The 121,896-nt window shown below is 42.0% G+C and overlaps 1 protein-coding gene across 1 annotated transcript; it reads right to left on the bottom strand.

Annotated features, from left to right (window-relative positions):
- Nucleotides 1-710: 710 nt before the first annotated feature.
- Nucleotides 711-117,187, bottom strand: poln (polymerase (DNA directed) nu). The gene is made up of 20 exons (XM_088921285.1): nt 116,819-117,187; nt 114,435-114,619; nt 113,369-113,481; nt 112,036-112,175; nt 111,585-111,596; nt 110,364-110,429; nt 109,981-110,041; nt 108,222-108,286; nt 103,122-103,205; nt 101,959-102,054; nt 100,419-100,475; nt 97,551-97,604; nt 95,162-95,227; nt 43,464-43,521; nt 40,982-41,059; nt 33,438-33,555; nt 19,678-19,760; nt 13,010-13,141; nt 3,577-3,687; nt 711-793 (listed from the first exon to the last, which is right to left on the bottom strand). The coding sequence occupies exons 1-20, from the start codon at nt 117,185-117,187 to the stop codon at nt 711-713; spliced, it is 2,031 nt and encodes a 676-aa protein (XP_088777411.1).
- Between the last annotated feature and the right edge of the window lie 4,709 nt (nt 117,188-121,896).

The following is a 121,896-nucleotide window of genomic DNA, read 5'->3' as shown; positions in this document are numbered from 1 at the left end:
CAATAGCACCGCTTGAGGTTCTAACTCAGCTTGGTCAGGCAAGATGCACAGTCTTTGATCTCATAATGTTGTGTCCCTCAAAACTTGATTTTCTTATATTAATCTTGAATTTCTACATTTAATTGTGGACAGAATCTGTAAAGTGCCTTCCCCTCAGTTGCGTAATCAGATCTTCTTAAAGAAGGGGTAGCCAGTTCAGAATGTGAGTGTGAATATGATGTGGGATAGCTCCCACTCTACGATACAAGTCGGGCTACGTATGGAAACATCAGATCTCAGATGGTACACTAAGAAGTAATGGAGCATTTTTGACAAGCTTGTCTTCAGTTTGTTTCTGAAGAGTTCCCTCAGTAGTTTGATATTATTGTGATTTGGTTATTGCCTCCTTAATGATACATGATCCCACAACAGTATCTGGAAAAAAAAAAGTATCTAAAAACTTTGTTCTGGGATTTTAGATTCCTTGAACATCTTTTCAATAAAAGTTTCCCTTTCCTTTCCTGTAGAATTCTGCTTCATGAAGTCAGTTAGGGGTTTAGTTCTTCTCTGAATCAGCCATTTGTGTGAATACTTACAGATTCAAAATTCACCATTGGAAGAGGACAGAGGACAGGTTTTTGTGAAAATCACCAAACATTTCAGTAGCTCCGCTGAACATTTCAAACAGAGCAATCATCAATCAGAGGCGCCTCCTTTACTCTTCATCAAAGTTACCTTGCAGTGATGGTGGGGGAGGACATGATGTGAGAAAAAATCCTGATCATGGCCATTTTACACAGGTCCGCCGCTGAGCCTGCAATAATCACAATGTCAAAGTCAGGGTCAGCTGTTTATCTGTATCAAGAAGAGACGATCTCTGACATACTGTATATATCCGTACATCTTTCTACACGTTATTTTTGTATTAAAAAATTCGAAATGGCGAAGCATGTGAATTGGTACCCTCATGTCAAACAATGCAAGCCGCCTTCGAAACCACAAAGAAGAGAGATGAAGAACAATTTTTAGAAACCTCCACCAAAAGTGTATTAGAGAGGGGAGGGAGGAGGAATATAGGAGCTTGATTACCAATTTTGTGGAGTGGTGTCATCTAAACCATCTCCAGCTTAACACCAGCAAGACCAAAGAAATTATCTTTGACTTTCGACGGAATAAGCCTCCGCTGAACCCTGTTTCCATCCAGGGTGAGGACATAGAGGGCGTACATTCCTACAAGTACTTAGGGGTACACCTGGATGATAAGCTGGAGTGGTCTGGTAACACTGATGCCCTGTACAAGAAGGGTCAGAGCCAAATCTATTTTCTTAGGAGACTCAGGTCCTTTGGTGTGTGTGGAACACTGCTACACATTTTTTATGAATCAGTGGTGGCAGTGGCCATCTTCTACGCTGTGGTGTGCTGGGGCAGCAGCATCATGACAAAAGATGCAAATAGGCTCAATAAACTTATCAAGAAGGCTGGCACTGTGTTGGGGATGAGCCTTGGTGGCTGAGAGGAGAATGCTGACCAAGCTCACAGCCATCATGAACAACACCTCTCATCCGCTTCATGGGACTGTTACTGGGCAGCGGAGCACATTTAGCAACAGACTGCTCCAGCTACGGTGTTCAAGGGAACGTTTCCGCAGGTCTTTCCTCCCGGCAGCTGTCAGGGTGTATAACGCTGCCCTAGGCTAGGACTTTTAGCCCTTCATTTGCATCTCTATGGACAGCATGTTTACTCCATTGTACTTTTTGGACAATCAGTCTGTATAAACCTATGCACAGTTTGCACATATTTTATTGTTTTTACAGTGACTATGATCAGCACATTTTGCACACACCTATGTATTTATTTTTATTTATCTTGTTTGTCTTTTGTTTTATAACTATTCTGATGTCTGTTTTGCTTGTCTTGGGCTGGACTGCTGTAACACATCAATTTCCCTACGGGATTAATAAAGTATTATCTATCTATCAAATGTAGAGGGTGAAGGGGAAGGTGTTATACGACTCGTTTCATGTCAAGAGTTGACATCACATTTCGCCAAGTAGTATGGGTAATAGTGAGCAAAGGGGCTATGGGGTGGCACGAGAGATGTGTGATACTGTTCACTGCATCTTGCTTCGTGCATTAATCACTATTGGGTGCACTCTTTTCGTAAGAATAGCTGTGGTTTAGACTTTATCACAGACCATAAAGGTGTTAAAAAATGAAAACTGTGTGTGTCTGTAATTACACAAAAAGCGAATGAAGAAGTTACTGTACAGTACTGTACTTAGGTATGATTAATAATGTCTAACTAGGTGAGCAGTGTTTTTCATCACTAAAAACACAAACCATAGTATGAATGTTAGTTATTATTGAGTCTTTTGTCATTTTTTGGTGAAGAAATCAAAAGCTGGGTTGACATTTTTGGGGTCAAGAATGGATCGTGATTTTTCCCCATTAAGAAATAACGGAAATAGGATTTTATTTATACAAATTTTCACTATAGGAAAAGTTTTTTGGGAACTAATTACTTTCATAAAAAGAGGTACAAGTGTACAAAGAAATGTGCTTCATTGCAGTTAGGCTATAATTGTGTCACAATTTATTTCCTTAACCTGCTGAACAGGTTCTAGATCCTAATGCTCTATAGTCCCCAGCCTATAACAGAGCAATGTTTCTCTACACTGGTATGACAACCTCACAATGTGGTTCCAGAAGATACAGTATTTATCTTCAAGTCCCCCAATATTCATCAAGAGCTGACAAAAAAAAAAGTTAAGCCACTGAGGGCCAGTAAAAGGGCAATGTACACTGGAGGAAAGCAGCCATGCACGCAGGTGTATGTAAAAGATCAAGTTCTGCAAACATCCGTACGAAGAAGGCAAGCCATGTGCTAGTGAGACAGAAGACAGAGTGCCTGCACAGAGAAGAGAGTCATTGCACCACAGTGAGGAGCAGTAGGTGTGCTGGGGTACCTGCCAATAACGAGAGCGCCAGATTGATTCAGCGAGAGAAATAATGAGGGGGTCAGAGCTGGCTGTTTAGTTCGCTTTCCAACTCTCAGACACGGCTACCCTGCGCTTTGAAAAGCAGGATGAGGGAAGGCAAAGCAAGGGGGCTGTGGAACTCCCTCCTCCTGTAAAGGGACAGGTTGTCAGTGCACAGAAACTTCATTTTACAAACTCGCCCAATTCCGAATCAGAAAAAACGGAGGTGTTTACAATTGGGTTCGCAAACGCAGCAGCAAAAAGGACTAATTTATAAATCCTTTCCTCAAATAAGATTTATTGTACTTGGAGAGTTTATAATTGTATTTATAAAAAACACAGCTTTCCTTGGGCCCAATAAAAAAAACATAAGAGTCTGTTTTTTTTAAAGTACCTCAGAAAATGCGCAGGTTATTTCCATCATGTGAAAGGGGTGTAGCAATTTATAACTCGGAAACTTCAAAACCCCTAAAACCTGATTCTTTTTGACAGTCGCTCATTTCTTTAAGCTTCTTAAACTGAGAGATAAAGGTTTCAGACCTGTTTCATATACCCTGCAGTCAGAGACCAGCCCTATCCTGGAGCATCCTGAGGACAGATAGAAAATGCAATCGAGTACCTTGAACCACAAAGTTGACAGCCTGCCTCTCTGCCTGGTTTCGGAGGGTCCAGTCGGGTGACAGGATGTGTGGAAGACGGCGTCGACGCCCCATGATAGATACAACACAGCCTGGATAACAGAAAAAGAGACAGGCTCTGGAGACCAAGATAACCAATTAAAAATACATGTATCATTGGGAACTTCACTGGCAAAGACTGGTATTCGATGTTGTCCTAATAGTAAGAATCTGTATAGATTAATTGAAACATATTATGTCAAACATTTAAATCGTGAAAATACTTGAGTACAAGAAATTTCAGAATTTTAAACCAGTATAAACCCCCACCTGATCAGAGAGTACCAATAGGGGTTAACTTTTCCCTGAACAATTAGGTGATGCGGAAAGAGACATTTAACAGTTTAAAAGTATCTGTCACATAAACCATAAACACACAAACCAAAAAACACAACTATCAGAGTGAGCCCAACACAATCCAACCTCCCCCCTAACATGTTTGTCCACTCTGATACACTCTGAAGTGGACAAAAATCTTTAGAAGAGAAAATAATTCTTCTTTTATTAACTAAATGTTCCTCATCAGCTGAGGCTATCCTCTAAACTGATACTGAAAGGCTTCCTGAATGGTGAAGGCAGATCCCTGGGTGCCCACTCCCTAACGAGGTTTGGCTTCTCCAGGAGGAATACAGTGGTAAAACGGGTGGTAGACACAACTCACTCTCTCCTTCCGTATTATTACTCTGTCGCTTTACTTTGGATTACTTGAGTTCTCTGTTTAGGTAGACCACATGGTCACTTGAGCTGGTTTCTTGATCTTCAAGAAACCTTCCAGTCTTGTAAGTTGTGGAGTCACTTTGGGTCTCATATGGGGTCTGCTTAATTAGCTAGATAATGTAGCTACTGCTTGCATTTCCTGGCAACAATTAACCTATTCTAGGTTACCTCTTTTATAGGAACATCTTACCCCAGGCACTTACAATGGCCAAAAGGTATATACTTAACTTTAACCGAGGCAAAACTACTTCTCTGTTGAATCATTCTCTTAGGAAAATCAATATTTAACAGTGACCGGATCATTCTGAATAAGGACAGTAAACTGTCCTTCACAGGGATGGGGAATACAAATGAGGTCTCAAGGCAGTAGATACACTGCAGTACAGTAAACAGGACTGCATCTTCTCCAGATGATTCTTAGAGGAAAGAGGAAGAGAAAACTAGAGGAAACGTATCTGGGTCCGGAGAGAAACCTCCTTCAGCAGACCAGTCTGTCTAGATAATCTGGACACTTGAAGAGTATTGTACTGTAGGCTTTAAATAAAGAGATAACTTGACTTATGCAATTTTGTGGAAATGCTTATTTCCTATTTGTGGAATCCACAGGCTAAAGAAATCTCTCTTTGTATGCAGAGGCATTATTTGGAATAGTGAGAGAGATTCACCATTTGTGTAGCTTCCGTTTAAGAGAGTGAATTAGTCCTACATAGAAACCTCGTTTGATAGGATGCAAGTTCCATCTTTGCCCGTTTATGGTGGCTTCTGACTCTTACTGAGAGTTCTGCATTTTCCATTTCTCTGGGAGGCAGGACTCTAATGCTCACAGTATTGTAAATAGTATACAGTATCTATGAATAATAGCGAAGCTCTGTAATTCTATTATTATTCACCCCCCCATTATTTCTAAACATACAGTATCACTGAGTTTGCTGCTTATGCAATGAGACTCAAATTCGCAGAAATTTATTGACAAGACTGATGAATTATCATCGCCAAAGCAATGGAAATATTTACAAACACTCAGGACCATGATATCATATTGCCGAGAGGCTCGCTGTCTGTTCCTCAGTCTGCGACAGAAAGTCACATACTGTACTGAGCTGCCAGCTCTGCTGAGTTTCCTCCTCTCACCCCCAGCAGGACTGGAAGCTGTTTGGATTCTGGCAGGTATGGGAATTCTGGGATTAAATTTGTTATTTTGGAGAAGAATGTTTATCCATTCTATCTATCTATTGTGCATTTTTATGTAAGAAATATCGATTATTTCTTACAGCGTAGCAGAAAGTGCAACTCCGTCTCCAGGCTTCTGTCTGGTGACGGTGCGATCACAGTCTGTCCTCTCTGGGTAGCCTGGTCTTTCTTTTTGTCAGCTAGTTTATATGGCCAGGCTGTGGTCACTGAGCCTATACTTCATCAGGGTCTGTTTCATCTTTTTGTCTGTCCTGCTGGTCAGAAACTCAGCCAGCATGTATTGTATTGCAGTTTGTGTGCTTGATTGTGTGTCCTTGTGTGCGAGGCAGTGTAATTTGTTTCGTGCTGCAATTTGGTTGACTTTGATTTGTGGCACCCTAGCTATCCTGCTATGTCCAGGGATATGCGCCCAATCAGCAGCCAAAGTGGCTCATCAAGACGAGGGACAAGAAATAGCATCATCCTGCACAATCACATGAGACCTGGTACACAACAACATACTGTACATCACAGACAATCAACCAGAAAAGTCTCACAGTGGCAGAGAATAAAATGTATTTTATGGAGTAATCAAGGAAAATGTCACAGCACATCACCTGCACAATCTAATCAAAAGACTCGTTTCAAACAAAAACTTCAAGGCAAAACCACACACACACAAACCGGTCTGTCTCAGTCCTCTACAGAGTTCGGAGAGACAAACAGAGCGTGGAGACGAGGAAGCGCCCACGTCAATTTCTGCGCCCGAAGGGGACACTTTACTTTGTGACTATATACTGTAGGGGCGGAGCGGTGGCTCTGTGGCTAAGGATCTGTGCCTGTGGCTGGAAGGTTGCTGGTTCAAATCCCACGGCTGGCAGAGGAATTCTACTCCGTTGGGCCCCTTAACCCCAACTGCTCCAGGGGCACCCTACAATGGCTGACCCAGCACTCTGACCCCGAGCTTCTCTCCCTGTCTGTGTGTCTCATGGAGAGCAAGCTGGGATATGCGAAAAAAGATGAATTCCTAATGCAAGAAATTGTGTAGGGCTAATAAAGTGATCTTATATTATGTGAGTATTTATCGGACAGGGCAAAGAGATGCCTCTCTCTGTGTGTTGGCAGCACGCACTGCGGTGTAGCATTGGCCGTTAATGAAATAGGATGGCTGATTGTTCGCCAGCGTAGCCTGACAAAATACCATTCCTGCATCTCTTTCCACACATTGAGAGTGAATGAATAACTGACTAGTTCACATTACAGTGGGTAAGTAAAACACTGCAGAATGCAAATGCTGTCATTCTTGGTAGCTCTGAAGAAAAGGCGGACTAGGATGTGTCTTGTGGGACGGTCATACACTCTACAGTGTTGGAAGATGCTCATGCACACTTTGACCAGCCGTGGCCATAAAAGCCTGTAGCACTTTTAAAGAGCCATTGGTAGCTTCTCTGATGAGTATTCTTCTTGCTTTGTCATCTAGCTTGGATGGAAGGCCTGATCTAAGCAAGACGTTGGTGGTTCCATATACCTTCCACATCTAAATAATCGTCTACTGTGTGCTCCAAGAAATATTTAAGGCCACTGAAATCTTTTTATATCCATCTTCAGCTCTGTGCTTTTCCACAACTTTCGCCAGCTCCTTGTTGGCCACAGTTGACGCCTTACTTTGAGGTGCAGTACCTAGGAGAGGAGACCTATAGGAATAGCTGATTTTATTCAGAAAGCTTCAGAATGACCACCACTAACACGTGTGAAGGCTAGTTAGTGTGTTGATTTGGAAGAGCCGATTTACAACAGCTGTTCCGAAGGTCTGTACACATATCCAGCCCATTTTTCTAGATTTTCATTTGTAATCCTTTTTTTGTAAACATCCTTTTCAGGATCCTTTACAAAGACATCCTTTTCAGTACAACATAATGTTTAATATAACCCATTTAAGCTGTCCTAATTACAAATACTATAAAAATGTATTTCACACTGTTGCATAAAGGACAAAATGTGCTGAAGTCAACACATTTACATCTTCTCACCACTTCCCAGAAGCCACACGTGGTATTACCCTAAATGAACAAGCACAATGGGATCCATCCACTTCCATGCAGTGCCATTTTAAAGTCAGGAAAGGGAATCTCCAAGGGCAGTACATTCCTGGTTTTCACAATAGGGGGTGACTTTACACCCAAATCCCCATTTAAATGCAGAGTGAGCCAACAAAAGGTACATATAGCTGAAGGTCACTTGGTTACATGTTTGCCTTTCAGGCAAAGCATATTACATAGGAATTGTGGAATGTCAGCCATCTTTCCCTATGCAGTGTGGCATTCAGAGAATTCTAGCATTTGTTCAGCTGCTGGCCGCTTAGCTTACCAACGTATGGGCACATGCTATTATATGAAGCAGCATGCTGGAAGTTATTGTTGGAGTTAAATTCACTGCAGTGAGTTCGCTTGTTGCAGGTAACTCCGCACACACCAAAAAACAATCCATCAGCAAAAAGCTATGTTTTCCTTCCAAGAATCTGGACACCCGGACAGGAGTCTTCATAAATATCTTTTTAACAGTTTGAATATGAAGACGTCAGCTCCAGCTGGGCTTCCAATCATCAGGAGTGCTTTGAAGATGCTGTTTTTTGTATTTATTTAATTGGTAGGTTAATGGCTCAGCCTTTCACTGCTTTACTTATCTGAAGTCAAAGACCAACGTGGTATCATGAATAGGGATATATAATGTCTGCAGTATCAGGCACAACCACCCTTGGGTACAAAACCCACAAACCCAGACTGGAGCATCAGCCTGTCGAGCTAAAATCTAATATGTACCCCAAAAACTAAAACTACATGAACAACTTTCACCCTGCTATGATTTTCTAATTTTTAATATAAGTTAGAGGGCTTTAATTTGGTACATTTCATATGATTATGTCTTTGGGACTCTTTATAGGAGTTTATGATTCAGTCACGAGAGTTCAAAGGTCACTCACTGGGTCTTTATCTTAGCAGGGCTGAGCTACTGTCCCCACACTGCTGCCAGGACTGAAGCCTCAGTCTCCAAGCACTTTCAACACCATCCATGAATCATTAAACACTTGCGATCTTGATATTTCTTCTGCACAGCTCCTAAAAAAGCATTGACACTACCTGGGTTGGAGATGCTAAATTATCTCTGGCCCCAAAACTCATGACACATAGATACCCCCTCAGGCATCTAAATATGTAAGTCTTGAAAAGAGACAGATCCGTCAGCAATATCAGTCTCTGCCATGTACAAAAAAAAATTAAAAATCAACTCCTTCCAGTGAGAGTTTTCAATGATTTACTGTCTTTTAGAGAACCACTTGACTCTGCCAGGCTCATTCAGCTTAAATTAAAAGCACCTAGTAAGCTGCAGTAAACATATCCTTATGCATACTCAGTCTCTGACAGTCTGTAATAAATAGCCTGTTGAATTATGAACCATTGCATTGGTTCCTGTCTACAAATGTACTGTCAGCCATGCCCAAATATTCTGCTCTTCAGACACAAGGTTTTAGAAGTGTGGAACTTCAGTGCAACTGTGATCAAAGTTGTCTGGGTTCCAGTATTCCTCATTGTGAATGAGTGTATGAGCATCAAATTCTGCCCTATAGCTCCTATTTCATCTCCAGCGGTGTATTCATAGGCTGTGCTATTATTCCTGCAATGCCCGTGAAAGCAGAGTTTATCCAGTTGGATTTGCATCAGGGTTGTCCTAGATGAACACAGAGATCACATAAATAAAAGTAGGATGCATTATGAGCTGTGGGCTGAAATTCTGCCTTTGCATGCACTGCTGTTATCAGTTCAAAAAAAAAACTTGGATAGTGGTGTCACTGGAATGACTTCTGCCCCTTCGTAACTTTTCACATTTCAACACTTTTGAACTGTTGCATTTTTTGTGTGGCTTAAACAGTGCCATGGTCCTGATCCCCCTGCATCTTCTGGTTGTCATTACAAATGAGCTTGGTTAGTCTGGCTCATAAAGCCTTGTTTTTTGTAGTGGAACAAGGTCATAAATTAGCATGAACACTGTGCCAGATGCTGGGTATTAGTTCTTTCTCAGGCTTATAGCTTTACTTGAATTTAAGCAGTGGGCCTATGACGCATTCAGACCTCTTATTATTGAACATTAAACATAGGTGTCATTCTCACCTGTGTCTGCATGTCATTTATTAATAAATAATCAGAGTTTTAGAGTTTTTTATTGAGTGGAAGGGAGGGACAATTCAAAAACAAGTTGAAACAGAGCTCTGCTCTTGGAAATGACACTTCCAGAAGACCGTGAGCATGAACCCAGACAGAAAATATTGTTAAAAAATCAATCTAACTAGATAAACTCAATAATTGCACATTTGCACTTAAGAGCTTAGTTGGAATGAAAGCCACAAGACACGGGGCATTTCCCTGGACCAGGATGGGAAAATACTGGGCTACGGGATGCCGATGAACCTCACCCACACCTCTGTCTTTCTCATGGTCGCTAAGAGAAGGAATCTGCAAACTGGATTAATACATTCTTGCAAAGATGCTGATGATATACTATTCACAACAAAATCCAAGTCCAAATGACCGCAGCTGAATTCCTGCATGGGCCAGTCTTGGGAGTAAAATAAAACCTCCTGAACAAACCCTTATATTTTCAGTGAAAGAATGCAAACTTTGTTCCAGAAAATGACTATTTTTGTTATTACAGTATTTACAACAGTAGCTAAGCAACACATCTATACAGCAATATTAGCTGCCGAGAATCAAAAGAGCTCAATGGTCTGAATAACCACCTCTTGTTTGCAAACTTTGTTTTACGATCTTGTTAAGCATTTTGTTCGACCTCCTGTAAACTTTTGGAAGTTAGACAAGTCTACCCAATGAGATATACCAATCCTGACAGGCACTTCAGTGCAACTCTATGACTTTTTCTCTAGCAAACCAAGAGTAATCAGTTAATCTCTAAACGTTAAGCACCGAGAGTGAGAGGTGACCAGGAGCTCTTGTTAAGTTGCATAAGCCTTTTCTCTGTTTGATCTCAGCAGGAGTGACAGCTCATGGCTAAAACAAACCCTCCCCACTACCCAAAGCTGTGTGCACAGCAGCAGCTTTGACCTCACTGTTTAAAGAAGCTGTCTTGCGGGGGTGGGTTAGGAGTTAAACTGTAGGGTTCACACTGTCGTGCCTTTGTAAGCCAGGTATCAACAAGCCAACCCCTTAATAAATACCAGAGACCCGCTTTGCTTTTGAAAACAAGGACTGCAATTTTATGATTATCCAAAACACAGAGTGGAGAGTTTTGCTGCAGTATATTTTATTCCCTGGAAAGAAAACATTCAGAGCAACGTTGTTAGTTTTTCCTTCTTTCATGTTTTAACAGTATCTCATGCAATCCTCATGTTTTGTGAAAAGGTATAACAATTGAACACATTGTTAAAATTGCTAAAGATTTTTCTCTTTCGTCTTTTACAGCTATAAAAGCCACTTGCTTCTGCGATTCCTCATTTGTTTTCAAGTCGAGTGATGCCTGTGCTCTCTGTCAGTCTTAAATGATTAATACATTACACATGTGTCTGGAGAGGTGCTCTTCAGGCAGTTTTCATACTAAGAGATAAACTGGCCTCATGAGCATCACAACAGCCTTTGCTGCATTAGGATTTAAGCAAAAAGTCACTTATACTTTCAGTACTACATTGTGCAAAATTGAGATGCACTATTTTCCACCTGTGCTACCCTTGTGCATAGAAGACCCTCTTGATATACAGTGGTGTGAAAAAGTGTTTGCCCCCTTCCTGATTTCTTATTTTTTTGCATGTTTGTCACACTGAAATGTTTCAGATCATCAAACAAATTGAAATATTAGACAAAGGTAACACAAGTAAACACAAAATGCAGTTTTTAAATGAAGGTTTTTATTATTAAGGGAAAAAAAAATCCAAACCTACCTGGCCCTGTGTGAAAAAGTGATTGCCCCCCCCTGTTAAAACATAAATCAACTGTGGTTTATCACATCTTTGGAAAGCTGAGTTCAATTTCTCTAGCCACACCCAGGCCTGATTACTGCCACACCTGTTCTCAATCAAGAAATCACTTAAATAGGACCTGCCTGACAAAGTGAAGTAGACCAAAAGATCCTCAAAAGCTAGACATCATGCTGCGATCCAAAGAAATTCAGGAACGAATGAGAAACAGAGTAATTGAGATTTATCAGTCTGGAAAAGGTTATAAAGCCATTTCTAAAGCTTTGGGACTCCAGCGAACCACAGTGAGAGCCATTATCCACAAATGGCGAAAACATGGAACAGTGGTGAACCTTCCCAGGAGTGGCCGGCCGACCAAAATTACCTCAAGAGCGCAGCGACGACTAATCCAAGAGGTCAGAAAAAACCCCACAACAACATCCAAAGAACTGCAGGCTTCACTTGCCTCAGTTAAGGTCAGTGTTCATGAATCCACCATAAGAAAGAGACTGGGCAAAAATGGCCTGCATGGCAGAGTTCCAAGACGAAAACCACTGCTGAGCAAAAAGAACATAAAGGCTCATCTCAGTTTTGCCAGAAAACATCTTGATGATCCCCAAGACTTTTGGTAAAGTACTCTGTGGACTGACGAGACAAAAGTTGAACTTTTTGGAAGGTGTGTGTCCCATTACATCTGGTGTAAAAGTAACACAGCATTTCAGAAAAGGAACATCATACCAACAGTAAAATATGGTGGTGGTAGTGTGATGGTCTGGGGCTGTTTTGCTGCTTCAGGACCTGGAAGACTTGCTGTGGTAAATGGAACCATGAATTCTGCTGTCTTCCAAAAAATCCTGAAGGAGAATGTCCGGCCATCTGTTCGTGACCTCAAGCTGAAGCGCACTTGGGTTCTGCAGCAGGACAATGATCCATAACACACCAGCAAGTCCACCTCTGAATGGCTTAAGAAAAACAAAATGAAGACTTTGGAGTGGCCTAGTCAAAGTCCTGACCTGAATCCGATTGAGATGTTGTGGCATGACCTTAAAAAAGCGGTTAAGGCTCAAAAACCCTCCAATGTGGCTGAATTACAACAATTCTGCAAAGATGAGTGGGCCAAAATTCCTCCACAGTGCTGTAAAAGACTCATTGCCAGTTATTGCAAACGCTTGATTGCAGTTGTTTCTGCTAAGGGTAGCCCAACCAGTTATTAGGTTTAGGTGGGAATCACTTTTTCACACAGGGCCATATAGATTTGGATTTTTTTTTCCCTTAATAATAAAAACCTTCATTTAAAAACTGCATTTTGTGTTTACTTGTGTTATCTTTGTCTAATATTTCAATTTGTTTGATGATCTGAAACATTTCAGTGTGACAAACATGCAAAAAAATAAGAAATCAGGAAGGGGGCAAACACTTTTTCACACCACTGTATATATTTCATTGTAGTAAGAAACACAAGTGGTAAAATAAAATAAAGAAACATAATATTTTTGCAGCAACACTAACACGTGTGTAATGGGCATTACCTTGATCTTGGCACTGTTGGATGGTTTTCTGTGTAAATGCCCGAACCTGTTTGTATTTCTGCAGAAAACTGTCCACAAACTGGCCGGCCTGCTCAGCAGTCAGCCCAAGTATCTCAGAAAGGCGCTCTTTACCTGGAAAAAAACACAGAAACACATATGTCTACATTTACCAGACACCCTTCAGTACTGAAACCATCCAAAAGCTCATTTTCTTTTTTTATGTTTCTGTTTTTATAAGAACAGTTTCCCAGAGATGCCTTCGGGGAAGAACAAACTCTATGTTCTTTCATACATGCTGGTTTTCTTTAATCTATAAAAGTCAGAAATGTACAACAGAGGCCTATTCCTGCCTGCAGTGCCTCCATGGTCATTTCTGTTGTGTCTGGAATAGAGTCGCGTCTCCTGTCAACAGATTAGAACCAAGGGAACAAGTAATAGGTTTATTCCATGCTGAGAAGAGAAGAAAGGTGTCACACCTGAAGAAGGCTCCACGGCCGAAACGTTGTGTTTTCTTTCTTCTTTTTTTCAGCATGGAATAAACCTATTACTTTTTCCTTTGCAGCCTACGCATGCTGACGCAGCTACCCACCTGAACTACTTAGAACCAAAGTTTAATTTAAGTCACTTCAAGCCAGGTTTGTCAAGGATGGTCTGCTCAGAACACAAAGTCCCTCAAAGCTACAAGGAACAAAGCTAACTTTAGCATCAAAGCTGGGCCATACTACTCTAAGATGCCCATCCAAAATCCTACCATTGCATGATATCCAGGAAACGCGCAGTAATCTATCCTGCTCTCAATCCTTACTTCTCAGTAATGAAGTAACATGATTTGAACAAGATCAAGTATCTTTCAGTCATGCATTTATAAACAGCTTTGATATTTCAGAGGTGGAAGCTAGTCTTTTCTTTGATGTAGATTTTAAAATCTCCGCCTCTCGGGCAAAGAAGCTAAAAACCATATCTGGTACTGTACATCGGCCCCAAAGCCGCTCACCTCCTGATCACACTCACTTGCAATGTCAGAGTGTACTCCAAAAGATCAGAAAGGAAAAGGAAATAAAAAGTGGTTAAAGACACAGTGTGCTAGCAATACTGATTCCAGGAGGTCACTTTTCAGCTTGATGGATAAAAGAGACGATTCATTCCCAACAGCTCAACAGAGCGCTCGCTGGAGCCAAACCTGTTTATGATCTGGTTTCTTTCAGAGGGTAAACAATCAGCATTTTGTGGATTACAGCCTATGCTCAGGGCTTGTATGCTTAAAAAAGATGGATGACCTCTTTCATCTCCGCATAAAAATAACTGTAGAGTAAGTACATTTTGTCTCAATAGCATTTAACTGTTTTTCTGTGGCACGTACTACCTGACGTGAGGTCTTAATGAGCATGTTTGCCAAACCAGCCAGCCTCACGGTTACGATCCTTAAGGGGATTAGAACAATTCGCCTGCTCCAAACATCAGGAGAACTTGTTTTAGAAGCTGTAGCTTGTCTGACAGCTGTGCCCCTCTAATTGCTTACACGGGAGTCTTTGGCAGCTCCTGGGTCCCAGTCCTTCTCCCCGCTGTCGTGTGACAGGACTGCCTGGAATGCAGCCAGCCTAGACCATGGGCTGTGCATGGGCTCCAGAAGACGTGGAAAAGAGTTCAGCAAGACCAGGCGAAAACAAACTGCAACTGCAAGGGTACGGGCCTCCAGTAATACAAATTGTGCCAAAATCAGATCAGAATAATACTTTCAAATCACATCACACTGATGTGTCATTATTCAGTTTAAATATAAGATATATCTGCTCTGTCCCTAAGCACAGATGAGAACTCCACGTAGCTTCTGCGATCTCCGCTGTTTCAGTGTGTGCTCTGCATGCTGTGCCATCCTGTTCACCTAGGTCATGGAAGTATATTCTTTTGATAAACACAAAAATATACAAACATTTTTTTTAAGGCCAAGTCTACGATCTTTTAGACAAAACATAGTTTGCAACAATAACACATGAAGCAGTGGTTAAAGTACTGGCCTCATAGCTGAGGTTGCAGGTTCAAAACTTAAGATATGACACTGCAATTGCACGTATGAGCTGGGTACTTGACCCAGACCTGCTGCAGTACAAACACCCAACTGTATAAATGGGTGCAAATTCAAAGTTCTTTGGATGAGAATGCCAGACAAATAAATTAGTAATAATACTGTCTCTATGCCTCAGTTGTTTCAATTTGCTTTGTGTCTATAAAAATTAGGATTATGTTCGCAGTGTTTTAGGATCTGAAAATAGACATGTACTCATGTCCGTTCTGGAGAAAGAGTTCATGTCTCCCTGAGTTCCCTGAGGATATGATGGAGTTGCAAAGGTGAGCTGTTTGTCTGTACTGCCAAAAGATGTGTTCCAGGCTGAAGGCCGTGCTGCCCTTCTGAGCCTGCCTGTTCTGATGGGTTCCAGTCTGAAGGCCGTGCTGCCCTTCTGAACCTGGAAGTCCTAATATTGTCCAGCCTGCTGGCTTCCTTAGCATTTACAGTTTGGCTTGTGCTGTGGAGCGGTGTAGTGCATCAGCCCTCACTGGCAGAAGCCGATGGGAGAATGTCTCTCCGCATTCCTCCAGCCTGAGGTCATTCCGAACACCCACAACGGCCCTGTTTCCCTCTTCCTGTTCATCCTCTTTGGCCCGGTTTTTCTTTTTTTGGTATTTCTTTCTCTCTCCTTTGTTGCCCCTACACGACAGGGCAGCTTGGTGATCTGTTTACTGTCTTTTGACCCACTTGTGTCAGTTGCCATGACGAACGCTACTGCCAGGCCCTCTCCTTTAATTGTCTTCCAGTACCAATTCAGTATTCCGTAACCATAGAAATAGGCTCACTAGCCAGCAGGGATAATTGCCGGGGTTAACAGGATTCTCTCTTGGTCGTACTTTCTCACTGCCTTCAGCACCACTGCTCTCTTACAGGAGCTTTTATCTACGTTCTTCCCACGGAAAGCAAGGCAGCTGAAGGCACATTTAATACAAGAACGGCACATACTGTATGTAAAGGCCTCTGTGACTGTTTTTTTAACATAAGCTTACAGCAGTTAGGTAGAAAATAATGCGTTGCTCCTGTCATTCTTTCAAGGCAATTCTAACGTGATTAAAGAGTTGCAACTTGTTAGATGAAACTTCTAAGGATGTGCTTATAAAGACCATCCTGGCAGGGCAACAATAGAAAATATTTTAAACCATTGTATACATTTGGAAAGCATTTCTAATATGTTTGCTTTCATCTTTCCAGGTCTTTAAACTACAGTATGAATACAAGGCACACATTTAAAAAAACATATTCCAGACGTGCCTGTTCCTTTGTGTAAGTGCAAAACATCAATTACGACTTTACTATGGAAATAAATGAAATATGGAAAATGCTTCAGGGGAGATCACACATACTGCTGTTGCTTCTCTCTTTAGACGGGGCTGAATGTATTGCAATCCTACGTTGGATTAGATGTAAGCAATCAGATGTTCCTAGACGCCCACATCACTAAAAGAGGCAAGACCTGAAGCTGCTGATGGGAACCACTTCTGGATGGAAAGTTATAAACAGAAGGTAACATTAAGGTGGCATCATTAAAATAGACAACGCATCTAAGCTGCCATCTGCTTTGCTCACAAAATGTGCTCCTAACTGCCAACATCGCGCGGTGGCAACAGACACCAGCGCCTGATCGTTTCACGGATTCGCAAGGCGCGCGGCTGAAGCGTGCTAGAGTCTGCAGTTCCCCCTGTACCTTGCAGGATTTACCAAAGCTATAAACAGCCGCTTTCTCTCAGGGCTCTTAAAGGAACCGGAGCTCTGCTAAGCCATGGCAGAGACTGATCCATGCTTTTGGAATAAAGAGTGGCTTGCAGGAACTGCACAGCACAGCAGCTACGCAGTTACCTGGAAAAGAAATCCGCAATCAGCGCTTAATAGCTGCACAGCACCGGGCTAAGCTATCAGCAGATAAGTCTAATTCCACCCCTAAGCAACAGTGCTGTTTAAACTCCACCAGCTTTCCCGATGCACAGTAGTGCTTCCACTCAGACAGGAATGTCAAGTATTTAATTGGCTATTTTTTCACCGTTTTGTCTAAATCATCGAACATGAACTTAACATTCTTCTTCTGATTGCTCACCAGGCTGAACAGATACTTCAGAACGACCTTAATTCACTCGAAGGAACTGGCGATGTCAGTTGTTGACGAGATCCGACGCTGGAGCCCAGCCCGTTCTCTAGGAGCGGGTCCAATTCGCAGGTCCCCCGCGCGGGGAGGACATATGCTGCCCTCCATATGCGGCGGAGATCACGCTGGCTGCCCCCATGAGCCGCGTGGGCCACACACGCGTGCGCGCGGCGGAAGACGAGGGGCTCTCTGCGTGTTTACAGCGCGTTCGCCCAGCTCAGAACTGAGACCCAGGTCCCGCCACACTGTGCGGCCAGTCTCAACTTTAAGGCTGAGGAAGTGGAAAATAGCAGCGCCTGTTTTGTTTGTCATCACAATATCAGAATCTACTTATCTAACGCCACGGGGTAAAATAATATGAAGAGCCCCGGTTTAGAAAGGAGAAATAACGATTTACGAATAAGAAACATTATACTTCAAAGTACCAGAGTAAAGAAGATAACTGACGTGCTCAGTTTAGCATTAAAGACTAATGCCAGAGACCAATCAAATGCAGCAGAGAGTATGGCAGTTACGGCCTTCATTAACAATCACACCACTTTAGGAAATGGGAGGGGAAAAAGTCTAATGTACTAGTGGCAACTACTGCATTTGAAATGAGCTGAAGGACATCATATGTTCTCCTTGAGGCTTTTTATACTTGTATTTAAATTGGGCATTGAGGAAAAGAGAGAGAGACTAAGCTGATTAAATACGGCAGTCATTTCTTGCAAATCCTTAAGCTGGCTTGTTGGGAAAAGCCCAGGAGTCAGTGCTGCACTGCCAGGTGGCAGCTGACTTATCGGCCTGGAAGCTGTGCTCTGGGGGAGGCTGAAGGCCACACTGTAAAGGAGCACAGCCCAGTGACCAGGGCCCTTGTCTGGTCTGACGCTGCTTGACCTGTGCAGATTTCTATCACATACCGACCCCGGGTGCCCATGCGCAGTGGCAACATATTGCGCAGCCTGTGGAAGCAGCGAGGAAACTTTAAAACAGTTTCCATGATATGAAACTGCAAATAAATCAAAATAGGTGGTAACATGGGCGCAGTGGTTAGCATTGCTGCCTCACAGCACTGGGGCCCTGGGCTCAATTCCTGGGGTGCTGTCTGTGTGGAGTTTGTATGTTCTCCATGTGCTCACGTGGGTTTCCTCCAGGCCCACTGGCTTTATCCCACAGTCCCACAGTGAGAGTAGGGTCCTAGTTGCTTCTCTGCCTCCAGTCCAGTGTTTGATCACTGGATCAGGTGCTGCATCAGCATTGTGAATTACAGCCTGACAAAAAAAGAAATTGGAACTTGTAGCTGACCCGGGCTCTGTAGCGCCTGGCAGAGGTTGCGGAAGAAGATGCAGTCCAGCTTCAGCAGGAAGTGGGGTACGTCTCCCCTTCCACTCTCCACCGCCTGGCTCATCCCGTTCCTGGTGATGTGTTCGTTCCTCCCACCCCAGACAAAGCTGGACACCATTCCCTCCGTTTTCCTCCCTCAGTCCAAAGACATACCGGTAGGTTAATTTGCTCTTGTGAAAATTCCTATAGCTAGGCTTTATTATGCTGTGTATACTATATGAGGACACTACTGGGAGTTCAGGACAGCTCTGATCAGGAGGTCACAGAGGACACCAGATGCCAGAGCGGGACGGCTCCTGGGTGCTAGATGAGACAGACAGAGCCATGTCATCTCCCCTGAAGCGTGCAGTCTGGCTTTTGGCTAAAGCACTTATACTTGTTGTGCGCTGTGAAGCTCAGGGGGTGAGAGACAGCAGCTGAAATCCTGGAACGTGCTACACAGGATTTGTCTGTCACAAATATTACATCTGAAATACACATCCTCAGATGGATTCACGTGCATGATTTATAAATCAGGGAAAGTTGGAGTCTCCTACTGCAAACACCTGCACGAGCAAGTGACACAGGATATACAAGCAAACAAGAATGCAAGCGAAAACATTTAAGCAACCTTTAATAAATAGATGATTCATTCTTTGTGTAATCATGAACACGTACTAATGCTAGATCGGGGAGGTTGATGTCATTGTGGCAGGACACCTCACAAATGTCTACTGTGTCAGAATGGCCTGCTACTGGCAGAACCCGAGTCATGTGGCCCGACCCAGAGCGAAAGTAAGAAAGAATAACAACAAGAGGAGGTCATTCAGTTCAACTAACCCATTTTCTAGTTAGTAGCTAATTGATCCAAGGATCTCAACCAGCTGTTTCTTGGTGGAAACCAGTGTATCAGCTTCAATAGCATAGCTGGGCAGCTTGTTCCACAATCCTGTAATTCTTTAAGTAAAGAAGTGCCTCCTGTTTTCAGTTTTAAAACTACTTCCCTTCAATTTCCACTTGTGAACCCTGGTTTGCGTTTCATTGTTCATTCTGAGGAAGACCGCTGGGATGACTTGGTCAGAGCCCCTTCTAGTCTTCTCTGACCAGGCCCTTCTGCCCACTTGTGTCCTCTGGTGCGTAGTGCAAGGCTGCGGCTCAAAGCCTGGCAGAAGGCCTTACCCGCTCCGTACACCACGGAGTAGACGATCCTCTTGGCCTGCTCCCTGTCCTCCGGCTTCAGCTTGCCTTCAGGAAGCCCCTTCCTGCAATCACAGGGAAACTGCAGCAGTTCACCTTCACAGCGGCAGTCAGGAAGAATGGCTCTCCACGCAACGGACATCAACCGTTCCCCTGAACGATATACCTCGTTTTCAAAACAGGCCTGCTCAGATCCCGATTGTTTCAAAACTCTTTATAATTCTTTTCCAGAAACGCCCTGGGATTTTTAATGACCACAGAGAGTCAGGACCTCGGTTTTATGTCTCATCTGAAGGACGATGCCTTTTTTACAGTATAGTGTCCCCGTCGCTATACTGGGGCATTAGGACCCACATGGACCACAGGGTGAGCGCCCCCTGCTGGCCCCACTAACACCTCTTCCAGCAGCAACCTTAGTTTTTCCCAGGAGGTCTCCCATCCAGGTACTGACCATGGAGCTGCCAGTTGTGAGCTGCAGGGTGATAGGGCTGCTGGCGTGAGGTTATCAGAAAATCACCCACATCCCCCAGCTCTCTCAGAAAAAGGGTGGACAGGGCAGGCTGCAATGCCTTTTCCGAAGGTTTCCTGTTGACCTTCACCTATCACACCAGTGAGGGCTGAGAGCTGGGCAATCACCATGACTTAGCACTCCCACAGCACCTGCACCTTCTACGATTTCCATTAAATATTCACATTCTTCTCATCATATTTCTGGAAAGGAAATCATTATGCATTCTCTAAAAAAGCATGAAAGTAAAGCTGAATGTGGGATTTAACATTCCTAGCTGATTCTGATTTTTTGTTTTGGACAAGGAGGAGGGAGGGGGTTGTTAGAAATACCCCCCTTTATATTCAGAAATATAAAACTACTCCATCGTTTTAAAGATAAACAGAAGAGTATGTTTAATAGCATAGTCCCAGATTCTGAATTTTCCGTGTTTATTCCAGTTTATTCTATGAGCTGCAGCAACTAGCTGTTATCACAACCCTTCATGAAATTCTTTAAATGCTCCAACTATTTCCATACTCAGTCAACCAAACTGACAGTTTTAATTAACAGTTAATTAAAAGATCCCAGTAAACCCATAAGGTTGAATTGAAAGTTGTTTGTTCCTTATGTGCAATAATAGCAACATTGAACTAATCTAAAATGAAACCACAGACTGCCCTGTGGGTTGCTGTTTTGTTGCAGCAAGTTGACACACGTAAAATTTGCTGTTATCCATTTGTATTTTCACATTTGTATTGATATTTCACAGGAATCGCAAAACTTCAGAACGCAGTTGTGATCTCACTTGCCATTATTTGCAGCGGGTGTGCAAGAAATCCTCTCTGAGTGCAACAAGATAAAACAGGAATCATTAAATTATCTCAAAGCCCTGTAAACGTTTCTGACAATGAAAATGAAATGTCTCCACCTGTAAGCCCCTTAAAAAACATGACAGGAATACCTCATTAGTTAAGTTAAAGTACACAATGTGGTTAAGAGCACACCAGCACTGACAGGTGTGTATTATATTAGTGCAGTTGGTCAGTCCTCCCAACGCCTCTGGAAGCCTGGTCATGGTCATTGTAAATGTGAGGGATCCTTCTGCTGCTGCAGTTTTCCCTCTGCACTCTTGGAACAAGTCTCGGGTCCTGCAGCGGCAGGAACAGGCCCCACGCGAACCGGCAGCCGTGCGAGAGCGCGAGCAGACCGAGTTCACCTCCGGCCTCCGCGCAGAGACATCCAGACAGAGGCGCAGTCTGCACCCGAAGGGGGAGCTGTAGCCTCGCATCAGCGTCAGGCTCCCGCCACCCGCCCGCCCGCCCGCCCCCGCGCAGCGCCGGGGGAAGGGCAGGAGAGCTGTCCCGCCGCTGCGCGCACGGGGGGGTGAGCTTAAGGAGAATCGGCAGCGAGAGCCACCCTGAGTCACCCCTGCTGCTCGGGCCAGCCAGGCCTGCCCCACCTGGACTGGGTGCCAGCACGAGCCGCGTCAGGGGCAAGCGGAGAGAGCACTCCCCAGGAGAAGACAGCACTTCCCCGCTGTGAGTGACTGAGGCGCCACATTCCTCACATTAACTTACAGAAATGAAAGTGTAATGTTGCTGAAGGAAGGAAGAGTACACATCAATGACCATGCGAGCTTCTAATAAGAAATGTGCTTTGGGTTTATGCAGTAATAATAAGAACAACAGAGACTGCATATATTGTTTTGTTCAGGAGTCCCCTGAATGCAAATCTACAAACATTTACTGTAGGATAATGGCTTTGCTGCACTTAACACTACCTGTTAACAAGCACTTGACTTTTCTCCTGTAGGTATATTTCCCACAGAAAGGGAAGTCTGGACAATGTCACTGGGAGACATGGAGGGATGTTCTTACTGGTGAGGCGGTGGCGTTTTAAACACACAAAAATGGATTTCCTAACCTGCTGCTTCCTTTTACCACAACCGCCCTAGAAGAACAGGCCTCTCATGAACTGTGGAAGTCCGGAACAAGCAGCCTATTGTGGTGTTGAAGCCCTTACCCTGGCTTCTTGAAAAGGCTGGATGAGATCCTCCAATCGGGACAGGAGGTACTTCTTTACACAAAGGGATGCAGGAGTGTGGAACAGGCTATGCAGCCATGTTGTTGAAGTTAATACCCTGGCTTCTTTCAAGATCTGGCTGAGATTCCTCATTAGCTACTAATTGGGAGGTGGGCTAAATGGATCCACATGGCCGCCTCTTGTACGTCAACCTCCTTATGTGGTTCAGTTCAGTCTCCCAGAAGGTGCCCCACACGCACATAAATAAATGATTTGTACTCCCAGAGCTGATCTGTCACCTCAGTAATGCCACAGGTGAAGCAGACACTCCTTGAGACAACTGAGCCCCTCGCTCTGGTGAAGCCAGCTTCTGTTTGCAAAAACTGCAATTAGTTTAAGTTAAAATAGTCATTTAAATTTATTTAAATTTAAAATCAGAACTTTGGAATGCTCATACTTAAATGCCTATAATTAGCTCTAAAATGGGTACAAACAACGCTTTGTTGCTGCTGTGTGTTCTACCTGGATACATAATACCATCTAGCAGAATCAATAAAATTAACTTCTACATGGGGAAAAATGTGATTTTCAGCTTTTCTTCTGAAACATAAAAAAAGTTTTGAAGTTTGTGCAGGGGAAATGATACAGTATAATTGCAATCGTATAAGAGGCTCAACAGACTGTGGAGGTATACTCCAGCTGGACACATTTTTAAGTACTTAAGCCTTTGTAAATACTTATTCTGTTCCGCATCTAACAACTATAAACGCTGAGTTTTGGAGATATAATGTAATTTCTCTGCACTGATGCTGTGATAAAAATAAGTCTGAATAAGGACCGACTTCCTTATTCAAACCTGTATAATTGGAGTTGATCTGGCAGGCTCTAATTTCTTCTTACATTATGTCATTATGCTTTCATTTGTCACGTAAGCTAGGCTGAAACAGTAAATGACAATTTGCAAAAAAATGACACTAATGTAACATCATTCTATTAAAAAAATCTATTTTAAATAGCACTCAGATATTGTAAACACAAGTGAAGTGGAACAAAGCCATCAGTACCTGGATAGCACACCTGACCAAGATGTCTTCTCTGAAAGCTGCACATTGTACCAGGAATTGAACATTTATGGAAACAAACAGTCCTTGACTGAAAACTGAAAATTGCTGGATTAGAGAATCCATGACAGGTTTTTTTTTAGAGGAGCGATTGGTTAAGTCCTTTGTGCAATGCAAGATTTAATTAGTATTAAAAATGGTTTTTGAGCTTAGTAATGAATACACTGAGAACAGAAGTGTAAGTAAGACGGATCTGAATGTGCTTTCAAGGACATTATGTCAAGAATATTTTTTCACTTTATCTTCAGGCAAAATCACTATCTGCTGAAACTGATTTTTGTTTCACACCAAGTTGTAAGCAGATCCACTCCAAAACACGCCAGTAACAACTCAAGAGTCCTTTGCAAATGGTTTATATTTAAAAGCTTATTTTTACACGGACAAGGCAGTTCTGAGTGACTCCCTGAGTACCTGTAAGTAGCCTTAGCTTCATTCTGAAAGGCTAGATCAGATAATGCTCTCTTCTTATTTCAGAATGTCACTTGAAGGGCTGAAAATGGGTGCAATTACTGTTCTCTTTCATGTGGTTTGAAGTTCTTTAATCCTGAATAACCCAAATCAAACTGTAGGTGCTTTGTACAGCTCATATGGGTAAAAAAATACAATATTATCTCACAAAAGCCAAACAGGTGACCTAAGCATTCAGTATGTGATCATGCACATCTCTTGGATTTGGAACAGTCAGATAAAATACAAAATGATAAAAATACAAAAATCTGCCAGCCAGAATGAGAAAAATCAAATTCTGTACATGTATTTCTTTTTACTCATTTCCCTCCATTGAAATTATGACAGTCTTTTAAGGTTGCCTAGGATTCAATCATAATTTCGAGAGGTGAAATACATATACAGTAGCATGAATTCCAGGATCGATTAAGAGTGAAAGTAATTAAATTAACTTTTCCCACACATACACATCACCTTGCTATTTCCAAGAGAAATAAGGAACTGTTGAGCTGCCATTATGTTTGTAAGACAATTCCTCAGCAGTCTTTAGTGCTTATTCAATGATGAGAGCGCCACTGAGAGATGTCAAGTCATCAGTGAAGATGGACCTTTGATTCCCACCCAGACATCCCATGATGTAATTGAACCTCTCTTAATTTTTTCTATTACTATATGAACCTACAGTAAACACAACATGACTATAACCGTTTCCATTTCCAAAAAGCAATTTCCTTTTGCAAACATAACAAAAACCCCAGATGAGGTAAAACCAATGTCTCATGTTTTAAATAAAAGCAGCTCATCTCCATTTACGTGTATATTCAGCTCCCTGTCAACACGCGCAATCCTAAACGTCCTTCAGCCTGCAGAGACAGAAGAGTGCTGCTCTAGAAAATGCTTCTCTTCCCTCTCTGCCTCGCCTCTGAAGAACCTGTAGTATTGTCAGCCATGTCAGAAGTTTCCTACATCTGGCTAACAAGCCTGATGAGGACGAGAAAAAAAAACACAGGCTGCAGACATCCCAGACTGAATTCAATGGCTGTCTTTGTGATTGTCTCTATACCTTTCTGTGCTATAACTGTGATGACAACCACACAAATAAACCTAATTGCAATTAGCTCGCTTTTCACTTTAAAGTCTATTAATGACATGCAGCTAAGCAAGCTTATTAACTCCCTATTCCCAGTGATTGCCCAAAGCATTACATTTAACGGGGTAGCCCTTGTGAACTGACGATTCTGCACCTGTCTCCTACATGTAAAAGCTATGAACCACAATCCCTTTTCCACGCTCATCTGCAGTCTCCAGGTGTGTCAGAAACGCCCTGGATCGCCAGCTGATTTGTGCCAGATGGCACCAATGCTGTAGCTTGCCCAGCCTTTCCCCATCTGGAGAGACAGGCTCAGGTCCAGCATAGGTTATAGAGTAAAGTAAAACATTCACCTCAGCTCACACCCCAGAGAGCAGACCTCAACCTGTATCTCAAGACACACATCGTGATTAGCACAATGGGTCAGCAATTCAGCCAATCCCAAGAATGAAGGATAAGCACTAAGACTGAAAGACAGACTGCACACACAAAAAGGCTCAGAAGGTCCTGCTTCTTACTTCACAGGGATCTTTGCTGCTGTAATTTCTGCAGGGGTGGTGGGAAGATTTAAGAAGATCGGTAAGCTAAAATGTGTCCTCTTATTACCAAAATACATACAGTATGCCAGTGCAAAATTCCTTTTTTTATGTTAGAGTCCTAGATTGTGAATGAATACAGCAATGCATACCTTCACAGATAAAAGAACGTTTCAGGATTTCCTTTGCTTGCAGTGTTAAGACTGACTTGCAATTACTATGGTGACAATCCAGTCTGTCACATGTATGAACAATTTTTCTAGTTTCTAGATTTTCTAGTCTCTGCGCATGTGAGGAACACTGCGCTGATGGACAATTCCAATCTGCTGCTGACAGAAATGTGCCCTGTTTCTTGCTATCCAGTGTCTTAAACAATAGAAAGATACTTTAACCATTTTTAACTTAAGACAAGTCTTCCCCCAAAGTGGGGCACTCTCAGACAAGCATCAAGTGTTTATTGCTGCTGTTCGATTCTATCTTACTGTTACAGTATCCCCATCAAAGAATTATGTTGCAATTTCCATATGAAGTTCTTAAATTGAATTAATGATTTTGCACATCAAGAGCTCATAACATATGTGACATATATGACAATAATACAATACAGCAACAGTACAATACATGATACAATACAACATTCTGACATCTTTGTCAGTCAAGAATCTGGGAAGGCACTTCTTCACACAAAGGGGTGCGGGAGTAGGGAACAAGCTTCCTAGCCATGTCATTGAATCTGATAATCTGGCTTCTTCGCTTTGTGTAGGTTATTCTATAATATGACTGTTCTAAATTTCTTAACAGATTTTTCCTGTAAATTTATAATGTCATATTATGGCTACACTAAAAAAGGCACTTTGAGATAGTGATCACTGTGGAAAAATTGAAGACAAAAAGGGACCAACTGATGTATTTTTAGAATTGCAAAGTCCCGATGAGGCAAATTTTAGCCAGTTACTCTTAAGAGCATACTTTTGGAAGCAGCATGTAAACTTTCAGTGTGTTATAACATTTCTCAATGATTGTGACACACTGAACATTAAAAAGAAGGAAAATTGAAAGCACTGGTAAGAGTTAAAGACTGTAAGACTCTGATCCCAGCTTCTATTTAAAAAGACAATGCCAGGTCTGATGATCACACTGAAATATGCAGTGATGCAGGAGATGCCAACTGGGGCACCTATTTCTCTGTGGGTAAATGCCAACCAAAAGAAACACTGGTTAAATGCCACTTATGATATAATGCTTCACAGCACACAGAATCATACAGCAAACAGTTCAGAACTCCACATCCCAGGAGCTACTGGGAATTTTTCAGGTACTCAGATGGAATTCTGAGTCATTTAATAAGCAGGCAAACTCGAGACACACAAAGAGACTACTTGTGAGAAAAACAGACATGTTTGCATTGAGATACCATTTTTATCCTCAAGACACTCTGCGGAAGCAAGAGAAAGGGCAAACAGAATGTTGGAACATACAGTAAAGTTAAAATTGCAGAATTTAAATTGAGATATTGTATAACAGTGCACTTAGAAGGCACTCCTTTAGAATACTGTGTACAATTTTGTTTACCATAGTCTGCTCTGAGATCTGTACAGAGAAAAGCGAAGATATTCCTTATCTTATCCTAGGGTCAAAGGAATGTCCTACACTGACAGTCTAACAGAACTGGACCTTTCCAGTTTTCAACAGAGAAGACCACAAGGGGACCTGAGTCGTGTATTCAAAATGCTCAATTATATGAACCAGGGGACACAAATGCAAACAATGGGGAACTGCGTATGAAAACAGGAGGTACTTCTCTACACAAAGGGTTGTGGGAGTCTGCAGCAAGTCTGATTTCAAGAAATGGCTGCTTAAAATTCCCGTAGCAATTAGTTTCAGAAAAAACAAAACGAGCTTGATTAGCTGAAAGGACTGCTCTCTTTTGCAACCATTCATACATTATTAAGTAAATACGAAAAAAAATGTTCAAGACTTTATAAATAACAAAAAGGAACAAAAATAAATGAGGGGGCTAGCCACACAAGCACAAGTTTATGAATTTATTCATGATTCCAGACTGAAAAAGATGTAATAGTAAAAGACTGGGTTCATGGCAAAAAGAATTGATCCTTGCTGCACCAAATAAATAATGCATTGGATCTCAAGAGACAAGACATTTCTCTGCAGCATGCATGCTGACTCAGCTCATCACGCTTAGCTCTTTGATTACACATATATGCTCTTCGTATTCATATATACAGTAATAAAAGCATTTTGTAACTATTAGACTGTTGGAGGGTTCATATGTAATACGTACGATACACGAATCGTTATTAGAGTGATAAAAGAAAAACTGCCAATAGTATGTCAAACCAGTGCAGTACAAATACCTGTACATGTACTGTAATATGATTTTTGAACATGATGATAGTTTTTTTATTTTTGTTTGTTTTGACATCCGAGTCTGAGCTGTGTGCTACATAGTTTCGTGGTCATGACACTTTGAGGGATCAAAGAGATCCCTTAACTGGGAATTGCTAGCTCGAAGGACAAATGTGCTACATGCACTCAAATGAAGAATGATCATATTAAGAAACAAAGCCAAGAAACTACTCATCTGAGTTACAAAACTTCTTAACATAATTCAAATATTACGTACAATGCCTTAGAAACTTCACCTCCTTCCATTGATACACCATTTTGTTAATAATGCATGCAAATTAATTTTAATCAAACCCTGAGTGCTCAAGCTGCCTTTAATGGTTGCAAGAAACTGTGGGTAAAAAAAAAAAACTATCGATGGTGAAATATTTTTTATAGTTGAAATAACAGCAAAAACAGCAAAGAAAAATCAAAGACTAAAATGTGATTATTTCACTAGTATGCACACCTTTTACTATAGCAAATCTAAATTAGTTCAGGTGCATACATTAATTAGTTCAATGGCTTCAGTCTGGGTGTAATAATAGTGGATCGCATGAGCATAATTACTGTACCTGCTAATGAGGTAAAGTACAAAGTGTAATGGACAGTCTGAAATGTGCTTTTACTTAAAAATAAATGTGAATTTCCCACTTGTCTTACTTTGCATACACTCCAATCTGAAATATCGTGGCTCGCTGTAGTGACCCTTAAACAAGCTTTTGGACGTACTGTATAAGATTTCTTACATAGTCACTGGTTTAAGTCTAGTCTATGTCATTATGTGGCTCTCCCTGTGTTCTAGATGAGCAACTATAATGATCAAGTCACTCCAATTCCTTTTATTTGTGTTTTATTTGGCTATTTTAGCAAAAAAAATATGCTCACTTGATGAGAAAAGAAGTGTCTGTAGTGTTAAACACGTACTGTACCAGTTTGTAAGAAAGGCAGACTGGTGGCATTGTGGTGAGCACTGCTACCTGAAATCTTGAGTCCAGAGTTTGATTCAGCACTGGGGTGTCTTCTGTGTTCTCATTGCATGTTCAAAGGGGCTTTTTATTGCTGTCCTTAGATTTCTTTTCCACCTTCCAAAGGCTGGCCAGGTTAAAGGTATCTCTAAAGTGTGCATGTCCTGTGATGGTGTGGTGTCCCTAACAGGGCGCCTCACCCTTGTGTGCTAAACTGCTGTGTCAGGTTCCTAGCTGATGCAACCCTTACCAGCAATTTTCCAATCATGGGTGGACGAACGTTTAAGGTTCTTTATTTGGATTTCAGTGGAAGCTACTCTGTAGGACAAAGCAGTGAAACAAAGACTCATTTAGCAGAGGCACTACACAAGAGCTAGTGAATTGCAGTGAAAAGGAAATGAGAGTAGTACTGGAAGGGTCAGTATGGGGAAAAGTATGGGGAAAAGGGCCAGTATGGGCATGTGTTCCTAGTTCTCAGGCTCAATCCATTGTTGAGTTCACCAGCAAGAGAAAGTGCTTCATTAATTAATAAATAAGTCAGGGAGGCACGGTGGTGCAGAGGTCACTGTTGCTGCCTCACAGTGCTGGGGTCCTGGGTTCAAGAGGTGCTCTCTTCTCAGTAGTGTCCCAGATACTGCTTAAAAAGGATCTGCCAGTTTCAAGGTTACGGTTTTATTTACATTTGGCTGCAATTTGTCACCTGAAATCGTGAAAGTTTAGAAATTAAAAGGGTAATGTTCAATGTTCAAAATTATCAAGGGTAAATGTTCAATGGAGGTCAGCAATATGAGTGTTTTTCAAGATGATAACCTTTTCACATCAGGCTGTAAACAGAGTGCTGATTTCTAAGATGCTGGCCTTGGGTTATTGACAGGAAAGGGATTTGAGTGCTCTTGTAGTGGTAACAACAGTTGTCATAGTAACGTGGCTGTGTGCGTGCAGCTGCTAACTGTGTCAATTTCATCCTGAACTGACACCAGAGCCGTTTCTCTGAACCAGTCTGAGCAGGGCAGGCCCTGCAAGAGGAGGCAGAGTTTCTCGTTGTACAGACAGAGGTGGTTTTGCATTAGAAGGCATATTGCTTTTAAGACTTTGTGGCTGCTCCCATCAAACAGACCTGTACACACTAAGGATCAATGTGACTGTACAAATTCTATAACCAAAAAAGTGAATAAAAATAATGCCATTGTGGGCTTCCATAATGGCAACTCTAATCATTTTCTGCTTTTGCATCTGCATCCTCTATTTTCAAACTTTTTTGAATTATATAAAGACTTCCAAAAGAGTAAAGAGTCAAGACTTTCAAAGAGCAGTGGCAAACAATACAATATCAACATGAATAATTCTTCTTAACCATTTTTCCAAAAGACAGGACAGGTCACTTACATTTTCATAAGGACTCTACGCCCCTACCCCTATGTCTCGTCTAACCCTAACCCAAACCTAAGGCTGAGTGTTATGAATATTTATGTAGCTGTAAGTATGTCTTTCAGAAAGCTGCAGTGTCAAAAACTAAACTTTATACTCTGCTTTAGATCAGGCAATTTTTCCTCTTCCGCATGCTTTTTTCTACACTGATTTGCAAGCTCTCAAATGGAATAGCGACTCGCAGATGTCACAACAAATGAGTTTGTGAAATTATCAGTATTAAACGGGACCACGATGCAATGCCTACGCTTAACAGTAAAGTTAATGAACGAGCTATTAAAAAAAAATAAGACTAGCGACCAATCAGCACAGAGTAAGTGAAAACACGTTTTTGTTTACCCTCGTTTAAGAGAAACAAATCCGTGCTTTAACCCTGAGCATTGTGGAACTAAAAGCCAAGGGAAGAAGCTTTGTTTTTGCAGTGCCGTTCCCTGGTTTATCTCATATTGAAGAACAAGTTTACTGTGCTTTATTCTACTTCACACTCTTTTTACTATAGTGGTTAACAGAGCTTTTATGATGGCTTCCTCACAGAGAAGAAGGCAAGGGAGTAGGCAACAACACAGGTCCAGTTCTCCCCCAGTGTCTCTCATATCTGCTTCAGCACCTGGAAATCCCTGCAGGAGAAAAGGTATTATAACCCCCGGCAATGCTGGTTTCCAGCTGGGGACTGGCGCGACAGAGGCAAAGTACCTGGTTCAAGGATACAACAGCAGTGTCTGCAGCGGGCATTTTAACCCACAACCTGGCGGTCAGGAGCCCAAAGCCTAACACACTAACACGCATCGTCATTAGAGTGATAAAAGAAAAACTGCCAATAGTATGTCAAACCAGTGCAGTACAAATACCTGTACATGTACTGTAATATGATTTTTGAACATGATGATAGTTTTTTTATTTTTGTTTGTTTTGACATCCGAGTCTGAGCTGTGTGCTACATAGTTTCGTGGTCATGACACTTTGAGGGATCAAAGAGATCCCTTAACTGGGAATTGCTAGCTCGAAGGACAAATGTGCTACATGCACTCAAATGAAGAATGATCATATTAAGAAACAAAGCCAAGAAACTACTCATCTGAGTTACAAAACTTCTTAACATAATTCAAATATTACGTACAATGCCTTAGAAACTTCACCTCCTTCCATTGATACACCATTTTGTTAATAATGCATGCAAATTAATTTTAATCAAACCCTGAGTGCTCAAGCTGCCTTTAATGGTTGCAAGAAACTGTGGGTAAAAAAAAAACTGTATCTAAGCTCCGCTGCCATGGAAGAGCTCAAATATTAAGCAGACCAGCTTGCTGGCAGTTTTCATTGACCTCTTTTGCATACATCTGCTAGAAACGGCAGTCTCATGATAAACTCATTACACAGTCACAGGATGCCTTCTGAAAGGGAGAATGTGCTGTGCGAAGCACTCCACACTGAAAAAGCTGTTTTAATTAAATATTAATACCTTTGTTGCCGCATCGTAACTGCCCTGGAGAGCTCCAGTTTCACCAGCCGAGCAAATCGGAAAGATGGGGGGGGGTGGGGGGGGGGGAAGCTGCCGACCAACCAAATTTAACGGAATTTCCCCCGTTTCCGTTACTTGTTGAACGGACATTCGGAGGTGATGAAACTGGACAGGCTGAATGGAGAAAATCATTCCCACAAACACACTAAACAAATCACACAAAAAGAAAAGGGGAGATGAACACTGTGACTTGCAATATTGCACAAAGCCCAACAAGACCTTGGTCTCAGGCCGCTGAGGATGCCGACGGCCGACTAAGTGAGCTACACGTGAGGCACGTGAGCAGCCCTGCAGAGATAAGAGGGCTGGTTTTCACACAGGTGTGCGGAGAGCACCTTCGGGGCAAGATGCTGGCAGGCGTGACGCTAACCGCAGCTCCAGCCCAAAACCAAATCCTTGTTTCCAGAGAACTGGACAGAGTGAGATAACCGAAGAGAACACCCAGCAAGAGAATGATAGCAAATACGGTACCCTAAGACAGAACCATGCTACAGCACAAGGATCTAAAACGTCGAGTTCCCCCTCTTGTCTTTACAGTGTAAGAATGATTGTTTGTGAGAAGCGCATGTCAATACTGACGTACTGTATGCACCCCCATGAGAATTTCAGAAGTTTAACTTTCATACCCTACATGGCATCCTAGAAAAAAACTAAAATGTCAAAGAAAGGAAATGCATCTAAAAAATGGGTCTGTGACCTTGTCTCATTGATGCGATGAAACATTCAACCACCCAGAAGAGGCTATGCTTTGATTATTATTAAACATAACTAAAAACTGAGTACTAGTGGCTTTTATTGTAATAGCCTTGGGACTACACACTGTGGGATCCATAACATTCACAAGGGGGAGTAGGCTGCAGTGTCCTGTTCACTAACAATCAACCTTTTCTGACTCTGCTTTGGGACTGAAATAGATCTCAACTTTCACATACTGGAATGCCTTGTAAAAAAACAACTGTCTGGTTCTTTAATTTGACTGCATTTACTGCTTTTCTGCTTGACAGAGGACAAAAAACTGTTTTTTTGGTAATTAAAGTACATTATTGATCAACAGCTCATTAACAACATAACTATGAGAACCTAGAAAGTGTTTAAGGAGTCTAACAGGCAGACATGAACACGAAACCTTCCCAAAAGGTGGGGATGTGTGTGTGACTGTTCACGCATGGGTGAATGTTCAGCTTTGTGAATCCGCACTTATGATTGATTGGATATTTATCTTATCATGATTAAGAAACAAAACGTTAGACAGGCAGGGTTGATCTTAGTTCTATACAGTGACTGAGCTGTGTGCAGCTCAGGTAAAAAGGCTCAATTGAATTATTTCAAGGAGAATCAAATCAATTGAGCAAATTAAACTAATTTACGTGTACAAAACTGTTCATTGTTATGGTCTTGTCATCTACCCAGGGGGAAACATAAAATGAAAACCAGACCAGGGCAAGGTGGGCAAATTGCTCCAGTAAGTGGGCAGAACCTAAGATCTGATTGTTAATTAGAGTTTGTTCGCAAATGACCTTCCTCGCTACATAAAGGATTCAAATAAGGCACGGGTTGGGCCACGAGATCCAATACAACCCATACCCTCGTGAGCTCTTTGGACGTATGAACGTTTTGTAACATGTAGTCCCCTGCCCCCAGACCTCCTGGAAGACGGTGTGAAGGATCGAGGGGTCAACCACTGGTCCCCACTGTGCACACACGGGGGATCTTACCACTGAGACGCCAGCGAGGTGAAGACGTCTCCTGTGGCCAGCGGCTCCTGGAAGACTCGGAGCAGCTCGGGGTCGGAGGACAGGTGAGCCAGGAGACGCAGCTCCACCTGGGAGAAATCTAAGCAACAGAAAAATCAAACGTCAGGAAGGCTTGGTCATCAAAGCTGTTTGTGTTCAAGCTGTATTCAGGGCACCGGGATGGCATGTCAATTCATCAAGGCCCAGTGGGGAACACCCAAGTTACTCCCCTTAGTTAAGTGTTATCAGTCCTGTTTCTATTCAGTGTCAAAGGATTTCTATTTTGTTAACACTGTTTTCAAACACGAACAATGTCTTCGAAAGCCCCCATGCTGTGATGAGGATTCATGCATAATTATTTATGCTTGCAATTCACTTTTTGGAATTTGGAATCTGATTGCATTTGAAACATCTGGGATATAGCAAATTGTGTTCTACTAAGGCACATCTTTCCTGCATGTCATGAAATATTGAGGGTGGGGGAGTCTTCCAAAATCTGCACAACTTTTTGTCTTGAGTGACAAAACAGAATCAATGTTGCATATAGAACCCTAGAATGTTTCCACAACTACTTTTTAAAAGTTGTAACTTGATGAACAGGTTAGCGATGATCTCTCCTGTATGACACAGGTGCAATTCTTTTATGTCAGGTGACACTGCATTATATATTTGGAATGTGAGCAGAAGTAGACGATGTCTAGAGAAACAGCCTCTCTGAGATCATCAGCAAATGATCATTGATGGTACAAATTACTACAGTGTCACACTTCTTTCTTGCCAGCTGGCTAGGTACAGAAACTCAGCTATTAGTATTCAAAATCCTCAAAGCTATCAATGTCAAACCAGTGAACCTCTTCAAAGTGCGTAGAAAAACACGAACCAGAGGACATTAGCAGAAACTTCAAGGAAATGCATTTAAAACTGAGAACAGGAGGCACTTCATTACCCAAAGGGTCATGTACTTTGAACCAAAGGAGAGTACTGGACAAGCTACCCAGCCATGTGATTGAAGCCAGCCCTGGTTTCTTTCAAGCAATGTCTGGATCCTTGGATCGATTAGCTACTAAGTACCAAACTGGTGAAATGGGCTGAATGGTTTCCTCTCATTTTCACCCTTTCTTATGTTCTAATCTTAAATTAAGACAGAAACTGGATTCATAACGAACTATATGCTTTTGCCCTATATTTTCTCCGAAAGAAAACATTCACTCTTTGCATTATTACAGCAATTACTTTATTCCTAGTCAATAAACAACATTCATTGTTTAAGCATTTTATAATCCCTGTTTTCATGTCCAAACATTATGACAAACATAACACTACTGCAGCCACCATCACGGTATTATTCGTGACAAGACTGAGCTACAAATACTTCAATCACCGGAATTTAATTCTTGCTTTGCTGTGATTTCATGGCGCAATTTCAGAACTCAGGCTGAAAGCTCTGTGAAAAAAAACCATATACAACCCAGGAGAGTAAAAAACTGTTACTTAAACACACTTACGAAGAAAATAAAAGTTGTCCAGTTTGTAAGTAACTGAAACCTAGATGGAATGGAATTACACAGCTTTTCCACGTCCCAGACGCAGACTGTCTGGAACATCCGGACTGCTGACCCGTAACTGGAAACGGGTCCTGAGAGGATCTTGTCTGGATAGCCTAGCACTGGTTTGGGGAAACGGGGAGAGCTGGAAATCAAAACCAGCTGGAGCACCGCGAGATGATGGAAAAAACACAAAGGTCTTTAATTATTATTAAATTGAATTATTTTTGTAGGTATAAGAACTTATTCTTATGTTGCTCAGTAGCCCTTCTACAACATTCTTAGTGATGAATTCACAATTTTAATTTTGGACTTTGCATGGGTGGAAAAAAAAAAACTGACGACAATCTACCTAATTTGCTAATAGGTCTTAGCTATTAGCAGATTGTGAAGCCTCCAGAAAATAGGAAGCCCAGGAAAATCCAAGACTATGATTATGATGGAGAGAACCAAAGCAATATGACATAAAACTTAAATCAGTTATCTGCAAATTCACTAAATTGAACTATTAAAAGAAACTTTAAAAGGAAATTTAAAAAGAAATTGTTAATGAAAGAATGAATGATTAAGATTTCGTAAAGGAAATGTAATCCAACCAAGCAAGGCAGATGGGATCCCTTTCGTTTGGAACTATTCCTACGCTCTTCCGTCCTTAACCCCTGGGAGATGACAGAAACAACTGAAGTCCAAAGAGACAGGCCCCCCGAATCCTTCTCTTTATGCACTCTAACTTCAGCACTTCGTCCATGGAAACTGTGTTGCATTCCAACAGCACTTGATAAAAAAAGGACTCGGAAGGAAAACCCCAACTGCAGCCCATGTTGCAAAAATCTGAGCTCGTCTGGTCCCAGCAGGCCAAGAGAGTGACATGCCCTCCCAGAGCACACGGCAGGGTGACTGCTGGTGTGGCAGGATTCCATCCATCCATGGGAGCCGAGGAGCCGGAGCCTATCCCAGCAAGCAACGGGCATTAGACAGGGTATACCCTGGACAGGACGCCAGACCATCACAGGACACAGACAGACACTCACACCAGGGCCAGTTTTCCAAGATGCGAATTAACCGACCAGCATGTCTTTGGACTGTGGGAGGAAACAGAAGCACCCAGAGGAAACCCACACCAACATGGCAAGAACATGCAAACTCCACACAGATAGAACCCTAGGTAATAGGACTGAACCCAGTGCCCCAGCTCTGCTAATCACCATGCCACCTGAAGGAAACAATCTTGGGTTCAAATACCGAAGATTTGATCTTTCAATAAAACTAATTTTGATTAAATTAAGCGGGAAGAAATGTCACTGCCTGCCTAAAACAAAACCAGAAAGAAAGATGATCACTTTAAGACGCAAGTCACGCTTGATCAGAGTGTGTGCTGAGGTGGACTGGGGGTCAGTACACTTCTCCACCTCCTCTAATGTTCTTAATGTCACTGCATGGGGCGGCGCTATTGGCTACAATGGTGTATGTGCTGACTAAGAGATAAAAGAGAATCGGTAGCACTGCAGCATTACAGTGATTTATTACTGCAGCGAGCCAGCATTGTGTGGGGGTGTTGGTATCATCCTGAACGTTAGGGGTAATTACGCTTAGGGAAGAGAGTTACAGTGATCTCCTGTCGCCATTGTACCACCCACGGCAACAGCAACACCAATTTTCACAGCTTCCTTTCCAGCACTCCCTTCTTTTTCTTTTCGTTTCCTTCTTAACCTTCTAATTTCCTCCTCCTGATCTTTTCAGACGTTCACAGCTCATGTGGCAATTTTCACCCTTATTTTCAAATCAACAGCAGTAGAATACAGGGAAAAAAAGGCCTTTTGTCAGATGCAATCCAGGATCACGGCAAACTCCCGGTTTCTGTTTCGTCTCTGGCTCTTTGGATGATGGTGCAGTTTAGTGGATCATAAAAACACGAACGATGCCCGATCATCCTCCTTCCAGGTGCCAAGAACATAGAAACTTGGTTTTTGGAGGAATCTCTTTTTTACAGAGTCAGGCTATAGAGTCTTCTGCATAAAAAACTGTATGTGCAAATTACAGTAGGTCCTACATGTTGTTTGAGGTAAGATACTAAAGCATACAGGCTGAGATGCCTGAAAAACAACTTCATTCTTCTCATCCAATATACAATGCCATCAGCTGTAAATCCTGAAGCCAAGACAGACTCTAATTTCCAGACAGAAATAGGATGGAGATGTGTAACTCTCTCCTTGGCGCACACTCACCCTTTGAGTCTCTCAGCTGCTGAATATTTAACAGCAGTACTGGTCAAAAGCACTAATTACTCTAAAATCAATAGAAACCTTAACAGAATACTAAGAAACTTATAACAAAATATGTTTCTCAGTCAGATTTTAAAATATGTGAAGGCCCGAGAAGAACTGCAGTTAATGTTTCTTTAAGGGAGACTGAAACAGAGCAGTCTCTCTCCAAGCTGAACTGGCTTTTCTGCTGCGCCAGCTCCAAGGCTCTGTCAGCTGGCTTCCGAGCACAGACGTGAAGCTCACTGTGTTAGCAAAACAAAGCTCATTTACTGAGAGTAGTCGTTAAGGATGGAGAAACCTCCATGGGCAAGTTGTTCTCCACAGTCCATAGTGACAGCCATTGCTTTTAGTTGAGGAGAGCCTGTGACACTCTGCCTGACCTCCGTTAGCTAATGAAAATTATGCAAGTGTCCTGAAAAGACTCTAGAGGCTTGTCACAGTCTCTCTCCTGAGACTCATGCTAATGGACAGTTGTCTCTGTTGAAAGCCTCTCGGCCGTATAAACAGGACAACATTCATTCAAGTCATTAAAGTAAAGAAGACAGCTAAAGAGTTATAAATATCTAAATCTCCAGCCCTATTGCAGGGGATGGGGAAGCTTTTACTTGCCACTGACTTCTCAATTCAACTTGATTAAAGAAGGATGATTGAAGTTCCAAATGCAACAAATACATTAATAATCAATATGTCATCTCTTGGCAGCCAGTTGAGCAGCCTTTCTTGAAAAATGAAGAGCACTTTATCATCACTCAGTTATAATCAAGATGGTCAGGGGGAGAAAACACACAGTGCCTATAGAAAGTCTACAAACCTTTTCTAAAGTAGCACATTCTGTGGCCTAACAGCCTGAAACCAAGACACATAAAATCAGAATTATTTTATTTGTAAAACAACACTGTGGAGATTTTGGAAACCATGCGGAAAAAGAAGAAATCAGGATAAAACTTTCTGATCTGAATGCAAAACGTTATGTTGGGCCAAAACCCCAATACAGCACATCACCCGCAGAACACCATCACTACCGAGGCTGGAAACTGGATGGAGCAAAATACATACTGATTCCCAAAGACAGCCTGAAATTGAGAAGGAAGCATACCTTTCGGCATGACCATGACCCTAAAAACACAGCCAAAGCAAGAATGGAGTTGGTGAAGAACAAAAAGGTCAACATCCTCGAGCGTCCCAGTCAGACCCTGACCTCAATCCCACTGACTGTCTGTGGAATGACTGAAGGGCTGCAGTCCATCAACAGTCCCCTCGCAATCTGACTGAGCTTGAACAGCTCTGTAAGGAGGGATGGGCAAACACTGCCAAACCTAGGTGAGCTTCGTTGGCACAGACTTATCCAAACAGAATTATGGCAGTAATTGAAGTACAAGGCGATTCCAGCTGTATTAATCCGGGGGCTGAGTACACTTTTCCAACCCATTTTTCTAAATTTTCCAATTACATTTCAGAGTGATTGAGTATTTGTTTTTCACTTGGAGTTGTACAGTATTAGAATATGTAAACACAGGTAAAATAAATTCTGTTTTAATGTTTCTTGATTTAAGGTTGGCAGGCCACAAAATGTGTTACTATGAAGGAGAGTGTGCAGACTTCCTATTGGCGCTGTATATCGATTACGCTCCCCATGAGAAGAGTAAGTGCCTTCATTAGGTGTTGTAACATTACAGGAAGTACTGCAGAAGCGTTCCTCGTCTGGGAGCTGAGAGGACTTGGCACAATGTAGCAGTGCTCTGGAGTCAGGGGACCGGACACCAGAGCTTCAACAACCATCAGCAGAGCAGGCAACAGTAAAACAGGATCTAATGAATCTCACTATAGAATAAGCAACATTTCACTTCAGCTGGATGCTTTCTGTGTCAGCTGACTAGATATGAACTCCCAGTTCTGTATCTGTTGCAAGAAAGAAGTGCCATTTCAGGCAACACATTCATAAGTGACTGGTAACTGGTAAGTAACCTTCATACATGTAAGTAACTGGCTAATGCAGACTGCATTGATGCAGTTCACTTTGGCACAGGTCATTCACCAGAACCCGCTATGTTGGCACAAACGCATAGAAGAGTGAGTCGTAAAAATGACAGACATTACGCAAAGTATTTTTCACAGCTGAAGTGCCCAGAAAAAGAAAACCTAGTAGCCCACACTTAATTCCAGCCAAACAAAATGTCAAGCTTTTCCACTTGTGCTATCGATTTTCTCAGGCCTGGACGGTATTTTTGTTGTTTTACACAGCACATGCTTGTTTCAGAAAGGGATGCTAGCGCGTACAGGAATGTGAAGGTCTTCGTCACGCATCATCACAATGGATCCCCAACTCACGGACACGATTCACTAAAGGGGACATGAAAAAAATGATCTAATTTCATTAGAGAACAGACACTGTGCCTACACGTAGGTGAAGAAGGCGGTGTGGAATTCTTGCTTTCCTGCAAAACACCATCGGTAACATCAGCCGTCATCATACCAGACATCATACCAGACAAGCTCTTTAGAAAGCATGGCTCAGCTAACGCATGTGCTTAACCCAGAGTGACACATCAGAGGAAACGACAGGCAGATAAAATTAAAACAGCTTTGACACTCTGCCCAAACGCATACAGTTTTCTGAACAACTTCTGGTTCAGGAGAGTGTCGGCTCTTCACTCAGTCCTTGCACAAGGTTCTGAGACCAGAACTGCACAGCGCACCCTGCCTCACCATTCTCTTTTACTCAAAGGAAAATCTGACACAATGGAAGAATGTAACTTTATTCTGTGAGTGGTTATAAATGAAATAAGAGCTACTGTCCCAGTTATTCTTTTTCAATTGGTTTGTTGTGGCTGGAACACAGGCCAGAGTGTGGGCAGATGTACCCTGGAGGGATTTTTAGTCTCAAAAAGTTTAGATGCCTGAAGAAACAAAAGAGTGTATTTGTAATATTCCATTTTCTGCGGTTACAAACCTCAAACAAATCTTCAGTCAAGTGTTTTCCCACTCGTTTCATAACGAGCAGTTTGTCTTAGTTTGGGCTGAAGCGATGATCTCTGAGGGTGAGCTTCGCTTTAATCTCTGCAGGCCAGCCACATCCCATTTCAACTGTTATTTTCAGATGCACTCCATAGCGTTTAGAAAAAAGCTCGGCAAGCAGCAACAAAGTTTGCTAAATATTTAAAGCTCGGTGACCTTGGTCGCTTGTGTACTACATCACCTGACCCCTGAGAAGGAAGATAAATCTTGAATGGGGAGAGAATGCCCTGCCAGTGAATTTCTATCTTCTACCACTAGTCACACAGTGCAGCGGCTGCGGGGACAGGGCATCTTATCAATCATAACCGTGGCACTAAATACTTTCTATTGACAGAGGCTGTATTACAGATCCGAAGACTCTAGGTTCGTTAAAGAACGGCCATCAGGGCAGATGAAGCCTCAGTCACTGCACAGCCCATGTGTCACTGCGCGTCACTGTATTTCACCCACGGGGCTTCGTTTCCAAAGGATTTACGACCATCGTTTCCATTCTCTCCTTGAGGATCTCAGAGCCTAATGAGCCATGAGGAAAACACCTGCAAACACTGTTAGGAAAATAAAAAAAGTACAGTATCTGAATACAAACCAACAAACTTAGCATTATAGACATCTTTAGAAAAACACTGTGGAAATAGTTTACCAACCCAGTAACCATCTTTGACAGGTGTTGTAGGCCCTGGTTACACTTAGGCAATGGGCCTACCTGCTGCTAAGAAGGTCCATCCTTCTTCTGAGATGAACATACTGCGTGGGTGAATAGTGATAACCTCAGGCTCCTTCCCTGTGAACAGAAAGACAGCGCAGGGTCACATTCATTAGAAATGCAGGGAGCCATGCAGCAAACCTCTTTTTAACCTCCCTGACCTCTTTTACCTCCATCCATGAAAAAAAAATCATTACATCTGAGAAAAGTAAATTCTATTTCTCCGATTCTGTGTGCAATAAGGATAAGTGTGAATGTCATAAATACTTTAACAGTACGTGCTCTATCCTTGTCAGTGTTTAGAAATCATTAGGTCTCCCCTTCAAATGAAATGAATAGCCAGGATAAGAAGATGCATACATATTGACCTGAAGTTGCCAACATTCTGTTTTAATTAACGGGCCTTTCTACAAATCTGACACATTAAAAGTTAACTCAAGGACAACTGAATCCCAAATATCTCAGTGACAGAAGCACGTTTTTTTTTCTGAACTGATGATAATGCGTAATTAAGAACAGCCAACTAGCTTTTAATTACCTCAGAGTGAGTTACTGTGGAGAACTGTAGCCTTTGAAATGTTAGTTATACTGTATATCTTTGCATCAGAAAGCAAATCAGAGACAGGGAGATTGTTAATACTCTGGATCATTAACCCCTATCCACTTTCTGCCTCATTTATTATAGAGTGAAATGTTGTAAATCAAGTGCTAATTACAAATCTTCAGATAGATAAAAATGTGTAGAAAAACATCACAGGGGTAAAACAATTACTCCACAATACTGTGTAGGACTGTGGTTATGTTCAGACAAGATTCTGTAGTTCTTGTCTAAAACCACATTTCTCAGGTGACATTTAGAAACCAGGAAGCAGTGGCTTCCAGGTGCCTGGTGTCCTCTGAGAGACCGGACGCTAGCAGTGCCTCTGCTATTTGCAGTACAGGAAGGTGAAGGGAGTAGGAAGGCTAATGACTGAATGTGCCTTTTTTGGCGAGAGATTAAAAAAAAAATTACGGAACCTTCTTACATCTGTGTTAAAGTAAGGATAGGGAGCATAGTTTTCCCACAGTTGTTAAGTTTTCGTCAATTTCAAATGGATGCGTGTAAAAAATCCACTATAATCTATATGTAATGAATTATATAGTGCCTTTTATCCAAGGGATCTGATGCATGGCAGCCATTATACTTCAACACAGCAGGTAGGATCAAGAAGTGAGAAGTTGCTCCATCAAAAGAATTACCAATAATAGTGCTTCTACACCCCTACCTACAGTATATACCCAACTGCACCTGACCCTCGGTGATGATCCAGGCCAAGCTACTAGACGCAAGTGTGCCTCCTCTATTCTGATTTGTTGCGATCTCATTGTGTCTCTTCAAACCACATTTAATAAGGTAGGAGGGTAAGAACAGAAGAAAGGTGAGAGAAGAGAGCCATTATGCCCATCTAGCCCATTTGGTTGTAAGTATTTAACTGGTGCAGGTTCCATCGATCTCTTTGTGACGCATTAGAAAGTGATGCATACATTCTGAACAAATCGTGCCACCGAAGGACTATGCTAATTTAGCTCCTCTGTGCTCACCCTGACACACAGCTTTGGACACACAGCTTTTCTGAACCAAAACAAAGTACAACACTAGTGTCTATCTATCCATCTTCTAATTGCTTTGTCCAATTCAGGCAACTGGGAGCCTATCCCAGCAAGCAACGGGCGCAGGGCAGGATACACCCTGGACAGCTTCGCAGGGCTCACACACAATTCACACCTGGGCCAGTGTTCCCAGAATCCAATTAACTCCTTCTCTGGACTTTGAGAGGAAACTGCAGCACGCAGAGGAAACTCGCATGAACACAGGGAGAACACAGAAGATACAAACAGCATCCCAACCACTGCGCCACTGTGCCGCCCTAAATGTGTAAACTCCTATAACAGAGAGCTTCTAAAAAACTGGAAGCAAGGTGGTGAAGCTAAAAACAAATATGCATCCCCCAAAACAATTTGAAGCCCATAGGTGTAGCCTGCAGGGCAATGAGATGTTGTACTATTGTACAGTATGTCAGCTCACGTCTGCTTGCTGAGAATTCAGAGATCTCTTCAGAAACTATTGAAAAAAACTATTAAAAAATAATAATAAAGCAGTAACACAAAAAATAGGGAGAAACAGAAGCAGAAAGCACAACAAAGGACACAAAACAAGCGGTAAATTAAGTGGAACCAAAACCACATGTTAAATTGACTCCTCTGCCTGAAATGTTAATTAGGTGACATAAAAAATGTAATCACAGACTTTGACAGTTTGTGGCAGTTTTTCAGTACACACATGATGTAATGGAGAGACGGCCTCCTCACTGGTGCTATATACAACACAAACTATGACTGGTTACTGGCGTCTCCAGGTCATCTTGTGAATTCTCCACCCTCCCCTGGGTGCCACTAAAGGTTATTTAACAGCAGGTGTTAGAACCTGCTCTTTGTAGTTTACCTTGTACGTATTGCTTCTTGGTGATCTGAATAGACTGCCTGGGAATGGCTTGAATATTCTGGAATTGCAAAGAGAACAATAATATAAATTAAGAAATTAATTAAAAATAATTAACCGCACAGAACGTGGTTACTCAATCAAAGTAATGAAAGCAGCGAGCTACAGGACAGCATCATTCTCATTACAATGTGGTGTTAATACACATAGAACACAATACAATCCGAACTCCAAGAACTAAAAGAAAGACCAGAATATTTCCTTGAAAGATCTATGATTTAATTAATTGGGCGGAGTGGTGGCTCTGTGGCTAAGGATCTGTGCATGTGACTGGAAAGTTGCTGGTTCAAATCCCGCAGCCGGCAGAGGAATCCTACTCCGTTGGGCCCCTGAGCAAGGCCCTTAATCCCAACTGCTCCAGGGGTGCTGTACAATGTCTGACCCTGTGCTCTGACCCCAAGCTTCTCTCCCTGTCTGTGTGTCTCATGGAGAGCAAGCTGGGGTATGCGAAAAGATGAATTCCTAATGCAAGAAATTGTATAGGGCTAATAAAGCAACATAATTATTATTATTATTATTATTATTATTATTAATTCATGTTTCACATCTGCTAGCCATTGGACACCTACAGTACCACTGCAAAAACACGGTGCAGAGCGACGATCTCATACTTGACAAGAGAGCGCGTCAGAATTCTGGAGAACTCTGAGATTTTTCCCACGAGGCCCAGGATGATTTTGATGGCCAAATCAAACAGACAGGAACGCTGCTGACAGCAGAGTGGGCTGCTGGCTACAGGCCTAAACACCTTGACTCCCACACACGATCCGTGAGGACAGCCTAGCTTTCAGACTGCACCGAGCACTGCCCTGTGGTCCTGTACTCCCCCGGTCTGAATTCAGGCCCAGGGTACCCCAGTATCATTCTTAGAACTACTGTATGAGCTATATTTTACTTTCAAGTGACACATTGTTATTTTATTTCTTAAAATGGCAAAGTATTTGCACAACTCGCCCCATCATCCAGGCTGACTTAAAATGGGTTGCAAGAACACACTACAGGTATGGGCGATAATTATCCAGCAGTACAGGTCACATACACACAAGCACGCAAGAAAGGTTACAAACGAGCGGAAGCCATCGGGCCAGTCTAGATCGTTTATTAGGTAGTAGTTATTTGATCCTAGGATCTCATCCAGCCACTTCTTTTGAAAGAAACCAGGGTACTAGATTAAAAAAATGTGGTTGCGTAGCTTGTTCCATACTCTCACCACCCTTTGCATAAATACACACTTCATCATAATACAATGTGGTACTTTGCCTTATCAAAGTAAGCAGAAGGTATTGATATGGCTTTGAGCAAGAATGAGAAAATGTGGAATATTACTGCAAATGCACAGTGGGCAGGTTACAATGCAAACAGAGGCAGGGGACACATCTGCTAACTTTTAAGGGTTAATCACTGGAAAAGGCAAAGCACACCCTTGGCAGCTGAAAGTTCAAAGAGCTTCATTAAGCTTCAAAGGCTGGCCTGCCCGTCACACCTGACCTCTCTGTACTCCAGGCTCTTGGTTCACACACATTCCCTTCACACACTTTGCCCAGATCGCTGGGCTCCTGCTCTCTAATCTCTACAGAAATCTAAAAAAATGGGGGCATTTTCAAAGAAGCAAACGGAAGGAACCTGTGCTTTTGTACTTACGGTCAAGGACAGGTTTACCCACTGTGGAGGGAATAACATTTTGCCAATGAGGCCAATACTAAGCTGACAAGTGAACTGGCTATAATAAAGTGAAATGCCGAAACAAACAAAAGTCGACTGTTTCAGCGCAATCGCGTCGCACCGCTCTCTGTTCCTGAGAATGAACAAGAGTGTGCACACCTCCAGCCGTCTGTCAACACTCCTGTGCTGGAAAGAAGCGGAGGTGGTTCTGGACAAACAGATCAATTTAACGGAAAGAAATCCCACCTGAGACCTGTGCTTGTTCTCCTGCTTCCTGAGATAAGGGCTCATGCGGCCGAAGACAAATGGTGTTACTATGTCAAAGTCTCGCGTTTGTTGTTTTTTTTTCGCTTGTTTTTTTTCTGAGAGATTGCCTCTGAGCTCCACCAGCAGCTAGGAGGAGATCTGCACTGCAATCTACACTAAACCGTCAGCTATTCCTCAGGGAACAGCGGCTCTTCCTAATAGACCTGATACAAATCATTATTTTTATGTGTAATAAGCAAAGGTTAATGAAAAGAATATCCAGTTTAACAGATTGGTATCTTTATCTGATGTTGAAAAGAAAAACAATCATGTCATTATCTCCTAAAATAACCCTTCCCAACTTCCAAACTTCAGAAAGCTAAGAAAACTAGGTTAATCTGCTATTTAAAAATGACATAAAATAACTTCCAGGATACAAATCTTAATCCAGACAACTTCAAGAAACCACTAGCCACAGGTGACATCGCAAACAAACTTTGACAAGTTTTTAAATCAAAACTGTGCCAAGTCAGTTACTTCCAGGTTTTAGATCAAATGCACAAGGAAAAACACTGATGGTGGACCCAAATGTTAACATTGCGCATATGATCAAATGAACATCCAGGCAGATCTTTATTTGCTGGGCACAAGAACACTCACTGGCAAGTCAAGACTCAGGTGCAAGCTGGACACTGTCTTGTCGACAATGATTGCTGCTCACCATGAGTCAACGTGTACGCTACATTTTAAAATCCTAAATCTAGTCTAAATAGCTACCTTTGCACTCAGTTCAATAACTTCTACTGTATTGCCTAATAACATTTCAAATATTATAGAAAAGGGAGATGTTTAGTCAAAGATGGGGAAGCTTTAGGGAGTAAAGATTGTATGTTTGGCTTTTCTTAAAATAGCAGAAATTACTTGAGATTTACTTTATTTTCTCATCTACCAATCAAATATATCCTTAAGTGAATCTGGACTCAAATTCCTATTTTAATAAAGCAGAGCAGAGAAATACGTCCTAACAGCAGCACTAGACATCAGACACGCATTTCCCAGCACGACACTTACAGTATACGACCTGCGCCATAGCGCGGCATGCGTGCCTCCCTGCCTGGCTCCACACCGCAGTCCAGGCTTCGAGCCCTCCCTGGAGCCAGCGCTGCGCTTCATCAGAGTCAGCACTGTGGGTTGTCTGTGTGTGCGTCACCCTACGCTTCTCGGACGAGCTGACTGCTGCCACCCTCACCTGGAGTAAGCAACTTTCTGAAGATGAACGCAGAAAGTATCGATAGCTGTCGCCCATCAGTGAATTTTCCCCTCAGCGAATCCATGAGCATTACTTCCGTCAATCAATGAACAGCCGCACTCGGCAAGCTTGCAGGGTTGCTTCGACCAGGAGACGCAGTGAACATTACATGCACTCTCTGTATCCTCTTATTCTTTAGAGGGTCGTGGTGAGCTGGAGCCCACACTGGCAGGCACCGGGCACAAAGCGAGACCAAACCCCATCCAAGACTCCAGTCCATCACTGGACACACACGCACGCTCACAGACACGCAACTTACTATCGCCCGTTACACCAGACAGCACGCCACTGGACATGCTGGGATGGAACTGGAGCACCTGAAGGAAAACCCCTGTGAGCACAGGGAGAACCATGCAAACTCCACGCAGACAGAGCCAGAATAAAACCCAGGATGCTGTGCAGCTGTGAAGACGACTCTATTGTGCCACCAAGTGAAAGATTCATGGAAGAGCCTTATAAAGAAGGACGTTACACAAGAAACACTAACAATGTTACATTTACAGCAGGCGACATGCCCATCTTTTACACCTGTAGACATCTGGGGAAAAATAACTGTAATACAAGTTTTCTGTCTTGATAACCAGTTCACATTGCTTTAAATGGATGCCTGCACTGACTGTAGATGTTAAACACCTAAAGGACTGATCAATGGCACAGCAGCGGAAACTGTCAGCTGCTTCAGGTTCCTCGGCCTGCAGATCTCCACCGACCTGGCTTGGACTCTCAACACTGTAGCCAATCTGAAAAAGGCACAACAGTGCTTCCACTTTCTGCAGTGCTTAAAGCAATGCGAGTTGGGAAGCAGTTCCTCATGAACATTTCCCACAGCACCATAGAAAGTGTCCTCACTAGTGGCATCACTGTATGGTACAGTAGTACTACCATGCATGACAAACATGCACTACAAAGGGTTGTGGCAACAGCACAGAGGATTGTAGGATGTGATTTACCATCAATTGGTGAGATCCACACCATCTGCTGTCGCAATAAAGCCCAGTCCATCATACAGGATCTAAACTATCCCGGCCACAAACTGTTCTCCCCCCTACCCTCTGGCAAGTGGCATCACACTGTTAAAGCACGGACCACTAGACTCAAGAACAGCTTCTATCCCACTGCAGCGCGCATCCTCAACAGCAAACCGGAGTGCCTAAAAAAAACATCAGCACTACACACTTTTTTCTCTCAGTCTCACTACTACATATTTATTTTTCCACAATATATTTATTGTTCCTGTTGTCTACACTGTGTAGTGTTGTCTGCTGTACTGTGTTAGTCCCGACAGATCAGCGCGATTAAGAATTCCAATGTACGTGTACATACTGTATGGCAATAAACTACTCTACTCTCAGTCTAGGTCTGAACGCAACACAGCCACGATGATCAGTGTTTTTCTTGCCCCAGCTCACACAACGACCTCAGTAGAGATAGCAGGGCCTAAGGCAGTAATGTCAATGATGGCAGACGTGGGAAAAACAATTCTAGAAATGGGGAGGAGAAGCCATGCTGTTTCGCGCTGATGCACTGTTATCAGAGACTCTTCATCACATTGCAAATATCTCTGCTACAGGGATTCTGGGTAGCACCCAAAGGACCAGACATGGCTTAAGTCTCTTACAGGCAGAGCTCTGGGATAAAGCCCACTTGGTCGGTTGCGACCAATTTCCATTAACAGTGACATTCCATGTCTTATTCAGTTCATTTACAAACAGGATCTTCATACGGTGGTCTTGATTCTGAAACCAACTCCAGAAACATGGGAAACGAGGCATTCGTATCACTGTTGCTCTCTTTGCTAGGGTAAGGCTAATTAGTTTGGGGAATTTCTAGCAATGGTCCTTGCCCGGGGTGAAACTGTGGAGCTACTGTACAGTAATAATCGGGGTTAAAGGTTAGAGCCGATCATGTTTCCGCTGCTGTCCCAGGGTTAAGCCATTAGCCGAAGTTGTTGTGCATGTACCTGAATAAACTACACCCAGAGGCCACAGTTAAACACTTGGTGGCTAAGAGTTTGGGACAAAAACTTCCGCACAAATAGCAAAAACAGCCGAGATAGAAACAGCCATATGAACGTACGATAACAAAGAAATGGGTCACGTTAAAGATAAACTTGGTGGCTCAGACAAACAGAGGCCTAAGTAGGCCTGAAAGGTGTCTTGTTTAGCTCAGCCACAGTTACACTGCGTCTTTAAAGGACTGAGTAGTAGTTATTAACTTATTGCATCTGTATGGCATCCGCTTTTTTAATGTTTCTAATGTTGTTGGGTATGTAACACTGACATTAAGGGGCTCATTGAGGGTGCTTGTCCGAGAAGGATCGCTGCTGGCATTGCATTATATGTATTGTGGGAAATACTGTATTGTTTCCTATAGTATGCTTTTTTTGCACTTTAATGTAAATAAATTGAACACTTATTTTATTGTCGTTTGCATTCCTCTTACGTTTTTTATCAATTATCCCCAGTATGCCAAGGTTACAATGTAAATTTATAACAATGATGTTACAGAAAACATTCAAAACAAATCAAGCTTGGTATTTCAAGGTGATACAGGAAGAAAAAAGACAATGGGTTGAGCTTAGGTATGAAGAAGAGGCACTTTCCTTGATGATGTCACTGCAGGCCTGCAGTGCTCAGAAGGTCACAGGGGTCAATGTCCATTGGGTGGTGAGAGCAACAACTTAAGGAGCAACAGCAGAGTTACCAAGCAACAGCAGCCTGAATGACATCACAAAAGAGTGTGTTAAGGGGGAATTCAGAGTGTGTTGCACTGTTGGAGCCCATTCATTGTGCTATGGTCAAGGAGTGGCTCTCTTGGGTTATACAGTGCACATTCTTCTGTTACTGCGACTCTTATTTCAATATGACACTGAAGAAGAAAGATGTGGAAATGTGGTCTGTCGAAGCTCATTTCAGGCACGTTCCAGCATGTGACAGATCAGCATTCCTTTTTAAGCAAGATATTGAGCGGTGCATGAATATCCGGCAATCAATATCTGTTTTTTAAGAAACAGTATTGAATTTTGTTTTCAGGAATATAACATTCCGTTCAAAGCCTTTTTATAATGAATTGATGTAGGTTTCCACTGAATCGGTATGTATTTAATTTACAATAGGCTTTGCACATTATCCATCTTGGTAAAAACATGATGGAGCATTGCACTACTGGCCTGTTTAAGCTGTTTTTACATTTCTCCTTTCACCTTATCATTTTTTGGATCAATAACTACAGCGGCTGGCTCGGGTGGCTTTGCACTGTTCTCTGTGGACAGTATTATACCCTACCACAAGTCTGTCGTTTAAGGGTAACCTACAGGCAGTGAAGCTTTTTGAATGGTGTTCATTTTATTAACAATTCTGTTCACGTGCTCTGGTGGGTCTCATGATGACTCTCAGTGTACACGAAGCAAGATGAAGTTGTCTCCACTTGATCCAGGCTGCTGAAGATCAAAATGCACAAGAAGGAAAAACTAATATGATTATAAATAAAGTGACCAACCTAGGTTAAAAAAAAGTTTTTGATGTAAATCAATTATTGAGTCAGTCTGATTACTGTAGGTTGAGATGCAATGAAAATTAGTTTTTTCATAACAATGAGTTCCTCCTGGGACTTCACTATCATCAACTTGAGCACATTATTTACACTCGGTGACAAACAACTAGGGTTACTCTTAAGTACCTGGCCAAATTAATGAAAGTGTCTCTCAATAGCACTGTTTTCTTAAAAATAAAGAAAGAAATTAGGGAAATGTAAAAACTATTCCAAATAATATTTTAGGAACAGTTCCCAGATGTGCAAAATTCTCCCACAATTTAGGAAAGGATTTTTAAAAAATCAGACAGGGCTGAATAATGCTGTGGCTGGCCAGCGTTCGTGAAGGGAAGCTGTACAGCTGACCTGCCCCCAGATACCTTTAAGGCCTCCATCGTCTGTACGTAGGTTCACATGTGGCGGATTGTTCATTTAATTCATCAGTGGAGGGCTGAGAGCCACATTCTCAAACAGGGATCATTTGGACAGAGGTATAAAGGGACTCACGGAGGTCGTTGCTGCAGGGTTGTTTTAGAGCAAGACCTTTTGGTGTACAAGTAAAATTAGGTAAATTAAGACTCCCTTTGCACTGTTTCTGCTGTCTGTCATGTATTTCATGTGCGCAAGCCACCTACTTATAGGGAGTCCTGGAACAGATGTCTTTTAAATACAAACATTAGAGGCTGATCTTGGTCCCTTCAGCCTGTTGTGTTACAGAAGCACGTGCTGGCAAAAAAATTAGTAAGTAAGAACTGTTCTTTGAAACTCTTATTTTCAAAATCCTCTTGGTCATAAGCCCTTGGGAATGCCCTTTGTAGCAGATCTGCCCACCTTGTTAACAGTTACGTGACACAAGGAGACATATCAATCTGACTGAAAGAAGCTCCCATCATTCACCTGCAAGTGATTAAACTGGGACCGACAGCTAGAGGGAGGGGATGCTTCACCTAAAAGTTATTATAGCTGGTCTTACATAAAGATGGGGCTGAGTGCCTATGAGCTTCTGCATGGGAATATAGTTTCAGGAGAATAAAAAAGATTTGCCAAGGTTTTTTAAAAAAAAGGGAAAAAAGTGAAACTCATGCCAGAGCAGCATAAGGTCTTGCTCCACCCAGGGCTCCTCTTCCAAGCCCTACACCTCCACAGCATATGCGAGCCCAGCAGCTCGTGCCGAAGGCTGCTCCCATCTGGCAGCTGTGCGGTCGTCTGCCGGACGAAAACCTTGACTCGGTTTCGGGAGGAAGGAAGACCTGCGTCACTACAAATGCACACGTCTTCCAAATAAAAGGACAGGCGCAAAGAAAAAAAACACTCAAGGTTCTCTCATATTCGCCTCACAGCTGCTCCCTTCAAAGACAGGAGCGCTACGGCGCCTTGCAAAAGTATTCACTTCCAACGATGTGCATTTTTGTTGAATGATGTACACATTTTTAGGTGAATATTTTTAATCAGAACTTGAATGTTCCAGAGTCTGACATTTGATTTTACCCAGAAAAAAAAGTTCAGTCTGAGTATTCACGTTAATGTCTTCTTTAAAAATAAAAATCCAGATTCTTCACCTTAATTCATTTCCTTGGTCCAGTGCCACAGTTATGCATAGTTAATGGAGCATAAATGAAGAAGCATGTCCTGCTGAACACACGCATACCTAATGGTCTGTCACTTTCCAAACTGTTTACTGGAACTGATCAAGGGGGAAGGCTGGATGAATAGGCTAAAACACACCAATGAGCACTGCATTGGTTTATTTTCCTAGCAGTATGTTGAAGAAAAGTAAGAATCCAGTTGCCCTGCACAAGGAATACATCCATATCTGAATACTGAAGATGACTCCCACCCTAGTCTGTGCTCAGTTGACAGTGAAGCCTGGAAATAATAATTGCTTACACTTCTATAGCGCTTTTCTGGACACTCCACTCAAAGCGCTTTACAGGTAATGGGGACTCCCCTTCACCACCAGTGTGCAGCCCCACCTGGATGATGCGACGGCAGCCATAGTGCGCCAGAACGCTCACCAAACATCAGCTATCGGTGGGGAGGAGAGCAGAGTAATGAAGCCAGTTCATAGATGGGGATTATTAGGAGGCCATGATTGGTAAGGGTCAATGGGAAATTTGGCCAAGACGCTGGGGTTACACCCCTACTCTTTTCGAGTTTAATGATCACAGAGAGTAAGGACCTCAGTTTTACGTCTCATCCGAAGGACGGCGCCTTTTTACAGTATAGTGTCCCCATCACTAAACTGGGGCATTAGGGTGAGCGCCCCCTGCTGGCCCCACTAACACCTCTTCCAGCAGCAACCTTAGTTTTTCCCAGGAGGTCTCTCATCCAGGTACTGACCAGGCTCACACCCGCTGAGCTTCAGTGGGCTGCCAGCTGGGAGTTGCAGAGTGATATAGCTGCTGGCCAGTACAGCTCAACAGAGGCGCACCTGCAGTAGCATCCTGTCATAGCAATCCTACACATTTCGCAATAGAACGTTCCCAAATCCTGGGTACAGTAAAGAAGAGCACCAACAGAAAGGTGACCACTCACGTTCAGCATGTAAAGCTGAGAGGGCGAGAGGTTAAGATGAAGGACTTGAACTCCATCGGGGTTTCCCCGCGCAGGTTCAAATCCTGTCGCCTCCGTAGAGCAATACCTCCGAGCGGTGCTTTCTGCAATTTCCCTCACGGGATGAATAAAGTATCTATCTATCTAAAGCAGGGGAGACTTTGACATTCGCTATAAAACCAAATTCATAAATGAACGCATCAATGTTAGCAGCTGAAACGGCAAACATGCATACACTCCAAATTCAAGGATCTCTGAAATACATTCTTTGACACTGGCATTATAATGAAATCAGAACCTAGTGGACCCTCTAAATAAATGCGAGTAATTAATGAAGCCCTAATCGCTGTGGCATTTCTGCAAATACCGCATGGCTATTTGTGAGTCATTAAGGAATAATCCCAAACTCAGAAGGTAATTTTCTTAAAACTGTTTAAAAAGGCTAGAACATACAGTAATTACATCTGTAACAAAAATTTTAACAAATGTGACTCTCATCTTATTTTAAATTGATTCTAAGCACTAATTCTGAATGACAATACAAGTAGACAGAATTATGAATTTTCAGTTTTTGCAATGAGTATTAAAGTATTTGTCCATGTCTATGTCACCTGTTCTACAATTCACATAAGTGCCAGAATCAAGTACAAGCAGTAGCCATTAACAGATATGCAAAACTAGTTTTCATCCTGACCTTTAAGACGAATAATGTACAGTTTGTAATTTCTGAATTAAATTCTTTCAGCTAAAAATGGAGTCTACATGGAAATGTTCAGCTCTGTCCATAATTTTTCAAGTTGCTTGACCCTTAACTTGTCGCAACTTTTCTTAGCACAATAGAGCTTCGTATTGAACAGTACTGGCATATTTGGAACAGATAAAAATACAACACAAAGAGAACGTTGTCCTACAAAAAGTACCATTTCCAACCAAGTCAAACGAGTGACTCTTCCGCGTGTTGGTCACTGAGCCTGTGCATCAGCAAGCATGGCCATTCGTGTACTGTAGCAACACACCTGAGAGTCTGAGGAACTAGGCCAAGTCTTTAACAATAACTGGGTTGCTCTCATACCCAGCCTGAAATGTGTTCATGACCCATATACCGTATGCAGGAACATGCAATGTTTATAACCCTGCATAACAAACTGTGAACAGGGAGTCATTGCGAAGGTTACTAGGGATTTTGACCTTTGGCACTGTATTCACGCAGAACTCCCGGGGAAAATCAGCTCCCATGACCAACAGACTGTTAGAATGTGCTTGCCTTTTCAACTCCATAGGCTCAGGCTCATTCCTCCTGATTCTGAAACACGGGGAAATGAGGCAGGAAGAGCTTTTCAAGCAACCAGCCAACCGTACCGATAATCTTTTCCAATAGGGCCAAATCACAACCTCAAGATCACAGAGGAACGAGGCCTGACTGGTCAAATCAGCCTGAGGGGCTTTAACATATTTACTTGAATGTGCTTTAGAAATAAGTGTAGCACAAGCCACGGGGACTGCAGACTGAAACCAGCCGTCGATTCATCTGAATTGTAAGGACCTGGAACCTCCTGAGCGGCTCTCCAGGAAGTGGCACTCACCTGACCACAGGGGTTCGAGTCACTAGCCGACTGGGACTGGGATTCCCCAAGCAGCAGGCACACCTGGCTGAGCGCCACTCTGGCGATTAGTCTGCTGGGGCACTCTCGGCTCTCTGCAACAGCGCCCTCTGTGGCCTGCCGGGTGCTTGCAGGTAGCTGGTGCAGTCGGTGAGCAGCACAGCTCTCCTCCAGTCGGCACTGGAATTACCACACTTTCTACACCTCATCCTCCCCCGGGTGGTTCAAGGGTTCGGATTGTCCGACCACAAAAAAGAGCTGATGAAACAAAAGCAACTGGCGGTTCTAAATTCATTGAAATAACATTCTGAAGACTGTAGCAGCTAAATGAACGCCGACGCTGTCCTACCACAAACTTTCAGTGTGCTGTCTTTGGTGAATACAATGACAGTTTACATCCTGAGGTGCAGGCACTGGGGCTCTTGTCCCTCTTTGGCTGCAGTCCTAGATCTCAACCAATACAGGACATAAGCGTGAGTTAATCAATGCAGAATTAACCACCTCTGTGACCATTACAATGCTTTTTTGTAATTCACAGGACCTTGGCAAATTTGTACAAAGTAACTTCAAACACAGCCGTGAGTTGTAACCTTCAGCATCTCTTGCATGACATACACTGGTAAAGTTCAAGATACAGATGTTTGGGACTGCTCCACATTCTACTCATTGCTATATCCTATAATAAGTATTGTGGTTTCAAAACCTCCTTTTAATAAAGAAGTACTGAAAGTGTGTTTAAATAAGGAGAGGTAGTTTTGATTTGCTACTCATTCAAAATCAGACCACTGATTTTCTAACTGAAAGTCTTGAAAAGCTTCCAAGAACAGGCACACATTATTGAGTCTCTAATTTATATATATATAGATTTATATTTAGTAAAGATACTCTGATTGAATCTCTAACAAAATTTGTGCCACACAAGCAATTAGATACAAAAGATACAAAGGTAAAATTATCCTTTGTTTTTTTTGCCATTCCATCTTGGAAGGAACAGAACAATTTCACACGCCAAGAAGATATTGTCTCCAAAACACACTGAATAAAAATAAACAGAACTATGATCTGAGTTTCAAATTATTTACGTGTATGATCCGTGTGCAAAACTAGAGTACTTCTGAAGCACGTAGCACCTACAAAGCTCAGCAATGACGAACGGTGTTGTGTTAAAAGTGAAACCCTGAGATCCTCCTGCTGAATAGTCAGACACAGGCCCATTTATCTCATTGCCTCTCAGCAGGACTTCCTGCTAGCCCTGTCAGCAGTTCAGTGCTGGTGGGTGGTGTTTGGATACGCCAGTATTCATCTTAACAGAGTGTATTCTAATAGCATCACTGGATACAGACAGTGCAACAACACGCCCACTCATGGAGCTCTGTCTAATAAAGCAGTAGCTGTAACCACAGAGCTGTGGACTGCATTTCAGCAAAGTCACTTCTTTCTGCAGCGCTCACGGACTCCAGTGCTTGATCAGATCACGACCCGTGAAGCCGCAGAGCTACAGTACTACTGGACAGATGCAGAGACGCGTTACTGGGGCACAAAAAACAATCACCCTTTTCACAGACGCATGTAGAGGCAACGCACATACTTCTGTCAGCTTTCTGCTCACCGTACTTAGAATTACACACCCCATATATCACCAAACAAATCAATAAAACCTGTCTAACTGTAGAGGGAAGCACCTCTTAACGACTCATTATGCTAGAGATTTGCTAAATGAAAATCCTGGTTATTAACATTACTCTAAGAAACATTTAGTCAAAATATGCGCATAATAAGGAAACTTTAGCTTCAGAAATAAAGCCTGACCCCACCCCTTCACCCATTGAGTATAGTCCCATTTAAAAAGGGAAATGCCCAGGAGCTCACCTTTTTTCAAAACAGGATTTTGAGTACTCCAGTGATTGAATGGGCTTGCACACTTAGAAAACCTTTTCCAAAGTAATGTCACTGAAGTGAACATCTTAACGTTCACCACCACCCAAAAAAATCATGAAAATCTTTACTGATATAGTTTAAGATATAGTTAATAATAATAATAATAATAATAATAATAATAATAATTCCTTACACTTATATAGCGCTTTTCTAGACACTCCACTCAAAGCGCTTTACAGGTCATGGGGACTCCCCTCCACCACCACCAGTGTGCAGCCCCACCTGGATGATGCGACGGCAGCCATAGTGCTCCAGTACGCTCACCACACACCAGCTCTCAGTGGGGAGGAGAACATGATGATGAAGCCAGTTCAAAGATGGGAGTTATTAGTTCTAAAAAAGCTCCAGTTTCATGGCTTCGGCTCTTTGCAGATAGGGTCGTTTGTGCTCCACATCAATACTGGTAATAAACCTGTGCTTCCATTGTGCGACATTTCCTTGAATTAGTTAATAAAACAAACTGTGCTGTGATAGGTGATTCTCCTACCGGTGCAGTCGACAGGGATCCTTATGAATCCCTGAGACGAAATGCTTACCAGAGAGGCCAATTAAACTTGAACCTTTTTCAAAGGGTCCAGGGCATCAGTTTGAAAATAAACACTACAGAAAAATGTCAGACTTCTACGTCAAAGCTTGCTCCACGCTCCCGACTCTGCAGCAACCTCACTTTGTCCATCGAAAAGAACCAGCGAACCCCTAACATACATCAGATATGCTGTGAAATGTTCAAATGCAGTTCATACAGTATAATCTAATATTTAGAGCATCCTACAATATGTCAATAGATCCACACTCAAAAACCTCTATTTGCCTACTCACAGTACACTGGGCAGACCTCTGATGTCACAGGAAGTGAAAGTGCAATGTTTTTTTTTTTACTACGGGCATGATACAAAATACAACCAGTAACGTACCGGTTAAGCAGCTGAATGCAATTTTGATTAAGTGCAGTCATCAACAGGCAGTGAAAAAAGCTATCGGCAGCAGTGCGACTGGCCTTCAACACTAATAGCTATGCCTCTAATTGGCATGGCACCCCTGGGGTTCAGTAAAACAAATGAACTGAGTCACATATTTGCCCCCTTGCGTGTATTTCAAAGCTGAAGAGGAAAAAAAAAATAGAGACTGGACTGTGGACTTGTGTGCAGGATTCTCTGGGTCAGGGGCAAGAGAGGCTGAAACGCCATCAGTCTTCATTTCAAACAGAATAGCAGGAAAACAGTACAGGCAAAATTAAAACAACTGAAAAGTAAAACTAGCAAAACCCACACATTAGGCACTTGCAAATGCCAGGGTGATTGTCATACCAATATTAACAGCTTGCCCAAGGAAGTTTATTCACAGTACTTCATCATTATTGTGATTATTACTGCTAATTTGTTTTCTTATTAATTAATATACCAACTTAATAGATGTCCTTTTCCAGGGTACATTACTTCTTAGAAAATTCACATTAAGTGTACAGCACTGGGGCACTGTTCAGAGCCTAATGTCAATTCAGATCACAGGAGGCAAGTAAAAATTGCAAGATTTTCAGGAGAATGAATTCTTCAAGCAGCTGTGTTTTTGTAAAGGGCAGGAGGGGTAATCTGATTAATAGGAAAGTGCAGAGAGGAGCATACGATACTCTAAGGAGAAACGATTAAACTACACTTAACACATTTTACTACATAGTTTTTCTGCCGCTTATTGAAGCTGCAGAACTGCTCATAGAGTTTCTTCTCATTACCGAACCAATTTCAGCTTACAATTTAGAATGTCAGATAGCTCATTTAAAGAACTACCTGGGAGCACAGCGTTTTCCAGCTCGCTAATGATGTTCCCAATTAATGCGGCTTATTGAAATGTTAGCTTACAATACGCACTGAACACGGAGGAGCTTTCGGAGCGGAGAGAATTCTGGCAGTGCGGAATAACTTGCTGTAATTAAGTGGGGGAAAAAAACATGCTTAATCAATAACATTTGTTGTCAACAGGCATGTCCTTAGGATCCCTACTCTTCTGCAAATGACTGCTGTTTCGGCCAGAGCACCTACATATAAAACACCTTATATTCAGAAGAAGTCCTTGATGCTGGCGCTTAAATTACATATTTATCTCTGACTGAACAGCAAAGTGACTACTGTACATGGACATGTTGTAATGGCTGTTGCTTTAGCTCTAGTATCCAAAAGACTATTGACAGGCTCCCCAACACAGACACCACCTTCTGAGCAATGTGTAATTCCGTACATTTTCTGGGCCACAATGTAATAGACAGATTATAATTTCCAAACATATGCACATTTCCTTCCAGAGCAAAAGGAATAGTTGATGATTGCAGTACAAAAGCTTGCTCTGATGCACGAGCACTGTAACTACTACTAGAGTGTGCACAGCACATTGAATACAATAGTTCTGGATCAAGGTTGTCCTTAGAGTGCCATCTGCTGGTCTCTATTCAACAATTAACGTCATTTTATATTTCTATATAATAAGGCTGGCCAATCACTCAGAGGAAATACTCAAACTAACCCTATTTTGAATTTCAGCCAGAAATGACAGATCAAAGACAAAATTAAAAAAAAAACTGTAAACCATATGTTAGCATATATAATTGTTTGAAGTCGTCTAGGTGCAAGATAACCTGAGCTGATCGCTAAAGTAAAACTTTTTTTTAAAAAAATCTGAATCTTTTTAAAAGGTCAAAAAGACACATATATATTTACAGGGGCTAAAGATGAAGCTGCAGGACTCACTTGCATTTTACTTAATGTTAAAACCAGAGAAAATTAAATAAGATGGGCACAGAATAGAGCCCTAAAAGCTGACATGCAAATATGGAGTGTACAGAACTGTCCCAGCCTCTGATGCCTTTATAATCAGGCTCAAAGGCTCAGCTGGACTGTCTGCGCTCAAGATTAAACAGCACTGAACTTCCAGCAAAGCCTTAGTACCACTCCACCATTCCCAGGGCAAACAAGGAGAGGAACAGGTATGGGGCACTGATCTAATAATGATAATAATTGCTTACACTTACATAGCGCTTTTCTGGACACCACTCAAAGCGCTTTACAGGTAATGGGGACTCCCCTCCACCACCACCAGTGTGCAGCCCCCCCAGATGATGCGACGGCAGCCATAGTGCACCAGAACGCTCACCACACATCAGCTATCAGTGGGGAGGAGAGCAGGGTAATGAAGCCAATTCATAGATGGGGATTATTAGGAGGCCATGATTGATAAGGGCCAATGGGAAATTTTGGCCAGGACACCGGGGTGACACCCCTACTCTTTTTGAGAAGCACCCTGGGATTTTTAATGACCACAGAGAGTCAGGACCTCAGTTTTTATGTCTCATCCGAAAGACAGCGCCTGTTTACAGTATAGTGTCCCCGTCACTATAATGGGGCATTAGGACCCACACAGACCGCAGGGTGAGCGCCCCCTGCTGGCCCCACTAACACCTCTTCCAGCAGCAACCTTAGTTTTTCCCAGGAGGTCTCCCATCCAGGTACTGACCAGGCTCACATCTGCTGAGCTTCAGTGGGCTGCCAGCTGGGAGCTGCAGGGTGATATGGCTGCTGGCCATCTAGATTGGGCAGCTCCACGGCACCGCCGAGTGCTACAAACCAAACATCGGCATCACACTCACACCTGCGCTGTAATTCACTGGGGTCCGTGGTCCTATGGGGATATGGCTCATGTGAGAGGAGCATGTCAGGACAAGGATAGTGCTGCAATCTCTCGGAAAACTCGTTTTAGTAAGCGGCATGGAGAGGCGAGGTCTCCTTCAGAGGAAATGATGACAAAGCCAGAGTGACTGCAGGTATCACACTGACTCAGAGCACGGTTATAGGGCACAGGAGCTGAGCTCCATAAGAACTTGGACAGCTAGAGATTATCGACAATTTCAGGCCTGACTGGAATATTCGATAGATACAGACTGAAGGAACTGAAGCCCTTTAGTTCTGAACAGAGAATTCACAGAGGGGACCAGACACAGATATTCAAAATACTCAAAGGCCGGGACAACAGTCAACCCAGCTGACTTCTTCAGAATTGGCAGTAAAACACAAACCAGACTCCACAAGTAGAAAACTACGCGGAAGTGCACTTTAAACCGAGGCGTTTCTATACGCAAAAGGGTTGGGGGAACATGGAATAAGCTGCCCAGCCATGTTGTTGAAGCCGATACCCTCGCTACTTTTCAAGAAACTCTTAGTTAAGATTCGATGATCTACTAGCCACCAAACTGGCTACTGTAGAAGGGCTGAACGGACTCCTCTTCTTTGCAAGCTTTCTTGTATTCTTATGCCAATAATAAGTCGGCACAAATTGTGGAATAAAAGACTTAACGGTGGGGATCAGACAATCTTAAGTTGATCTTCTTTTTCAGGACACAAAATACACAGTACTGTATATTCACAAACGAATCCTGTGCCACTACTTTGCATTTAGATGAGGTAGAGTCAAGCTCACTGGGAGCAGAGGGATTATTGCTCAGCTACACTAAGGCACTCGCATGCTGCAAGTAAACACTCACACATTTCCCCGTCTGGACAGAATATCAAGAAGGGATTAAGAGATGGTGACTGAAACAGCACTGCTGTCCTTCTTGCTTTATTAAACACGCTTCTCAGCGCCACCAGCCCAGCTAGCATGGATGAATTTTGTCCAATGTGTCGTTTAGAGACCCTAAAGGGCTGCAAGCTGAACTAATTTAGAGCCTATAATAAACTTCAGGCTTGATCTTATTTGTCTTTTAATGAAGCAAAAAGTATCTCAAACACACGCTGGACAAACGCAGTGCTTGATCCACCCACCCACAACCTTGTACGTCTTGCAAAATTGATACTCGCACTCAATGCCTTCTCATTCAATAACCTTTTTTACCAGCAGGTTAGTGGAGTTGCCATGGACACCAGAATGGGACCCAGCTATGCCAATATTTTTGTTGGCTTGGTAGAAGAACGCTTCTTCACTTCCTACACTGGCTTTGTCCCTGACTTCTACAAGCGATACATCAATGACTGCTTCGGTGCTGCCGCATGCTCTAATGACCAGCTAGAGCACTTCCTGCACCACTTCACCAACTTCCACCCGTCCCTCAAATATACAGTTAACATATCGTCCACTACTCTTCCGTTTCTAGACATAAACCTATCCATTAACCATCCCCGACTCTGTACTTCAGTCTATTACAAACCCACGGATTCAAACAGCTGTCTCCTGTACAGCTCATTTCACCCCAAACACTAAAAACTCTCTCCTTTTTTCACAGTTTCATCAGCTACGATGACGCTGCAGTGATGACGGATTTCCAGAACCAAGCACTCAAAATACACTCCTTTTTCATTAACAGAGGATACCCCACCCATGTTACTGACAGGGGCCTCATCGAAGCCTAAACCAGCCTCCGGACCATCAACTTGATCAGGAACCCTAACACTTTCTACCCCCAGGACCATTAACGACAACTTTCCATCCTACAGGCTGATCCCTCCACTGGGTCCCTCTTTTCTTACTGCCCCATCATCTCATATCTCTGACCACCTAATCTGCGTGACCTTTTTGTTCACAGCTCCCTTGACTGCCCTCAACATCCACACCAGGCACTTTCCCCTGCAACAGAGCTCAGTGTATCACCTGCAAGTACATATCTAACACCACACTCATTCAGGGCCCCTCAGGACAATTCCGGATCACCCAGGTGACCTCTTGTACCTCCAGCAACCTCATTTACTGTATCTCTTGCAGGAAATGCCCAGCCATCTACATTGGAGAAACAGGAAGGAGACTCGGAGACCGCTTCAGAGAACATGTTAGGGCTGTGAAGATGAAAGATTTCTCCAAGCCCATAGTTTCTCATTTCACCTCAGACAGCCATGATCACACTGATCTCTCCGTCTGCGTTCTCAAAGAAGGGTTTCTTAACTCCCATAGCAGAAAGACATCAGAAACAAAAAATATCCTGAAACTTGATTCACACCTTCCCCCTTCTCTCACTGACAGACTTGTTTTCGTGTGATCTTCTCTATTCACATGCAGGTTTCAACTTCACACCTCTCTCCACTTGGCTCCACCTGAGCGGCCTCTCTGCCTCTCCCCTGCTCCCGCCTCCTCCACTCTCCCAGCTGTCCTCCTATGCTGTTCAATGTTTGCTGTCTGACCTGTCTTTCTCACACCCGAAGAAGGCTCCACAGCCGAAACGTTTCCCTTCCTCTCTTTTCAGCATGGAATAAACCTCTTACCTGTTGCTTTGCGTGTCTGTACTCTACCCTTGTCATGCTCTTTCCACAGAAAAAAGGCATGAGGAAAGAACGCTGGTAAACACGTTACTATGATCTGAAAGGAATGAATCATGTACTGTATGAACTGGAGACTTCTGTGCAACTTCCAATTGTTTCTCAACCAGCTTTATAATATGACTCATACAAGAACTATTAAACTACTTCATTTATTCCTCCTTGACAGTATTATCTGCAATACTTAAAGGATACATTGTGAGATAACCAATGATAAAAGGAATAACGTGACCAGTTGCAATGCCTTTCAACTGCAATAGTGTTTGACTGGTTTCTTTTCCCAGCTAAGCTTGGATTTTTCGGAATGCTTATTATTTTCATGTTGCATAAGCTCATGCCTATTTTCACTCCTACAAAATCTGACTTCTAAGCATACTGATACAGGTACTTGGAAGCCGTATCTAAGATATCTGTGAAATATTAAGCTGGGACCTGACTAAAGTTTCTTATAGCCGCTAATAAAAAAAATAAAACTGTCTTGGAATTCTAAACACTAAAACACTATCATTTAAACTGCTATACCGTACCAACAGAGACTAACAATGTGATCTGATTAGAAGGAACCGACGAACCTGATGCACTAAATGGAACAAAGTGGAGTTTTTCCATTATGGTAATTATTCTGTTTAGGTTCAATCAGAAGTATTTAAATCTTTGGCAACTTAGATGCAACATCTATTTTTTTCGTAAGACAGATTTGTTAACCTCGACCCATTCTCAAGTGGAAAATACCTTGCTGGTTAAAGAATTCATTAAGCAAGTTAGACCTGTTAGTGCTGTTCACATTCATGCAATTTACACTGATAGGTTTTGTTTGATGAAATGAGCGTGCATTTAAATGATTTTCCTCCCATTGATATAAAACAATAGTGACACTTCAATGACCTCCTACTTTAAGACCCTGAAAATAAATGGAACATTCCATTTTGTAATGTCTATGAGAGCCACTTTGCAATGAACAACAGTCGTTCTCTTTCCTTATTGCTTTAATTCTCAATTGTGTCCTTATATTAATGACTTCCTAAAAGATTGAATCACTGTCATGTCAGATACAAGGTGGTTCAAGTCTCAGGGTCATGTGAGACACAAGCTACAAGTTCTCTCTACATCTGGATAAAGAGATAGATCAGCCAAAGGTTACTTGTCCCATTGAGCACAGTAAAAATCATTATTTCACTGTTCCCCTTGAAATTTCATGCCTGGAATTTAGATTGGGCAGTCCCAATATATCACATTACACAAGAATATGAAACAGAAATTGAACCTTTTGGTCTTAGTGCAAAGCATCAAGTTCAGTTCAAACCCAATACAGCACATGACCCATTCCGTGCCCTCCCAGCTGCCCAGCACAGTGGTGGCAGCATCACGTATGGGCATGTTTCTTATCAGCAGGGACTTGGAAGTTTGCACATGGATGGTGCAAAGCACAAGCAAGCCCTACAGGAAAAAGTGAATCACACAAAAACACAAAACTGGGATTGGAAATCCACATTTCTGCAGGACAGGAACAGCGAGGCCAAAGTCACACTGACAAGAGAAGCCGGAAGAAAATTTACGGCGAGGCATGACAAGGGCCTATCCACTATCCCCAAAGAACCTGTTAATACTGGAGCAATTTCACCAAATGATTCAATCAGTCAAGTATTGTAGAAACCAAGAGATTCGAGCCTGAAGTGTCTGTTCATCAAGCCAAGCTTTATTGTATGCATACAAGGAACCACAATAAGGACCACAGTAGCTATAGTATTTATAGTAGCTCAAAGGGGATATGGCTCTACACAGCTTATATATATTTTTCTCTATGCCTGTCTTTGAGGTAACTTTCTCAAGAAACCCCAGGACTCAGAAAGCACTTAAAACATTCCTTTCTTTTCAGTAGTATAAACACTCCGTCCCCATCAGGAGTTGAGTACAGAAGATGGGAGCTCAGTACAGGGAGGGAGAAACATCTGTGCTACAGCAAGCATGAAGGTTAGAGTTTAGCATGTGAAGGAGTTCACAGCTCCTACCACTATATGGGTACAGAGTGACGTACAGATTCTGCTAGCAGACTCCATCAATAGGAAAACCTCAAAGAATGCCTCTGATATTTTAAGGGACGGTTATCACAGCACAAAACCAGAACATGCACAAAAATTACCCGATTTCTTTAAATAACCACATAATATGATTCTGATTACTGCAGAAGTTAGAATACTAGCTCCTGATAGGCATCCGACAGATCACCTCACAAAAGCTCATTTAGTGCATTAGTAGATATGGTCACTGCTGAAATAGGTAAGGCATTACGAAGACGGGAGTAAAATTCAGAAAAATGTGAAAAACTGAGGGCAATATACTGTACTACTGTGATTGGCACCCTATAGATTTAAAGAATATTTGATAAGTATGTTCAGATAAGGGGAATGACTGGTAATCTTGCCATAAAATTGGGCACAAAAAAGCTCAGAAGAAGCTCGTGTCCCGCGCTACTGAACCGGCACTAGTTAGTAAATTATTTAGGTGTTGTAATGAGTTATCATAAAGGTATTTAGTAGTTCGAGTACAAAAGAAAAAAAACTCTAGGGTGTATGCTGCATTTTATAGCACAGTTTACCATTTTAAAAAAGTTCAAGTTAGATTATACAGTATCTCAAATGTTGTATTTACTTCATTTCTGGACAGCGCGTCCCAGAAAGGACACAGCTGTCTTTGGGGAGGTTACAGAAGGACATCCCGATGGATTCCTATGGTGAAATTCAAGAAATAAGATGACAGACTGAAAGAGCCAAATCGCCTTCAGCTTCAGCAGGCGACAGCTGAGGGGCGACACGAGTGAGCTCTCATGGTCTTAAAAGGGAAAAAAAAAAGTGTTTTGGGAGCTGGCTTTAGACTTTGATCTTTTGCTGTATGAAACAATCAGAAGCACCGCCTGTGAAGTAACAGGAATAATTCTCGTTATTGCTTTTGCATTTGACCAAGGTATGCATTCAAATCCATCACTGTACACTTTAAATATTTAATCAAACAGATTTTGCAGGCAACGGATGCATGGGCTTCGAAACACCCCCCCAGTTAAGATATTAAACAGAAAAGGCAAAAGTACAAGGATCCTTAATACAGCATATTCAAATACTTTGAAATCCTCTCTGGTATTTGCAAAAAAGTATATTTCACTCTACTTCAGCATCTCAGGAGGGCTCCGTTTGTGTTTTTTGAAAGCCAAATGTAAACCGCAGGCAGCCCACCAATATATTATAACCGCTAGGGAGGAGTCTACTGAGACCACCAGAGAGACACTTCTCATTATGAGTACGGTTTCTTCAGGTTTTCCTGTATATCTTTTCTCTGGAGGATGGTGTCATCCATCTATCTTACTTACAGGTCCCCTCGTGAATTCTCTTCTGCTCCCAGTGATTAGAGCTCATAATTTCCTAGCACCACGCTCTTGTTTGATTTAATACTGAGGTGCCCAGAGCCACAGTGCAGATTAATGGCCAGAGCAGGGGAGTGGCAATCAAGCACCAACACCTCGCGCTCCGGCTGCCTCAAGGAAAAGAAAGCAGGGAAAAGTATCGGCACAAACGGCCCCTTCAGTGGTTTTCCAATGCAGCCAACAAAGACTTCAAGAAACCGATCACAATAACGCTCAGCACACCGTGGACTGTTCTGCACCACACTGCTGAACTGGGACTGCTTGGATTTGAGAAGCATTTCAATGCAGGCTTATATTGGCAAAGGAACTGTATAATCAGGAGGATAGACAGTTCAACGGGGATAAAGGGCAAAAGGAGAACTTTGTCTACGGATATCAATTTTCAAGGAGCAACAAGGATAGTAAATATGATGCAAAGCTTCTGAAACAAACATGAAATGACCTGTAGGCGCAATCGAGCACAACACAATCCCTGTCTGGTTGGAATTGGGTGAGGAACAGAGAACGATCAGCTGCTGTTCACTTTACCACCTGATGTTCCGCGAATGCAATTTTCAAATTGGCGGACTACCCCACAGATCTGTTTTAGGACCACTGCTCTAACTTATGCCTATCAATGATTTGAATTCTGGGATAAGTAGACAAGTTCAGCATGGAAAGTGATGTTAAAAGTGTATGATGAATTAGAGAAACTTATCTGGAATATCGTGAACAATTCTCGTCACCAGGTTCTTGCCGATCTAAAAGCAGGCCAGAGAGAGCAAGCAGATACATTCCTGGGCTCAAAGGAATGCCCTGCCCTGACAGGCTGAAAGAAATTCATCTTTTTAGTCTTGAACAGAGAAGACTACTGGGGGAACGGACTCAGACATTCAAAATCCTCAAAGGCGCTGACAAACTCAATTGCTATGACTATGGATTTCTCCAGAATCAGCAATGAAACATAAGAACAAGTAGAAACGACTGGGAAACGCATTTAAAACAAACTGAGAGCTGCTTGGTTTCTGTGAGGTAATATGAAGACAAGCTGGGATCCACAGGTCAACCAGCTACTAAAAATCGGAATCCCAGTTTAGTCCCAAGGGACGTCTAGAAACCCAAAGCAGTTCATAGCATCACACGTTGTGGTGTGCCAAGGACTGTCATTCATAATGATGTGCAAACCACGTTAAAGTCACGTTAAAGTACGCATAGAAAACATTTCAACTTCAGAATTTCCTATTAAAATTCATATGTCTCAGAGACAGACAAAAGGAAAATAAATGCTAGCATACTTTATCTTTAACACTGGAAAGATCTGAACACCCATATTACACTGAAAAGAACAACAGATTCTAATTAGCAAAAACTGTTATCAGTGAGGCAGCAAGCTTCACCAGTATGATGTAGGCTACTGTTTACAAATGCTAGGTTTTGCAAAGGAATAATTTTGTCTTGTGCGTGTTCCTGCCTCTTTTGAACATATGGTTTAATTTCACATACTGCACTCTGATCAATTGTTTTGAAGTGCACAATCAGTTCTTGTAGTACATCATGAGAATATAGGACCCAACTTTACTCAGTAAAAGTACTGTATACCCTTTTATTTCTTTATTCAGTGACCAACATTCATGTTTTGTATTGTACACCATCCAGCTTGTCTTGATCATTTCCACCGTAACAAAGCGTCATAAGCTGATCGAAAAGACTGTTCTTCTGTTTCTCAGGAGCTGTGAGGAGCTAAGCTTTCACAGAGTTAATACATACACCTTATATAATTCCCCACTCCATTCCTCCCAAACCTCAGAGCTAAAGAAGGGAAATTTCAAAAGAACAACCCATGACGTCTGCAGAAACAGAAGATTTCAACATGGCAATGCCTAAGAGAGCAGCACACGATGGTGAAGACAGAAGAGGGAAGTCTGCTGAATGATAACCAAGTTGTTAATATTCCTCAGGCTTCCAGACTGATGTGCAAGTGCAGCCTGGGGAGACTGGGATCTGTTTCCCACCCCCAGCTGGACTGAAGACACTTCAGGAAGAGTGTGCAGCCAGCGGCCTCACTTTAGAACATACACTGCAACTGGGGCCCGGCCTCCAGACAGGTGTGGTAAGGAAACCAGCTGCAGAACGATTCCCAGAAACTAACACTGCATAGGCCTCACTTCAGAAACAAAACCCCTCCCAACAGGATTAGCAGCAAACCTTTCTAATGGTTCTAAAACCATTAGAACAAACTGGTCAGTGACAGACAGCGGCAGCTGAAATACCTTGACCTTGAAATCGAGAAGCATGCTGGTTTCATGTCTTGAATTTCCCTGTGGGCAACCCTTTACACTAGAACTCACAGAGCTACAGGAGCCCCCCTTTGTCTTACCACCGCAGTGAAATGCTTCATACAGCTATATTCATTTTATTCCAATTCCATTGAAATGTACAGACAGCATATTATTTGATTGACTTGGGAAATGGCTCCCCCCCAATTCATTTATAATTTAAAAAATCCTATAATTCATGAATTAACTTTTTAACGCATCGATTTGTCTTCAGTTAATACTGTAGAACTTCACAGATACTGAACAGCAAGACAAGGGCAAGGGCTTGAGGGCTGGAGACCCCTGCATAACTCATCGGAGATACTTCAAACCCCACAACTTCTTGCAGGTTACCGAGCAGTGACGGTACCGCTGGTCCACCTCTCACTGGGAGCACTGGAACCAGGCATGCCACACAGATGCACGCTGCAGCCCGAGAACACCCTGGCCCACTCTTGGCAGCACAAGGTCTGGGGAATCCGTCACAGAACAGCACACATCTACAGCACAGGGCTCAGCCTGTGCGCTGAGCTTGCAATCTGTCCCTGGTTTTAAAGGGAGGTGGAGCCCTACTGTGGGACCCCCCACTGCACAGAGGGGGCCTGGGGAGACCGTCCAGGACTGCAGCCCAACTGCTACGAGGACATGCAGTGAGCCGGGTGCATCGCAGGCAAATAAGAGGGAAGCATATTGCGGCTGCCAGTCCAGCTCGGAGTGAGGACAAACGACAGCAAGCTAGAAAAAACCCAACATGCTGCAAAACAAGGGGCGAGAGCACAAGGAGATGAAAGAGGGCTGTTGTGCTGACTCACTCAAATATGCTCAGGATGCCAAGATGCTCGGCTCTGAGGTTAACCCTGGGGATCTGGAGAAAAGAAGAGCATAAGACAGAGATGAAATGTTTGTTTTAATTAGCATTTCATTTTCTCCCCAGTCTTCCAAACTCTTAAATACAGTTTCACTGCCAAAAGAACTCTTTCAAATGGTCCCACATGTTTGTGCCTTTTTTAAAAATATATATATATACACACTATGAAGTAAAAACACCATATCATACTGAATTATTAAAATTATTTAGAAAAGAGTTTGTTTTTCCTGAAAAATAAATTCTCTGATCTTTGCAGAATAAAAAAATGGAAATCAATGTTACATTTCAGGCATCTTAAAAGCTGTAGATTAAGGTCAAGTGAATACTCTTGTATTCCTGCATTCACTCATCAAAGATAAATGATGGAAGTATCATCCAAGAATAATCAATCAATTTCACTAATCCATTCAATGGGCCCACTGCTCATTACAGAATGTGGAGGGTAACACTGCTAAAGACCAGACCAACGTTTTGTTTTTGCTTTATACTGACAATGCAGTTCAGCAGAAGGAAGGATTTATTGCATTTTATCAGGTTTCCCAAGAACACAAAGTTACACTCAAGAAACAGTCATTTTGTTTGGGAACATTAACATTTTAAGAACCCGCATCTTCTTCGAAACTGTTCTTGAATATCCAAAAAGGAATGGGATATCCTAGTCACTTACTATCCAGGAAATACAAAACAGGACTTATTTTCTGCTACTGTATGTAAACAATTTAGCCTCTTTTTCTCCCGTCTGAAGCAAACTGGTTGAGACACAACACTTTCGAATGCACATTATATTCATTCACACCCTTCCGAATGCACACATCCAGACACACAAACACCCATCCCCAAACATACTGTACATTCATGCACAGACACCCTCACACACATACACGTTTAAATACACAAACTCCCTTAAAAAAAGACTTCTTTAACACATCACGTGTGTTACGTAGTGGAGCTTCTCTAGATAGGGGAGTTTTGCTTAAATTTAATAACATCTTTCTACTAAAACCTTATGTGCATAGTGACACTCCCTGGAGATACCACAGGTGCAATGATCACAATCCTAATAAGTGGCTTACGAATAACTTCTCTCATTTCTTTCACAACAGGTGGGTAAATACCATCTGGTCCACTTGACTTGTTTGAAGTTCTCCTACTCGAATACCTCATTCTCTGATTTTGTGAAATCATTTAGAACTGAGTGCGGCTGCTTTTTACATTTGGTATATTAATCATTTCCTGCTTTGTGAAGGGCTGTGTACAGTAACCATTCAAACCACCTGCTATCTCTTGTATGAGCTGCTCTAATAGACCCATTTGTATCCCTAAGACACTTAGCTTCTTCCATTACTGAACTTTCATGATTATAATACAGAAAAATGCTCTTGGCAGCAGTTCTGGCTCCCACGGATATATTTCCTTCTCTCTTTTCTCTTGTGATCACTCTTGTATCATTTTTGACGTTTTTGCAGCCTTCTGTGCTCTTCGTGGGTCGCTTCAGGCTCTACAAAACATTTTCTTGCTCTTTATTTCCCCCTTAAGCAACCTATTAAACAATTCAATTCTAGACGGTGAACGGTGGAACCTCTTGTGTACTGTAGCTTTTTCTCGTGCCTCCGACGCCACATTTCAGAAGAGCAGGCATGCATATTCTTCACATTTCCCGTCTCATTTACTCCCAATCTATTTCTCTTTGCCTCCGTCTCGGTCTCTCAACGAATCCCGCCTGTCTAAAATTCTAAACCATTCCTTTGGTCACGGCTCGTCTAGTATTGAAATACTATAATGTTGTGTTCAGCATTTTCCCAAACTTCTCTTGGATCTCTGGTTTCATATTTGACCAATTTGGAATTATAAGGTGTTTGTAGATTTTTTTGGCTCATTATAAGTATTATTATAATGAAGTTAGGAAAAACATTTATGGCATTATTTGCATGAAAATGCAAAATGCTTAACCTCAATCATTGCTGGAGGTCACTGTGTTCAGGTTATTCATGCACCTGATCTTAACCCAAGCAGTTTACCAGAAGACAGGGGCTTACAATTTCATCACAGCAACGTGGCTCCAAAGAAAACTTTCCTCTAATTACTTCAAGCCTTCTCCTTGAAAGAAAAGTACACAATGTACAAACTTTTTTTGCTGCCTTTTACAGTATGTAATTAATTTTTTCCCCCCAGTATACTGTAGCGTAGCTCAATGTCTAATTTTTAATTAGTATCTATATATAAACTACAGGAATCAACAGCTTTGTTTCCTGTTTTTTTAACAAACCACATACTTTTGTTCCCACCTCTACTGATACATTGGTAGCAAATATAAAAGAACAATTTTATACAAAAATAATTATGGTACTACCAGGTATTTTAGCAAATTCTAATATTTACATTATAGAATATATTATTGGCAGTTAAATTAGAAATGTGGTGATATCCTAAGCATGTCAAAATGAAAATTAAAGATATAATATTAACTAATACTTCTAATATAAAAGTATATTTAGCATACTCATAGCATACAAAAACACCAAACTAGAAAGTGAATACATAATGTATGCAAATGGACTCACACAGCTATTAAAGCCCGGCTTGTTTGTAAAGGGGTTGGACGGTTTTGCACACTGCATTATACGAAAGCTGCTGAATGTGTGATAAGTCATCAATTATTCAGCTCGTTCCAGCACATTTCACCCAGCTTCCACCTGGGAGGACCTGCGTTTCGTCACCACGGGATGTCAGGCCGAGAGCAGGAGCCCCTTCTGCAGTCAATAGCCGGACAGCAGCAGTGCCCCAACAGGGCAGGCGAAGTATTCAGGAAACAGCAGAAAGCGGGCCCCACTGCTGGTCTATTCATACATATGACGTACTGTATAACTAGGGAAAAAAGATGACTATAGAAGGTATTGATATTTCAAAAGAAAACATGTAAACAGCACTTTAAACACACACACTTTGGGACAGGAACAAGTAAAAGTTTGTTCCGTGCTGAAAAGAAAAGAGACAACGTGTCAGCTGTGGAGCCTTCTTCAGGCGTCTTCCACAGCCGAAACACTGCGTCTCTTTTTTTTTTGTTTTCAGCACGGAATAAACCCTTACTTGTTCCTTTGCAGCCTACACATGCTGACACAGCTCCCTACTTGAGCTTCGTCTGGGATATCTCTTCTTGCTGCACAGCAGCTCTTTCAGCCTCTACTGCTTTGCAGCGAATGGTGGCACAGCTAGAACAATCAAAAGGCTTCAAGTCACCCCCTGCGGCACTTCTCGGCGAGCAACCCTGCTGTGGTGCAAGACCCATCGTCCACGAACAATGCAATGGCTTCCTGGCTACAGTTTCTCACATCATCAGAGCGCGCCCCAGGTGGAGAGGAGAAGGCTCTGAACTCTCAGCTCTGCCTGTACTAACTTGCCACAAGGGGCACGGCCCGTGTGAAAAAGAGACTTGCGACTTCATAGACAGGGATGGAAAGGAAGAGGAAAACACGCCTGCAGGAGACGTTGCAGGTTTCCCCCATCCTGATGACTTCATGTCTTTCTCGGTCCTGAATGGACAATCAGGATTATCTCTCGTGCCTGTGAACCTTCATGTGGTGCAGTGAAGCTCAGGATCAGTGGGCATCCTTTACATTGTCCTACAGCATCAAACTAAAGACTGTGCTTTTTTAGCTAAACCTGTTTAGAGGGATTCCTGGGCTAAATCTGGGATACCTACTTGCAAGTGAATATAACAATGTGGTTCTGGGAGCCGGTCCGAGTCGATATCTCCATGATATAGACAGAAACACCAACGCGAGATCAGCTTGGGAGGCGAAGGTGCATCTCTAAAGTACTCTAGAGGCAGTGAGTAAAAAATAATTGAACTGTAAGACTGAAGAAGGAGAAAGAAAAAAAATAAAGACAATGGGCTGCGTACGCATGGGGGAAAATAATGTTCTTTGGAGAGCAAAGAAAGGCTCCTGGGCTGGAACCTTGTAGCCGTGTATGGAATTCTTACAGCCGAATGGAAAATCGGACTCGGCAGCAGCCTCTAATGCAGGCGCTGCTTTCTCATGCAGCTGTATATGGGTAGAAAAAAATAATGGTGGGCTGACAGCGGAGCTTTTTAAAGAAATGAAAAATGTACGCTCCGCTGTGCCAAGCAGTGGAAAAAGCTTCCATAAAAGGTATGATGCTCCTGAGACAACCACCACTTAAGAACTCTGCCCCTGACGGCATCACAAAATTCACCTGTATTTCACACTTATTACCAACTATTTTAAAATGTTTTTGCTGCTATTCCGCTCACATAATTTTCCATTTGATCCCAAAACAAAGTGGAAGGAAGGACTGAAGATGTACAATCTCATACTTACACAGGCTCTCCAATGAGCAGTTCACAGCTCTTGTCCGAGACATGCTGGACCCTCTGGATTAGAGCCCAGTTTAGTCAGGCTGCCTGGTTTTAACAGGCTTCTCATTGTGGTGAAAACATCCGGGTCAAGAGAGCGTTTCGTAGTTAGATGGACCACACAGACTAGCGTGGGTCTCCTTCTTGGTCCCCACAGCAACACATCCCATCACACCTAACAAAACCGCTTCCCAGACACCAGGTACTGTACATAACATGCAAGGCTCAGGCTCAACCTGGCAAAAAGGTGACAATTTATTTCTATGACTACAATGATTACCACATTAGTTTAGCACCAGACTGTTTAAAAACCACTAGAGTAATAAGTGTTCTCAGTAATGCTGGCAAACTTAAGACAACCAATGTGCTTAGGCAGCAAAAATGAAAACAAATCCTGACAACTCCAGAACCACACACTGGTTTGCTCAAAAACCGATAAACAAGGAGCTTAAAAGGAATTGTCAACAGTTACTGCCTGGCTATTAGGATCGAAGTTCTCTCTTCAATGCAAATACAACCGATTCTTCTAGCTCTATGCAGTGTGTAAATAAAACAATGGCTTGTTATACTGCTACAGATATGGAGCTCATGTGTAAACACGACTCACACCTACTGTATGACAGTGCAGAGACCCACAGCTCCATCAGTCCAAGGGCATTTGGAAGCTTTCAGAGAGAGAGAGGCAAAGGTCTGTGCGTTTGTACAGTAGCCTGTACTGCTCAAACCTAAGAAGCTCAACACTAAGTTACTAACAGATCCCAGGATCTGATTCAGCCAGGGTATCGGCTTCAACAACATGACTGGGCAGCTTTTTCCTGACTCCCACAACACTTTGGGTTTATAAAAAGTGCCTTCTGTTCTCCGTTATAAATGCCCTTCCACATAGCTTCCACTTGTCTCCTCTGGTTTGTGTTTCAGTGTGGATTCTGAAGATCTCCACTGGTCATTTTTCCCCCCAGAGTTTGAATACCTCAATCAGATCTCCTCTTACGTCTTTTCTGTTCAAGACTAAAAATATTCAGTTCTTTTAGTCTTGCAGTTAGGACATTCCTTGAGGCTGAGAATGTACTGTAACTGTTTGTTCTTCGTTAGACTCACAGCAGGAATATATTTTCTGAAATATTAGTGACAAAAACTGTAAACAATATTTTAAATGAGGTCTTACTAGCTGGTTGTAAAATCTTAACATTTAAATTCTACTCTTTAACACTATAACCTAAATTGTCTTTTGCATTGATTCTCCACATTACCTGCAAAGGATGTAAACTGTTGTCTTAAGTAGCCCCTTCTAGCTCTACATTGTGTATTTATAGATTACATTTATAATACCTGCATACGACACATTGCAATCCGCTACATTAAACATCTACAAGGAGTTTTCCCAGTTTTGAATTTTATCTAAATCTATTCGAACTTCATTTGCCGCCAACATTTAGTGTCCTGGACAGTTTCGATATATACTTCAAAGCACAGCACACACGTCCCTTTGCCCCTCTCCTGCTTGTTTGATAAAACAAGAGCAGCACGAGCACTTTCTCCTCTAGATGCTCTGACATCTGTAAAAGAAAGCAATCACTGACCGCGTCTGCCATTTCTGTTCCTGCTGACGTTCCTGTAGGGTTCTACCAGTCTATGTAGGTAACGTTAACACCTGTTTTGTATTTAAATTCAGGTTCGAGGCCGAAACCCCATTGAAATCATAAGGCAGGAGCCCGAAATGAGCTGTTCACAGGCAGCAACCCTCCGATGTCACTAACCTGAGGGAGCCATGTAAGATGTAAGGAAAAAGGGGACAATACATAATTATAGTTACAGTATGCATGAGATAATTGATAAAAATGTGTGATGAGAAAGATGTGTAATCTTCACTGCTTCTCAAGGAGGTGCCACCAGTTAAGGTTCACATACTTATTCACATAAAGATACATACTCGGATCATTTTATAAGCATCATAAGTTTAATCAGGTTATCTTTTATTAAGTGGCATGAAGAACTCTTCTAACGACCTTTTATGTCCAACATGTACTAGAATACAGACCACAAGCCTTTTCTCAGTACTGTAGGTGTATCAACCACAAAGACCTCAACTAAACTTTAAATTCTTACAAATTAAAACGCTGCAGCCAATTTCTCCTGACATGCAATGCGTCTCACACTTGGTTTGTTTAATCAATACTGCAGCTGCTATTTTCTACAGGAGTATTTACTGGGTAGGCTTGGAAAGTAATGAAGTGTTTATTGACATCAATTAAAAACACCATCTCTAATTTCAGAGGCAAGGGTCAACCATAGTTTGGTATTGATTTTGCAGACACATCGAGAAACTCCAAATTAAATAAAATCACAAGAGGATTCAGTGCGAGTATAAGACAGATGTTAGAGAGTCACGTCTCCACTTGTTTGACATGTGCTATGTTGAGCACATTGTCAGCCCCACAGAGCCAGAGAGGGTGAAGTTAGGTGTAATTCAGAGAACAGTGACACAGGATTGCCGTTGAAACCGGCTAAGGTTGCCACTGGAAGAAGTTTTACCAAGACCGATGTGGAGCACTCACCCTGTGGTCTGAGTGGGTTTCTTATGTCTGTCACTATACCGGGGGACACTACGCTGTAAAGCAGGCACCGTCCTTTGCATGAGATGAAAAACCGAGGTCCTGACACTCTGTGGTCATTAAAAATCCCTGGGTGTTTCTCAAAAAGAGTCACTGGGGTGTTACCCTGGAGTCCTGGTCATATTTCTCCCTTTCCGTTACCCATCATGGCCTCTTAATAACCCCACTCTATGAATGGGCTTCATCACTCTCTTCTCCTCCCCACTGAGAGCTAATGAGTGGTGAGTGCACTGGCGCTTCATCAGGTGGGGCTGCACACTGGTGGTGGGGGAGGGGAGTCCCCATTACCTGTAAAGTGCTTTGAGTGGAGTGTCCAGAAAAGGCACATGTACTGTAAGTGTAAGAAATTACGATTAATACATTTATGTGAGGTCAGAAGTGTACAATGAGATGACTGCTGGTCAGCAGCCCAGACATCAAGAGGAAGGAGCTGTATTAAAAAGACATGGGGGTAGGATGAAAAAAAAAAATTAGAAAAAATTGTTTGCTATGCTAAAGATTATCCTCATCAGTTGAACTGATTTTTCAGGAGAACGTGTTTTGAAGCAGAAATTGCAAACACGAAGTAAACATGAGAAAGAGCAATGCGAGCCAGCATGTGTTGAAACAAAACTTGTCACTAACATGTACTGTTATTTTTTCCTCCTTGGCCAAGGATATATAACAAAACATTTCTACTTTCTCTAAACTGTCACGTCAGAAATTTACTGTAATAATATCGACAAAGGCCGATCGATTACAGCACCTGTTTTGTGATTCAGTTGCTATAAAAAATTAAACCTCCAATCTCCAAACACTGGATTGCCAATCCACTGTGAGCTTCAGCCTAATCAGATCCCAGACTGCAACTCCTTTCATTACAGCGTGCAATGATGATGAGTCTCTGTTTGAAAAGCTAACATGCCTTCTCTTTGCCATTTGTTTAACCACAACATTTGTAAATGTGAAAACAATCAGATCTGATTTCATTTTAATTGTCAGTGGCATTCACCAGCTGGAAGATTCACTAAATAATGAAAACCGCAATTACACAGCTCGGTTACAAGGACTTTCTCACAGAAGACAATTCATGTTATCTCAAGTAATAACGCTTCATGCATAATTAATATCCAAGCATGCCACACAGACCTCTGCCGGGTGTGGATTAAATCAGAAAAGAAACACTGCCTGCTTCTGTACTGTAGACTAAAACTAACAATATTCATAATCAACAGTCATATTCAGAAAAATCCACCACCACAGTAAGATTATATTACCTACAGAGAAAATAAATTAATGAAGTGTTACAGCACGAGTCAGACAGATTAAGCGCAGGAGATCCCAGAACGCTGACAACAAAGGACAGGGGTTCAAGTCCTGTGCTGTCCAATCCCAGATCAAGGTCTTCTACACAGGCTGCTCCAGTTAGTCCAGCTGTATGCTGTAAGTGGGTGCCATCATTGCTCCCACTCAGGATAAGTCTTGTATGGCCTACTGTATGATGCTACCATGTTCATTTGACTATACCCGTGAAAAGGTACTTTAGTGAATAAAGTGAATGGATTTTAATGATTTAAGCAAGAAATACCCTGTAATCAATTTCAAAATAGTATATCCACCGGGTGAGGATTTATATCAATACAACTAAGCACTCTGCGTGCACTCTGAAGATTTACAGAGACATTATGGATATTATTTCACTCATTTACAAACTGCATGAACACTGTACAGTATGCTTGCACCCCTAGCTGTTTGAAACTCATTTGATATCACCTTCCCATGGAGATCACGTGGCAGAGGGGACCAGGCACAATTACTGTGAACTGTGTTCACCAAAAAACGAGAAGCAACAGCGCAAGTTCTGGGTAACACATCAGGAAAAGGACATAGATGCCGAAGGAGACATACTGTACAAAAAAGTATACAGTATATGGACATAGCAGTGCAGGTATGAACTGGGAATGATTAAACAGTTACATCTTTCATCTTGAGAAAATAGTATACGATGTCTGATTTGACTGAATTCTTAGCAAAAATGGTAGAATTTAAATACAAGGGAATTATGCCTGAGATATTGCATTAATAAGGGGACATTGAATACTGTAATCAGTATTGGTAATCATATCGCAGAAAGGTTATGACTGCCTAAGAAAAGAGTTCAAAGAAGATCAACAAGAATGATTTCTGGTCTCTGCATACCAAGTAGAAAAATTGGTAAAAAAAACAGAATAAGAGAACTGAATCTCTTGAGTCTGGAATGAAGAAGATAGAAAGAGACTTGATATATAAATGGTTGAACCAGGAGCCTATTTAATATACAGCAGCAAATAAAGAGCATGAGGTCACAAACGGGAAGAAAGCATTACAGAAATGAAGCATGACAAATGGAAACAATGCATGAAAGAGAATAGGAAACACTTCTTTACGCAAATAGCTACAGTATGAGTACCTAGAAGCTGTTTCACAGTCAGGCAGTCGAAGCCCAAACTCTGGGCACTTGAAAGTAGATGCTGGATGAAATATTAGTATCATGTAGCTGCAAAACTATGAAAAGGGGCAAAGACTCTTGTTTGCAACTGATGGAGCACGTGGTAACTTGAATTTAAAAGGTTTTTCAATTTATATTAGTCTGTCCAATGCTTCGGAAGTTTCCACGTAAAAACCTTGAACTAGCAGGTCTAGCTTTGATCATGCATCATTAGCAGATGTCTCAGATGAGATCAAGTGTGGAAACGAGTGTGGAAAATGAAGACCATTTGCTTCACCTTTTTTGTTGCAGATTTAGTGATACAAGGAGGAGAGGATTTACAAACCTGGATTTATAAATCCTGAAAAGAGTATCCAACGTTTGAACAGTTTTCTTTTAACTCCGTGCTCCTACTATTGATATGTGATTGACCCAGGATCTGCCAGACTCTGATCTGCCAGGGTTTTTTTCACTGCAGTAAGGAAACTTCAAAAGCAATGGACAAACATTAATATCCTAAGTTCTGTGACACTAGAGTTTGAACAATACGTCTGTGTGTGCCTTTTTTAGGCTCCTAGAGAGAACCAACAAAAAGCCAGTGCTGGGTGTCTTCAATTTAGCACTGTTCACAGATTGGACCCAGTGGTGCTGAGGACCACAACAGTTATGAGAAATATTCTTTGAAAAGATTAGCTCCAATCTTTTGGTAACTTCCAGCTCTTGAAGAGATTCAAGGACACCATATCTGTCACCCGCTGTTAAAAGGTTTTGAAACTGCCTGAACAAAACAAAGACACATTGTAAGGGAGCAGGGGGATCTCATATCGGTAAGCTGGGGAGCAGCCCATAAAGACTCAAATTAGACAAATTAGGGCACATTCCAATACAGGCTATTAAAGAAATTGAAATCGCCAGTAGGAGGTGTTCTATAAGAGAACTGCAAACAACAGAGGTTGTCTAAGCCTTTGGGGCAGCTGGGCATGGCCTCAGGTGAGACACATTTAGCGGTCACTCAGGAAGAGTGCAAGTCGATACACTTATGACTAGGGAGACCATTACTGACGGTAGCTGTGTTGTGGTCATGTGAAATCATAGGTTGTATAAGTGGTGCTTGCCCAGACAGGACCTACTGGTACTGTATATCTATAAAGGTTTCTAGACTGGAAAAGAAGATGGCTAAACTAAGATAGTTAAGTTTGGAAAAAACAGGGCTGGTCATCCTCCAGTGATTTGGTACTTTTCCATTTACTCTATAAACTGAGGGGTAATACTGTATATGTGGATCCAGACTACCCTGAGTAGAGAAAACGTTATAATAATAACTTGATTAACTAGGTACTACACTGGATTGCACAGTCATACAGACTTGCATCGCGAAGGGGCTACACCAATAATCATGTTTATCGTTCAGATCAACAGCCACTGAGGAGATAAAGGAACCACTCAAACACATTAAGCTTTCAAGCAGTTAAGTCAACCCGCTAGAGCAGTTCAATTCAATCTGCAGCTATTCCCTATCGCCCTGACTGCAGAACATTGCTGCTGCCAGTCTCTTGAATTGATAATCAGCCAGATCAATATAACAGGCAAGGTGCTGGCGTATTAAAGCACTGCAGAGAAGTACAGTATATTTATTATACTCAATGGTGGGGGAGAGTTACTTTGCAAAATCAATTCAATGACATCACAAATTACTTGTATAAGGAATTACTTGTAGAAATTAAGAATTTTGTAGTGTGTGTATTGTTCATATGTTAGGGAGTATAGCTTCTTAAGTTTGCACCAACTTCTTAATTTAAAACTGTAATCCCTAACACAACTAACTTGTAACTAATGTATTCCTTTCCAATGTAATTTAACACTCATCACACTGCATGTTTTTAGAACAGCAGGTCATTACCCACCAGAGCTCTAGAACAGCACTTACAGTCCACCTTCACCCTCACACCTTCAGCAGAGCTGTAAGACTGTTTCATTCATGCAATCTTTATAAGAAGAAATACCATTACCACTCAAGAAAGGTGCAAATACTGTTTTCCCTTTAATTTGGAAGTAAAAAGAGGGGAGTTTGACACTTTAAAAACAACTGACTGTTTATTTTCTTTCATCTCCTTTTCACCTTGAGTCACCTCCTTGTCTTGCTCATGTTGGGAATATTTTGATGGAAGTGTGTGTTCTTCAAACTTATCAGGCATTGCATGCACATACAGATTAAGATACCAAGCTTAAAGGTTTCCTCTTCAAGAGGAATTTGCAGAAATGGAACAGCATCACAGATGTGTGTGCGCTGCTATAAACATCTGAAGAACACACATTTCAGTTTTCAAAATATTTCTTTTCTGATGGGGATTACAAGAACTTGCATGGAGATAAACAGCCAGACTTGAAATATTTACAAACTGGTGTTCACTTTGATGTCATCAGACTACTAAAGCAACATTGTACCCATCAAATTAAAAAAAAACTCTGTATCCACATAACTAAGATCTAACCATTGATTCCTGCCCTTTGATGTACAGTATGTAAATCTAAATAGAAAATGTACTGATTTTTTATTCTTTAAGACAATAGATTAACATTAAAACGTTCTTGTATGTTCACCAGATAGTGGCAAAAACTAGAATTCTACCCAGACCGCCCAAAAAGATTACCATGTATGCATATTCAAGTTCCATCAAGAAATATAATCATTCTGAAAAAAAAAGCAAACTTAGAGAACAATTTTACAATAACTTCACATAATGTTCCAGTTCTTGCCCTTTGTATTCCCATATTCCCTTGCAAAGAAGCTAGCTGAGTCTTCAAACAGCTGGTACGCAGCGAAATTAGGGTCATTACAGTCAATTACAGTCATAGACATCTACTGTACATTACACCAGAGCTGCCTGAAATCTGTTTTCAAAAGCTTATCCTTTAAACTACAGCAAAACATTCTCCAAAACAAGCACTGCCAAGCTATCCTCTTCTAAGCCCCGAATGCAATCATTATGCTTTTTAATGTCAGGCAGAGGAGTTAAGGAGGCTTTACCCACAGTAATGAGCACTGCCTATGCAGTCACTAAGGTCACCAGTGTGAAGCAAGGATCCCTCCTCGGATTTAACTTGAGCCCACCAAAAGCGGCGGCACAGCCTGGATTTGAACAGGTAACCTCCGGTTATTCAACACTCGGCAAAGGATAAGCCACTTGGGATCACTCCGAGCTGCAGTATTTGTCATGGAAATTGCTGGAGGGGCTGCAGAGAACACAATGAAATGTAGTTTAAAGTCACTTTAGGATTCAGTAAGGCTGGGGAAAGCAACCCACCTTGGCTGTACTGCCTGAGGGCTTTCGGAACTTCTTTCCAAAGCTGTCTCTCTCCGGAAAACATCACATAACATGTCTACGGCTTTCCTCGCTAGAGCTTCAGGGCGTATACCGCTTCCGATGCACAGAACAGTTTAGGAAAGGCTGCCATTGACAAACTCTTTGTGAATTCTGTTTCTTAAAAAGGGGCATTAACTGACGTGTCAGTAAATATACCGTCACACTGCAGGCACTTTTACCTACTGTAGAGTACTTCAGGGAAGGGCCAGACGGCTCAAAAACAAATCAGTAACACAGGAACCTACTGTATGTTTTAACAGATCCAGCACCTTAATATATTAGTCACTGAAAAATTACTCAAGGTTTTCAGATCTCTTCTTAATGATCAACAATACAGCAATACAATGTCAAAAAGATTAATCCTGACAGGTGCTATTAAAAACATTTCACAAAACGTTTGTTCTCATTGTAACTCATCGCTTCGGTTTGACTGTCAAGGGCATTTTCCTTTGCATACAGATTATTTCTTCCACGTACAGTAATGCCTGGCAATGTTTTGACAGTCTGCACACATTTTTAGCCGAGATAAGGCAAGAATAATCGACTCCCTTTGGTCTATGAATCCCTGGAAGTCTTTATTTTTGGTCTCAGAGAAGGCTTTGACAATTACAGATTTAGGGCAGCATTCACCTAAGCTGAACTCTAATAAAAATATCACCCAGCAGCAGAGAAGCTTGTCTGGCAGTGCAGAGGGGCAGACAGGAGCCTGTCAGCAGATTATTAGACCCTTTCTGTTGAAAAGAGAATGCAGTCTCGAAGGATAACAAGGCACGCCCGCGTATTTAAAGTGACCAGGTCTCTTTTCATCGTAGTGACAATGTTCAAGTGTTCTAAGTTTCAGACTTTAAATGCATCTGATCAAGAAATAGTTTTAGAGGGTTTTGCACTCCCTGCAGGGCCTCTCTGTATTTTTTCCAGGAGCACAGCAGCTCACAGTCCAACTTAACCAAAAACAGAACCACAACCTGAGTTGACCCGCTGTCATGCCGCAGATTAACAGAGATCTGTCAGCTCAGTGAAAGCAGATTTCCAGGCTAGCTGAAAAGGAAGGTGGGATGACTCGTAGTCAAGTGATGCATTAAAAACGGATGAAGTTATCGGCACTGGATTGAACGTGATGCCGAAATTTTGGGTTGGTGCAGTATGCCTGAAAGGTGCCAAGGGTATACTGTAGAATACAACCCCATTCACGTTTAAGCCCTTCCCCATCAGGCTGTAGATGTTAATCCTGCGCTTATGAATCTAGCACTTTGAATGACAAGGCGAAGGAGAAAACTGATGGATGTTTGAGCAATTCCCTGTTGCAGTTTTGAAGAAAATAACAGGGCTGTTCTTCTGTTGTCTTTGAGGAACAACAGGAACCTTTTTCTAACTACAGTATGCTAGAACAAAACTGCAAACCACACTCTTTGTACAAAACGACCTAGCTGGCTATTGTAAGAGAACAGGCTATAACTATTTTACAACATGGCTAGGTAGATATTACTCCACACTCCTGTAACTTGGCGTAAGGAAGTGCTTCCTGTTCCGAGTTTCAAAAGCACTTCCACAGCTCCCCCTTGTGGGCTCTGGGTCATGTTTCACTGTAGTCCACTCGGTGGACTGTCGGTGCCTCTGAGGGTTTGGAACGCGTGAATCTTGAGCCCCTGTGCTGCTCTGGGTCATGGCCTGCCCAGCCCTGAGAGCTTCAGGACGCCTGTGGTGCTGCACAAGGCTGCTCCACACAGAGCTGAATGGCCCACTGTCATCCCTCTGCAGTGATGGACCTAGATAGGGCTTTCAGTGACAGAAGGACCCCAGATATGTACAGTAGATACAGTGTGGAGCCTTTCAGCAGACTTGTAGACCACATTTACTAAATTTAAGGATATTTTCTGTACTCCTTCATTAACAGCTACTGCATAGTAGAGATATTTAAAGCAGTACACATAAGGCAGAATAACATAATGTAGTGACGTATTCTAAACTGTTTAATACAATATTTCTTTGAAGCAAAGCAACAATGTAGATAAAAGTGTTTTTGGTTTAATAAAGGGCTTTATTTCCTTAGCTTCCCAACCCTCCTAACTCACTGGACCCTAAAAACAATTTCCAACAGCAAGATGAGATATCGATTTCCTTAGGACACTGCTATTATATTTTTCAGACATCAGCAAAAAAAAAAAGAGACTCTGCACTACAACTCAATGTCCTGAAGTGCTTCTCTTTTTTACTTAACTGGACTAAATCAGAACTTCTGACTGAAATGCAAACTTAAACACATTTAAAGACGTCACATTTCCTTAGTCGTTTACCGAAAAAGGGTATTCTCATATTGTGTATTGCAATACAGCATACTTTTTCTGTACTATACAGAAATTCTCTCTGCATACAGTATATATAGTACGTACACACATCTTGACATCTTTATTAAATCTAGGTATTTACTTATGACTGCAGCACAATAAGTATAACAGCATACTGTATTTTGGCATTCTGTATCGAAGCCTGAATTCTTCAGTCCTTGGTCACTGAGCAAAGCATTGTCTCTTCACAAGATCAGTAAGATGGTTCTTAGAAAAAGAAATGAAGCACAGATGTATTCCCTTGTTGATCGCAAAACTTATGGCTACAGTATGTTAATCTGAAATGTGTCAAGCATAAGTCCTTCCACCACAGTGAGCATGAAAGATCGTATGGCTACCTTTCACAAAAACATCGCAGGCTCCAAAGTTGATTTCATGGTTAGATGCACGGCAAGTTATTAAAAATCTTGCTCGGCTGAGTAACCCGTCAGCTCATCTTTTGAAGTAGCCATTGCGAAGCATGCTGGCGCAATACAGCTCAACTGCTCTACACCGGAAGGACTGCAGTCTGAGACTCCGCTGTTATTTCCACTGGGTGTGCAGGGGTAAAGCACATCCATCTGGAGAGCCTAATCAAAAGACCAAAAATAATTAAAATAATTAAGGACCAAGGGGTTTCAGAATACCACTTGCAATTACTTTCCTTCTCGTTGAGATTCCCGACTTGATAAAGATATTAGAACAGACCTCTGACAGACAGCTCTGGTCACTACATACATTAGACTTTGATCATTTAGGACTGAGAGGTCTTATGGGGCTTTGAACTGTGAACTAGAATAATAAAACCACAGAAAACTTAAATATGCAGCCTGGTTATGCGTTTATGTTATGGTGAAGGGTGTGGAAGTGGATTAAGGAAATCCAGGAGAAAAGATTTAAAACCTCTCAACAATTGTGATACAACAACACAGACACCATAACACAACACATTGACAATTAATCAAACTATACAGGGCACTATTCTTAAGAACAGTATTAATCTAAGATAAAAACAATCTTAAAATGCTTTGGAGCTATTCAGTGCACGGATGGCCAAATGTAAAATTAAGCTCCTAACCCTCTCTGTGGTGCACCAGGGAGCTAAAAAGCTCACCACCCAAAGCCAGTCTTGTCCTTTTGGAGTAAAAAAATAAATGTACTATAGGGAAAACTTTTCAAGATTTTTCAAGACTAGAAAACATGAAAGGGATTGGAGAGCAAAACTCAATACTCAATACTCAATACTCAATACAAAATGCAAAAGCATCATAAACCAGTAGCCAGTGTGCCTCCAAGCAATAATTGAGTCACATGCTTCATTGTCTCAAAAAAGCACACAGCTGACATATCCTGCTAAAAAAAAGTAGTTTTTGGGCTAAAACAGGAGAGCCGTTCCTGGCCCTGGAAGGCTGGTGTGTCTGCAGGTTTTCTAAGGCTCTTCGAAGCAAAGTTGCTTCTTCAGGCTCAAAAGTGTACTAGCAGATACTTGTGTTTTCGAATGCATACAGTCCACAAGTATTGGGACAGCAAAGGCGAACTTGTGGCTCTGCTGCAAAGCCATCTGTGGTCATGAGATTAACAGCAATAAGTATAACATACATTTTATTTTGGGGGTAATTCCTTTCATATCTTTAATCAGAAAAAATCTAGGTTAAACCCAGTGATTTTAAGTGATCATAACCATTGGGACGCTTCCCATAAAGTAAATTCCAGAGTGTAAAAGTCAGTATCTGGATGTACTGTATATCCCTTTGAGGAAATAACGGCATGAAGTCTGCGACCCACTGAGCTCACCAGATGTTTTTGTGTCATCATCTCAGATGTCCGTCAGGCCTTTGCTCCTGCTGAACTGGATTTAAATCTGGAGATTGACTAACGCATTCTAGACAACCAGTCTAAGAAATTCCACTTTTCTCTTCCGATAAACTCTGAATGTTTTTTTTTATATTTCATATAACGCCATGATAATATCAAAATCAGTGTGATCAAAACACTTGTAACCTGATGCCTGCACTTTCTGTGTAACCTAGCAGGGATTCAAAGCACCGCTAGTCTCGCATCTGTAAAAAATTCTGTTTAAGACACTTCTTTGGTTAACAATATGTTGCTGGATAGGGTGTTCTGTGAGAATAGTCACTTCTGTTATCTGGCTGTAAAGAGCTCAACCAGGAGAAATTGACAGAAAGAAAAAGGAATAATTTCTGCCTCTTACTCTCTACTGCCTTAGTTAAACCATCATGAAACATCAGTTCCAGAAGTGGCCATGCATGGCATAAAACGTGCTACTACTTATGAAATCACTACAGTAGGTTGAATACAGAGCATGTTTTTGTTCTAAAACAATCAAATGTCACAATCACATATACAAAAAAGCAATGGCTTTGACACTTGTCCCAGTTCTTTAGGGGAGCACTGTACAGCATTCCGCACTGGACTGTGTTAAATTACAGCAGCCAGGTGTTTTCCCCAATGTTGAATTTTGTCTATCTTTGCGTTTCCTTTTTAAACTTCTACAGTGCGATAATTATCCCATTTTGATATGCATAAACCTTACTAGTTCCCAAATAAACAAGAATCTATAAAGAAGGAAGATCAAAGGTCCTAAATCATATCCCTAACTTAATTACCTTTAATTTGATATAAGAAGCTTTCAAAGGTCTTCTGAAAACTAAAGGCATTACTGCTGTTTCTGTTCCAAAAACAATGTTAAAAATGTTCAAGACTAACTTATTCTAAAATCATTTTAATTAACCACAATCAACAAATACACGACTTATTACAGGTCAATAACCTGGTTCTGTTTTGTCACCCTTTTCATGGATAGGTGTTAGACCAGCATTTTTCCAGTCAATGGCTATTACCCCTGTCTTAAGTGACTGCTGAAGAGTTTTGTAATTGCCCTATGAAAAAACATCTCGTTTCCTACAAATACTTTAGTAGAATAGAATACCATCAGATACTGGAGATTAGAGAGCTTCTGGTATCAGTAGCAAATCCGCCTCTTTTGTACTAATAATACTGCAATAAATCTAGAACTATCTTTCTTCAGCGTGAGACACTTAATTTCCTCCTTGGTAAACGGCAGAGTAAAATATTCTTTTAGTACACCAGCCAGCTCCTTTCACCAATGAAAAGCTTTCCAAATTCAGCAGACATAAGCATTGCTGAGACAGACACTGTACTGGACCACACGATCAATGGACAATCACCTCTCTTTTTGTGAGCTAGCAGGAATAATCGGCTCATTGTCCTATTAAGGCCTGAGTGCCAGTTGATGTTCTACTCTGACCAGCACCCCAAAAATCCCACAGCTCTGTGACTCGCAGATTTGCTTTTGAATTGAGACCAGAAAGTTTTGTGGAGTTGACAGAGCTGTGCACAAACTAGCATCTTACAGGATGCACTGATTGGACACGAGGGCTGCTGGCTCTGCTTTGGGTGAAGACAGTACAGCCTAGGAGGACTCTCATGAGAGTAGCTGGAAAAAAAAATGTCATTCCAAACAGTGGAACAAATGGGTGACGTAATAGGATTGCAGCATTTTTTGTTTATTCAAATTTAAACATATAATCTTTCTTCATTGCCTATGAAGACTGTCACTGCTGGTTTTTGTGGCTGTAAGAGCAGGTGACATGCTTTAAGTCCAGCACGAACGTGTTGACAGCTGCTCCCTTGCTATTTACAGGAAGTATGTTTCTTAGAATGATTCACCTCGCCTCAGGAATGACTTAAAATCACTGATGCATCCTTTTTAGATCTCAGGCTAAGATGGATGAATGCGATTTTTGGGGTTTGCTCTGACATTATGCCAGTTTATTTTTAATCTTTAAACCCTTTATGCGATTTACATGTTATATGTGATTTCCATTTAAGAAATTAAGATATAAGCTCTATTTAGGCCTATTTTAATTCCGCAGGCAAAATCCACTTCTTTACTTTGATCAAACTAAGAAAGTGATTGACATGTGCTTCGCAAAGTACACTTAGACAGCCTTTAACACTGAAGACAAGTTTTCTTTCACAAAACTTTCAGATCAATAGCCTGAAAACAACAGAAAACATTTTGAAAAGCAACAGTTTAAAAATATTTAATGCAATTAAAACTGTTTCTACATTCACTCTCCTATCACAGCAAATACTTATCACTACTTATGGCCACATCTAAAGAAACACAAAGAGGCTAGTTGAGAGAGATATATAATTTGTATTTGAACTTTGAACATTTTATGCATAACCTGATTCTCAGGTTTTTAAAAACAATGAAATGCACATCTAAATGTGTTTTATTGAAAGTGATCATAAAAAATAATCTTGTCCTTATCTTTTGCAGAATGTACAATTTAGCTGCTTGCAGAATTTGCAAAATTCACTAAACATTCTTCTTTTTTTAGTAACAATCCTAATCTGATTCTTCAGTCATGCTTCTCACTACTGCTGTGAAAGACTAATTGAAGTGACATGTGATGGGATTGAACAAAGTCAGCAAAAAAAACTGCTAATGCTTTAGTAAAAGCAGTGCTATTTAAAATACTGCAGTTCAAAACATTTACAGCAATATTTATAGTAAAATGAAAACACTAAGACATTGCACACTTTATGAGTTGCATGGATTTTATGATCCAATGTGCAAAGATATTCACATTTCTCACCCTTAGGGCTTTTTTGTTTTGTTTTAAGGTTTCTGTTTATACAACCGTGGCCTAATAACTGAGGAATGCAAAAATTTACAGTGATATTTTAACATTCAGAAAACCCACCTGGCTTCACTGCAAGAAAATAATGATATAACCCAAAGAAAGAGACCGGCACTTGACAGACCCACTGCTCTCCTTTATCAAGCCTTGGTCCAATCAGTGTATATTCCTCAGGGTCTATTTATTCTGTTACGTAATGGTACTGAAAATTGCTTAGATAGATAAAGACGTTGTGGGATGCAAAAGAGGGACAAGTTTCCAATTAAGGATTTAATGTAATCTGAGTGGTAGCAGCTCAGCTACAGTACAAATCAAGCAACCTCACAGTCACACCCAGCTATGAACAAGTCTAGGTTCGTGGGCAAGACACGAGCAATTTGTGCACAATATTTATGCTAGTCTTGAGCAAAACATTTTGGGATGATCATTTGTCAGCATTTTATACTTATATTATTGTACCTTGTATTGACCCATTTTGGGTTGCTTGATTTCAAGTTCACGTTTATTGTCATTATACTCATATAAAGGTATATGGTATAACGAAATGCTATTTAGCTAGCTCTCAGACAGTAAGAAGTGCAAAAAAACCAACAAGACAATTGTATAAGAAAAGAAAGACCGAGACAACAGGCAATGTGTAAAACATCAGATGTGAAAAATCATACATCAACAGAATGAAATAAAGGATAGAAAATTATGGGGAGTGAGCTGCTTGACATGTGAGGTGGAGGTAGATTTCAATGTGTGTTTGAGTTTTGGTAAGAGAGAAGGCACTGTGAGGTTCAGATCGTAGGTGAGAGAGGCTGGGAGTTTAATAGTTTGATAGTGCGAGGGTAAAAACTGTCTCTGAGTCTGGTAGTCCGGGCCCAGATGCTCCAGTACCATTTACCAGATGGTAGAGGGTCAAACAGTCTGTAGCTGGGGTGTGTGTGGGGTCTTTGATGATGCTTAGAGCTTTCCTCAAGCACCATCTGTTATAAATGTCTTGGATGGATGAGAGAGGAACCCCAGTGATGGACTGGGCAGTTTTCACCACCCGCTGTAGGGCTTTGCAGTCAGCAAAACTGCAGTTGTCATACCATACCGTGATGCAACCTGTCAGTGTGCTTTCTGTAGTGCATCTGTAAAAGTTAGTAAGGATCTGGGGACATATCTTAGCCTTCTTTAACCGTCTTAGGAAGTACAGGCGCTGTTGCGCTTTCTTGATCAGACAGGTGTTGTTGAGAGACCATGTGAGGTCCTCGGTGATATGGACGCCAAGGAATTTGAAGTTACTGACCCTTTCTACTTCAGTCCCGTTGATGTGGATAGGGGCATGTCTGTTTTGCAGTTTTCTGAAATCGACGATCAGCTCCTTGGTTTTGCTGACGTTGAGGGTGAGGTTGTTGTCTTCACACCACGTTGTAAGGAGATTGACCTCCTCCCTGTACAGTAGGCCCTCTCATCATTGTCCATGATCAGACCTACAACTGTGGGGTCATCGGCAAACTTGATGATGGAGTTGGTGTTGTGTTTGGCCTTACGGTCGTGGGTGTAGAGAGAGTAGAGCAATGGACTAAGCACACACCCCTGGGGGACCCCAGTGTTCAGAGTAAGTGTGCCGGAGGTGTGGTTTCCAAGCCTGACAGCCTGAGGTCTGCCTGTCAGAAAGTCCCGAATCCAGTTACAGAGGGTGGTGTCGAGACCCAGCACACTGAGTTTCTTGACTAGTTTCTCTGGAATGATAGCGTTAAAAGCTGAGCTGAAGTCGATGAATAGTAGTCTTGCGTATGTGTTCTTTTGATCCAGATGGGATAGGGCAGTGTGTATGGCAATGGAGATTGCGTCATCTGTGGATCTGTTGGGCCGGTAGGCAAATTGGTACGGGTCCAGTGTGTTTGGAATGGTGTCCTTAATGTGCCTCATGACCAGCCTCTCGAAGAGGTGTTAGTGCCACCGGTCGGTAGTCATGAAGGCATGTCACTGTGGTGTTCTTTGGTATTGGGATGATGGTGGTTGTCTTGAAGCAGGTGGGGACTACGGCTTGGGCCAGAGACATATTAACAGGATACTAGTGGTAAAATGTGTCCCAATACCACAATCCTCCATTAAGGGAAGACTCATAGAGCAGAGCGCCCTTGTCAAATCTGTTTACACTATTCCACCAGGGCCAGCTAGCCCTTGTCCTTAACACCAGTAATCCAGCTTTAAATCACAAGCTTCTACACACTTGGATCACTCATTTTGATCACTTTAGCAGATTTTCTCAGCAAAGCCCTTTAGAGATTACCTGAAATGAGAACCCCTGCCAGTGTCAAGGGAGAACAGTTACTGTAGATGTTCTTGACAAAAATAAATGACGATAAGTTCTCTCACTTCCTCATTTATTACATGATGCGTTTTCTGGTGCAGTTCATAAACAAGCCAAAAAAGGAGGAGCAGCAAAAAGGAGCTAAAGGGGATTTTTTAAAAATAAGATTGTAATTCTAAAAATGAGCAAATACCTGCTAGGTTAATGTAAAGGCTCAAAGGGGATCTGGGTTTGCATGTGAAGCATGCAATCACAAGCCTGTCTACACTCTGTGGGTGACAGGGCCTTCTCCTGTTATGCCCCAAAGCTCTGGAACTCGCTCCCAAAGGACATCAGAGTGTCACCTTCAAATCCAGACTCAAAGCCTTCTTCTTTAGAAGAGCCTTTACTGAACTGGTTCTGTTCTTTACCCCCCTGCTCCTACTGTATTCAGTACCACCATCTACTGTCTCCGCTGTGTATTCTCATTGTTTATCTTGTGTATTTTTTTACATTTATTGTTTTCACTCTGTAAAGCACTCTGAGAGGCCACCTTTAAAGGCGCTATTTAAAATAAACTGCCCTGTGCCTTCTCTCTTCATCAAACTCAACGGCACATTGAAATCTACCTCTACCACACATGTCGAGACATTTACTCTCCATCATTTTGTATCCCTTGTTTCATTCTGTTGACTTCTGATTTTGCACAACTGTTGTTTTGCACGTTACCTGTTATTTTTTTTGCACATTGCCCGTTGCCTCGGTCTTTCTTTTGTTACACAATTACATTACATTTAAGCGCCTTGGGGCAACCTTGTTGTGAAAGGCGCTATACAAAAATAAATTGAATTGAATTGACAGTTGTATTGTCATTTTTTTGCACTACTGACCGTCTAAGAATCTAGCTAAACAGCATTTCGTTATACCATATACCCGTGTTTGAGTATAATGACAAACGTGAACTGAAAAAGGAGTGATTGTGAGAGAGCAAGCCATGACGCGTGAATCCAGAGCAGCTAGAGGGAGGTGTGAAGGAACAGTCCCCGACAATCCACAGTAAATCCACATTCACAGCCTCGTCCCTCCACCTCGTCCTTGTCCAGTCCAAGTGGCTTTCGAGGAAACAAGACGAGATTAACCAGAATTAACCGACACAGTGTCGGAGGAGGTGCTTGCGGGGGAAAGTTAAAAACAACAAAATACTCCAAGAACCCATTAAGGCATTACTAAAACGTGCTCTGGCCATAGCAGCAGTGATGTGCAAATGGTTTTGAAAACGGCTCACAGCAGATTCAACAGACACATGCCTGAGTTCACAAGGAACAGCAAGCAAAGTACAAAAGCACTCTGTGGGATTTCAAAACGCACAGAACCCATTTTATGTTTTCACATCGCATAATGGCAACACCAGGAACTGGTCTTATCAAATGAAACGGCTTTAGAGCCATTTAGAGCAAAAACTTTTTACTCCTGACTTCCGAAGCCTTCCCACTTTACAATATAATGTGAAGAAATAGCAAAAAAGCATCCCAAGGAACACAAGCAAAGAAACAAATACCGATACTAGACCACTAAAATAATTCTTGACACTAACCTGAAACTGAGACTGATGGGATATTTTCAGCGTCATTCTCTCCACATGAAGTAATGTACACTTTTCTTTACAAGAAAGTTAACAACCCTAGGCACGTACCAGTATACTACTAGCAAAACTATACAGCTCCTGGATACTGACTGAGAGCTTTTACCAAGCGTTTACCAAGTCACCTTGTTAGTAAGACCAGACTTTTGAAGGTTCAAGGAGACCTTACTGAAGTTTATACTAATGTTATAAACCAGAAGGACCCATTACTCCTCTATATCACACCGGTCACACAGGTAAACTGTCTAACATCAACAATTCATTGTCTCCTAGGCTTCATCCCATAGTCCCTAAACTATTTCTTAATTTTATTACGAAAGTGTTGCCTAGCTACTAAATCTATCATTTATCAGCATTAACTGCTGCAGATGTGTTTGAAAGGGGATATTCATGGCTTTTTGCTACTGAGTGGGGTATAGTTCAAGTGTCACAGGAGATTTAAAGAAAATGTTTATGGCATTCTTTGCGTTCCTATTTGGAAAATAGGCTTGACTTTATTTGGAGTCACTAAAGAAAGACATTTTGAATCCTGGAAACAGTACAGACACAGTTCGTTTCAGACCGAGCTAATTTCAGACACAAAGACACCCTGGTTTCCCTTGTGGTCCCTGACCTCCGGGACGTTCTCATGCCTGACGCACAGGTGACCTCTGGACCCACTCTGCGTGTTCCGAGTTTCAGACTCCTGTGGCTTACAGGACCGCACAGTTTCATTCAGTGGGCAGTTTCTCATTTTAATTCCCTATAAATATTTCAAAGCCGCCGTTGTCTTGACTCCTCCAGTCAAAACGCGTAGACCGTGACTAAAGGCTTCAGCTCTCTCATGTGCTTGCCATGTTTCTCGGCGGCACTCTCGAGAGAGAGGAGTGAGGCGTCGTGCACCGCGTGCCTAGCCTTGCCGTCTGCTCACCACTCCGCCATTCTGCACTGACATCTGACATAACCCCAAACCCTCTTCTCCACCCTGCAAACCACCGCTCTGCTGGCAGTGCTGAGAACGTCAGGTGAACAGGAGAGGTGGAAACCCCGAGAACCTATACGGTCTGCTTGAGTGATTAAGAAAAAGAAGGAACATATGAATGAGGACAGAGTGACCTTCCAGTTCCCAGGTTTAAGATGGCTGGGAGGAGTAAAATCATCTGCTTGTTTCACAATCATGGCACAGAATGCAGGGTAAACACTTCTTTGCTCCCACACACGAGGAGATTGTCCAACCCACCTGAAAGGATGGGCCGTGGGGAGAAACGTCTGCTTGGCACAAGGGTTATGACGATAGGCAAATGCAAAAACTCAATCTATAGAGCTTGGCAACAATCTGAGTACCTTAATAGCTAAAAGCACAGAAACAAATACTGTACACTTAATAGTAGACTGTATGTACTACTAGTGCTTTATGAAACAATTCTTAAGCACAGTGTCATACTGTGCGTCACAATACCATGCGATTCAAAGAACTGGACATCCACATGAACTACGCTCAAGACCAAGAAGCAATATATGAGGATATCAAAAATGATTCATTTGCATCTTGCTCATCTTGGTTCGGGCCTGAATAACAGAAGCCATCTAGCACACAGTATGTGAAATTTCTAATCTAAAACGAAAACATACCAGTAATTAGACCTTTTCATTTCAAAGTCTTCTGTTTTTCTTCTTTTAGAGAGAGATGATGCTGGTAAAAACCATACAGTAGCTGTTCCCAGGGAGAGAAAGTTGTGAGCTCTGTGGAGGGACGGCCGATTAGAGCCTGCATGCTCCCATACAAGCAATCACCGTACTTTTCCTACCCTTAACTCCGTTCAAGTTCTAAGAAATATACCAGCTTTGAAAAACTCAGTTCAGAATTCAGCACTTATTTTAAGCTGGCAGCTTAAAAGTAAAAGCCTTGAGCACTAAATCCAAATTCAGACAAAAACAGCTTCTTTATTCACCGAAGAAAGCATTAGTCCTCATGTTGGATGACACAGCAAAAAAAAAAAGAAACTGAGAAGAGTATTCTACGGATTTATGATAAACTCCCTAAATTTAAATGATAAAAACATTGCAAATGAACTGTTCTGCTGCCTACATTAGACTGGCAAGAAACCAAAGCTGAAGCAGCAAGCAGCAACACAATATTCCCCCTGAGGTGTTTCTACGAATGAGCACACCAGCGAGAACACAGTAACAAGGTGGACCTTGAAGCCACAACAGGGTAAACAGCTACTTACAGGGTGTTTGGCTGAAAGCCTGCCACTCACTGTACCGGTCTGGTTCCAAGTAGAAGAGACAGAGGTCTGAGGAAATGAAACAGACTCCATTAGAACAGGCTGCCATGCAGACACACTGAGACCGTGGTAGGGAAAAAATAAAACCAAATTCTTTAAAAAGAAAATGAAAATCGGTTTACAGTTCATGCCTTACCTACAATATAAAGACACCTCTCCTGTGCACCTTAGGGATGCTCTGACTTGCTCTGACGAGGATAACCAGACAGGGTGGCAAAATATACAGTATAAAATGCTGTGTGCAGAATGCCATGGAAAATGCAACTAGTTAATGACAAACTATCTCTTAATGCTCCCGGTCCCACAAAACTATATACTGTATACAGTAAATAGGAGATCGCCTAGACCTAATTATCTATAAATAAATTCATGGGTAGCTTGTTTAAATCAGACTTCAACTTTTTAAACTGTTTAAAGCAACCCCCCATTAACACCTAGTGGCCACTGTTTTTATTCCATGTTGCTGCTCGGAGGAGAACTGATAAGGCTTACTGCTGCCATCTAGTGTTCGCCACTAGATGATCATTCTTCTGTTCCTCCCTCACAGTTTCCAATGTCATGGGGAACCTGCCGATCGGCTTCAGTGTAGAGTGTCTAAGTATTGAACCCCAGTAAAAACACACTGCTTGTGTGGGTTAATCTTGCCACGGAGAGGGTTTCAGGGGAGGAGTCTGTGAGCAGATGACGCAAGTGCAGAACGAACTGAGCAACTGGCCAAGTGGCTCAAAGCCCGCAGTGGTGATGCTGTATCTGGCAGGGGCAGCAGGGCTGGCTGAGTCACGTCGCATAGGGACTCACTGCCCTTCTGGATAACAGCAGCTCACAAGAACCGTCGTTACAGTAAAATAACAAAATACGCCGTAGCTAAAACGTTTACCCAATTCTAGTGGGTGCTGTCACTGTGCTGCTATTCACCCCTAAATGCAAAAAAATATTAAGTCTGAATATTTGAGGAGAGTGCTTAAATGAATTTCAGCCAAACATTAATGCTCTTTAACCTGCAATAGGGGATGACTTCAATGAGTCAGAGTGCGTAAGACAGCACAGTACTCAGCTCATTTTCACCATTGATAGGATATCCCTTAACATGATCTGGGCACAGCCTTGCAATTTAGAATCTATCCTTAATGTTAGCAATAATATAAGGATTTATGTTTCCTATAAAAGTAACAATAATATTAAAAAAGAATGTTTAAAAAGTATTTCTATATAACAACATGACTTGATTAGCAGAAGCACCAAACCTCTTCCCATAGGCTTAAAATTAACTTGACTTGTGTTGGACTCTGATATCTTGGCGTTTATAGCTTTTCTCCTTCCAATGAAGGACAGTGGGTTTGGTCTGGTGTGATTTTACAGCAAAGGAGGCTTTTGGTGGAATGAAGCTGACAAAGTAGATGCTTTCTGCAGTCAATAACAGCCTTTTTCTTCAACTGAGGCTGGAGTTATATTAAAATGTCTGGTATGCTGCCAATTATGTTGATTAAGCATTGGAATTACACCTGAATCTACTACAGTATATACACCCCGTTCTGTCCATTTTCTAACCACTTCTTCAACTCTGGGTCAAAGAGGAGCTGCAGCCTATCCCAGCAACCAACGGACGCAGGGCAGGGCACCCCCAGGTTGGGACACTCCTCAATCACAGGGCACACCCAGGCAGGCACTACCACCAGGGCGAATCTTCCCAGGAGCCAGTACGTTTCTGGACTGCGGGAGGGAAACAGGAGCAAACGAAGAAGCGGAGAATTCACAAACTCCACGCAGACAGCACCCCAGGTCTGGAACTGAACCCAGGGCCCCAGCGCTGTGAGAGAGCAATGCTAATCCCCTTTCAGACCCACTTTCAGACCCACAAGTCAAAACTACAGGGCAGAAACAGTTTTACATTCCTTATTATACAGAACGTGGCACCTGGGTGCTCGACCCTCACAATTCCATTGCTTACTTTTACAAGAAATGTAATAACTAAAGACCACACGAATACATACAGTATGCTCCAGAGATGACAAAAACAATTTCAAAAGAAGGAACAAGAGCAATGTCAACAGGTAGTAGACATGTACCAGATAATTCCGGTACACTTGCTTAAAACCATCACTTGCCCTCCAAGCACTGAGAACACCAGGACTATATCAGAGTCCAGATGAAGAGAGAAAGCTCCAAAATCCAACAGAAAAAAGTATATTTTCCATAAGTAAAGCTGGTTAACTTCACAAAATGTCAGTGACGTACAGATATTTAAAATATTAAGTCCCCATAAATCACATATTGACATATATTGAAGCCTTTAATGAAATGCAAGTGAGATTACATCTCATATCTAACTTACCTTACTCATGCATGAAAGAATTCCATCCACATAAGCAGATTTGATCTTATGGACCTGTGGGGAAAAAATGTAGAGGTTAGCTGGTACTACTAAACAGCGTATAGTAGCTTCGAAATGTGTTCATGACCTTGGAAAAAACTTTAACAGCTGACTTAATGTGAAAATCAGGACCACATGTAACAGACAAATAAGAAATTAAAGACCTGTATGGCTATCAAAGCAATAAATTCAACACCTCCCAAAATCAGCTACAGCACATTTCTACAATACGACTGGGCAGCAGCACAGGGGGAGGGGCTGGAAGAGGAACAAGGAAGGGTTAATTCCAGGCGTGAACCTGAAAAAGGCTCAACGCCGTTAATGTGGCACATCTTCTTTCAACTTTTCAGTTTCAAAACGAACTTCACCTTTACATTTCTAAACGTATGATCAAGTTTCATGCATAGCCTGGCAGTACCCTTTATGCAAAGCCTACCCTGGCAGGACAGATTCGAGCGTACGCTCCGTGGAGCCTTTTTAATAGGCTTTCAAACTCCAGCTGAGGAATAATCAACCGCAACCCTGTTCCAGGACCTCCCCGGCTGGGTGGCGCGACCTGTGCTTGAGATCCGCTTTCTTCAATTAATGTCATCATCTACTAGATACACTGAGGGCCAAGAAAACCTTTTTCATGCTCTCTAAACCATGGGGTCATTGTGCTTACAGTATGTCGGCTTTGTATTGTTATCAAATCGCAACGAAGCTGGGGCTTCTTAACAGAAGTCACCCACTTTTGACTAAAACGTCTCAGACAGTGGAATTCCTGCATTCATCGGTTCTCACTAGGACACCCAAGAAAAAGGAATATAAAAACAGCCCTGGAAAAGCAGGATGGATCAATTCATCACTGGAAGGATGACATTCTTGACAACATGAGCTTCATCCTTTCCATGCCGATCGTATCAACTGGGAAGACAGTCCAAAAATTGATTTTGTGTTTCATCCAGCCACATACTTTGATCCCATTTATTTGAGTGTCAGTCAGTTGCTCTTTGGCAAATTCAAGTATTTTATGTTGACGTTTTCTAAATTCTAGGGGTAAAAGCTTGAATAGTAGTCTTATTTCTGCAGTATTCAGATAATAACAGAGACTTTTAAGTTCCCCAGCTGTCTTATCAGCTCTCATGTGAGTAACCAATTAGCGACTCATTAAAGTCCAAGGTGTAGAGGGCAGGCTTAAACTCTAAAAAATATTTCAGAAATGGTTAGACCAAGCTTTAAAATCTTAAATGGTGGACAGGCTGCATTTAAGGCAAAAGTATCTGATTTTTTTCAACTTAAGAAATATCATATTGCTCATTTATTGAACAAATGCGGATGGGGCAGCCGTCTTCCAATTCAAGAGGATAAGGCGCCTTGCAACAAGAGCCCAAATTACTACTCTGACTGCACATTGGGGCTAGCAACCACCCCAGAAACCCTGAACGTCTTCCCAGCTGAGGCTGGAATAGGTTGTGGATTTTTTTCTTTAGTAATTACTAGTGCTCTTGAGATCTGTAATGTTTTGTGTCGGATTGGAAAATTCCGTGTTCTTCCCCAGGATGGTGACGTACCGAGTTGTTCTGCCATGGCCACCCTCCTTTTACACACTGGGGGCAATCGAGATGGCATCCAGAAGTTGCTACACATTTTCTGAGGTTTTGGGATACTACCAGACACCGAAAACCCATTACAAGATCACTGTGATCACATCTGTATGAAAACATACATGTATAATAAAATGTTTACAGCTATTGAACGGATACAGACAGTAGGCCTTTTCTAGCATATTAATCACATTTTAATTCCTAAACATTAGAAAATCTTAATGTACTCCAGTTAAATCAACTTTGAAGTCTTGTTCATCAAGAGTATGAACACTTTCAGGGGCAGGTGTGCAATATGCTCAATACGCACAAGGCTGTCTTAACATCCATTAACAGTGGCAGCTGAGACGGAAGGGAGAACAGTGTGAGAAGGCACTTCTCTGGAAACGGTCACTCACTACTTACAGAAGAACCTCCTGCACATCTTGTTACCTGCAACACTAGATGGTCCAGTGTAACCGTCCTTGTTTTCACTCTGTCCCAGCTCTTCAGTGTCAATCGCCAACACTGGACAAGCATCTCCTAACCACCTGATTTTGTGCAAACATGTCTATGCTTACTTTATTTGCGGGAGGTTTGCAGGTGGGAGTTACCATCTCTAATGGGGTCAGGTGACACCCAACAGTAAGTGCTAGTCATGTTTATCATATTACGAACTTGAATGTTTTATCCAAAGCAACCCACATTTCTACCTGATCATACAGTACAGCTGAGGCAAACTGAATGCAATATCTAGTCTTAGGGTTCACCAGCAGTATCCCACCTAGGATTTGAACCCACAGCCTTCCAGTTCTACGTCTAAAAATGCCAAATGCCAACTTTAAAAAGTCAGCTCATTGCCCTCTGCAAGGATGATATTGCACCAGGGTTATTGCCTGAAAAGTAAAAGACCTCACTGCAACTTCATGCTCATGTGCTTAAAGGAAACAACAGTGTCAGAGATAGTGAACCTACTGCCTCAACAAGCTGAAAGTCTGCAAACATCACCTTGGCCATAACATGTTCTTCACCTGGTTCCTTTTCTGTGTTGAGGCTGGATTAGCAGAGCTACCCAGAACAGGCCAGAGCAATGAGGAGGCAGGGGCTCAAATCCACCTATTGTGCCTTTGGTAGCTGGGAGGAACCTACCATGAACACAGCCAGAACACGCAACACCACAGGGGAGGAATCAAGCCCAGAATTCACCACCGTGCTGCACCTGTGTCATAACGTACAGGATGAGGAACAAAAACTCTTACTGTACCTGCCTGTACTCTAAGATGATCTTGGGAAGAGGATGGAGATCTTGCAGCTGCATTAACTAAGAAAAAAAAAGTGAAATGAAAAGGAAGTAAAAAAGATCAATCATGCTTGACTTCAGAGCTTCTGAAGACAGACATGGACCGATTTCTTCTTGGGAGACCAACTTTTGAATTGGCCCCTCCTTAGTGCTTCACTGTGATATTCATGTGAACAGATACTTGACAGGAAATTTTTTTTAGACTGTCTACTTGTCTATGAAGGGGCCTGGCGGAATGGACTTTACGGGGGAAATTTATACAGTACCTACCTTCAACTCCAGTGCTCATTTCTCTTCTCTGCTCTGTTTAGGGAATAATGACGCTAAATGTTTTTTTTTTAACCTTTCATTAAGTAATGCAATAAGATTCCACTCTCAGTGGATTGTCTTTTCTTAAAAGCACTCACGACACTGAACACTCATAAAACCCATTGGCATGTACATATTTACTGCTGACATGAGGGTCAGTTAAGTAGCACAGCACACTTGTGTTTTCAGCTGACTGACATTGCAGGCTTAAGTACCACTCTGAAATTTAACACAAGAGATACCACATTAGGGGTGTACTAGTACAGTGAAGACTACTATGAAAACCTTTTCTATTCAAGTTTTCACTGCAAATACTTGAGATTAAGAGCTACAAAATAACACTACTGGAACAGATTTTTTTCTGGGGTTATCTTTGTAAATATCTTTGGAGATATCCAAGTTCTAAATATGGGCTCTTAAATGTACTTTAGAATTTTTTTAGGAAAAGAACCATAGGAGTTGTCACTTCAGGAAAAAACTGTTTGAACGACATCCTGGGAAACAAAGGATATATATTTCTGGAAGGTCAGGCCCAGGAGCAGATATGACTCCATTAATGACAGCCCTGATGACAGCAGGTGGAGGCAGCAGAGAGTTAGCAGTGAGAGAGATCACAGTGGAGGGAGCTCACTTCAGCACCAAGGACAGCTCATCAGACAGGTACACATGACGCATCCTATAGATCTCAGGGAAGCTCAACTGCCCCTGCCACAGACTGGTATGTTTTAAAAGCTGCCTGTTGGTGTCCCGAGTGGCTCAACCACCTGCACGATTTTTGTGACCGGTGAAAAGATGAGCACTTCGAAGGTGGGCAGGTCAGTGAGGGCTGCTTATACTTCCCCATTCTCCCCAGTGGGCGGTTATTGGGTTCATAGCTGAGAGCCAAGATGTGAAAAATGCAACTGGAGATTCCACATGAGGTGAGGGCAACATACATAATTGGATAATCTACATAACAGAAAAAGCTGCATGTTGATACGGAAGTAGAGTGCTACCAACCTGTCTGCCTTCTAGATGCTTCAAAGCATTACAGTACGTCAAAATACTTGACCATCAAAGCAGCTTTGGGCATGTGGTCTGTAGGAATGCTAATAAAGTTTCTATTTAGAGCAAAGCTGAGCTAAAACTGAAAAGCAAAGGAAAACCGAAGTGGCCCAGTGCCTGGAAGCAGCGCCCGGAGTGGTGACGGACTCACAGTGGCCTCTGAGGTGGACTGCTGCTGCCTGAGGACGGTCTTGGGCAATTTCTTGTTCTCGCAGCGTTCGTGAAGGCGCAGCTTCTCAAACAAGACCTACAGCACAATGCCACAGGACAGCCGTCAGAAATACTAACTCTCCCCCTCACACATACACGCTATTCTCAGTTCTGTAATCCCCTTTCTTCCTGCACACCTGGATACATACCATACAGTATACACAACACACCCCCACCTCTGCAACCTTCTTCGAGAACAGACAACGGTTGAATTTTTTTAATATTGGAAACATTCCTAAGAAACCTCCTTTGATCTAACTTACAGATAGAGGTACATCTGAATCCCTGGTGGCAGGCTATTGAGCTCACAAAGGACAAACATGAGACAATCGATTGTCCTAGGCACCTTAGTATAGGCCAGGGGTCCCGGAGAGCCCCAATCTGGTTATTCTAATAAGTCACCCCAAATCACTTCTTTAAAGGTAAGGAGCACTTCTTCAGTAACTGGTCAATTAAGCAAGTAATGGTTAAAGATGAGAATGCTGGTACTTAAGTGCTGAAAAATGTTCAGATTTTTGTTAAATATGATCTCTGAGATGGACGGCACTGTTGCACGGTGGTTGAATTGCTGCCTCGCAGCGCTGGGGCCCTGGGCTCAATCACTGACTGAAGGCCCATGGAGTTTGTGTGTCCTCTCTGTGTTCGGGTGGGTTTTTGCCAGGCGCTCAGGTTTCCAGTTCAAAGACACACAGGTAAGTTAATGGGCTTCTGAGAAAAATGGTCCAGGTAAGAGTATGTGTGTGTCTGCCCTGAAATGGACTGGCATCTTGTCCAGGGTGCACCTTGCCTTGCAGCTGTTGTTTGCCGGGATAGGATCCGGCTCCTCCAGCACCCCAAATTGGATGGATGGTCGGATGATCCCTAAATCCCTAAATTGAACATTCCACCTGTTTGATCCTTGTTAAATTGTTCCAGACCTTTAGAAATTTAAAAACTGGCTATAGGCTATAAAATCTGCTGGACTGGAGCTCTACAAGACCAGCGCTGGAGACCCACAACTTAGGCATTGGGCTCTGGTGAGATCAGGCCTCTACATGCCAAGGCTGCAGCCAGTGAGTAGTCACTGCCCCACCTAGAACTGGAGAAAAGAAAAGAGATCCTGACCACGCGGAGCTGATTGCTGCTGGAAACCAGGAACTGCTGCCCTGCTGCCTGATGTGCCTCCTGCTCCAGCTGCTTCAGTTTCATCTGCACATGGAGAGATAAAGCAAATATTAACCAAGTGTTCTGCTTACTCCCATGTAGCATTGACGTGCATTTACAGTATAAGGTGCAAATATGATACATGTAATCCTGAGCACAAGGTCCTGAAATTCTCATTAGAAAAATGCTAATGAGCTACTCCAGTCATGTAATACCACAAACTGAAATTAAGATTGATAACACAAATTCTTCACAATATGCAACACTACATACTGTATATGAAAAACATTTTGGAAAGATAGATTGCATTATTTATTCTGAATCCAACAGTTGAATGGAGATTAAAGATTTTCACCATGTCTCATGGCAGCAGTGTGGAGCAGTGGTTTGGATTCTGGACTCTCAACTGTAACTAGTCAAATGTGACTAGTAATTGCCCCCTAGAGATTTGGTACAGATCAACACAATGTCCCTTTGTACTCCTTAATACCAGTAATGTGCTGTACCAGTACAGACCATAGTGAACATTGTAGCCTTCATGTTTACAACACATTGTCTAAAATCTGTCTAAAAGCAACTATTAACTCAGATCAGTGACCTAATGATAAGACTGAATGATTTAACAATTTGTTAATGTCATACAAGAATTCAGCAACTGTTGCTAGGCGATCAAAAGTCAGACTGCCCTGCTGGTCCCATAGTTGGAAATAAACCGCACTGCACAGCTGAGCTTCCAGTTTATAATGGAGACTGGAGCTGCAAAAATGACTTCTGATCCTCAGAGAAGCCCCAATCAATTACATCCCCTAATGCACAACTCCAGTCCTGGAAGGCCAGAAGGTTTCTGGCTCCCCTTCCACATGACACTTTCATTACCAAACTGAACTCATAATTTGTTTCCACATACGGAAGCCCTCAGCAGAATCTAACCTAGAACCCTAAAGTTGTGAGATAACTAGGAGCCCAGAACTAAGAATGCCACCATTCTCCTAAGAAATTATGTACAGATTTTAAAAGCTACACGTGTTTTCAAGAAGGCTGTTCTGTGCAGTTAATCTGTCATACACACAAGTGCAATGAAATGCCAAGGATAAGTGCAATACAAAGACAAAGGAATCACCAAAACCAAAACAGAACAGAACAGCAGCAGCAACAAGGTTAAATAACATACAACTTTAAAAAAAAGTGTGAGAAAAAAAACCCATCAGCCAGCTTGAGTTTGGGCTGCGCAAATAGTCAACTAGGAATAGTCAAGAGCTGCGCAAAATGAAGTCTGGACAGCAGTCAAACAAGGATGTTAACACCCCCCCTTTGATCACTGAGGAATAAAACGTTATTTTCACTATCCCTGAACGCCTGCTCTTCTTGAAACAAGTCCTCAGCTATGAGGGGCTTCAAGCTGGATTTAACCATTGGTGGTCTATCCAATGTCAACTCTGCTGTGGGAGCTATAAGGCTTGCAGTCTGAAAAAAGGAGGTCACCCTTTCGAGGAAGGCAATCAACAGCGCTCATCACCATGCTGTCTGCCTAGCCTGCCTGGTTGCTAATAGCTAACAGATCCAAGGGATCGTATTCAGCCTTTTCTCCTCAGTGCTAGTATTACAGACAGCCATAACATCGAGGTGAACTGAAAGGCTACTGGTGACTCATATTTGGGGGATACAAAAGAAACGGGCATATCTGTCTACACCGATCTTATGGTAATCAGAAGGCTCAACTGCCATACTGTAGACAAGCTGCAAAAAGAAGGCTGTTTGCCGATGGCACCCTCAGCCCAAATAAAACAGCTCTAGAAAGAGTACAGGTATAGCAGTCAAGAAAACTGAAATTCAGGTCTTTATCACAGAGCAGTGAGCAACGCATGTCTCCTTTCATTCCTGGTTCCTGTCTTTCACCCCGCCCCAGTGTCTACCCAATCTGAAGCTTCATCGGCAGTGAGCTCGGGGGAGTGCATACGGCAACGCGCTTCCTTTTCAGTGAAAAACTGCATCTTACATCAAGAAGATTTTCTTCTACACCACAAAATCAAGCCAAACTCCAGATAACCCCTTTAAGAACTTCCAGGAACCAGGCAATCAGGACTGATTCGGTTTAGCAGCAGAAAATGAGTTCATGCAGCACAGGAGGCTGTGAACGTGAGTATAAGATGGCTTAAGTCCATTTGCACTAGTCAAGATGATTACAGCCTGCTAGAGAGATACTAAGCTATTTAGATACTCGCAGAAGCAAGAGAGCAGACGGACATCTTCAGGTTTATGCAATGCATGGACCTAGGGAGACGTCCAGTTTGCTGAGGCAGCAGAGATAGAGTGGTGCGACATCATTTTGCTTTGAGTGTTCTATTTATAACTGTGAAAGTGTGCATCAGGGTTCTCAAAGAAAATGCTGTGTTAGTTAAACCTCTTTACACATCACTCAGAGCTGTCAAGCTACTTAACATGGTGAAAATGTGATTTATCCAGTTCTCACAAATTCGGTATGCTCTCAATTTTAATCTCCAAATTCACATGAACTCTGAAAATGTCCTATAGACATGAGCAACAAATGTTTGATAAGTCAAAGGAATATTTATTATTTTTTTGAGGAAACCAAATCTATTTACAGAGACAGTGTAAAAAGTACAGTTCTTTCTACTGCTTTCCCCACAGCTTCACATGTTTTAATGAAGCTGGAGAAGCTATGCAAAATGAAGTCTGGACAGTAGTAAAACAAGGATGTTGTTATCACCCCCACTTTTATCACTGTCTGCTCTACTTGAAAGAAGCTCTCAGCTGTAGCAAATCTGACTTGCTGAATGGATATGAAATTTAATCTTTAATAACTTAAGTCCAAACCTAAAACCCACCCCCGACCTCAGTCTTTGAACTTCAGTACGACGACGAGGCTAAAGTCTACACTTTGAAAGAAATGGATCTCCAGACAATTGTCATCTTATTTACAGAGGCATGAGAAAATGGGACTTACCCCTAATATTCAGAAGACCAAAATAATCTTTAGAAGCTTACCCAAAGCAATGATACAGATTCACGATGAATGACTTCAGAACGCACAGCACTTCCCATGCCACGGGAGTTACCTTTCACAGAAGGCAGACATTAAAGAAGCCCAACAGCCCCAGAAATCCAGTGTACCCCCTTCCATTTGAGCAAGCTGGTGGAGGAGGATCACCTCATTAAAAATGAAGCCAAACAGTTGATCTGCCTTATAGTCATTATTTCAACACCTTTTTGCAAAAAAGTATCAAGAGCGAGGACAGAAGCACCAGGATTACTGTTCTCTCCCACGAAGCCACCACAGGCACTGAGGTACCATCTGAGTTGGTTGTGTTGCTGGATGGTGGAGAACAGGTTCTCCAAGGGAACCACCAGAGAACAGAAGCGTTTTAAAGATATGGCAAAAACAGACATGGAGAAACAACATCCAAGGAGATTATGGCCCTGGACTCAATCAGGTGGATGAAGAAAATAAATGAGAAGCAGTTCTGAACTTTGAGACCGAAAATGGGAACACAGAAACAAAGAGAACTGAACAGGGCACACACAATGACAGAACTGCACAGCACAAGACCAGATACCGTACCTCCCGGGTCAACACCTGATCCTGCTGTTAAAGGGGGAAGATCCCATACTGATCTTATCGGTTACTTTCAAGGTAGGTTCAAGCTAGGCAATCATTACCCACGAAGTATAGAAAATAGGCCGGAAAAAGATTAACCAAACAGACCACGTTATTCAGTACAACACTCCTGTCAAAAGCACAGCATGTGTTCATGTGTTTCCATGAATGCAGACTGATGTTTGTTAGACCAATGCAGGTCATAGAGTTCCATATTGACCTAGATGGTTCAGACAGAATTAAAAAACTCCTGTGTAAAACCACCAACAATGCTGCAGTATCATCTTTATGAACAGTTCTGCATATATAAAACACTTTAGGACTCTGTGATCATACCCTCAACCAAGCTGGTACCAGGGGTATGCACTACAACAACACACGATGGCCATGAAGTAGTCCAGTTCAGGAGGCTTTGTTGTCTGCCTTTTCAGATAAAAGTGAACTCAAACATATTATGCCAGCAGTCATATCACCCTGCAACTCACAACTGGCAGCCCACTGAAGCTCAGCAGGTGTGAGCCTGGTCAGTACCTGGATGGGAGATCTCCTGGGAAAAACTAAGGTTGCTGCTGCAAGAGGTGTTAGTGGGGCCAGCAGGGAGTGCTCAAACTGTGGTCCATGTGGATCCTAATGCCCCAGTATAGTGATGGGAACACTATACTCTAAACAGGCGCCGTCCTTCAGATGAGATGTAAAACTGAGGTCCTGACTCTCTGTGGTCATTAAAAATCCCAGGGCGTCTCTCGAAAAGAGTAGGGGTGTAACCCCAGCATCCTGACCAAATTTCCCATTGTCCTTTACCAATCATGGCCTCGTAATAATCCCCATCTATGAATTGGCTTCATTACTCTGCTCTCCTCTCCTCTGCGCACAGGATGTGTGGTGAGCGTTCTGGTGCTCCAGGCAGATCCAGGTGGGGCTGCACATTGGTGGTGGTGGAGGAGAGTCCCCATTACCTGTAAAGCGCTTTGAGTGGAGTGTCCAGAAAAGCGCTATATACTGTAAGTGTAAGCAATTATTATTATTATATCCATCCACCACACATCCCACATGCACTTCTGTGCATTTATATACCTTTATACCTTATATACCAAACAAAAATAGTTGTGCATTAGGGGATTAATTGGGGCTTCCCTGAGGATCAGAAGTCATTTTTGCAGCTCCAGTCTCCATTATAAACTAGAAGCCCAGCTGTGCAGTGCAGTTTGTTTCCAACTATGGGACCAGCAGGGCAGTCTGACTTTTGATCGCCTAGCGACAGTTGCTGAATTCATGTGAGAATGTGCAGGAACAGCCTTCTCCACCAGTCTAATCAATTACCTTTGTAATGTCCACAGTGTGGCTATTTACAAGACATGAAGGACATGCCCTACAGCTGCCTCTAGTGGCAGCCCATCTGTAACTGCACCCTGTGCATAAGCTGGCTTGCCAGCGTCATACTGTACCCCCAGGATCTTAGACGTTTCCTCCAGTGCATCCTTGTCCACGTGTATCCGATGGATTTCCATGGCTGCAATGTGAAACAAGAAGAACAGCTTGGTTATATGTTTAAATGTTCAGGTTTCCATTGTTCATTGATAATAGTGGAATAAATAAGAAACCCTGTCTCCTTTGTTTAATAAATGAATGCTGTAAGGATAGAAAACAAATCGGTGCCAAACTACATGATGAACTCTGATACCTCCATGAATAAAAGTGCAGTCGCTTGGCATACGCGTGATTAGAATTTATTTTTAAATTAACATTTATTTTATTCATGTCCACAAGTTTAAAGGACCACACCGTTTTTAAAGTCTGTGGTCTTATTCAAGCCAACATTTTTTACCAGGTAACTGCATTCCCAGTCTACCCAGGGAGCAGGCAACTATGGTGTGAAATGTAGGAACTTGTATAAGAAAATGGATAAATGTTCAGCTTCAAAAGCAAGCACAGTTGTGAATCACTCTGATGTACAGTAATAGTGGGAGAGAAGCCCTTGCACTGACTTGATTTCTTGTTACATTAGCACAAAAAGGAGATGATAATGAAACTAAACACTCATATTGTACTTCATTTATACAGTATTTTACATGGATTTCAAAATACTCAAGGAGTATTTTAGTTTTTAGCAGATGAAAAGCACTAAAACTATTCACAAGAAATTGTTCAGTGCTCAAATACAGTATATTGAACTGCTAAAGTCTGAAAACGCAATTTAACAGAAACCCTCTGCATTACAAGGGAGAAAGCCTTCATCTAGCAACAGTGTTGAGTACCTACAGTACCTACTACTAAGTACTCCTACAGCCTAAAAACCTGTAATGTCTGCATCTTCTAATTCGAACAACACTGTCTAAGATGTCAACTAACAATACCCTGAAACAGACAGCTTTTTATTTGACCACCAGTATCAAAGAAAGCAAAACAGTGGCACCGAGTACTTGCTTAAATTCACAAAGAAATTTAAGAAAAAGAACGCCTCTGCTCAATGTGGTTTTGTGCAACTGTTCTGGAGAACAAAAAAATCAAGCTTCTACCCTAATGCAGTGACCTCGGGAGGTGAAGGTCCATTACATCATCTTGCATTTGTTCATAAGTAAAACACAAGTGAGAAGAATCAAGAAGAGAATTAAATAAGACCCCCATCTACCTTGAGCCACAGTCCTGGTAGTAGTTTAACTGACCTCGGATGTGGCCTCTGTCCCTGGCTGCTGGCATTCTGTGGCTTTGGGGCACATTTTCAGTCTTGGTTATTGTCTAAGTGCTACCCTCCACATTATGTAAGGGCTAATAATAGACCTGCACTGGGGGCAAGTGCTCAATTAAATATAAAGACGGAAAAATACCAGTGGCTGTTACGTCTGTATTGTATTCAAGCACAGAGTCCTCCTGTACCTGAAACTCTTTGTGACCGGATAATTAAAATTGTATGTGGGGAAAAAGATGTTAAATCAAATGAATATTTTGGAGTCTGGCACATTGTATACCTGGGAAGTGGAGGCCCCTAATTTCTAACACAGAACCTGAGATAATATAACTGAGATACACTATATAACATGGTATATTTACAGAAGACAAATTCCGAATAAAATAAATCGTATATGGCCAATAAAGTGATCTCTCCTACATCCTTTTGTATAACAAAACCAAAGAGCACAGATTCTAGTCTGTGCCATAAAAAACAAAGCCCACAGGCAAGGGGGCTAAGAGGAAACCCGCTCTCACCTGCCAGTACTGTGGTGAGTCGGAGCTCCACACTACAGAACAGCTTCCACAGGCCTTGCTCCTGGAAAGGAACAGAAGTCCATAACTGAGGACTAGTACTGCATGTCAGCTTCTGAACTCCTCAGTGCACGAAACAGTAAGGAGATAACTTTGTCAAAGGTGGTCATATTTCTTAGGGACAGAAAGCAGACTGGCATCAAGCCATCAGTCATCCGCTGTAAGGGTGACATTTTTGCCGCAGGCATTCATCACACTATCACCAGCCACAGTGCTGCCCACTGCTCATGTTGCTCTGAATGGAAAGTCTTAATAATGTTCCAAAGGGGAGCACCTCCGTGCTCCGATGTCCTCGAGTGTAGACCGTCAAACGGATTGAGACTCGCCTGCAGACTGGCACGGAGATCCATCATGAGCCGATGGAGCACCAGGAGGCTGCCGCTCACATTCGGCTGAGTGTGGGAAGAAACGGAGAGAGAAGGCTCACAATCAAGGGGACAGACATCGAAATGCCAACAGTCTGAAAGCAGTACCACTGCAAAAGCTGCGATGGTTCCTGCAGTTGTCAGTGGGGCTGTGGACACAAATGCCTATTGAACAAGGGGCTGGTAGGATTAGACCCTTCTTTAGTCTGCCTTGGAATGTCAAAAGCAGAGTAACAATTAAGGCTTTGCACCCAGAAGAGACTCGACTATTTTTAAATTGAAAGGTTTAAAATAATTATTTGCTTTTTACACTAGGGTAAGACCTCTTCAGAGAGACAAGCCATCAAAAACCAGTTGAAATACTAGAATAAAAGTGATCATAAACATGTCTCAATTTCAAGTAAGGGTAATCAATTTAAACATTTGCAGTATACTCAAAGAAAGGACCACATTCAAACTATTTCTATCAAACAAAGCATCTAATTCAATCAGATTTTATTTTCCTGGCACAGAGACTTTTGTATTAGTGCATAATGGAAGGGGGCAACGTTAACTGCTCATACAAGTGGGACTTCAACAGCTGTGCTGCTACGAACCCTTTCATTAAGGAAAACTACTCAAGCAAAGGTTACTCTAACTGCTCAAACCGTCCACTGCAGCTTTTTTAGATTAATCAATAACTTCATGGATTTGAGAGATGTGAACAACATCTCGAGATTAAAATTTATTTTGGACAGAAAGCAAACTGATTTATGTTCACTCACCTGAATAAACTTAATTAAATGAATATTAAAAAAAAAGAATACTACCTGGGGAATACAACAGGTAAATAACACATTTAGGGTGGTGCGGTGGCTGTGTGGCTAAGGATCTGCGCCTGTGGCAGAAAGTTTGCCGGTTCGTATCCCACAGCTGGCAGAGGAATCCTACTCCATTGGGCTCCTGAGCAAGGCCCTTAACCCCCAACTGCTCCAGGGGCACCGTGTAAATGGCTGACCCTGCGCTCTGACCCCAAGCTTCTCTCCCTGTCTGTCTCTCTCATGGAGAGTAAGTTGGAGACAAATTCCTAATACAAGAAATTCTATATGGCCAATAAAGTGATCTAAATTGATATGTTAGCAACCATATCATTTTAATCTCTAGGGATCCCGAAGCACTTAATTTATACAAGAGAGGACCCACATCATCCAGCACCTGGGGGACACATGGAAGCCATTACTGACCAGCAGGCCAGACTGCACAACTACACAAGTACAAATTAAAATTTAACCAGGACCAGGGTTAACACCCCTACAGTTATGAGCAGTGCCGAGGAATTCAGTTGAATATCTCATCTGAAAGGATGGCACTGCAAACAGCACAGTGTAGACAGTCACTGTGCTTAAGCACTGGCTTGGAAATTCTAGTCCAGATGTACAGTAGGAGCACCATCTTCTGGTCCGCCAATATATACCTTACTGTTCTGAAAAAAATAAACAATGAAAGTCAATGTTGAATATTCACCCACAACTGGGACACATTTAGTATCTCGCAAATTTTCAAGGACTGTTCCAGTTTACTGTGTATGAAACCCCAGAGGCACGGCTGCCACTGTCATCCTCCACACTGCAGGACGGCCCCGGTCTCCTCTCACCTTCCCGGCTCCAGCACAAGGCTTGACCGCAGCACGGTTTTTGCAGTGTTTGGCCACAAGGTCCCAGAAGCAGGAAGCAGTGTCAGCAGGATCCAATAGCCAGGCTGCGATCTGAGGGTCCAGAATTCTGCAGAGGGCGACTGCAAGACCATTTCAAATAGGGCAAGAAGTGTCTTCTCAGCCTTTTTCTTTTGCACACAAATATGGAGAATAAGGTTTTTAGCATTTGACTGAAAGTCACATACTTACAATATACAACTCCTACGAATCTTTAATGACATCTTAACTTACTTTATATAACACTGAGGCCAGCAATAGTAAGAATCAAGCCCTTACATAATACATAATCTCCCATGGAGACAAATAACAACAATTTGGAAACTAAATTCCCTTCACAGCATAAGGACAGACAAAACTGATATACTTTAGAAATACAATGTGTATGTTTGCCATTATGCAAAACAACCAGTTTGATTAGGATATTGTGAGGCCTGAAGATAAGAACAGAGCTCCTGATCCTTTTTTCATGCTCCCTGTTATCTGCTGAGCACAAAGGAAAAAATGTGCCAACCCATGCATTAAAGAACTGGGTTCATTTGCAAATGTGAAGCAGACACATAAGCTACACAAGTGCATGGCTTTTAATACACAAGAGTGATATTGATTCAGCAGAAGACAGATCCAACACGTTCTGGAAATATTATTGACAGGAACCTTAGAGGGGTGGTTCTGAACACCATGTTAAAGGACCAACTGAGCAATGTTATCAGCAAAGCAATGAACAGAGCTAGCAACTCAAGTGGACATCATGTGAAACCGATGTGCATGAGAGCAGATACCATGTTCTAGCATAACCAATGATATGACCATAATGTACAAAATGTTAAGTGTGTATCAAAAGGGGACAATAAACTCCTGCCAAACAGAAAAAAATGTTTTGCGATGATCCTCTGTTCCGTTTCTTTTGGTAGTGCTAAATGAAGCCACCCAGCCATGCTGATGAAACTGACACCACTGCTTGTCTCAAGAAATGGAATGCAGAGACTCTTGGGAAAACTCTAAACTCTTCACTAGCTACTTTCTTATGTAACAACTTTATCCATTTGATTCTTAACGTAAACACTGTGGCTATCTTTCGAAAGAAAAATGAAAACAACCAGACAATGTGTATAGAAGGAGAAGCACATGTTTCCTGGCATTCCTTGGGAATAAACACAGTTCACCCTCCAGCTCCTCTGCAATGACATTATAAAAACATCTGGCACTTTCTCACTGTTGCCATTTAGAAGCCCCAGACTCAGGGAATAATGGCTTGTTGATTTGAGACCCTTGCCTTGTTTCCAGCTGATCTCCTTCCCGAAATACTGAAGAGTGGTGCACAGCAGATCTTTAGCTTTAAAGCAGATGACATCCTGGGCACTTCCGAGAATGCAAAGAAGCATCTCTCTACAGTGGAGCAGAGGAAGAAAAAAAGATCCTAAAAAAAACAAAGAACTAAGAAGAGTTCCAACTCTCCTACTCGAGAAAATGTGATCGAGGCTTTTACTGCAGGTTCACAACAATTTTGGATCTAATTTATGAGTGCCTGTACCAAAGTGCAACCCACAGCACTTTAGAAGAATGAGAAAATCTTGATCCATAACATACCATGTGAAAAGTGACTGTGGGTGAAGAGAATGCTTTTTGTTCTTCGTTTTAGTTGACCAAAATCACTATGAGTGAGTGATTGAAAGTAAAAGAGCAGAAAGTCACTTCTTACACCATCCATCCTCATTGTATGCAATAACAATAAGGCCTATCAAAAATACAGCATGCATTAATCTTTTGACATGAGAGTGTTTAACAGCACAGACAGAAAAGTTACTTGATTTACAGTATAATATAGTAATTGGAAAATAATTCCTATTCATATTTCTTGACATATTTCTTAGAGGCCATATAGTACCACTAAGAAACTCGCAAAGGGAACACACTCAGCTTTTAAACTTACCCACCAGGTCCTGTTAACTCTTTATATTCATCCTGGAATGCACAATATATACCTCGGGGACAATTGTTGACTATCTTTTTTGAGCTTCATTTGAAGACAATAGGTTTAAGCACATGGGTGGCACAGTGTTGACAATTAATATTGTCTCACAGCCCTGGGGCCCTGGGTTCAGTTCCTAGGATGCTATCTACATGGAGACTAAATGTTCTCCCCATGATCTTGTGCGGTTCCACATCGATAACGTCTTCTCCTTCCTGCCACCCCCGTTGGTCAGCAACCTAGAAACCTGAGGAGTGACCAAGACTCCGCAAGACTCACCTGCTTGGGGTACAGTAGGAATTGAACCCAGATTCAGTCAGTAAGGCTGAAGCAGACAGTGGCTACTAGCATTTTCATATAAAGATCTCACTTGGAGAAGCGGTCCTGTCTGTATCCTCGCTGTGCCCATGCAGGCCTCTGCTCCAGCTTCAGGAAGATAACCTTACAGTCCGAGCCCTCTGAGCCAGGAAGGCCTGCACTACACCCTTCAGACTCCATCGCATCCAGCTCACTCTTCAACAACACAAGGACCCCACTGACTGGTGGGCAGGACTTCTGCAAATAAAAAAAAGATTTAACATTAAAAAGCAATTAAACCATTAAAAATATCTTGCTTAGTGAACTACTATTTTTTAAAGCTGCCTTAATTGACATGGCTTTTAAAATGCATTATATTTGTTAATGACAGTACTCTGAGCATTCATCCAAATGAACTATCCATAACTAAATATTTCATTATGTAGCAGAATTTCAGGAGCTGCAGGTAGACAATTTGTAGGACTTTAACTTTATAAATGGATACTGGGTACTAATGTGATCCACCTTTCTAACCACAAGTTACACCATCTGCCCATCAGGACTTGTACTAGATTTTCACACTTCCTGTTAAACCACCCTAAACCTTGCCTCCATTCAAATGATCAAAAACAAGCACTGTATACTCCAGAATTTGACAGACATGTTACAATCATCAGAGATCAGCAAAAGAGCTATTAACATACATTTTATTAGCCAGCACCAAAGTTTAGTTTTTCCTTTACTGTAATGTAAATAAAGCAAATTTATCCCAAATACTACACCAATATTCTTACATTTTAAAGAACAAGTTGAAAACTGTAAATAGCATGACAGTATGTGTCTCTTTATGAAACACTACAGCGTGTATACCAAACTGTATACTGTGGATACATTACTGCAGAATTCTCGACAGAGCAGATTAGCAACTGAAAAACACAATTAAACCATCAAATAAAATACAGGAAGGATAATAAGAGGCATCAAACAGCTATCCAAACAGTGGAAGAAGCCCACTTTTCCTCTCTGAAGTAAAACTCTTGTATCATAAGTTAATTTGCCTTAGTGGTCGAAACAAAAAAATAAGCAGGGACACTGCCGATGATATGAACATCCACTCAGTCCAGCTCCTCTTCCAGAAAGCGTCGCTCTGAACACTGACAGTTCAGACAGGGTTATCGCTGATCTTAGCCAGCAGCATAAAGATTAAAGGCCTCATATCCTATTCTGTCTGAAACGGGCTTGCAGAGAAAGCCATGGAGAGTTGCTCGCTGCTTTGATTTTTCTTAAGACTTCATACATTTCCTGGTACATCCAATAGTCGGTGCATGTGTTCATGGTTTATCTCCTAAGACTCTCTCATCTATTACCAGCTCAGCACTGCTAGACAGTCCTGCTCCCTGGTTTTGAGTTGCTTACCCAAAGTGAACATTGCAGATTGCTGTATACTTTATTTCTCCCCCATTTCCCACAAACAGCTTTGCACGGATTACCTATCGGTGCTACTGAGAGCACTGAGGACAGTGGAGCAGAAAGGCAATAAATGTTTCAGATTAAACACGCAGAGCATCATGAATTTAAATGGAAGCTACTTCACAAATGCACAGGTTTCAGGTGGAAGGAACTGAAGAATGAAGAGATAAGAGAGATGCCCAGGAAGTGGGATAATAATATCATTTTCATGTTTTTTGCAAACTATGCAGTTTAGTGGCTTGACGTAGGTTTTGTGCTCAAATGTATTCAAAGATGCTGCCTGTCCTTGGTCAGTAAGATAAGGGCATGTATTTGGTAAGCTGGCTATACGCCCAGAACATGAAAAGAACTAACTGCTAATAGTCTGCAACTTAGATATAATTAATTGGCAGGTGTTGCTGTTTTATCATTTGTTTAGAATATGCCATAGTCACTCTTTGTGTTTTAAGGTATAAAGGACCATCTTCAGCTACTTATTTTTTAAGTCTGGTGGTCGCAAGCCAGACTTCCATATGCATATGAAAAAAGAGACTTCTGCTTCACAGACACCTGAACTTTGTCATTTGTTTGACACTACAGAACTGTGCAGGCAACATGATCACACACGAAAGCACTGTCAGTCTTGGCTGAGTTTAGTGCGGCCTCTAACCATAAATAAGTACATTTGTATTGGAATGGACTCTCTGCACATGTTGTTTGGCAATGCTGTTATGCCCCTGTTAAGATGCTGTTGGTTCAGAATATCTTATGTTAGACAAACTGGAAAAAAAAACTGGAAGATGAAGAATTTTGTCCATCTAAAACATATACCTCCAAGATTCAAGACCAGATACTTCAAACAGATTTAAAGGATTTTGCACAAATTAATCGGGGGCCCAACTGCAACTAAATTTCATGAACAACTGCGCCCCTACCAGAAATAAAAAAAATGGTATTATTCACTGAGTGGTGCTTCTATAGCTCTAGTTTTGCTTACTGGGTTGATACCTGTTCAGTGTTGAGCTGGGCAGTGCCGTCCTGGTAGACCATGGTCAGAACGATCACCGACGCCTGTGCGGTTTCCCTCAGGACGTGGGCCCTCTCCTCCTGGCTCAGTCTGCTGGCATCGCACACACCAGCTTCAGAGGTCACAGCTACAGGGGACTTAAGACCTGCAGAAGCTGTGCCGACCTTTTCCTTCCCAGTCTCAGGCTTCTCTGAACTGCCCCGATCTAGAGATGGCTCCCACTTTCCCGGCTTCTTAGTGTTGTCGGACAGGGTCATCCGCTTCCTCTTCAGCGAAGTCCCTGAACTGACTGTTTTGCCACATGGAAGAGGGATCTTGGTACTCTGTGATCTCTCAAACTGGTTTTCCATTTTATGGCCCTCCAGAGACACGGGAGCAGAGCTCTTCCATTTCACTGCTAAGCGTCTAGATTCCAGATCAGGCTGCTGTAAAGAATGTCTTTGATCACCAGAAGGAGAGAAGGTATCTTCAGTCCCCTGATTCGCACTGTACTGCATCCTGTCTGGTTTCAAATCACTTATCTGCAGTGTGAAGAGATGGACATTTATTTTTTAATCACACACTCTATTCTACTCTTCATTGATTTCTACTTTACTTTAGGTGCAAGTTTGACATGATTCAATTTCTTTTTGATGGGAAAACGTTTTTGCCGAGTCTTTTTTGCAAATCCCAGAAAGTACGTACCAAACAATTCACTTCAAATTTCTCTTCAGCAATTTTATGACGTCTTTACACCTTGCAAAGAAATAACAGCATCAACAGAATTTATACATACTGACAGATTTGTCTTTATGCCAGCCTACACTTCCTACCTTGCGCTAGAATATTTTGAGGTGAAAGTGTGAGACTCAATAGTTTATACACTGCTCCCACACTCTCATAGCACCTAATTATTAAAGGGTGACATCTCTACATGTTCTTTGCTCATCACCTACAGTGTGGTGAAAAAGTACAGCCCTTAAAATGCTATGGTTGAACATATTTAAACATATTGGACCTTAACCCAGTCCTAACGGTAGATAAAACAAACCCCATGAAACACAAAAATTCTATGCTGTCACTACTTATAATAAAATCTTTGATATCTTTGTGTGAAAAAGTAATTGGATTCTTAGTTCTGTCCTCCCAAGTGTAATTTAACATTGTGATTTCAGATTACTAGAGGTCTGACATTTTCAAGGAGAAGACACTTCTTAATCCAAGTCTTTTAAATTTTAAACATTTAAAGGAAACAAAAGAAGCATAAAAAAAGTTATCTGTACAACATTGAAAAAACTACTGCTAAAACAAATTGAATGAGTTCGCCCAAGGCACTGAAAAGGATAAATTGGTTTTGAGTTTCCTCAAAACAGTCATTCCAACCCAATCAAAGAGAACTTGATTTATATACCTTATTGCTCATTTTATTTATGATTTTCAATTTGAGCTACCAAATTCAAGGGAAATCTCTCTCCTACTCCTAAAATGTTTTCTAGTATAAACAGTAATAAAATAAACTCCACCATCTAATACAAATTCATACCTAGAAGAGACAATGCTCCATTAGTCACAGAGCTCATGCCCTTATCTGCAGCAATGCAGGAAAAAGTTAAACTCCTAAAGCAGACTCCTGTTGCAGTAATGCAGACCAATACTAAAACAGAAAAATATCAGGACAGAGGCAGTAATGTCTGGTAGAGAGACTTACATTAGTCATAATTATGATGCTTGGAACAAATAACTAATCGACTGAAAGGTGCCGTGGTCTACAGCTAATTAGCACATCCTATTGCTGTTTATCATTGAAGGTGTAAGTAAAAAAAGCCACACTGGCAAATTTATGCTGCTGTATGAATGTTAAACGGTATAGATATCAACTCTCCTACGGGTGTCAAAAAACTGATGACTTGATTTCATGCTGCAAAACTATTTTAGTGCAATAGACTAATTTTAGTCCACCACATAAATGCTTAAAAAATCCTCCTATTCAATCCTGTGTTTGCCAAAAGTCACAGAGCAAAAAGGCAGTCATGAACAATTATCTATATCCAAGCAACACTATGCAATTGGTTTCCTCAAAGACTGTAGATTTGATTAATCAGATTCACGCACTGCTGAAGTCTGGAATGATTTGCAGTGAAGACTGTGGTCAACATTAGTCATACACTCTCCAAGAGCTGAATTATTTAAGAACATCGTCCTTCGAAATTCAGACCTGCTATAAGCACTGCATTCTGACATAACATTCAGATTGCAGCTTTTGTTTCACATGGCATGACTGTAAAATCGACAATCAGCAGACCAGGAGTGAAACTCCTCAAGTTTGTCCCTCCAGGACATCACATCACATGATCTTGTAACTTCATCCTGAGGGGAGACCTGCTCTATAACCTGTACACACCTCTGCCTGAAAGTACAGTCTCAGAACAACACACATGATTTTTTAAAATCATCCAGCCTTCTGCTGTACGTGTTCTCTTCTATTGAGAAATTACAGAAACATAGAATGTTAGCTGATGAGAAAGAAATCTTAGAATATGGAAATTCTTAGCCTCTAGAAACAGATCTAGGAAATGTAATATTCAATTCAACACCTCTGATACGACTGTACAGTACCTCTACAAAACATTCAGCATATAATAATCATCTAGTGGGTCAGACAAACAGCATGCAGTTTTTATGCTGTGTAAAGCTGGTGTGTTTCATTCCCGACAGATTGAAAAGTTGCCTAAATTAGCTGGGGCAGTGTGGTCAGTCTCCAAGCTTGATGTTTTTTTGTATAGTACCATCCGTGCAACAGGAGCCTTGGCCTGTCTATACCAGGAGATAGTGGCATCAGTATGGGGAATGGCATGCAGCTTATGCCAGCTGGGTGAACAACAATATGGTAGTAAGATACATCGTGAAGGCCTGTGGGAGCTCTAACAGCGATGATACAAGAAATATAATTGCCAGGGGCTTAATAATGGGGTTATACCTGTTGAATGGAAAATCACTAATGCACCACCCCTCCATAACAAGGATGACAAAACCAATCCATGGACACTACAGAATGAAGCACTAATTGTACTACACGATGAGAGAGACGTCTCAGGAAGAACCATCACTGTTGGCTGTTCTTAAAGGACTTTGAACCACACGGCTCACCATGTACACTGACATGGCGTTCTACATGCACAAAGCTGGCCTCTTCAGTCTCCGACACATCACAGCCAACAGCCATCACACCACCCAACATGGTGAACCAGATCTTTCTCAATCAGCCCCACCAATCTCCAAGCTGCAGAAAGCATTCTCTACTGCAGACCGAGGAATTTAGTAGATAAGCTACAAAGTATTCCAATTCAAAAGAAAAACTTGCTATCCTGGAGACAGATTCCATCCCAGAGAGCTCTTCTGTGTGCATTTTCTTGGCCTGTCTTATTCTTGTACAGCACTTCAGCTGTTCTGGAATATTTATTCTCTTTTTACAACAGCAAACCCAGCAGCACTGCAGGCTTGCGCATGTGGAACAGACTGTGAAATTAGCCCCCTCTGTGAATATGCTGTATCGTGCACAAATTAGCAGCACAGCGAGACAGCACATGCTGAATCTCTCGGAAACAATCTACTGTACAGAGCATCTCCCATCTTGGGAGCCTGCATTCTCAGGGGTAGAATGATACATTTGTGTTTAGAAAAGGCAGAATTAAAACACCAACTGAATTTAGAAAGAAAAAGGAACCTTTTAAATGAGAAAATACACATTCAAATATATATGCTTTACACAAACTCATTATATACTGTAAATATATACATAATATGTGCTCACTACATTACATACAATTGATTTAGACAAAATAGAGAAAGTTTAGTTGCCCTTTATTAATGAGTATGCAAACAGAACATGGTTAAGTATTTCATAAACTGCAAATCTCCCAGGTAATGTGCAAAATTCGACCCTGGCTTCTTGTCTTTTAAAATGCTTTTGAGATGAAGTCGTGGAAATACCTGGGATGCATGAGTACCGCTGGGCTCCACAGATCCCAGGGAACCTGTCTGACAGCACCCACTTCCCCAGTTGCTCTCCTGTTCAAACCTCTTCATGCGGAGCACGTCTGCCTGGAGCGGCCGGACAGCTTCAGCTCCTGAAGAGGAATGAGTCTGATGAGCTGCAAAATGGCATGACCTTAAAAACACGCACAAGTCCTGCTTGCAAAAGCTGAAGCTGCCTGCCCCACTTTGAGCCCCAAGCTGAACAGTTTCGTCTGTGCTAGACTGACATTTAAATCTAGCCCCTCTCACACACAAAAAAGGCGAGAATTTGTTTTTTATCACTCTGAACCTTCCTCTGTCTCATATATTTATTATGCAAGAAGGATTATGTACTGTTCCCCGAATTACTTTTGCACTGTTTTTGTCCTGTTGTATTCTTTTCTCTGTTTGCGTATTTGCACAGTTTTGATTCCGTTATGTTATTACACTGTTATTGTGTTACTGTCTATTGTCTTATCTTCTGTTCTACTTATATACTGCACCCGAGTGACTAACGAGAAACACTTTTCACTACACTATACACCTGTGTAAGTATAATGACAAATAAAGTTGAATTGAATTGAATGAAACCAGCACGAAGTGATGCTTGTATGAAGGCTGAAATGTTCAGATGTGGTAGAGAACGGACTTCAACTAAGCACGATTGTAGGAGGTTCTGACACCAGGAGACCGGTTTATAAAGACCCAGGTGTTGTTTTTTCAAATTCATATTGTTGTATAGAAGACAAGAGTGATATACTGTACAAGATCATAAAAATAAGTAAAGATTTGAGCACATACAGTGGGATCCTGGAGTCTCCCATTTTATATCTACTGCTTCTAACACACCACAATAAAGTTGACATTCACAACCACACTCCGTTAAATGTCATCTGCGCTTACCCAGTCTTGAATTTTGTCAGTGTTTTACCAGTGAACCAAGTATGCCAGATTTTAGGTATAAATAATGACAGGCAGTGGTTCTAAGACACATGACAATAGAGCTCCACCTCTCGCTTCAATCTGAGCACTCCACCCATATTTACCCCATATTCTCTGAACCTGT

The sequence above is a fragment of the Atractosteus spatula genome, chromosome 1, assembly GCF_055471065.1.
Source record: "Atractosteus spatula isolate fAtrSpa1 chromosome 1, fAtrSpa1.hap1, whole genome shotgun sequence".
Taxonomy (NCBI): domain Eukaryota; kingdom Metazoa; phylum Chordata; class Actinopteri; order Semionotiformes; family Lepisosteidae; genus Atractosteus; species Atractosteus spatula.
This window is presented reverse-complemented; position numbering and strand designations above follow the sequence as displayed.

Bases quoted from the DNA above. Each gene is read 5' to 3' on its own strand.
- poln (XM_088921285.1), bottom strand. From the start codon at position 117,187: ATGGAAAACCAGTTTGAGAGATCACAGAGTACCAAGATCCCTCTTCCA. The intron at 114,620-116,818 runs GTATCAACCCAG...TTTTATTTGCAG, and splicing joins CCCAGCTCAACACTGAACAG to AAGTCCTGCCCACCAGTCAG. The intron at 13,142-19,677 runs GTAAGGCCTTCT...GTTTTTTTCCAG, and splicing joins CTCCGTGGTGTACGGAGCGG to GTAAAGAGCGCCTTTCTGAG.